General features: G+C 34.5%; 1 protein-coding gene across 3 annotated transcripts; it reads right to left on the reverse strand.

Moving 5' to 3' along the window:
• Positions 1 to 6,605: 6,605 nt before the first annotated feature.
• On the reverse strand, positions 6,606 to 87,765 carry TFEC (transcription factor EC). Of its 3 annotated transcripts, XM_032592432.1 has the most exons (10): positions 87,649 to 87,765; positions 61,749 to 61,997; positions 49,827 to 49,913; positions 25,951 to 26,065; positions 23,722 to 23,778; positions 20,034 to 20,109; positions 13,555 to 13,702; positions 10,831 to 12,680; positions 9,265 to 9,349; positions 6,606 to 7,890 (listed from the first exon to the last, which is right to left on the reverse strand). In XM_032592432.1, the coding sequence occupies exons 2-8, from the start codon at positions 61,926 to 61,928 to the stop codon at positions 12,300 to 12,302; spliced, it is 1,044 nt and encodes a 347-aa protein (XP_032448323.1). In that variant the 5' UTR covers positions 61,929 to 61,997; positions 87,649 to 87,765; the 3' UTR covers positions 6,606 to 7,890; positions 9,265 to 9,349; positions 10,831 to 12,299. The 3 variants fall into 3 exon arrangements, with proteins under 3 accessions (XP_032448323.1, XP_030164133.1, XP_032448324.1); XM_030308273.1 differs by having other exon boundaries at positions 6,606 to 9,349; XM_032592433.1 differs by lacking the exon at positions 49,827 to 49,913 and having other exon boundaries at positions 6,606 to 9,349.
• Between the last annotated feature and the right edge of the window lie 56,414 nt (positions 87,766 to 144,179).

Here is a 144,179-nt window from a genome sequence, read left to right on the forward strand (position 1 = left end):
TCAGAGCCTGGAGCCTGTTTCCGATTCTGTGTCTCCCTCTCTCTCTGCCCCTCCCCCGTTCATGCTCTGTCTCTCTCTGTCCCAAAAATAAATAAACGTTGAAAAAAAAAATTTAAAAAAAAATAAAAAAAAAAAAATACTTTCAGATGACAAACAACAAAACAGGAAAAGAGGCAAAGGATAGGGAGAATACACATGCAAAAACCACAAATGGCCAAGCGAAATGAATTCTTAGTAGGAGTAATGACATGTAAAATGAGGCAAAACAGTAACATTTTATCCCATAAAATGGATAAAAATAAAATAGAAGACAAAATCAAGTGTGGCCCAGTTGTGGCCATAAAGAATGATCAAACGCTTCAAGTGGAATATAAATACTCCTATTTTTGAAGACACTACCTCATCCTCTAGCAATTAATTGTCCAGATATGTACCCTAGTGAAAAAGTTCTGCATGCATATTGGGAGATACGCACATATAGATTCCTTCACCTTCTATAAAAGCGAAAAGCTGAAGTTCATCAATGGGATGGTTAAATCAAATTGGTTACATCTTTGCAATGAAGTATTTGTAACAATGTAGAAAATATTCCATGACAAGAAAGATATCCCCAAGAAAATGAGTCAAAAAGTAAACTTAATATGATCTTGTTTTTTCAAAAACACACCTTACACATGTCATGTACACTAAGACACATACACACACATGCACACACATGCACAAAAAAACACATCCACAGACTTGAAGAACATAAGAAAATATTGATACAAATATTTCTTTACAGTGTGGGAATATGAGTGATCGTATATGAATTTTATTTTGTACGTTTTGATGAACAGATCATACTTGTATGTTATTTTAGAAGTTTGGGCTATTATATACAATTGTATAGCTTATCTTTATATATCATACTGTTTATTCTATTTTATATATCGGGACTATTTAGCTGTTAACTATTTCTTTAAAAATATTAATTTATTTTAAAAAACTAATTTACTTTAAAAATTTAAGCAATCTTCTTGCAGTGACTTGGAATAGCAACACTCACCACAAACTCAGGGCAGAAGTGTTTTCTTTCAGGAATCCTTTCCTGACCCCCGTAAGTCTGGATATTTGCGCCTCTTATGTGATTCTGTGTTTAATCGTGGGAATACTGGTTCTTCTTCTCCACCAATGAGTTTTTAAGGATGGGAACCAGGGAAACCTAATTTCTGTCAACCACTGACAGATGTAAAATAAGGGACACCTGGCAGGAAATCAAGCATTCGATAAATGGATAAATGGGTGAAAGTCAGAAACTACATTTTCATGGTGATCCCGTCCATTTTGCATTCAGAATTACTTGCACTTCGGTAAACATAAAGTTTTCAAATGATATAAATTAACTTATTTTCAGCAATGAGAGGTACCAGTTACATTATGGGTGATGCAAAAAAGAATTGTGACCAAGTTCTGCTCTGTTTGAGAAGGAAAAGAGCCCTTTCCCACACCTAAATGTCCTCCCACACAGATTTCAAGCTAGAGGAACTTAGCACTTTGGATAGGTGTCCTAAACATGGCCATTGGTGGTTTCAAGATGTGAGCAATTCCATGCTGCCTGCAAAGAGCTCAGATGGAGGCTCTCAATCTCCTGCTCCTGTCTTAAACATCAACACATGGGAGTCATGCTCTAATGCTCTGCAGGTGACCCTGTCTCACACACATGGCCAAGTCTGTCAGAAGATTAGGCAATGTTGTCTTAGTTCTGGTGTATCTATTAGCATGTTTTCGTTTGCCAGTAACAGAAATTCCCACCCAAACTGGCTAAAACATTAAAGGAGACTTTTTTTTTTAACCACAAAACTTAAAAAGACATGTGATAGGGCAGGATTTGGGTGGGATTCAATTAGTGCTTCAGTTGTTCCTCCAGAATTCTCAAAGCTTCTCCCTCCCCACATATGTCTGCTTTGTCCTCAAGCTGACTTTCCTCCAGAAGACGAGACGGCTGCCAGCATTAACTGGTCCCACATGCTGTCGTGTTCACAAACGTGGGGACACTGCAAGCAAATCACATTGCAAAACCATTAAACAAAAGTTCTGAGCTTCCCGAACTTTACCACCCTTGAACCAGTTACGTTGCCAAGGAAAAGTCATGAACCAATCGTATGCCTGGGTTATCTGAACAAATCCCTACTGCAAGAACCCACACTTGAAACTCAGGATGGAAACAATTCTACCAAAATTATACCGCTGCTTCAAAATTTTTTTAAAAGATTCTGAGTGAAAATATTTCCGTGTCTACTCCCTCTTTAACAGTTATTAATTTCTTGTATATCTGTCAAGTTCATTTTTGCATACACAGCAAATATAAACACATATTCCTATATTTCCTTATCACCCAAGAGACTAGCCTATGCATGCAATTCAATACTATATATTACTAAGTAAAAAACTTTTCATAGAGAACTTTCCATATCAGAACTCAGAGTGGGTTTTTTTTTTCTTTATTTCTCATTGCAGGGGCACAGTATTCCATTACATGGACACTCTGTAATTCTCATATAGATGGGCACTGGTATAATTTCAACACCATTCATAGAATCGTTTTGTTTCTGCTGATTTGAAATGCTTCCTTATGTTTAATTCCGGTATATACTTAGCGTTATTTCTGTCCTTTGGACAGTCTGTTTATTCATGTCCTATACCACAGATTTTAAATTGTGAAGTGAGACTTCAGGGTATGTTTTAATATCTAGTAGCCCTTGTCTTTACTCATTGCTCTTCTTTTTGAGTAATTTCCTTTTCTCTTATTTGTTAATTTTTTTAAGTGTATTTATTTATTTATTTATTCATTTTGAGAGAGAGAGAGAGAGAGAAAGCTCAAGAGGGGGAGGAGCAGAGAAAGAGGAGAGAGAGAGAATCCCAAGCAGGCTCTGCACTGCCAGTCTGGAGCCTGACATGAGGCTCAAACTCACAAACCGTGAGGTCATGACCTGAGCTGAAGTCAGCCACGTATCTGACTGAGCTACCCAGGCACCCCTCTTATTATTATATTTTATTTATATATATGTATATATTTTATTTATATTATATTTATATATTTTATTATATTTTATTTATATTATAATATTTAATATCACCTTGTCTGGTTTACAAAAATGTATTGGTATTGAAAACATTTTATAAATTAATTTAAGGAGAATTGAAATTGTCATTATATTGGGTTTTCCTACCTAAGATATAGTATGCCTTTCTACTTTTGCAGCCTCTCTTCACAATAGATTTCTTAAATAATATATATATATAATATTAATGGACAGGGACAAGGTGTTATAGGGTAGTGCTGGGCATCCATACACGGTATGGGAGAGGTACTTAGAGGCAGAACTACTGCTGTAAGCACAGGATTTACTACGTGCTTCATACTAATAAGAAAACACTAGCTCATCACCTGTCTCAGGAGAAGTGAGCAGTGGTAAAGCTATGTGAGAAATTATACCTTGGTGCACCATATCAGTATACTTCCTCCAGCTCTTCCTACATGCACACACACATACACACACACACACACACACACACACTGAAACATATAATATATGCTTTCTTACTCTGGGCCTAGGAGAAGTAACACAAGGGTCCTCTGACCAAGTACCTGAATAACCCAGATCTTGTATGATAAATAAGAATTTAAGACCAATTACTCCAAATAAGTCTAAAATTTCTGACCCCACACAGTTTCAACCGTTCCATGTACTGAAAGCATTGATGAGCCCTGTGAATTAGTAACAGTAATCTGACTGGTTGCCTCTGCTTAAAGATGTCTTCTCTCCCTCACCACTCCCTCTTCCATCAGGCTCAGCTCCTAGTCTGCCTCTAGACCTCAGTTTCCCTGATACTGGTACAGATGCCTGATTTGTGCTTCCATAGCACCCTTAATTCTGCCAGAATAGCCTTTGCTACACTTTATCAAAAGATCTCAGTTACTTTTGTCTTATACATTCCCCTCAGCAACAACCATTACTCCTTGGGGGATGCTTATTAAAGGAACAGTGAATGAATAAATTGATGAATTCTAGAGTATAAGATTTCTCTAAATCCATTGTTGCAACATTTGATACTATTTTCATATCTGGAACTCATATTTTGGATAAGTCAAAAGAAACAAACACTTATTTTACTGCAATTTTAAGAATTGAAAGAGAGATTGGAAGAAATTCATTTCAATGAATTGTCACAGCCTTGAGTGAAGATCATGTCATTATCTGAATTATTTGACACTTGCACACCTCCCTTACTTAAAATTAACCATAACTTATTGATTTATTAAGGAGATAACATGTCAAGTAAGATGCAGTGTGAAGTAATGGGGGATATAGACAAAGCTAAGGCATAAGTTTTATTTGCAATGCTCATCCATTTGATGAGGAGGGTAATCTATGCTTAGGTATAATAAATAGCATTACAAAGATTTTAAGTAGCAGCCAGCTAGTATAGCCAGCAAGGACCATAATAATAAGGATAACTGTGGACTGGGTGGTGAAGAAATCTTTAAAACTAGGAAAATCTTGAAGTGGGCTTGTTAGATGACAGAACAGAAGGCTGGACTATGATGAAAGGTGCAAGGATGTTTATTTTTGTTGATCTGGGGACCTGTGTAGAAAAGGTAATCCATCTACACCTTAAATCTACCTTTTATATTTACCAATGAATAAATAAAAATTTAATGCCAAAATGTGTAAATTCTCAGATATCCCCCTCTGGCTGTTCTTAGGTATATCAGAATGGCTTTCATAGAACTATATACGGCTTCTAAAACTGTTAAGAGTCATTGTAAAATCTTGAAGGACTTACCGACTTGCTCCATGTAATTATATGAAATAAGTATTTTTGAAGAGATAACCATATAACTCAAACACTATTTTTCTCCACAGACACACAGCATCACCTTTCACTTGCGTAAGCAAATAAATTACAATCTTGACTATAGTATTGTTTGCAGCAATTTAATTTTTTCCGAACATAGCTCTTATTCTATTATAATGCTTGAATGATTCCCGTGCAATGTTTCCAATCCACTTTTCCTGGCTTGTGAAACTTTTTAACGAAATGTTAGCATTTGCAGGCACCAGATGTTTTGACATAAGGAGAAGCAATATGTAAATTTTAATCCATGCTAGGAACAATAGCCTGCAGGCACCTTTTTCTTATTACGTGAATCATATACTTAACCGCAATGTGGTCGGACCTATCAAAATCATCACCATCTAGAATGTTGTATTCTTGTCTTCTAGTTGCCAATTAATAAAACTGATATATATTTTACATGAAGGGTATCCACTACTTAACCAATAAGCCTTGTTGTATTTTACCACTTAACCACCCCATAGCTAGAATTCTGCAGGTGATAAATAATATTGGTGGTCAATAAACCCAATGCTTATGTTATAACTAAATGGTTGATACCTACATGTATCACTTATTTTAACGAAAAATCGTAAAACCTGTTACAGCTGTCTTCATCTTTTCCAGCTTTTTGACCCAATTCCGAGCAACGGGTGTGTGTGTGTGTGTGTTTCCAATATGCAAGATTTGGGGACGGCTTCCAATGTTGCCTATGTGTAGGTTCCAATAAATAATAACATAAGATAATATATTCTTATATGTAGCGTCATTTCCAATATCCTGACATTAGAAAATTTTGTTATAAGCTCCCACGTGGGCACACATATATCCATACCCAAGCATGTCACACATGTACGTACATACACAATAAACAGTCAGGTATAAAATCCATTTAGTCATCCAAATTTTCAGTCTGTATAGGGCCAAAAAGTTATCCTGACTTTTTAAATCTATATTAGATTGGTTATTTCTTCCCACACATAAATTATTATATTGATCAATATTTTTTGGCATTGATTAATGCTTTAAAAATATTTATATGATATAACTTCTCCTGAAATCATTGTTTCACTATATGCTAATTTGGATGTAAATTTTAAAAAATAAAAAATAAAATTAAAAAAAGGAATGCACCTGTATTTGAATATAAAATATTATTTTCTATAGTCAACTCAGAGGTATCCTGTTTTATTATTTTTAAAGCAGGTATGTAGAAGAAAATTCATAAACATGGTATTAAATATCACAGTGTCTTAACATTTAACTGAAATCCTTATTAATTTCATTATCAAGGGATAGGTCTAGTCAATACCAATTAGCAGCTTTAAAATGTTTTACATATTAAAATACAGTATTCTATTTATCTTAGATTGTCTGGGGATCATCTAGTATATTAAAATATTTTGCAGAGTTTCTTAGTGATTTCACTTACAATTATGCCTGTTAGCAAATTTGCAAGAGTTTGATAAATATTTCCCATAAATCAAAACCATAACAGCATGGAAAGGCAGATGGCAGGAGACTAAAATAAAGAATGTAACAATTATTTTCATTAATAGGGAAATATTGGATCACTGTTTTCAGCATGGACTGTGTAGTGAGCAGTTGTCAGTTGTGAAGTCTCGGGGCTGTTAAGTATCCTTTCAGATGATTAACCCACATTCTGCATTTTCCAGTGCAGTCTATAGACAAAGGCAGAGTAAAAAGTACATTAAAGCATTTAATAAGTGTATGCATTCATTTAATATATACGAAGAAAATATTGGTACATTTTTTAAAGCGTGTGCACAAAGATTTATGTATGTATTAGAGTATACACCAATTTTCTTCATTTTCCTATAAAATAAGACACATACTTTGTTATTAAAAATGAAAAATAGCAATAATTACAAATCCTATGGTCTCATTACACTAGCAATGTTTTCTTGATCTAAGCAATGTTAGATTACAGTTATAGGAACATTACTTTAGCTATTCATATATATAGAACACTATTAAAGTCAAAGATTTTTAACTACATTGTTATTATTAAGATTAAATAGCTAAATTAGTTTTAGCCTTGTATGCCATAAGCAACTGCAGTGCTGTTAGATAAGATCCTTGAATTTAGTTAGTTTTTAAACTTCAGTATATTAAAGATTAACATAACATGTAACTTTCTGATCGTATATAATTCTTTCAGCAAAATAATAATCTACCATTTCTTTTGCATATTTTCTCATTTGTTTGTTACATATAACCACCAGTTTTAAATAACACAGAGATAGAATTTATTTCTTTGGAAAAAATAAAGTTGACAATACAGAAATTTTGAAAAAAAATGGTAGTGCAGGAATGGGGGAGGTAGCATTGCAAACACAAAAGTCTTTAGCTTTATTCTTGAAGCCTATTAAATAAATGTAGGAAAAACACATTTTACTGAGGGTTAAGAGAAACAATTTGGATATGTAGAAATACATACACAAATCCTTTCACAAGAAGAAGACAAAACATTCCCTTTTATGTATACAACAATGAATAGTAGCATTTCATGATTCAATTAGTTGAATCCAGTGGGAGGTTGTTTTTTTTTTAATCAAAATAAGTATTTTCTGATAATCTCTTATACACTCAAATTCTCTATGAACTTCACAGAAAAAAGGTAACACAAAAATTTTAAGATAACTATTTTTATCAGTTTTTTAATCATTTCCTTGTTTACAAATTAAATATTATGCAAATGAAAAATATTGGTATATGCAAAGACTAATGATTATAGGAAGGTCATATGACACATTAAATCAGCAACACTCTAAATGTGTTCAGTATTTGTTAAGCACATTTAATGAAATCTCTGTATATATAACTTACACTAACTCAAGTTGACATCTTATACTTATCAACATGCGGGCCACTGGAAGGGCAAATGATGTCATTCCATGTAGCGTATATGGGCTGTGTCATTATCAATACTGAAGCAAAATTCAATCCTTCAGGTGTTTTCAAGAAACCCAGATGGTTGATCTAGTGCTGATAACACAGCAAATGATTAATTGATTCCAGTTTTCATCTACATCTTAGATATTATAAGATCACTAAATATCAGCCTAGGGATATTGTAAAAACATTAAAACACTTATAGTTATGACATTTATTAATTTAAACATCAAAATTCCACAATATCAGAACCGCAAAAAAGTATTTTCATGACACTTTGAAGTATAATAAAATTCAAATATGACTCAATCTAGCAAAACAAAGAAAAAATACATTCTTCTTAATGTTGAGAAATCTAACTTCTCCCCTGACATAAAGGTAAATGAGCATGCCAAATCAAGAAACTCATGCCTAATTTTTTTAAAGTAAGAGCTATTAAATATTTTATTTACAGTCATGTGAGTGGAAAAAAATGAGTTAAAAAAAACGAGGAAGGCTATTTCTCAATGTCCCTAGCTCATCTGGGTATTTATTATTTAGAGCTTTTGTACCCACAGAAAGAAGGCTATAGTCACTGATATCATGTCCGTAAACTGAGAAAAGTTAGTCTGTATGTATAAATTCTGCAGTTATGGGAAAGGACACTAATAAAGAAAACAATATGAAGAGGTACTCATAGGAGGCACTTGTTATTTCAAGATAATTTGGAATTAGAAAGGCTGCTTAATGTGAATCCATGAAAAGATGATAGCCAATATTTTATAATAAGTAGAGACAAAAGATTGAATGAGACATTATCTTGAAAAGATAACAGAAAGTAATTAAAATAAAACTTTTATCTTATTTTAAACAAACTTTATTATAATTACAATAATACATTGATTCTTTGAATGAACAAAGCTTGGTTAATTGTATATTAGAGTCCAGCGATAGCCGATGCTTTTTGTAACAAAATTGTTTGATAAATAATATACCTGTTTTACTGTAGTAAGTCTCATTTCTACAAAAATATTCTAGACATCCATCAGTTTCCCCAGGATCTCTCTTGATTCTTAGGTACTCAAATAATTTGCTTTTGATTTATATATTTTTGATATTTATATGCTCATTTTAAAATGTTAACATCAGATGTTTACAATATCCAATAATCATAGAGAAACTGGCCTATGAATATATAACATGAGTATATAACAGGAGGTATATAAACAACAGGGAAAGGGGTCTACTTTATAAGTAGGGGTCTTTATAAGAAGGGGTCTACTTCCTTTGTGAATAGTCTAGTGTTTGGTATACTTTCACTTTCCTAGGCAACCTCCTCACTTTGGGAGTTGAGAGAGTGATATACAGATAACTAGGGCTCCCTCCTCCATCACTGTATATAACATTAACTACTCACTTAGCTCTTGAAAGATACATAGCTACAATTCTATCCATTAAAGTAACAGAACTGATAGAGGAATTCTTTACCTGGCATTCAATGAGACATTCAGGAGGTTCGTAAAACCTTCAGGCACATGCAAATTTTCGGCTGTATATACAACTCTGTATTTTTCTGGGGAGTCGATAACTTTCATTAGATTCTCAACACATTAAAAAGTTAAGAACTACTGATTAAAATTAATTTTTTAATCTATTTCAGTTAAGTGTGACAGAGCACCACTCTTTACTCAGTTTTAAAAAATCCATTACCTATTCTACAGTCCCCTGGTAGCTATTACAATCTGAAAGTAGCAGCAAATATTAGTCGTACCCTTTCCAGATCTCGTTTGTCCAGGCTCTACCACCTGTGGCAAGCTCTTCCATTAGCTAAGATTATGAGGAATGTGTTTCAGGGTTGCGCAGTAGTATTTTAACAAAATGGAAAATAATGACGGAGTAATGACATCATGAATGCAAGTCTTCTCAGAATATGAAGAAATGAGAATACTGGATAAAATGAAAATAGAGATCAGCCTCTATCTGGAATGTGTTTTACATGGACTCAAAAATATATTCCTTTTCTATGATTTATATTGTAATAGTAAACTATTGACCCAGATAATAAAGGGGTATTTTACCATAAAGTGAGAAGTATATTATGTTATCTTGAAAATTCTTGAGGAAATGTATCTTATTGCTCTTTTCACATGGCATATTTCAGATGAATTTATCTATCTGGCTCTAATGACTATTCCCATAAATTTAGAATTATTTTTCCATGTCAAACAATAAAAATCATTTTAATTCTCCAAACTCTGGACTAATGTTGTAAGCTAAGCCTGAGGTAATTATTAGACCATAAGAATTTAATATGTTCCCACTTTCATTAGCATTATGTCTCAAATTTCATGATGACATAGTTCCCTATATGTAATACCTAAAGCACCCTTTCAAAAATTTATCCCAAAGTTAATAGTCAAGAAAGATTATCTCCAAATTACTTTAGTAATGTACAGTAGCATTTTAATTTTTAGGCTTATCTCTTCCAGTAAAAAAAAAATCAATTTATACCATATCATTTCATTCTAGTATTCAAGGTCTTGTACAACATGTTGCCAATATTATTTTCCAGGACTTTCAAGCTGGCATCTTCTAGGGTGGCCAGAACTTTCTTTTTTTTTTTTTTTCAACGTTTATTTATTTTTGGGACAGAGAGAGACAGAGCATGAACGGGGGAGGGGCAGAGAGGGAGGGAGACACAGAATCGGAAACAGGCTCCAGGCTCTGAGCCATCAGCCCAGAGCCCGACGCGGGGCTCGAACTCACGGACCACGAGATCGTGACCTGGCTGAAGTCGGACGCTTAACCGACTGCGCCACCCAGGAGCCCCAAGGGTGGCCAGAACTTTCTAACGAATGTCCCATGAAGACACATCCTCAACTTATTCTCACTTTTACCATTTGGTTGATATTATTCTCTAATATGCCTTCCCCTTATCCAAATTTATGATTTTAAAATAAGTTACATTCTACCTTCCCATAGAGGTTTGTGATTCTCCAACCTTTATTTGTTTTCATTTTCTCTGACTTTCTATATTTACAGCTTATACTGTACCATGTAGAGTTTAATTCGTGTGTCTTCTATCTTCTGCTGTTGTTTCTCATGCAGTCTTGTTACTCTCTGAGGAGTAAGACCATATCTTGCTCATGTGTTCTACATTTTCACAGGATGCATTGCAGTTTGAGTATCTCTCCATAAAATACTCATTGATCAGATGAGCAATCATAGAAGTCCAGCACTGAGCAACAGCCTTGGTAGGTCAACCCCAATCCCAAGCTCAAAAGAGAAAATTTTGAATAAAGCATTATAGTCACACAATTTTTAACAAATACTAATATAGCTAGCAAAGTCAGAGGGTGCTCTAAGTACTTACGGGAATGGAGATTTGTCCTCCAGTCAGAGCTCAACGTAATAACGAAGAGTCTGTTTTACAAATGATTTTGTCAGTTGGAAAACTAATTTTCCATGTTGTCAATTTGGAGCAAAACAGTATCACCTAATTAATTTACATGCATTTTTAGAGACAGCGATAAATTTTAGATAGCTGAGGAATTCTCCTAGTAGGGGTGTGTGTGTGTGTGTGTGTGTGTGTGTGTGTATGTATTTTACTTACTGAAATTGATTATCCAACATCTCTTTTTGTTGAAAAAGAGAGGATTTGGACTGTGGTTTCTGATGCTGATTAGAAAATCACAAAAGTGAAGGAAAACAAAAAGGAAATATACTACCTACATTGTGTGCCTGTGTGTAAGTGTATGTTTGTGTGAAGTGGTAAATTTTCAGTGCAGATTCTTAAGGAAAGTATTCAGTGTGTTCCTTCTTTGAACATAGAATGTCTCCATAAATATGCAAAGATATTCTTAGAATTACTATAATTGAACTGACTAAAGGAATTAGGGCCTAATTTTAGAAAGCAAAGTTTTTATATATTTTTGGTATTTTATTGCGGAAAATTCTAATGTTCATTATAGATTCACTTTTCAATTAGAAGTGACAGATAACAGTGTCTTTTAACTATTTCCTCTATCAAATTTGAACTTTAACCAACACATCCCATTAGATAGTGGAGAAAGGCAATGAACTACCAAGTCTGTTGAGCTTGATACTTGAAAACTAAGGTAAGACTGGACTAGGAAGGAGTTAGAAGCGAATAAGAAAAGGTTTGTATATTTCAGTAGGTTTACTCCCTGCAGTGTGTTAGTTCCAATGTTACATCACTCCATTGCTACTTTTAAAACATCAGTAGAGAGCTATTTCTTATGTTGTACCTCTTTCCAGGAAAACAAAATTTAAGCAGATTTGGACATCTTAGTCAAAGAGGAAAAATTCCTTTTTTGTTCTCAATAATCTTCAACACCATGTTTCTTCTTCCTGTGAATTCTTCTGTCGTTTATAATCAGTTTCTCTTGAACGGTATATTCCTTTTGGAAAAATTAAGCCAAAGCAATATATGAAACAGAACGTAATTGCATAGCACCTGCATAGAATTGCTTCCCAGTTGATGAATCGAGCCTGTCTGTTTTTTATAACTCATCGCCATCATCTGAGCTAAGACTACTTCTCCTACTGCTTTCTTTGGAAACTGCAGGGGAAGTGGCAGACAGCAGAGGATCTGTTCCAAATGGAGATACTGTGTCATCCAGTAGCATGTCATTCAATCTTTGTTCCTCTTTCAAAGAGGCACTAAATGATAAATCTGTGAAGTGTGACAAAGGATCAGAGAAGGCCATAGCTTGATCACAGAGCTCAGGGCTGGTCCCCTGAGACAGAGTCAGTTGTTGGCAATAGTCTACTGAATTCTGCTCAAGATGGGTCTGTTGTTTGGTGACATGAGCACCTAAATCAACTGTGCCAAGTGAAGCCAGGGCTGGCAGACCATGAGCACGAGCCTGTATTTCTAGTTCCTGCAATTTCAAATGAGAATAATTAAATAATGACTTTGAAGGTTGACTTGACTCTAGAAAAGCAGAAATAGAAACAAAATACTAACAAGCATTCAAAATGAAGAGTAATACATACTATAATATTCTTTGCAAAGTAATGGAATCTAGTATATTTCTAGTACCTGAAAAATAACCCTGATAAAACTATACAGATTAAAAAAAATTCTCCTCCCATTGTTGTCTAAGGAATACATAACATATAATGGTTCATAGTGGCTCAGATTACAATACAGCCATTTGGAGATAGTGGAAAATATTTCACTTATTCTTCCTGATTAATTTCTCACTATAAGACCATTTCATGGAAACAGAGTAGTGCTTTACCTGGCAATAAGCATGCTCACATAAAAAATATTGGGAGTTATGAAAACCCATATTTTGATATTTTGTGTCACATGAACAGATGAGGAGTGACTTAATATATACTGGCACAATATGCCTTGGGGCAATGAAATCCATAGCAATGTTACTAAAGAAATAAAAGGGAGAGAGAAGAATTTAGTCCTTAGTGTCCAATTTTATCTAGAGATACAAATGTTTTACTTATTATTTTTCAGCTGGGATAGTACTGTGTGTTTATAAAATTTGTTCTATTTTCTGCATTTGCAATTAGCTGTTGTCATTCACTTATTTCCAAAGCCACCTTGATCCTGGACTTCTAATCAAAATCTAATTGAAACAACCCAATTCATGAGCTTCTAAAAGGCAATAAAATAATCCTTCAGAAGGAAAAATAATTGTTAATAAGAAAAAAATAAATGAGGCAATGAATAAAACCGATGATGGATAAGTCATATATAAGCTATGTGGTTCATGGCAACATTTTTATAAAAACCTGAATTCGGAGTAGAAGCCGCCTGTTAGCCTGCTCTAATTTCTTCTGTCTGTGTTCTAATTCTCGAGCTCTCTGTTGTTCTTTTTGTAGCCACTTGATGTACTCCACTGATGCTTTCAGAATGGTTCCTTTGTTCCAGCGCGTATCACTACAGAACGGAGAGATAACCTTTTCACAATTGTGCATGTCAGCAGAATTCATAAGAACTTACAAAATCTTTTACATTAATATGAAATAATGATTTACATGACTATTATTCACTCTTAGATATTATTGCTTCTGAATAGAAATTTTAATAGAATAGTTAAGAAGCCCTTATATAGTAAAATTAATCCCAGAATGAAAATAAGTGTCAAAAGAAAGTAATAAAGTGACTTTTTGTGGGAGAGCTAAATGCAATATCATGATTCTACCATTACAGTTTTTATATTTTTAGTGAAAATTGCTTTTATTATTAACTCCGAGATTAAAATCTATGTGCGGTATTTCTGCATTAATGAACTAGGAAATGTACATTACTGAGGACTTAAGCCTAAATTTTTTAAGATCATTTCAAATGTACCAATCTTTTAACCTACTTTCTAATAAGGTTGCTTTTATGCTTCTAAGAAAAAAAAAGGTTTCTTCTGAATAGTGATCCTGAGTGATTGTGAAACAAATCAGAGTTTGGCAACATCACTTTAAGCAATAGAGCAAAACTTTCTAGAATCGTTGGGCAAATTTTTCTGCACAAAAGCCATCAATACTTTTTTACAAAACCGGATGACTATTTTTAAATAAGTTTAAGATAAGTAAATATAATTAAATACAACCAGATAACCTTTCAGGTTATAGCATAGAAAAAATATTTTATTAAAACTTATTTTTAAGACAGGAGAAATGATAAATCTGGAATCACAAAATAGGCTACCGATTTTAACATCTGAAAAAAATACATCGAAGAATTTGATCCTATATGAGAATTAAGAATACATGTGGAGAATGAGGCCAAGCGAATCGCTAAAAGTTCACCAGAGCTGTTGTAAACCTTGATGCAGTTTTAGTTTAGAGTCATGAGATTATTTTTAATACAACATACAGTGAGCATGTAGGAAAATTTTAAGATGATATTATACTGCATGTACTTTTGGTTTCTATGATCTATATGAGACATATTGAAATTAACATGTATTCATTAAGTGATCAGAAGTGGGAAGATATAGTTTATGAAAAATCTGACTTGTACATGCCTCCTTGCATGTTCAGGTTAGATGATAATTCCATTAGCCATAACAAATTAAAGGAAGATGCATTTTTCTACCGGCAGATGAAAATGCTTACTAGGGCCTGGTTAAGCTATCTTCTGTTAGAAGGCACCAACCCATTACCAGAGTCTGTCTAAAGCGTGCAAATGCTTTGCCAGTTGTCTAAGAGCTGCTGGTCTCATCCACTCACAGTGACTTAGCAGGTGATGGGAAGGTTATTCAGAAAGAGGCTACTTTTGTCATTAAACTAAAAAAGTACCTGTAACTCAAAAAGGTATTGGATTCCTGAATTAAAACTCTAAGCATCAGCAGAAGGCTTATGGTACTAATTTTGTTTCATTTCTTCTCATTGGAGGAAAAACTTGAAGAACAGAAGAAATAACAGGAAAAGGATACCTCTGGTCAACTTTGAAGTTTAAGGTGATGTTTATTTAGGTCTAAAATAAACCTTCAAAATGCTTGTAGAAGTCACACAATGGGTCTTCCAACAATTTCTACCTGATACCATTTGCATTATTTTTTTTCAAGTTCACTCTATTTTAAAACCATTTTAATGTATGAGGTTTCTTTTAAAAATGTTTTTGGGATGCCTGGATGGCTCAGTTGGTTGAACATCTGACTTTGGCTCAAATCATGATCTCGTGGTTTGTGGGTTCAAGCCCTGCATTGGGCTCTGTGCTGGCAGCTCGGAGCCTGGAGCCTGCTTAGGATTCTGTGTCTCCCTCTCTCTCTGCCCTCCCGCACTGGTGCTCTGTCTCTCTGTCTCTCTCAAAAATAAATAAACATTAAAAAATATGTTTGTTTTCCAAATTTATTAAGGAGATTTTTTTCTCTCAAGATAATTTCAAGCAGCTAGGCATTACAAACATTGATTATGACAGCAACGTTAATACACATAAAGGCATGCCTAAGGAATAAATGTAGATACTGGTTTTTCATTTTCTACAAAATGATTCTCCTTGAAGAACTTAAAACTTTTAGGAGTTAAAAGCTATGCATTCTAATGCACACATTAGATTAGGAATGTGGCCAGGGTAAACTATGGAGAATACAGTCTGTTGTCATCTTAGGAGAGCATATCCACCTAAAAGCACTAAAAAATAAAGAAGAAAGAAAGAAGACACCATAACAAGTTTGATATTTTTTTCCTTCAATCAACGGTTTACACTTCTAATTTAGAAAGTCTTCCTAAGTCTCATTTACTGCTTCAACCACCATTCTTATACAAAAGCAGGAGCAAGTTCTGACAACAGAGGGAAAAAACCAGATCAATTTAGTTAAAAAACTGTCATCCAGTTTATAAATAACAAAGCAGAAAAACAAGAGTAATTTGCTAGCACCAATAGAATAATTCATGCTCTGACAGTATATTTTATCTCCACTAATATGAGTTTTTATAAATATGATTATATAAGGCATATATGAGGTGGACCACTACCACACATCTGTGGAAGCTCTTACTTTTCATGTTTGTTAGTTTCATTTGGTTTTCGTTTCTTTTCCAATCAATGATCAAGAGATTGTCGTTCCTTGGTTGTTTGTTTTCTCATTTAATTTTTTTCAGCATATAACTTTTTTCAACTATAGCTGTTCACTATATTATTTTCCCTTCTGACCTTACCCTTCTGACCTAGCAATGAAATACAAATTTCCAAATGTTTTTTTATACATAAAAATGGCAACTTCATAGAATTCAAAATGTCTCTAGGTGTTGGCTCCGATTCCCTAAGCCAACCACTAAGTTTATTCTAATCATGAGCTGGAAAGGTCCTCAGAGGTCAACCACTTCATGGTTTCTGCTATTTGCCCAAGAGCACGTGGTGTTTAGAAGATGAGACCCAGTTTTCCTCACTTAATTCAATGCTCTTTTTGAAAATCTGTGGATTTCACACTTTCTCAAATGTGTCTCTCATAAGAACTATGTTTTCTACCATGAACCAGTGTATTCTCAGTGCATAAATCTGCAAAAAAAATGTTTCACCACATATTACTATTCCCTTTAGGTGTAATATGTAATACTCTAATATTACCAATACTATTCTTCCTCCTTTTCTTAAAAATGCTGAATCTTTCTCATGTGATTGATTTTGTGATCCATTAATAGGTTATAGCACACATCTGAAAAATCCCATATTAGATAATTGTGTAATCTGATATATTTCTTGTTTTTAAAAATTCTTATGAATTTCATTTTTTTAAGTTTATTTTTTTTTTGAGGGAGAGAAAGAGCATGGGCTGGGGAGGGGCAGACAAAGAGGGAGAGAAAGAATCCCAAGCAGGCTCCATGCTGTCAGCATGAGTCTGACTCTGGGTTCAAGAATCGTGAGATTGAGACCTGAGCTGAAATTAAGAGTCAGATGCTCAACCAACTGAGCTACCCAAACATCCCTAAAAATTCTTATGAATTGTAATGGTTACAAACAAATGGTTTGAAATGGTACAACAAATTAGTATGAAACGTATTAAACTCAAACTGAAATCTTGTTTTATTTTTTTTTGATCCACTTCTTGTTAATTTCAGAATTGTCACAACATAGTAATAACATTTCTTCAAAATGAAACTTGCCTCCTCTATTTTATTCCCACACTCTATCTCCACTAATTAATTTTCTATAACTTGTTAGATTATCCATAGTAGTGTCTGAAAATTCAACAAATGAATCCAAAATAGTTTCATAGAACAAGTGACTACTCCTTAGGCCCATAGATCCAAGTTTTAAAGAGGCTATGTTCTGGATTCAACCATGGGACTCATGTTGGCGGACCCTAAAAAGAAGAACTAGGGTATTAGGCGAGGCCACCAAAAGCCAAGGGATAAGATGCATTGAAACAGAAATGGTATCAGATGTCTGGAATAACAGAGCTAACAGTTAAGCATCTCTTCTGTCTATGCTATGTGTGCAGAGCTACATATAGATATCATTACCATCTGATCAATTAATGTGTTTTCAATTAGACCCAAAATAAATATCATTTCCATACATATAACATAATACAATTAAAACAAATAATCATACCTCTTTCTGAGATCCATAAAGAAGAGAAAAACACTTAAGAATGCTTACAATAAACTTTTCCCAATGATAATCTCTTTCAGATATGGTTCTATGGTAAATTGATCTCTATATTCTAGATCATGGGTAGACAAACTACAACCTACAGTCTATTTTTGTCAATAAAGTTTCAGTGGGAACAGCCATGTTCATTCATATACATATCGTCTATGTATGCTTTCATGCTACAATAACAGAGTTAGAAAGTTGCCACAGACTATATGGCCAAGAAAGCTAGAAATATTTATTTCTAGGCTAGAAATATCTGGCCCTTTACAGGAAAAGCTTGCCTTTTCGGTTCTAGACAGTGAATTAGAAGTAGAAAGAAGCCTTTTTATAACCAAAGTTTCTATAAATATATAGAATAATAATCCCTCACACAAGATTTATAATGTGTATGATATTCTCATATATATTATTTGGTTTTATGTTTATAAAAACCCAATCATACAATTGGTGCCTTACAGGCATGGTGACATCTAGAGATGGTCAGTTAGGGTTCCAAATCCAGTCTTAAAGTCTCATGTGCTTTCTGCATATAACTATTCCCTGGCACTGTGGGTTAGCTCCACCAGTTAGAACCTTTCTTAATTGACTTTTATCCAATCACTTTCAAGATTAATTAATGTTCTCCATTTCCTTTGTGACACTCACTGACTGTTGTTAGGACAAAGTAGGTAATAGAGGGCAATAGGCCACCCTCTGATATGTCCAAGTATTTCTGTTATCATTGTGGTGCTGTGTACTTACTGATAAGTTATTAAATTAATGCCTATTGTATTTATTATGATGATAATATAATTAAATTATAGGTACATTAGCTAATGAAATATGAATGCTGATAAAAGAAGACATTTTTTAAAATAGTTATTGTTTTAGGAAGATTATATTAAAAGCCTTAGAAAAACTCAATTAAAGTGTCAGTAAACTTTGCTTGCTTAAAAATATGCTGTCACAAAAAGCATAAGCATTTTTAAAAGTTCATCTGTACTTAGGTTGTGTACGTGTTTGTTTTATTTTAAAGAAATTAAAATAGACTATACATTTTAGTGCAGTTTATGTAAGAAAGAAAAGCTACAACACATATTCAAACAAAAAAGCTTGGCCTTGGATTAAATTTTTGATGAATAAATGTGCATTTATATGTTACGTGTTAAAAAAAATAAGACCTATCAGGAAAATGGGTATTCTCTTCTACTAATAGAAAGAGTTGCATGCTTAGGGACTTTAAAAGATTTGAAGAGTTACCAGTAGGGCCTAAACTGTGACCAAGCTCTTCAGATTCTCCATCCAGAGCCTTTCTGTCATTCCACATGGTGCCTTCTCTATCTAATATGCCCGTAAGGATAAATATTACACTTCTTACTATTACAAATTATTGAATTTTCTAAATGAATTGGCACATTTGGATTCAGGGAAAGGGTATTTACAAATTTCACTAATATCACCATATCGAACATCATTGTTTCTGAATAATTGATGATCTCCAGTATCAGGAGAGAGCAGTTCTCGGTTTGAATGAAACATTTTCAAGTCATTATTAATGTAATACAACATATTTCTATATTTTAGAGAAACGTTTAACATTCTAACTTGATGCTTTGATTAATTAGGTAGTTCCTGCAACCTCAAATGTCTTGTTTATTAAACTTTGAGTGTGGATGACACCAAAACATGGCTGAAAATTTAATTACAATAACCAATTATTGGTTGGCATCAATCAGCATGTTTTTACAATTCTTTTTTTTTTTTTACTTGCCTGCCTCCAGAACGTTCAGACCACTGAAAACCCAACAATTCAATGTCCATGTGCATATAAATTTTACGCTGGAAGGATTGCTATAACCATAAATTGAGTATACCAGTGTCGTAAACAACATTTGATACTGCCACTAAATTTGCCAATATTGATGTCATATAGAAAGACCTGCTATGAACTGAGAAGAAATAATTTCACTATTTCCTATGTCTCAGAAGGACAAATGTTAGTAACAACCTTGACGTCTAATAACCATCAGTCTCGAATAGATACTGAAGACGACCAGCAGTAGTCTTACTTTTACCATAAGCTGCTTAGTTTCCTAGTAATTGGTTCTCCCGTCCCCCTGCTCCCTCCGATCCATTTTGGGGGGGGGAGTTATTCAAACCATAACATTATTATAGAAATTACTGTCGAACTCACGGATCATTAGACTTTGGAATAAGAGTGCCAAGCTCCTTGATTCGGTAATTAATGTTATACCTTCTTCTTCTTTCAACTATTAAAAAAGAAATATCATTGATTATTCTCATTAAAGCACAATTCACTTTTGGTCAGCTGTAAACTTTCTTAATAATCTTGAAAAAACATTTAGCAAAATAATTTCCATATAGTCAAAAGAGTATTCAAAAATAAAATAAAAATTCAAATATATTTAATTCTAAAAATAAAGATAACAATATTAGAATTGTGATTCTATTGTTGACTATGTTTTTAAAACATTTTCTCTCAAAAACAATTTTTTTCACTTTTTTGAAAAGCTGTAATACTTATCCATATTGAAAAATATATTTGCATTTATATATATATATATATATATATATATATATCCTATTGGATCATCACTTCACATACGGATTAGCCCATTAGGATCATAATCTTTTGAGGTCTACATCATGCCTACTCTTCTCATACAATACCTGAAGGCCTGACACAAAGTTTAGCACATGGTAGGCGTGTGTGCCCAACTAGACTGTAACTTCCTTGAAGGCAGGGGCAATTTACTCCTCATTTTTCTGTCTTCAGAGGGCTGGGCATATAGGAGGTGCTAAACAAATGTTGATAAGACTGTAAATATTATTATTTTTCTAACCTAAAAATTTTCAATAATATATAGAATAGTGGTTTTCAGACTTTGGCAGGCATGAGACATATATGGAAGAATTGTTAAAATGGATTTATATCCCAAACCTATTAGTAGGTCTGGGTTGGGGCCCAAGGATTTCCATTTCTAACAAACTCCCAGGTGATGTTGATGCTATTTGTTTAGGGCCTACATTTTGAGAACTACTGGTATAAATTCTTATTCAGAGACTGTTTTCTCTGTTTGCATTTCCATGAATTCATTACTTTTGGAAATTGTATGCATCTAATAAATGTTCAATAAATGTCAGATATACAAATAAGTAGAGCGTTTCCTATATTGACCCCTATCAAAAGCAGTTTCACAGAGTATAGTGTATGTAGTCTTATAGTCTACGCTATATTCCTAGAATCAAGAACTACAACATATACTTCTATATAATATTTTCTTCTAAAAGTAACATTTTAAAAGTTTTCCAGGAAATGAAGGAAGAAGAAGGTCATGAAGAAGAAGAAAATTATATATCAAAAATATTTGAAAATACTTTATACATGCTAAAAATTAAGATCTGCTACCAGAAACAAGGAATGTCATGAAAGAATAACAATTGTCTGTACAAAGCAATTCACCATGAATGGATTTGACCTTCAGTAATAATATATTGGGATTACTCTAAAATTAGAATATAATTGATTCTTGAGAGAGTTTGTTTTCCCTCTTTGCTGATCCTGTTTTCCCTATGCATGTGATTCAAAAAACAATGATACCACATTAAAAAACAAGAAAAGAAAATAAACAAGGGTACAGCTGATAGAAATACATACATATTTCACAGTAAGAATTATTAATAATTCTATGTTCACACATACTCACTTCTATATTATAAAACAGACTGTTAAATATAAGATGAAGAATAGCTATGAAGGATGTTCACAGTTTTACCTCAAAATAGGGAACTGGTTTAGTTTTAGAATATTTCTCCCAAATCTATTATTTAAATGCACCTTATGTAAAATATCAGAAGTTCCTCCTCTACTCTTCTTAGATTGTGCTTGATAAATTTTTAATGGCTAATTATAATGAGAACTTTGGTTCCTCAATGTTTTCATACCCAGTAGTAGTTATTTGTAAAGCAGTCAAGTTTTAAGAAATTACCAAGTTACTCTATGCCATGTGTGGTTTCACTCTTCACACTTTGGATATATTCATTCATTCCTGTCCTTAGGTCAGGGTGAGAGAGGCCCCTATCCTGGACCCATACTCACCACATCCTTTCCCAGTGAGCAAGTTAGCCACAGAGTCAAACTACATTGGGTAACTTGCTCCAGGAATATCCTCCCAATGCCCTGAGCCCACTTCCAGAGCCTGTGCAGGCCACTTCTTAGTCCACCCTTCTGAGTGAGGACCATGACACCAGTGTGCTCACCTCTAGGCTCAAGATGTGGACAAGGGGAAGTTATTTAAACAGGTGGGTGTGGAGCTAAAATGTAGAAAATGAGTGTTCACGTTCATGTCTGAGGCCACTGGTGGCACAGAATGGAACAAGGAGTGGGGAGAGAAGTGAGATGGGCTGATGGCTGAAGGCTGGCTTTGCCTCACCCTGACATCTTCCCTCAGAGCTCTGATGATCTGAGAATTCTGAATTCACACCTGGATTTCCAGTCTTTAGAAAGAACAGAGCATATTTTAATTGAGCTTGACCTACAACTTTTAAAATTTAGATTTCTGCTAAGTGTGTTTTCATTTGTCCTCTTGACATGATCCTCACAAATTTAGGGATTGTTCTAGATTCATCATATTCAAAATATGATATTAAAATTTTTTAACATTGATATCTCCAAAAAGCAACATATCCTGGTAAGGGAATCCAGATTAGAAAACACTTGACAATGGACATACCACATGCCTATCATACTTTATGTTATTTAAACTGCAGATGTAGAGAAGAGAAGCAAAGAACAGGAGAGCAATAATGAGTTAACAGGTTTAAAACTGAGAGAGAAGCCCATAGTTCCTTGCTGCATGAATCCCTTCTATCAACAACTAGCCACCCCTACTCATGTTCTACTTGTCTCATAATCTGGACCAAAGCTTATCTGCTCTACCACTAAGGGCTATCAGAATCAGGTCATTCCACAACGACCCTGAGGACAGTTAGAACCACTTGTCAGCTCTTCCCTCACAATCTCATAGTCAGAAGACTCTGATCGCTCTGTGATGCAGGAAGTGCAATATGATGCAGGGTTCACAGGTACATGTAGAATCAATTTCAGCTAACCACATGTAAGAACATTCGTGGTTTGTTTTAGAGCTTTAATGTTTTTATTTATTTTTATTCTTATTCTCTTGTCATTTTTTTATTTGGCTTCCAAAACAGAAAGGCTTCACACTCAATTAGTCAAGCTCACTTGACACAGTTAAGTACATAAGACATGACCAAACACTATCAAGCTCAACATTGCTGCTAAACTACTTCCCTTGCTTATATTTCTCCATCTCATGTGACCCCTTATCAGAGTCAAACTGACCCCCAGGAAGGCATCAGAGACATTTTTTGCAGAGGTAGAATTCAGCAGTACAACATAAGCAATACCTTTCAGATAACTTATCATTAGGAAGGGAGGAGCAGATTGACACAGAAAGATGAGAACATGGAGTTGTTTCTTGATTTTTAAGTGATGTACATTTTGTTAAAGCCACTTTTATCTCCTTCAGTCAATGAGTCACACTAGAGTTCAAATGTAACTAAATGCACTAGTCTCTGTCACACCCAGCCTGCTTGACAGACAGAGTGATCAAGGAGACATTTGAGATGTTTCACTTTGTAAAATATGTAGCTTTTCTGAGAGTTCACATCATTTAAATTTCCTAAAATAGCTCAACCAGTGAGAATATACTATTAATTTTGGTTATGTGATCTCAGAATACTTATGGAGTGACAATAAAAGACCACATATTTTAATCTCTAAGCATTTCCTCCTTTATTATTATTATTATTAATTTTAGAAAAAAGGAAAATATACTCACTGAGATTGTGGTTGTCCTTTTTTTGTCTCTCTTTTGCCAAAGCTCGTGTATCTGTTTCTGATCAAAAAGAAGATAATTCAGAGAGTACTTAGTTATACTTTACAACCTCTCTAGTCAATATAATTCAGAAATAGTAGGTGAAAATACTATATTACCTACTCCAAGTGCCATAATAATATTTTTATGCAAATATTTAGAAATTTGGAGCAAGTACTCTTGAAGTAAGAGGTAATAGTGAGCATTTTAAACTTTGAGTAGTAAAACCTAGATCTATATTCTGGCCTTCCATTTCATAGATATGAAATCTATTACCTAAATTCTCTGTGTCTCAACTCCTCATCTGCAAAATTGGTATAATTTAATACCTATTTGATTATCATTGTCATGATGAAAAGAGGTACAGTGCATAGCAAATGTTAAACTGCTCAATCATTATTATTATTTTAAGAATTTTAAGATTATTCAAAATTATTCCAACCTAAATTTTTACAAGCTACATTTTTCATAAATAATTATGATTTCTATATCCCTGGAGCTAGAACTAGCTATACTTCTCAGATATTCCTATCAAATAACTCCACACTTCCAAGAAATGATACTTTATGTGCTACATGGTTTTAAGCATTTGTGATAGTCTCCAACATGGCCTACAATGATTCTCATGACATTCACACCTTTAGTGGTTCCTTTGCACATTGAACAGGGATGACCTGTGACACCAGCAGAATATTGTGGAAAAGACCAGTGTGGACCAAGACTAGGTCATAAAAGGTATGTCCAGCCTCTGCTTTCATGTGTCTTGGATCACTAGTTGGACTAACTGGCAAGACACATGAGTGAACTGTCTTAGGAGCACATCCTCTAGTCCACCTAGTGTCACATGTCTGTACCTCTGGATGACATCTTGACTGCAACCTTATGAAAGACTGAAGGAGAACAAATTTTCTTTTTTTCTTTTTTAATGTTTTAATGCTTATTTTTGAGAGAGTGCAAGCAGGAGAAGGGGCAGAAAGAGAGACAGAGACACAGAATCTGAAGCAGGCTCCAGGCTCTGAGCTGTCAGCACAGAGCCCGATGCAGGGCTGGAACTCCCAAACCACAAGATCATGACTTGAGCTGAAGTCAGATGCTTAAACGACTGAGCCACCAAGGTGCTCCGAAAACCAATCTTCTAAGTCACCTCTGGATTTCTGACCCATAGAGATTATATGAAATAATAAATGTTTATTAGTTCAATCTGTTAAATTTTGGGATAATTTGTTATATAGCATAAATGATTAATGCAGTGTTTCTTGCATTACCCTAGTTTTTAAAACAGGTAACATAAGAATATGATTATTTAAATTAATTTATTTAAAACTATATTAATTCATTTTAATCTAAATAATTTGTATGCATAGAAATTTTTGAGATATTGGCTAGACCCCAAGAATAGACATATTACACTTACTAAATTTGTTAATATTAACTCTGAAAAACTTATTAAAGATCAATGTTTGGGCTCCAAACTAAAAACTTATTACAGAAATTTCAACTTACTTTTTATTTTATTTTTATGGAGGAACTAACACTGGACATTGTTAAGTCAGGAAATTCTTATTTTGATGCACATCTGCTTCAAATCAGCTGTATGACTGTGAAAATAACTCTTCTGACCCTTGATTTCTTCATCTATATATTGGAGGAACTTGACAGTTCCCCTACAATTCTTTTGAGTTGTAGCAAATTTGAAATGTACTATTGAAAACTGAGAGGTTTTTTTTTTTTACCTACTTAAGAAAATTAAATGTGAGTCTATCATGAAATTCATAAAACAGGGTAAAAAGGGGGCAATCTAATTGTTTTATATCAAATCTACATACAGAAAAAACTTTTTCCCCTAATCAATTGTTTTGCAACCATGTTAATAAATTGCATGTATTCAAATATCAAAATGAACCAACTTTAAGTGAACAACTTAGTCAAGTTGTTATATACACATATATACATAGAGCATATGTGTATATTTCCCCAATTCCTAAAATAGTCAATTCAATTGGATTATAAGTTATATTAACGTGCTGTTTGGTTGTCATTGGAAAAAAAAGGTGAATTTACTATCTACATTTAACTATCCCATTTTAACTATTTTGATAATATTTTAAAAATCGTATTCAGCTTGGTAATATGTGTCACTTATACCTTAAGTAGTTGACTTAAAAAGGGATAAAACTATAAAAGCAACATTACCTGTAATTTCTCTTTTCATTGGCAGACTACTTGGACAGGAAGCACTTGTAAGGCCCATATTAACTGGAGAAATTCCCTGATCACCAGTATACACATCCAAAATACTTCCAGATAACTTTGGAGGAAAGGAAAGAAAAGATGAATCAAACCATATGTGGACATTGATATATTTAGATGCATATTTAAAATTTTCCACTTAATTAATAATAATTTGTTGTAAATAGCATTTTCATTTTAAACAAGAGTGAGTATACATTGACTTTTTAAAATCATTATGGGATGCTTATGGATATGTTGAAAAAAGCTATCTGTATTTAAGCAAAAAGAGAAATGAGTTCATTCACAAAAGGAAATTCTGATTAATATTTACAAAGTTATAGAAGTTTGACCTGCACATTACCTTGTTATAAGTGAATAAGATTTTAAAAATCATTTTGACAAAATCAATACACATATTAGCAAAGCTGGAAAGTTCGTTGCATACCATAAATTAGGTATAATGGTTGAACATTTTGGAAGCCTTCTTAATACCATCAGTGCTACCAGCAACTCACAGTCAAGAGGTGTTTTACACTGGTAATTAAGTGAGAAACTTTCTTTCCTTCCTGGAAGGCATACTTTTTCTCATTGCACACTTAATGTTCTAGATTATTATAAATATCCCAGCTGGTAACCCAAAGTAGTCTAAAACTACTTTTGCCTCTAGTGGATATAGGGTACATCTAATTTTAGAAACACTGCAATTCTTAATGTGCTTCTTGAGAACAATTTTTCAGAAAACTAAGATGCTTTATAACACAATTGAAAATTGTACCAATTTATTATTTAAAATGTGCTTATTGATTTGACTTCCCAAGAAAATTTAATTTAAATAATATTCATAATTCAAGTTAATGCTCATTATTCCAGGGCAAGCCACATTTAAAATGTAGGATTTGAATATTTAAAATATTTCCATTCTAAGTATTTCATTTTGGGGCAGTAAACTAAGAACTGAATAAGTAGTCACTTTTTCCTTTCCTTAAGGACTACAAGCAATACAAGTAATCAAATAAAGCTATAACCAGATTATTACAGAGACTGTAACTCCTTATTCCTATTTTCTGTAAAACTCCAATTCAAACGGAGGGAAATTTTTTGATACTTACAAAATGAGACTGAAAATAAATTTGAAGAAAGAACATTTTAACACCAAAATTAATTCTGACATAACAACCTGTTAAACTATATGTAATAAATGTATATTTCTGAGGGAAAAGAAGTTGGAAAATACAGTGGAAATCAGGCTAATATATGTGAATGTGTGTTTCAATAAGGACATCATAGACGGCATGTGGTATTCTGATATATATTTTTATATATTGATTCTTTTCATTATTTTCTCTATTAAGACTCCTCATCTTTATTTTATATAAACTCATTTTAAAATATATTTTTAATTCATAAATATTGGAAGGGAATACTTAAGTTGGGTATTTATTCCTTCTCATTGCCTCATCTGAAAAATAGGAATGAAGTTCATCAAATTGGATAGATGATGAGTGCTTATATCACAACAATACAATTAGGAAGAAATCATAAAAGCAGATATTTCCCTAACATGTGAGTCACTTAGTCATATTGTAAAAGTTAAGTTTCCAAGACCATTTTGAAAATCTTTTGGTTATAAGCTGAGGCATCACCAACCTGAATTGTACATTTCCGCTGTGCCTTTGAGAAGCATAATGGATGTGCTGAACAAAAAAGATAGGGAGTAAGGGGGAAGGAAGAGGGAAGGAACTAGGGAAAGGGCACTTTTCTCTGAAGAGTTTGAATTCAGATGGATTTCAATGCAGCAGTGGCAAATTGCAAAAATGTTTAAGAAGAAAAGGAGCCATATTACATATACACTGCAACAATAAAGTGATAGGGTCCTAACTATAGCATTACTCTGGGTCCATATTACCTGGTCAGACTATACCTAAAATAGAAATGGGGCTGCAAATCTGATAATGAATATAACCCTGCTTAAGTATAGGTATATTACATCAACTCCTGACCTTGATTATAGTCTAATTTATACCCTAAAGCATAATGATTAATATCCTATTTAATTTTATGCTGTAGGTACTACTCTATTTCATGCAAATGGCTGATCACTTTGTGAATATCATTAGACAATTGGGTTCAATTTCAAAGTATGTACTATACTTCATGTTACCTATAGTGCCTTTTCTCCATTAAAATATATAAGAATACAATGTTAGTGAATATTTAAAAATTACATACACATTTGAAAAGGCTTACAAAGCCAAATTATATGTACTTTTCTCAAAGGTATACGATACTTAACTAATGTGCTATTTTGTAGATTAGTAGGAAATTGGATAGATATTTTATGAAGAAATATTTATCATTCTGGTTTTTAAAAAATTACTTTTTCAGTAAAGCAAAACCTTTGACATGGCAATAGGGAAACATATTATATTAATAACATCACAAATTTGAAAGACATATAATAAAGAATTTATCATAAAATCTTTTCAATGAGGCAGAACATATTCCTCCAGACAATACTTAATTTCTGGTTAAGAAACATGAACTCCTGATCTCAGAAGTTTCTTTGAGGTGAGGAGCAATTGCCAGTGGTTCCTGTTATCTAAGGTTCTCCATTCTAGATTTTACTCACATCTCCACTACTGAGATCATAGAGACTGAAGTGGACTGTGCTCTGACCTTCCCTCATATATACTGCCCTTCACAGTAGCCAATATTCCCTGAAGAAAATAAGCAAACCAGTCAAAATATCAAAACATTTGAGAAAAATGACTATTTCAAAAGTAAAACAACATGCAGTGTGAGAAATAATATCAGAAGAAAATATTAAAAAATAAAAAGATCACATTAAACCAAGTTTCTTAAATTAGTCTAATGTACATTCTTAAAAAAAGATGTTCATAATAATTTATAATATGAGAACAAACAAATGTACAAATGGCCAAAGTGAATAACAGGAGGTTTGAAAATATAGTATTTGAAAAAGTGTTATAAAAATTATGGAATGGAAAAGTAGCATAATGAACACACTGAGAAAGGAATAATGGAATTTGTAAACTACAAAATCAAATTGAAGTAATCTTTCAGGAGGATGAAGAAAGGGATCCAGAAATAGAACATATGAGAAAAAAACCTAATCAGTTTGGAGGATAGATTTATTAGAAATATAATACAGATATTAGAAGTTTCAGAGAGAAAGAGAAATAAAACTGGAAGAAAGAAAATATGTTAAGAAATAATGGAGAAACATTTCTGATACACTTCTAATAGACAAAATCTATTATTTTATTGTATCTTATTTTATTATTATTTTATTTTGATTTAAAATTCAAAGGGCCCATAGAATGCCAAAGACAGATAGAAAAAACCTACACCCGGACATATTATAGTCAAATTTTAGAATATACAATGATAAAAAGGAAAATCTAAAAGCCTAAGAAGAAAAAAGAAGAGTATGTCCAAAGGAATAAGAATCTGATTAACATAAGACTTTTCAATAGCAAAATTGAATTAAAGAGGAAAGTGAATCAGTATTTTTTAAATGTTGAAAGAAAAGAACTTAAAACATGAGTTTTTATATCCAGCCCAAGTGTCATTCACAAATGAGACCATGATAAAAATATTCCTAGAGGCATAAAATACTTAAGAATGTTTTCCCAGAAAGACTAACATTGAAAACAATTTTGGATGAAGTACCTAAATAAAATAAATTTAAAATATATGCTTTAAGAATATTAAATAAAAATTATCAAATACCTTAGTAAGTGGTTGTAGGCCAAAAATGATGAAGAGAACCAGGTCAAAAATAAAGTGAAATATATAGCCATGTAACTCAGTATTAAAATTTAAATAATATCTGTATGATTGAGGTGGAGTAAAGGAAACCAAAGGGTGTAAATGTAATTAAAAAGTACTGAGGAGAAATATGGGCACACTTAAATAATAATTTGAGAGTAACAGGTGGAAATACATCAACATAAATATGTCAAAGCAAAAAGGCTGACAGTTTGGGTAATACAGTACAAGAGACACACCTACATAGTAAAAGGACACACAAAGGATTGAAAATTAAAGGATGGAAGACGATACAGCCAGCAAATGATAAACATAGAAAGCTTATGTAGTTATATTAATATTAGAGAAAATAAGTTTTAAAATTAGAAAAATTATGAGGGATTGAGAGATTCTATATATAATAGCGAGTTCAATTCCCCAAAAAGGCATTGTAATTATAAGTATTCATGCATGTAGTAAAATAACCTCAAAATATGTGAAACAGAATGTTTTGAACTACAAGGCAAAATTAATGAATCCACTAATGCATTCGGAAATTTTGACATTTCTCCTCATTTTTGAAAAGTCAAACAGATAACGATAATCAGTCATGTTATGGAATTATTGAATGATAAAACTCAAATCTTGGCCTAATAGACATATGTACACTTCTATATCCAAAAAGTAGAGAATACACAATTTTCTTGAGTACATATGGAACATATAAGAATATAGATTATGAACTCAGTTAAGAAAAAACTTTCAATGTATTTCATGGAGACCTGGATTTCTAAAATGCTTGGAAATTTTGAAATAACTCAAGGGTAAAGACAAAATCATGCTGGAATTTAGAAATAAATAAAAGATAATATAAATACACATAAAGAAACTTCTGGGATATAACAAAACAATGCTTTCAAGGAAAGTTATGCCTTTAAAAAGTAATATGAGAAAAAAAAGATACAATTTTGAAATGTGATAAATTAAATAACATCTTCAAGAAGCTAGAAAAATAACCAAATAAGCCCAAATAAAGTAGGATTGATAATAAAATAAAAACATAAGTTATTGAAAAAATAAAAGTAGAATCCATAAGGCAAATTTTTTTTAATTAACAAGAATGGCATGTTTCCTGCAAGATTTATTAAAAAGAATGGAGAATAAGTAAATAATATTTCAAAAAGGAGGATATAACTAAGAGTACAAGTTGTATTTAAAAATAAGATTTTGGGGGTGCCTGGGTGGCTCAGTCAGTAAAGCGTCCAACTTCCACTCAGGCCATGATCTCCTGGTTTGTGAGTTCGAGCCCCACGTCAGGCTCTGTGCTGACAGCTCAGAGCCTGGAGCCTGCTTCAGATTCTGTGTCTCCCCTGTCTCTGCCCCTACCATGCTCACGCTCTGTCTGTCTCTGTCTCATAATAAATAAATGTTTTAAATTTTTTTTTAATTAAATAAATAAATAAATAAAATAAAAATAATATTTTCTCCCTGAGATAAGGAACAGGCAAGACAAGAATGTCTGCTTTCACCACTTGTATTCAACATAGTATTGGAAATTCTAGCCAGAGAAATTAGGCAAGAAATAGAATTAAAAGTCATCCAAAATGGAAAAGTTATGAGTAAAGTGATCTTTGCTCATGGGTGACATGAATTTATATTTAGAAAAACCTGAGATTAAACACACACATGCACACACACACACACAGCTCTTAGAGCTAAACAAGGAATTCAGCAAAGTTGACTGATACAAAATCAACATACAAAATTCAGTTGTATCTTTATACACTAACAATGAACAATCTGAAAAGAAAATTAAGAAACCAACCCTATTTACAATAACATCAAAGAGAATAACATATTTAGTAATAACATTTACCCAAGGAGCCAAAAGACTTGTACACTGAAAACTAAAGAATATTGCTAAATGAAATTAAAGAAGACATGAATAAATGGAAAGACATCCTATATTCAGTGATCAGAAGATGTAATATTGTTAAGATGACAACAGTACCCAAAGTGATCTACAGATTAAAGTGAAACACTAAAGCATTTTTTGCAGAAAAAGAAAAACCCATTCTAAAATTCATATACAATCTCGAGGGTCCCCAAATAGCAAAAACAATCTTGAAAAAGAGCAAAGTTGGAAGACTCATACTTCCAGATTTTAAAGTGTTAAACAAAATGACAATAATCAAAGCAGTGTGGTACTGGCATAAAGACAGGCAGAGACCAATGGAGTGGAATAGAGTGCAGAAATAAACCCTCAAATATACGGTCAATGATTTTGACAAAGGTGCCAAGATCATTCAATAGGGAAAGAACAGTCCCTTAACAAATGGTATTGGGGAAAGTGAATACTCACATGCAAAGAACAAAGTTGGCCTTTATCTTACATGACGTACAAAATTTAACTCAAAATGGATCAAAGACCCAAACATAAGAACTAAAACTGTGAAAGTTCTAGAAAAAAGATAAAGGAAAAATCTTCACGATAATGAGTTTGGTGATGATATTTTTGAATATGATACCAAAATCACAGGCAACCAAAAAAACCAGAATTTAGAGTTCACCAAAATTTAAAATTTTGTACATCAAAGCACACTATCAAAATAGTGAAAGATAATCCATAGAATGGGAGAAGCTATTTACAAATCATATAACTAAGAGATTAATAGCCAGATTAGATTGTTAAAAATTCCAACAACTCAACAACTATGGCAGTAACAACAAACCACCCAATTAAAAAAAAAATGGACAAAGGATTTGAATAGACATTTCTCCAAAGAAGATCTACAGAAGTCTGATAAGCACATGAAAAGATGCTCAACATCACTAGACATCAGGGAAATATAAATCAAAACCACAATGCGATACCACTTCACATTCATTAAGACGACTGTTATCAAGAGAAAGGAAAATAACAAGGGTTGGTAAGGATGTGAAAATTAGAACCTTTGTGTATTGCTTCTAGGAATGATGCAGCTGTTGTGGGAAACAGTATGACAGTTACTCAAAATGTTAAACATAAAATTACCATATGGCCAGCACTTCCACCTCTAAGTGTTTACCAAAAAGAATTAAAAGCAGAGACTTAAACAGACACTCATGTTCATAGAAGCATTATTCAAGGAAGCCGAAAGGTGGAAACAAGCTAATAATGACTGTCAACAGATGAAGGAATAAATAAAATGTGGTATATACATATAACGGAATACCATAAAGCTTTAAAAAGAATAAAATTCGGATATATGCTACAGCATGGATGAATCTTGAAAATATCATGCTAAGTGAAATAGGCCAGACAGAAAAGGGCAAATATGGGGGGTGCCTTGGCGGCTCAGTCAGTTGAGCATTGAGACTTCGGCTCAGGTCATGTTCCTGTGGTTTATGAGTTGGAGCCCTGCATCAGGATCACTGCTATCAGCACAGAGCCTGCTTTGGATCCTCTGTACCCCTCTCTCTCTAACCCTCCCTTGCTCGTACTCTCTCTCTCTCTCTCAAAAATAAAATAAACATTTAAAAATGGGCAAATATTGTATAATTCCATTTATGAAAGTTACCTTTTAATAGTCAAATTCATGCAGACAAAAAGTAGAATAGAAGTTTACTAGGGACTTGGGACAGGAGGAAAGGAATATGTATTGCTTAATGGGCGCAGAATTTCTGTTTGAGATGATGGAAAAGCTCTGGAAATGGATATTGTGCTGGTTGCACAACATTATGAATCTGCTTAATGCCACTGAATTGTACACTTAAAGTGGTTACTGTGGCAAATTTTTTATGTACCTTTCACAATAAAAAGATAATAAATTATATTACCTATAATAATTTGCCAATGATTTTGAATACTTACACAAAATGCATCAATTTCTAGAAAAATATTGTTTAGTAGAACTGACTGAAAAAGTAATCAATAGCTTGAACAGTCTCATAATTACTGAAGAAATCAAAACAGACTTTGAACATCTTGCACAAGAAAATATCTGGACTAGATGGTTTTATGGGCAAAAGTGTTACATTTTCAAGAAACATATCATCCTAATTTTGAACACACATTTCCAGAAAATAGAGACAAGAGGGAATATGCACTAAATCATTCAGTCTAAAACCATACAAAGACATTATGAGAAAGGAAAATTTCACTCATGACTATAAATCTGAAGCAAAATATTACTAGCTAAATGAAGGGAGGTACAGGCTTCCAGTGATGCAATGAGTAAGTCATGGGGATGAAAGGCATAGCATAGGGGATACAGTCAATGGTATTATAATGGTGTTGTATGGTGACAGATGGTAGCTACACTTATGGTGAGCATAGCCTAACATATAGAGTTGTCCAATCACTATGTTGTACACCTAAAACTAATGTAACACTGTGTGTCAACTGTACCTAAATAAAAACGTACAATAGCAATAGGAATCCAAGACAATATAAATAAGATATTTTGTCATAATAAAGTTGGGCTTCTCATAAATATATTTTATGATGTCAAAAAGGAAAAAAGACATCTATGATCATATCAATAGGTTCAGAAAAAATATCTGATAAAATTCAATCCTACTTATGATAAAATTCTAAGTGTTTGAAAAGATAATGAATTTCCATAACCCTAGAAAAATATAGATTTGCCTATGTTTAAAATCATGCTGCCCTTTAAGAAAATAAAATCTGGATCCAAGCATATTGTAGAAAATCTAAATAAGCTATGAAAATATTCATATATCCATTTATTCCTATTAGGCTACATATAATAAAGGACAACATAAATAATCTGACCTAAATTCCATATACGTTTTTCTGACTGTTTTGGCTTCTTCCCTCTTCATATACCATGTCCGATTTACCAACCAGTATGATTTTTTTCTTTAAATCATTTATCCTTTATATTTTCTTCTCTGTTCTCATGTATAAATTCTTCAGGATCCTAAACATAAATTATGTCCTTCCATCTAGTATCCCTTCATCCCTCTCAATTAATTCCCAACTTCCCCTCTCAGACCAACTCATGTTTTAAAAATACAACTTCCTTCTGATCTCTCCCAGCTCAAAAATCAAAAATCAAAAATTTCTCTCCCTTCTATCTTCCACATTAAGGTCAAACTCTTGTGTCTAGCTTTTGAAAATCTAATTAAGTGGCCCCACATTATCTAGTCAACATTATTTGCCCCTATATACCATGTATATATATGGCATGCTTTCCAAAAATAGATTTCAGACTCCAGTGGGAGAGAGGGGGTGGAGGGAAAGGGTGTTGCCACAAGGACCATATGAATCTATATATTGGTAATTTTAAAAAAAGATTGTAAAATACAAGCATTATCCTAACATATACTACGTCATAGATAATTGAGTATATATTATGTGCCAGATATTAAGCTAGTATGTTTCATAATAATAATATTATCTCAAGTAATCTTTATAACAACTCTATGAGCTTGATGCTTCCCATTTTAAATATAAAATAATTAAAACTGAAAAATTAAATCACTACCTCAAGATCATGCAGTTGTATAAATAGAGGGCTTAGGTTTTAATCCTTGTTCTATCTGAAACAAAGGCTGGATTCGTACCTACCCCATTCTGGGTAGGTCCTTGCCTTAACACTTTTAATAGTAAGAAGTGAATTGAATATGTAAAAAGTTGGAAGCCATTGAACTATTTTTTTCTCAGTTTTATTTAAGTATCAAAATCCAACCTAGTCTCTAGGGGCAGCCAACAGGCCAAACCTTCTCCAGCGTGCTCCTTCAAGGCAGCCTGATTTATTTTTCTCTTCATCAAAACACTATAGGCCTAATAAACTCAACCATAAAATTAATAATTTAGTTTATATTTATTGTTTTACCCCTCTTCATTTATATTTACTCAGCAAGGACAGCACAATAGTATATACTACTTACCACGTTTGTGAAAATTGATTATTTATCTAAAACCCTGAGAATTTTCTGAAGGGGTGTGTGTGTGTATATGTGTGTATGTGTGTGTGTGGTCTGTGTGTGTGATATGTCTATCTCCCAGATAATCTCATTATAAATACAAAATAGGAAAGAAAATAGTGTATACATACCATTATATATTATATTTTCAGGTAGTTTTTCAGTATAAACACTAAAAGCCAAAAAAAAAAAAAAAACCCACCATACACACACACACACACACACACACATATGTGTGTGTGTGTGTGTGTGTGTGTGTGTGATATATCTGTAGATCTATGTCTATATCACATATTTAGTGTAAGCTTCATGGGAAACTGAGGGAATACTTGGAGTTGTTTGGATCATCTATTTTTCTTTTCTGTGAAGACATTCACTAAAATGGTAAAAGTGGGCATGAGATTATCAGAATAACTGTAGACATAAAAAGAAGATAAACATCAGACATAAAGAAAGAACGCTGTAGGGGAGCATATACCACACAATGTCTGCATACATAAAAAACTGGCATTTAAAAGATTATTTTCTTTCTTTTGGATATTTATTCATTTAAACGTAGTAAACTAGATTTTTCCAGTTTTAAGACACACACCATTGAATATCCTGCTTTATATTATTTGTGAAAGTAGGCTATGAGGTTTGAATGACAAACATTGAATAGGGAAGTCCCACTGAGTTATTATTATTTTTCTTCTATTATGAGTGAATACAAATAATGTGTTGGGCGGGAGTAGAAGATCCCTTGTCCTTGGCCAGCTGGCTTATAACTCAAGTAGAAAAGATAAAACACAAAACAGAGATGGTAACTTATAAATACTTTTGCATCATATACTTTATATGCATATAATCTATTTACTACTGAATTAATAAAAATAGTTATTGATTTAATGTAAACACTGTAATAATCACTGGAACCCTCACTTTTTGATAGAAAAATCATAATTAAACATTTTAACAACTTTTTTTATTAAAGAGACAAAAATATTTGTACTGTATCCAGAACACAAAAACTATCCTGTAAGTAAACAAGCTTGTCAATACAGCAGATTATATAATACACATTTCAAAGCTCAATTTCTACATACCTTATTTTACTATTAGTTTATAAAGTTTATATTCAGTATTTAAAGTGGTTTCATCCCCAAACGTTGAAAGAACTCCAAAATGCACTTGCTCACCAGTTTTAATTCTGAAGTGTCTATAACCTTCACAATAGCAATGGTTTTCTCTTTCTACTTCATCATTTTCTTTTCCTTAAAAACTTGCAAACAATAGCTGAGAGAACTGTGCAGAAAACTCTGTGCCAAGGTGAACTTTGGCTCTTCCTTGGACTTTAAGACTAATCTGGTCTAGACTGTGATTGACAAAAGCTTGCTTGTTGATGTTATGCAGTTCTTTCAAGTTCCAACGAAGCACAAAGGGTTGTTAATATTTACTCAGTTCTCATCTCTGGAATGGTCTTGAACTATAACAGTTTACTGAGATTGCCAAATGCCACCAGCATTTACAGACACATGATTGAAAAAATAGCTATATATGATAAAATAAATGAGTTACTATGCACAACCACGTCTCTGAAGACAAGGGGTGAAACTAAGACCAATGGGTAGAAATTATAGGGAGACAGATCTAAACTCACAGACTAAAAAATCAATCCTGGAGTGTGACAGAGAATCAGATCAGCCTAAGGTCCCTTCAAATTTTATGAGTCTACAGTTCTAGGAAACACCTCGCTTCCTTCTGAGGCTGCTGGCACAGCAAGGTGGGTAGGATTGCTACTGCATCTGGTATCATACAGGACTGGATTCAAACCCTACCCTGCCATTCACTTAGTGTATAACTTGAGCAAATTACTGAACTTCTCTAAGCCTCTTTTCTCATTTATAAAGTGATAACAGGTAATACTAGATACTAGTCTCTATCCCATAGGTTTGTTGTGGTGATCAATGTAATTTTTCACACACACAAAAAAGCATTTTGCACAATCCTTGTCACATAGCAAGCACCCAAATCACAGTGGCTATTATTATTGTTGTTATCCTTGCTGCTACTGATTTTTCTCCATTAAAAATTCTGAAATACTAATGTATAATGGGAACAATCTTTTCAATACCATGTGCAGATTTTAAAGTATTTATTTCACATGCATTTGCTGAACACCTGTGATGTGTTAGATATTGCATTAGGTGCTGAGGATAAAATAATAAACAGGTTACTGCTCTAGGTAACCTGATAAAATAATAAACAGGTTACTGCTCTGTGTCTACAGGGACACAGCAGTGAGCAAGACAGACAAAATTGTTATCTTCAAGGAGTTCACATTCTAGGGGTGAGAGCACACAATAAATAGGTGAATAAAATAATAATTCTAATCATAAGTGTCAGAGGGCATCAAAATAAGATATTGATTTAGGGAGTGATGAGATGGGGTCTTTTAGCTAGGCTGATTGTGGAAGGCCTCTCTACAAGGTGATATTGACTAAACATTGGGAGCATAAAGGGCAGCCATGTGAAGATCTGGGACAAATGTATTCTAAGCAAAAAAAAAAAAAAAAAGGAAGTTCAATGGTCCTAAAATGTTAGTATGCATGTCATGTTCAAGGAGCAGGAAGAAGGCCATTGAGGCCAGAGCCTAAAGTTAAAGGGAAGTGCTGACAACGGTAAAATGTCTGGCTTATTTTCTGAGGATTTCAGGAAGTTGACAGAATGTTAAACAAGGAGAAAGAGAATCTGAGTTTTGCTTTGTGCAAATCATTCTGACTACTGTGTGAACAGCTGTAAAGGGGCAAGAATTAGCAGGGAAGTTAGGCTGGAGTCTGTCTCTGATGTCCAAGAGAGACTGGAAAAGTGATTTAGTAGAGGCGCTGATAAGAAGCTGTGAGGTTCAGGAAATCTCGGGTGTTAATCAGGACATACCAATAGATGTGGAGGTGTGGGAGTAAGAGAAGAAAAATGACTCTTTTGGAATGAGGGTTCTAGATGAACCAAAAGCAGATTTGGATGGGTGGGGTGGGGGGTGGACAAAAGCTTTCTGTCAGTCATGTTAAGTTTGAGATGTCTGTTAGAAGCAGAAAAGATGAGACGTAAGCAGTAGGATATACAAGTCTAACATCTAGGGGAGAGATCTAGGCTGGGCAAGGGTTGAGATCACCTGTAGGATGTATAGATACATGAGAAAAGAGGGCTGAATTGTGAGTCTTGGAACACGTTAGCATTTAGACATCTGTTAGAAGAGAAAGCACAATCAAGGTGGGTGGAAAACCAGAAAATGTGGTGCCACAGAATCCCAGATAGTACTTCAAGAAGGGAAAGTGGTGAACCATGGCAAATACCACTGAGAAGCCAAGACAAGTAAAGAGAACTTACTATTGGCTTCTGCTTTGGTTGGTTTTAAGAGCTCTTTGTGGATTGTGAGAACAACAGCTCTGTTGGACCTAGAAAACAGGAGGTGAGTATATGGATAAAGGGTGAAAATTGACGCAGTAAGTTTTTTTTTTAATGTGTGAGTAAATCAAGGGGGCTACTGGGTGGCTCAGTTGGTTAAGTGTCCGACTTTGGCTCAGGTCATGATCTCACAGTTCCTTGAGTTTCAGCCCCATGTTGCTGCCCTTCTCCTGCTCGTTCTCTCTCTCTCTCTCTCTCTCTCTCTCTCTCTCTCTCTGTCTCAAAATAAATAAACATTTAATGAAAATTATGTGTAAGTAAATCATGAAAATAGTGTGGCAGCCAGAGGAAAAAATGTGTTCAAAGGGAGTTTTTTGGTTTGGTTTTATTTTTAGGGAGTGTTATTAAAGATTAGTGTAATTGCTGATATTTATAATCCAATAGATCAGAATAGACTGATTGTATAGGAGAAGGAGTCACTATTTAGAGAAGGAAAGTCCTTGAGAAGGTAAGAAGAAGATCCAGGGCACAGGTGGTGGAATGGCTTTAGATTTTGAACTGGAGTAATTATTCTAACAGAAAAGATGACAGTAGAAATGAAAACAGATACAGGTGGTTTAGTAGAATTGGTGATGCCAACTTAATGAATGAGTTCTCATACATTCGCTCTTTGAAATACGTTGTAAGAGAGAAATCAGCTGAGAAATAAAGAAAGGGCAATGAATTCTGGAGATTTGAAGAGAGAAAAGAAGGTATAAAAAATGGTTTCATTAACTAGGGAATAGCTGTGTATCATCTGGTGGGGGTGAAAACCCCTGTGGAATTTTGGTGATGTATCTGAGATGAGGACTATGAGCAATGTGGTGAAATTTTATCCATTAAGCTGCTCAGGTTGAGACATGGGGTAGGATGAGAGAGAAGTTTAATCAGGGTTGGGGTTTTGCCAAGGAAGTAAACTGAGGAACAAATGGGGATATGTTAGGAGTGTTTGCAAGAGGATTGGTTATAGTGCTTGATCAGACTCTAGACAGGTTAAGGAAATTTTCACTGCAAGTGTGAAGTAGTAGGTATTGAAAATATTAGTGATAGAGTCCATTGATTTGAAGCTTGAAAAATTGGTGAAATAAGAACACTACAGTAGATGCAGTGAAAAAATAGAATGCAATGGTCAAAAAGTGTGAAACAAAAAAATGTGATGGGATAGAAAAAATGGTAATGACAAAAAGTGTGAAACAAAAAAATGTGATGGGATAGAAAAAATGGTAATGACAAGATTTGGGATATCATCATGTGAGGGGAGGGCTAAGCAGGGAAGAAAATAAATACAGTGACTCTAAAGAGAATGAGAAACTGACAGGTTAGAGTGTTGACAAAAATCATGACTGACTTGGCTGAATGTTTCTTGCACTTTGTCTCTTTTCCAATGTAGTTTACACAGTTGTTGAACTAAGAAAACACTGACAGGCGGGGCGCTTAGGCGGCTCATTCAGTTAAGCATCCAACCTCGGCCCAGGTCATGATCTCACAGTGTGTGAGTTCAAGCCCTGCGTTGGGCTTTCAACTCAAAGCCTGGAGCCTGCTTCAGATTCTGTGTCTCCCTCTCTCTCTGCTCCCCCCCACCACTTGCATTCTGTCTGTCTCTCTCTCTCTCAAAAATAAATAAACATTTAAAAATTAAAAAAAAAAAAAGAAATACTGACTCTAGTCACTAATCAGTCCCCATTCATTTCTGGATCAGAAAAACCTGGGCTAAATTGATCTGTGAAGACCCTGAAGTACTTCATTCAAGCTGGATAAATGTGAAGGACCACCACAAGTGGTCCAAGATTCCCCTCAGCAGATTCCAAGTTTCCCATCAACAGAAGTTATAGCATGACTTTTAGTTAAGCCTATATGCAGTGGTCCTGAGATAAATCTTAGCTGAGTGAGATCCGAGGTTTTCTGCCTATGCCACAGCAAAGGACTGGTAAAATGGCCAACAGCACACTCAATAGACTGCCCCTGAGATTCTGCATATTTCAATGAGAACTAGAGAAAATACATGGAAAATACATGGAAAAGTGACCTTCACATAATAGGTGAGAAATTAATAATAATTATTTTTAGTTGATAAATATCTCACTTTTGAAGCTTACCATAATAGACATCTATTGTTTTAGCCCCAGTAGAATTCACTTACATTTATTTTCGTGACAACTCCTGCTCTCGTTCTCACTCTTAGTCCAGGTAATTTGTTGTGTGAGCTGCTCACACAGCTCTAGCATGGGCCCAAGACCCAGAGAAGTTGGCTCAGGAAGAGATACATGTCAGAAATTGTTCCAATAAGAATTATCCCAGAGATTTAGCTGGAACCAAGGGGAAAAGGTTGCCAAGCCTAACTGAATGTATCCATTAGGATGAATTTGGTTATAATAATCAGAAAATCCCAACATACTTGGCTTATAAAACAAAGGGAATAAATCTTACATAATGTGAAATCCACAGGTCAAAAATTCTCCAGCGGGCATATAAAACAGCATTTTTTTGTATTTCTCTTGGCTTTTCTTCTCCCTTTTGTTTGTTTGTTTTGTTTTTTCTTAGTTTATTTACCTTCCGGGCAATAAAATGACTATATAAGTCACATTGTCCTACAACATCATGGAGAAGCAAAAACCTCTTTCTTGGGTCTACTTTAAAGACTTACGAAAATTCCCAGAAAGCTGCTCAACAGGTCAGAATTGCAACACAAGCCTATTCTTTTTTTTTTTTTTTTAATTTTTTTTTTTATGAAATTTATTGACAAATTGGTTTCCATACAACACCCAGTGCTCATCCCAAAAGGTGCCCTCCTCAATACCCATCACCCACCCTCCCCTCCCTCCCACCCCCCATCAACCCTCAGTTTGTTCTCAGTTTTTAACAGTCTCTTATGCTTTGGCTCTCTCCCACTCTAACCTCTTTTTTTTTTTTTTCCTTCCCCTCCCCCATGGGTTCCTGTTAAGTTTCTCAGGATCCACATAAGAGTGAAACCATATGGTATCTGTCTTTCTCTGTATGGCTTATTTCACTTAGCATTACACTCTCCAGTTCCATCCACGTTGCTACAAAGGGCCATATTTCATTTTTTCTCATTGCCACATAGTACTCCATTGTGTATATATACCACAATTTCTTTATCCATTCATCAGTTGATGGACATTTAGGCTCTTTCCATAATTTGGCTATTGTTGAGAGTGCTGCTATGAACATTGGGGTACAAGTGCCCCTATGCATCAGTACTCCTGTATCCCTTGGATAAATTCCTAGCAGTGCTATTGCTGGGTCACAGGGTAGGTCTATTTTTAATTTTCTGAGGAACCTCCACACTGCTTTCCAGAGCGGCTGCACCAATTTGCATTCCCACCAACAGTGCAAGAGGGTTCCCGTTTCTCCACATCCTCTCCAGCATCTATCGTCTCCTGATTTGTTCATTTTGGCCACTCTGACTGGCGTGAGGTGATACCTGAGTGTGGTTTTGATTTGTATTTCCCTGATAAGGAGCGACGCTGAACATCTTTTCATGTGCCTGTTGGCCATCTGGATGTCTTCTTTAGAGAAGTGTCTATTCGTGTTTTCTGCCCATTTCTTCACTGGGTTATTTGTTTTTCGGGTGTGGAGTTTGGTGAGCTCTTTATAGATTTTAGATACTAGCCCTTTGTCTGATATGTCATTTGCAAATATCTTTTCCCATTCCGTTGGTTGCCTTTTAGTTTTGTTGGTTGTTTCCTTTGCTGTGCAGAAGCTTTTTATCTTCATAAGGTCCCAGGAATTCACTTTTGCTTTTAATTCCCTTGCCTTTGGGGATGTGTCGAGTAAGAGATTGCTACGGCTGAGGTCAGAGAGGTCTTTTCCTGCTTTCTCCTCTAAGGTTCTGATGGTTTCCTGTCTCACATTTAGGTCCTTTATCCATTTTGAGTTTATTTTTGTAAATGGTGTGAGAAAGTGGTCTAGTTTCAACCTTCTGCATGTTGCTGTCCAGTTCTCCCAGCACCATTTGTTAAAGAGGCTGTCTTTTTTCCATTGGATGTTCTTTCCTGCTTTGTCAAAGATGAGTTGGCCATACGTTTGTGGGTCTAGTTCTGGGGTTTCTATTCTATTCCATTGGTCTGTGTGTCTGTTTTTGTGCCAATACCATGCTGTCTTGATGATGACAGCTTTGTAGTAGAGGCTAAAGTCTGGGATTGTGATGCCTCCTGCTTTGGTCTTCTTCTTCAAAATTCCTTTGGCTATTCGGGGCCTTTTGTGGTTCCATATGAATTTTAGGATTGCTTGTTCTAATTTCGAGAAGAATGCTGGTGCAATTTTGATTGGGATTGCATTGAATGTGTAGATAGCTTTGGGTAGTATTGACATTTTGACAATATTTATTTTTCCAATCCATGAGCAGGGAATGTCTTTCCATTTCTTTAAGTCTTCTTCAATTACCTTCATAAGCTTTCTATAGTTTTCAGCATACAGATCCTTTACATCTTTGGTTAGATTTATTCCTAGGTATTTTATGCTTCTTGGTGCAATTGTGAATGGGATCATTTTCTTTATTTGTCTTTCTGTTGCTTCATTGTTAGTGTATAAGAATGCAACTGATTTCTGGACATTGATTTTGTATCCTGCAACTTTGCTGAATTCATGTATCAGTTCTAGCAGACTTTTGGTGGAGTCTATCGGATTTTCCATGTATAATATCATGTCATCTGCAAAAAGCGAAAGCTTGACTTCATCTTTGCCAATTTGGATGCCTTTGATTTCCTTTTGTTGTCTGATTGCTGATGCTAGAACTTCCAGCACTATGTTAAACAACAGCGGTGAGAGTGGGCATCCCTGTCGTGTTCCTGATCTCAGGGAAAAAGCTCTCAGTTTTTCCCCGTTGAGGATGATGTTAGCTGTGGGCTTTTCATAAATGGCTTTTATGATCTTTAAGTATGTTCCTTCTATCCCGAACTTCTCAAGGGTTTTTATTAAGAAAGGGTGCTGGATTTTGTCAAAGGCCTTTTCTGCATCGATTGACAGGATCATATGGTTCTTCTCTTTTTTTTTGTTAATGTGATGTATCACGTTGATTGATTTGCGAATGTTGAACCAGCCCTGCATCCCAGGAATGAATCCCACTTGATCATGGTGAATAATTCTTTTTATATGCTGTTGAATTCGATTTGCTAGTATCTTATTGAGAATTTTTGCATCCATATTCATCAGGGATATTGGCCTGTAGTTCTCTTTTTTTACTGGGTCTCTGTCTGGTTTAGGAATCAAAGTAATACTGGCTTCATAGAATGAGTCTGGAAGTTTTCCTTCCCTTTCTATTTCTTGGAATAGCTTGAGAAGGATAGGTATTATCTCTGCTTTAAATGTCTGGTAGAACTCCCCTGGGAAGCCATCTGGTCCTGGACTCTTATTTGTTGGGAGATTTTTGATAACCGATTCAATTTCTTCGCTGGTTATGGGTCTGTTCAAGCTTTCTATTTCCTCCTGATTGAGTTTTGGAAGAGTGTGGGTGTTCAGGAATGTGTCCATTTCTTCCAGGTTGTCCAATTTGTTGGCATATAATTTTTCATAGTATTCCCTGATAATTGTTTGTATCTCTGAGGGATTGGTTGTAATCATTCCATTTTCATTCATGATTTTATCTATTTGGGTCATCTCCCTTTTCTTTTTGAGAAGCCTGGCTAGAGGTTTGTCAATTTTGTTTATTTTTTCAAAAAACCAACTCTTGGTTTCGTTGATCTGCTCTACAGTTTTTTTAGATTCTATATTGTTTATTTCTGCTCTGATCTTTATTATTTCTCTTCTTCTGCTGGGTTTAGGCTGCCTTTGCTGTTCTGCTTCTAGTTCCTTTAGGTGTGCTGTTAGATTTTGTATTGGGGATTTTTCTTGTTTCTTGAGATAGGCCTGGATTGCAATGTATTTTCCTCTCAGGACTGCCTTCGCTGCGTCCCAAAGCGTTTGGATTGTTGTATTTTCATTTTCGTTTGTTTCCATATATTTTTTGATTTCTTCTCTAATTGCCTGGTTGACCCACTCATTCGTTAGTAGGGTGTTCTTTAACCTCCACGCTTTTGGAGGTTTTCCAGACTTTTTCCTGTGGTTGATTTCAAGCTTTATAGCATTGTGGTCTGAAAGTATGCATGGTATAATTTCAATTCTTGTAAACTTATGAAGGGCTGTTTTGTGACCCAGTATATGATCTATCTTGGAGAATGTTCCATGTGCACTCGAGAAGAAAGTATATTCTGTTGCTTTGGGATGCAGAGTTCTAAATATATCTGTCAAGTCCATCTGATCCAATGTCTCATTCAGGGCCCTTGTTTCTTTATTGACCGTGTGTCTAGATGATCTATCCATTTCTGTAAGTGGGGTGTTAAAGTCCCCTGCAATGACCACATTCTTATCAATAAGGTTGCTTCTGTTTATGAGTAATTGTTTTATATACTTGGGGGCTCCGGTATTCGGCGCATAGACATTTATAATTGTTAGCTCTTCCTGATGGATAGACCCTGTAACTATTATATAATGTCCTTCTTCATCTCTTGTTACAGCCTTTAATTTAAAGTCTAGTTTGTCTGATATAAGTATGGCTACTCCAGCTTTCTTTTGGCTTCCAGTAGCATGATAAATAGTTCTCCATCCCCTCACTCTCAATCTAAAGGTGTCCTCAGGTCTAAAATGAGTCTCTTGTAGACAGCAAATAGATGGGTCTTGTTTTTTTATCCATTCTGATACCCTATGTCTTTTGGTTGGCGCATTTAATCCGTTTACATTCAGTGTTATTATAGAAAGATACGGGTTTAGAGTCATTGTGATGTCTGTATGTTTTATGCTTGTAGTGATGTCTCTGGTACTTTGTCTCACAGGGTCCCCCTTAGGATCTCTTGTAGGGCTGGTTTAGTGGTGACAAATTCCTTCAGTTTTTGTTTGTTTGGGAAGACCTTTATCTCTCCTTCTATTCTAAATGACAGACTTGCTGGATAAAGGATTCTCGGCTGCATATTTTTGCTGTCTAGCACCCTGAAAATCTCGTGCCAATTCTTTCTGGCCTGCCAAGTTTCAAAAGAGAGATCAGTCACGAGTCTTATAGGTCTCCCTTTATATGTGAGGGCACGTTTACCCCTTGCTGCTTTCAGAATTTTCTCTTTATCCTTGTATTTTGCCAGTTTCACTATGATATGTCGTGCAGAAGATCGATTCAAGTTACGTCTGAAGGGAGTTCTCTGTGCCTCTTGGATTTCAATGCCTTTTTCCTTCCCCAGTTCAGGGAAGTTCTCAGCTATTATTTCTTCAAGTACCCCTTCAGCACCTTTCCCTCTCTCTTCCTCCTCTGGAATACCAATTATGCGTATATTATTTCTTTTTAGTGTATCACTTAGTTCTCTAATTTTCCCCTCATACTCCTGGATTTTTTTATCTCTCTTTTTCTCAGCTTCCTCTTTTTCCATAACTTTATCTTCTAGTTCACCTATTCTCTCCTCTGCCTCTTCCATCCGAGCTGTGGTGGTTTGCATTTTGTTTTGCATTTCCTTTAAAGCGTTTTTCAGCTCCTCGTGACTGTTCCTTAGTCCCTTGATCTCTGTAGCAATAGATTCTCTGCTGTCCTGTATACTGTTTTCCAGCCCAGCGATTAATTTTATGACTATTATTCTAAATTCACTTTCTGTTATATTATTTAAATCCTTTTTGATCAGCTCATTAGCTGTTGTTATTTCCTGGAGATTCTTCTGAGGGGAATTCTTCTGCTTGGTCATTTTGGATAGTCCCTGGTGTGGTGAGGACCTGCAGGGCACTTCCCCTGTGCTGTGGTGTATAACTGGAGTTGGTGGGCGGGGCCGCAGTCAGTCCTGATGTCTGCCCCCAGCCCACCGCTGGGGCCACAGTCAGACTGGTGTGTGCCTTCTCTTCCCCTCTCCTAGGGGTGGGATTCACTGTGGGGTGGCGTGGCCCGTCTGGGCTACTTGCACACTGCCAGGCTAACACAAGCCTATTCTTAAAACTGTCTCTGGCAGAGGAAACGGGGCCACCAGGATCGGCTGAAGTTAATCAGAAACTTCTCTTCCTTGTGAAGAAGTAGTTGTCTGCAAAAAAAATTGGGTTAGCAAGAAGGAACTAGGTGCGTACCTAGGGATAGGTTATGGTAGTGTTTGCTCAACGGCTGGGAATAAAGCCAGCACAGAAGAAAACAAAGGCGAAGTTATGGAGGGCTGCCCACATGTGATAGTCCTTAGGAATTTACACATGACATGAACCAACGAATTTCTTTCATGCTTAAGCCCCAGATGAGCCATGTTCTACCATCTGCACCAAAAGTTCACTGGCTAATAATAACGCTTACTCAAAGCATTCTTCTGGATCCAACAGGTCTGTATTTTCATTCACATGAACTATAAACGTCCTTTAGAGTTTCCTATCTCTGTTATACCAGCTATTCTTATACGTTCTCTTTTTCTCACCTCTTGCCTTTTCTTATGTTGTTCTCTTAACCTGTTACTTTTCTGCATTCACAGATACCTCTTAAAATCTTAACTATTCTTCATAACTATATTTCAAACATCATCTTTTCCTAAAGCATTTCCAAAAAAATCTCGATTTTTATGGTTTCTCCTTCACTTGAACTGCAGAGCCACTCTCTGACTAGCATTTCAAATGTACACATGTAGGCTACTAAGTAAGATTTAATATAAAAAACAGCCTTGGAGATAAATATTTTTAATTATTCTTGTAATTCAGAAGAAAGCAAAGAGAGGCTAAGTAACTTGCACAAAGTCTAGATTAGACCCTGAGTTTAACACCGAGATCCACACTCTCCCTCCCTGTCTCTCAGGTACAATTCACTCCACTCCCCTATTATCATGTGGCTCCTTGACATGTGAATTGTGTCTTATTCAACTGAATTGCCTATGGTAAATGTATTACACTTTGCACATAATATGTATTGAATAAAGAGATTTGGTTAATTGAACTCTTTGGTTTTATGTGTAGATCTAGATTTATCAATGATTGCTGATTGGTCAACAGAGATATTTCTTTGTATAAGTATAGGTAGACCGGTAGTATCTATCTTTTTAAAAGTACATTCTGGATATCAAAAGCAAATTCCAGATAGTTATTGCCACCAATTTGTACTGAGTAGGCCATTTTGTGCAGCCTCTACAAAACACATAAGATAATTTGACAAAGAGAATGCTGCAGTATACAATTTTAATGAGTACCACATACAAAGAAAAGACTGTAGGAAATTAATATCATTTTCTGAAACCCAGAAGTTGAATACTGGTTAAGAAAATAGCATGTTCATGCTGTGAAATTAGACAGGGAGAAATTAGCATTAATAATATATTTATCTAGAGAATTAGTCAGATTTCATGTAACTGTGCTGCTTGAAATCTGAAGAGAGAAGAGATAGACTTGTCAGTCCATCCAAAAAAAATAAAAATAAAATAAAATAGGGGCGCCAGGGTGGCACAATCAATTAAGCCTCTGACTCTTGATTTCGGCTCAGGTCATGATCTCATGGTTTGTGACTTCGAGCCCTGTGTCCAGCTCTGTGCTGACAGTGTGGAACCTGTCCCTCTCTCTGCCCCTTCCCCCTACCCTGCCCCTGACTTCCCAAAATAAATAAATAAACAAAAAATAATAATAAATAATAAAATAAAAATTAAAACTGCAAAAATACAAGGTTTTAAACCTCATTTGACCTTTGTCAGACAATGCCAGTATTAGTGACCTGTTTTAAAGTGGAGGTCCTGCATACCACAGAAAAGGAGGAAAGAGATACTACTGTCTTTGGATAGTCTATCTGGGAAAGAAAAAACAGAAAATAAAAACGGGGTGCTTTCTCAATTTTCTTTTATGATTTTAAATTTAAATGTTCATCACTAACATATCCCAGCTCATTTATTTACTGACGAAAAATCATACTACACAATATAGTCAGAATTCACTTTCTTTAAATGAAATGTTTAAAATAACATCTCAGTCACAATCTCTCATATTTTGTCTCATTTTTCTAAAAGGTGTAAAAACATAAGAAAACAAATCAACAATAACCCTTAAAAGTATGTGGAAAAACCTTGCACACCCTTTACAAATAACATTTTTAGTGATTAATAAATAAGAGACGAGAAGGCAACAGCAATCAAACCAGGAGATAAGATACCATCCCTTCATTACATATCATTCCAGGAATTTGTGCTGATTGCAACATAGACATCTGTCTACATGCCTTAAAGTAGGGTGAGGCCTGTTCTACTTTTCGTAAGTTCATCTTTGATCTCTAGTTATTAGGTCTGAAGCGAAGTCAGATTTTTTATAGTTATAATATTTTTCTTGTCTCTACAAGGTGTAGAGCCCTCTGAATCTGATAGTTGTTAGTCATGGTAAAATAGTCCAAATTTAGCCATTAGCTTATGAGAGTGTTTTGATTATATGCTGTGTTTCAGGAAATCTGAAGATTAAATCGCTCATTGAAAATGCTGTAATAGATTACATATATAATTAGATGGATGTTTATAGGGATTAGATAGATAGATAGATGGAATATCACAATGTTATTCCTAAGTAACATTATATAATCTTTTTTTCTGCACCAATAGATATTTTCTACTATTCATCTGTTATCTTATGTCTGTTTCAAAAGCGTAGGAAAAAAACATTTACTAATCAAATTAAATTTATTTTTTATATTATCAGATGCTACTATTTATTTTGGTCTCACTGACCTCCTCAAGTCTGGAAACACTTACTGTTCTTTGCATTAGCAGAGGAGAGTCTGTTCCTTCCTCTTTAAAACTTGATTCCATACCGATTATATCCTCAATAACGTCTTCCATCTAGCAAAATATATAATACATTTAGAATACTGTGCATAATGAGAAGAGTTGTGCTTCAGCCTGAATTCAGAAAGAAAAAAATTAGCAATCTTTTAAAGTTTTTAAGAATATTTAAATTAAGGTTATATGTATATCAAAACCGAGAATATTTTAGAACTTAAAATGAAGGGATCCTGACACTCTTTGATCTGTGTTGCTTTCCCATGAATTTGCTTCTACTACCAGCTGGCAGGTGATGGCTGGGCAAATCACCCTGGGCTAGTCCCTTGGAAATCAGTATCTATATAAATAGACTGGTTATCATGAAGTGCCTCAAGCCAGAACCCATGTACTTAACATGTAGAGAGATGACTTCCTATAACTTTACTTTCCTTTTGAAATGTTTTGATTGCATCTTACAGGTGGATATTCAAATATCAGTGGTCATGCCAGCCAATTGGTCCACGTGGATACAGAATATATGGAAAAATGTTACCTAACTCTCCCTAATGGCTAATAACCATAACAGCAATAACGACAACAATAATAATCACCGACATCTTAAATCGTAACAATGGCAAACACATATAGAGTGGGAGACATGCCAGGCACTGTTCTGTGTGCTTTGCATACATCAGCCCATTTAATCTTCACAAAAACTCTGAGAAGTGGATGCTATCCTTACCTCCATTGTACAGACGAGGAAACTGGGAGAGGAAAAAATGCACAATAAATTGTTCCACGATACAAAGCTAGTGAGTGACAAAGACAGGATTGAAATCCTGGAAATCTGGCCCTAAAGTCCTAACTTAAATCAGTTTTTCACTCCTTTCTCAATTCCATTCTAAAATATCTTCCTTCCCTTCTCTACTTTAGCCGGAGAAGATTGTAAAAGCTTGTATATTAAAAATACCATGCTTGCCCCCTACTTTTCTCTCTAGCTGTAGTTCTCCTCTCTCCCACTATATTCTCTTTAGTGACATTTCAAAATATGATGTAAACTCAAAGATAATGAGAATGCTGAATTTATACACTGTAGCGCTCTTAATTTCCAAAAACGTGTGCAGAAACAACCAGAACTAAACTTGGTGACATGTATAAAAGTATTTTATGATTCTGTTAATTTTATTATCAAAGCGTGATTTCTGAGAACCTTAGAGAATTAAATATTCAGACTTCTACTAAGATACCTTAAAGCTGATATGCCAAAAAATCAGAACACTATTTAATCTTAATTTAACAAAGATTTGTTGAGCGATACTTATTGCAATACCCTGTTGTAAGCACAGGAGCTGTAAAAGGAAACAGCACAGAGTCTCTGCCCTCCTGGAGCCCTAACTCTAATGAGAAAACAGACAATAAACAGCTTCATAACAAACAGTGGCCTGAAGAAATTAATGCAGGTGGGGAGAGAGCTTGATGGGAATGAATGTTATTTTAGAAAATGGTCAGAGGAGGATTTACGGATATTTGAACAAGGACATGAAGAGTGTGGGGAAGGCCAGTCCTTGGGAAGGAAGCAAAAAATACAAAGACCCTGAGATAGGAACATATATGTTCAGAAAGAATGTTGGTCAGTGGGAATGGAGCAGGAGTCAGGTTTGAGATGAAGTTGAAAATTCGGCCCTCTAGGTTGGCCAGTGGTCTCCATCAAAAATTTCTGCAAGTATAGGAATGTCCTGCATATACTGGCTACTGAGCACTTGAAATGTAGCTAGTTTAACTGAGGAATTAAATCTTTTTTTCTCAAGTTTTAATTTAAATTTTACTTAGTTAACATGAAGTGTAATATTAGTTTCAGGAGTAGAATTTAGTGATTCATCACTTACATATAACACCCAGTGCTCATCCCAACAAGTGCCCTCAATACCCCTCACTCATTTAACTCATCCACCCTCCCTCCCCTCCAGCATACCTGTTTGTTCTCTATCATTAAGAGTCTGTTTTATGGTTTGACCCTCTTTTTTTTTCCTCCTATGTTCATCTGTTTTGTTTCTTAAACTCCACATGTGAGTGAAATCATCTGGTAGTTTTCTTTCACTGACTGACTTGTTTCATTTTGTATAATACTCTCTAGCTCCATCCACATTACTGCAAATGCCAAGATTTCATTATTTTTTATGGCTGAGTAATATTCCATTGTATTGAAATAGAGGATATAGACATTGATATAGATCTATAGCACATCTTCTGTATCCATTCATTTGTCTCAATGAACATTTAAGTTCAGGAATTAAATACTTAATTTGATTTAATTTTTAAAGATTTTATTGAATTTGAATTAATTGAAAATTAAATTTAAATAGCCACATGTGGCTAGTGAGTACCATATTCAAGAGTGCAGCTTTTGACTATGGTCTGGATTTCATTTATCTATTTATTATTATTATTTTTTAATTTGAGTATAGTTGACACACACACTGTTACATTAGTTTCAGGTGTACAACACAGTGATTCGATGAGTCTATATGGTAGGCTATGCTCACTACAAGTACAGCTACCATCTGTCACCATACAACACTATTACAATGCCATTGACAGTATTCCCTATACTCTGCCTTTTACTCCAGTGACTTATTCATTCCAAAACTGAAAGCCTATACCTTGCACTCTCCTTCACCCATTTTACCCACCCCCCACTCCCATTTCCTCTGGCACCCATCAGTTTGTTCTCTGTATTTATAAGTCTGATTCTGCTGTTTGTTTGTTTATTTGTTTGTTTTGTTTTTAGATTTCACATATGGTCTGCATTTAACATATTATTCCATGTGCATCAAGAGAACTTTAAAGGACCTAGGATAATAAATATGCGTATTTTATTTATTTTGTTTAGTACAGTCTGTGAAAGCTTTAAAATATATTCTTGATTGTAACTAAACTCAAATTTTAATTTCATGATATTTCTCTCATTCATGTTTACCATTTCATGGACAGCAAATTTGTACTGAACAGATGTAAAGAAGACCAGAGGAAAGAAGGATGTTAAACACAATTCATGGTAAATGCTTTTCTATTGGGAACTTCTAATATTTTCACCAAAAATTATATATATCATTTATCTCTTCTCTTTCTGGAAACTTACATCACAAATGACCCACTCTCTTGCATCTTTAATTTTTCCCTGTTGCCTGTAAATATGCTTAGGTTTCTCCTATTTCAATAGAAAACCTTTCTTTCTTACGTGTGAAAGTTCACCCTCCTTGGAGGCTCTTCTTTGCTTCTCTAACACCTCTACCTTCATTTCTGCCATCCACCTACATCACAGTCTTTTTTCCTTAATTTATTGATGACGTTGATTCCTCCATTATGTAAATTGATTTTGAGATCTAACATCCATTCAAAAACTTCGCTCCACAGCTTCTAGAAAACTTTATAATTAATCACAAGAATTCAGTTGTTATTTTTAAAAAGACAATAAACGCAAAATTTTGATCAGATGAAACAGAAATAACATATGAGGCAAAAAAAGAGAAAAAAGAATTACAAATCAGCAGAATAAGCATCCTCAAAATGATAAATGAAGATAATGAAATGCAAGAAAGAACAAATTATTTTGACTCAATCAAAATGGGGATAATAGGTATGGAAAGCACGAGGTTTGAGGACAAAGGAAGAACATTTATAAAGTTTGAGAAGTTTAAAAATAAAGATCTACAAAAGACTAGAATGAAAATTTTCAACAACACTGGGTACAAGAAGACAATGGGATGATAACTGAAGTATTAAAGTTAAAGAACTTTGAACCTAAACATTTATAACTAATAAAATATCCTATAAGTAGGTGGGTGAAATAAAATTGTTCTTAGGCATAAAAACTCAGAGGTTTTAAGGCAAAAAGACCTTTGAAAAACACTCTTCCCAAAACAAGACAAAGACCCCACTAAAAAGAAGAAACACAGGCCAATTTCCCTGATGAACATTGATGCAAAAATTCTCAACAAGATACTAGCAAATCGAATCCAACAATACATTAAAAGAATTATTCAGGGGCTCCTGGGTGGCTCAGTCGGTTGAGAGTCCGACTTCGGCTCAGGTCATGATCTCGCGGTCTGTGAGTTCAAGCCCCGCATTGGGCTCTGTGCTGACAGCTCAGAGCCTGGAGCCTGTTTCAGATTCTATGTCTCCCTCTCTCTCTGCCCCTCCCCCACTCATGCTCTGTCTCTCGCTCTCTGTGTCAAAAATAAACATTAAAAAAATTAAAAAAAAGAGAATTATTCACCATGATCAAGTGGGATTTATTTATGCACTGCAGGGGTGGTTCAATATCCACAAATCAATCAACGTGTTATACCACATTAATAAAAGTGTGGATAAGAACCACATGATCCTCTCAATAGATGCAGAAAAATCATTTGACAAAAACAGCATCCTTTCTTGATAAAAACCCTCAAGAAAGTAGGGATAGAAGTAACATAACCTCAACATCATAAAAACCATATACAAAAGACCTATAGCTAATAACCTCCTCAATGGAGAAAAACTGAGAGCTTTTCCCCTAAGGTCAGGAACATAGGAGGGATGTCCACTCTCACCACTGGTGTTCAACATAATACTGGAAGTCTTAGCCTCAGCAATCAGACAACAAAATGGAATAAAAGGCATCCAAATCAGCAAAGAAGTTGTCAAACTTTAATTCTTTGCAGACATGATACTCCTATGTAAAAAACATGAAAGACTCCACCAAAAATTTGGTAGAACTGATACATGAATTCAGCAAAGTTGTAGGATATAAAATCAATGTACAGATATCTGTTACATTTCTATACACCAATAATGAAGCATCAGAAAATGAAATAAAGGAATGGATCCCATTTATAATTGCACCAAAGACTGTAAGGTACCTAGGAATAAGCCTAAATAAAGAGGTCAAAGATATGTACACTGAAAACTATAGAATGCTTATGAAAGAAATTGAAGAAGACAGAAAGAAATGGAAAAACATTCCATGCTTATGGATTAAAAGAACAAATACTGTTAAAATATCTATATTACCCAAGGCAATCTACACATTCAATGCAATCTCTATCAAAATAACACCAGCATTATTTACAGAGATAGATCAAACAATTCTAAAATCTGCATAGAAGCAGAAAAGACCCCAAATACTCAAAGTAATGTTGAAAAGAAAAAAAAGCTGGAAGCATCACAATTCTGGACTTCAACCTGTATTACAGTATTATAAAGGTGTAATCATCAAGACAGTACGGTACTGGCACAAAAACAGACACATAGATCAATGGAACAGAATAGAGAACCCAGAAACGGACCCAAGAATGTATGGTCCCAAAAATAATCTTCGACAAAGCAGGGAAGAATATCCAAAGGAAAAAAGATAGTCTCTTCAACAAATGGTGTTGGGAAAACTGAACAGCGACATGCAGAAGAATGAACCTGGACCACTTTCTTACACCAGACACAAAAATAAACTCAAAATGGATGAAAGACCTAAATGTAAGATAGAAAACCATCAAAATGCTAATGGAAAAAACAGGGATCAACCTCTTTGACCTTGGCCACAGCAAGTTCTTACTAGACATGTCTCTAGAGGCAAGGGAAAAATGAGCAAACATGAAATTGGGACCTCATCAAGATAAAAAGCTTCTGCACAGCAAAAGAAACAGTCAAAAAAACTAAAAGGCAACCAATGGAATGGAAAAATTTATTTTCAAATGACATATCAGATAAAGGGTTAGTATCCAAAATCTATAAAAAACTTATCAAACTCAATACCCCTAAAAAACCAAATAATTCAGTTAAGAAATGAGCAGAAGACATGAATAGATACTTTTCTGAAGAAGACATCCAGATGGCTAACAGACACATGAAAAGATATTCAATAACACTCATCATCAGGGAAATACAAATCAAAACCACAATGAGATACCACCTCACACCTGTCAGAATGGCTAAAATTAGTAACTCAAGAAAAAACAGATGTTGGCAAGGATGGGGAGAAAGGGGAACCCTTTTGCACTGCAAACTAGTTCAGCCATTCTAGAAAATAGTATGGAGCTTCCTCAAAAAGTTAAAAATAGAACTACCCAATGACCCAGCGATTGCACTACTAGGTATTTTTCCAAAGGATATAAAAATGCTGATTTGAAGGGGCCATGCACTCCAATGTTACTAGCAGCATTATCAACAATAATCAAATTATGTAAAGAGCCCACTCCCTCAAAAAAAAATAAACATTAAAAAAAAAGGTTGAGGGGAGCCTGGGTGGCTCAGTCGGTTAAGTGTCTGACTTTAGCTCTCATGGTCCATAGGTTAAGCCCCATATTGGGCTCTGTGCTGACAGCTCACAGCCTGGAGCCTACTTTGGATTCTGTGTCTCCCTATCTCTCTGCCTTTCTGCTGCTTATTCTCTCTCTCTCTCTCTCTCTCTCTCTCTCTCTCTCTCTCTCTGTCTCCCTCTCCCCCCTGTAAAAATAAATAAATACATAAACATTAAAAAAAGAGCCCAAATTTCAATCAACTGATGAATGGATAAAGAAGTAATGGCATATATATATATTATAAATATATATATTTATATATTATGGAATATTACTGGGCAATCAAAAAGAATGAAATCTTGCCATTTGCAACAATGTGGATGGAACTAGAGTATACTATGATAAATGAAATAAGTCAATCAGAGAAAGACAAATATCATATAATTTCATTCATATGTGAAATTTAAGAAACAAAACAGATGAATATAGGGGAAGGGAAGGAAAAATAAAATAAGATAAAGACAGAGGCAAACCACAGGAGACTGTAGTATAGAGAACAAACTGAGAGTTGACGGAGGGGAGGTGGGCGGGGGGGATGGACTAGATGGGTGATGGGCATCAAAGAAGGCACTTTTTATGATGAACACTGGGTGTTATATGTAAGTGATGAATCACTAAATTTTATTCCTGAAACCAATACTACTCTGTATGTTAACTAACTTGAATTTACATTTAAAAAAAAAGACAGATACCATATGGTTTCACTCTTATGTGGATCCTGAGAAACTTAACAGGAACCCATGGGGGAGGGGAAGGAAAAAAAAAAAAAAAAAGAGGTTAGAGTGGGAGAGAGCCAAAGCATAAGAGACTGTTAAAAACTGAGAACAAACTAAGGGTTGATGGGGGGTGGGAGGGAGGGGAGGGTGGGTGATGGGTATTGAGGAGGGCACCTTTTGGGATGAGCACTGGGTGTTGTATGGAAACCAATTTGTCAATAAATTTCATAAAAAAAAAAAAAGAAAAACACTCTTCCAAGAAATACTCCGGTTAGATTACAAATAAAAGTATGAAATCTATACAAAATACAAAATATAAGAAAATTGAGTAAGTAACAGTAACTTTTTCGTGGTCTAAACAAAAAGAATATGGATAGACAGAGAGATGATAAAGAAAGAGAGAGAGAGATACTATAAAATATCAGTACAGGAAGATAGGTGAGAACAAGAAGGATAAGGTAAGACCATACTCAGGAAGATTTTTACTTAAGGATACAACATAAATCTTTGTGAACAATGAGATAGATATAGAAAAAATATAACTATGCATTTTGAAAAGTTAGAGTAACAAAACAAAGAAAAAAAGAAAAACGTAACTTGTTCAATGGAGGATAGAAAAAAAGATGACAAATAATCAAACAAAGTATAGTAATTTAAATATGAAAAAAAATAAAACCTAATAGTAATAACAAGAATGTAATTGGGTTAACACACTGTTCAAGAAACGATCTCTCAAATTGTAAGAGGTATTGTAATATTTAACTAATGTAAGAGAGAAAGCTGAAAATAAAGTGAAAAGATGTCCCACAAATATGACTAAAAGGAAACTACAGTAGCAATGTTAATATTAGACCATATAAAATTTGATAAAATTTTAAAAGAAAAATAATACCAAATGATCATAAATTCATTTACACCTGAAAATATCTACAGCAACAATTTGTCAGAATTCTACAGAAAAATAAAGCAATAATTGCAGTTAAATATTTGAACTCACTTCTCTCAAAATCACAAATTTGAATTTAGTCTTCTCTTCACCTACTCTTTAGGACAGGCCTTGAGTCTTGTCATCCTCTAAACCACTCATTTCTAAAATCTTAAATTCCATTATCTCACTCATCAAAATGCAATCTTCCTTTTAGATGCAATCTAGACCCTGTTGCAAATCAAACAATTTTCAGTTTAGGACTGTCTATGTCTTTGCCTTGTTATCTTTCTGCCTAGCCATCCTAAACATCTCCAACTTCTGTCAACTCTGAATTCAAGGTGGTAGAATGATTTCTGCCCACCATCCTACTGACATTCCTTTTGTTGCCATTTTCTTGACTGCTTGACTGCCAAATTCAATAGATATTTACCAGCTTTTGTTTTACTAGACTCAGCTACTAGAGCATTTAGATCATTCCTTCCTTCTTTAAACTAACTCTTTGGCTTCGAGGACACTACACTCGCTATCTTTTTATTTTACCTTTACAGCTCCTCTTCTCTGACCACCCCTTAAATATTGTTGATGGCTCAATCCCATCCTTTCTTCACAGCTCTCATGAGCTTTCTTTCTCATTTGAGCTTTCAAGTACTCCCCACATGCTGACAAGTCTCAACTATTTTCCTCCAGTCTAGACTACTCTCCTCGGGGAAAACTGGGATCTCTAGCTGTCACTAGCATCTCCACATGGCGGTCTCCCAGATACCTCAACTCTAACATGTTCTAATAGAGGGTCTCATCCCCTCTCACTGCATCATAGAAATAACCTCCCAACTGGTTTTCTCCCTCCAGGACCCCTCCCCTACATAGCTGACAATGATATTAAAGTCAAATCCAATTATGTCACCCCAAACCCCACATTTAAACCTTTCACTCTATGCTGAGCATAGAGTGCCAACCTTTCCGTGATTTGTCCATTGCCTATATCTCTGGTGTCACCTTTTGCCACAATCTGCCTACTCTTTTTCTGCTCACCTCATTTTCTTCTGTTCCCCATCTTTATTCTTCACTGGTGCTATCTCATCTAGCTAAATGCCCCACTAGCCACTTTCTCTGACTAAGTTTTACTACTGACATTTCTGAATAAGAACAGTACTTTCATGCTCCTATTTATACCATTGTCCTTTCTACATAATATCATAATTATTTGCTAATGTTTTTTTTCTCTCCCCTTCAACTTATACTTCCTACTAGATACAACAGATAAGAAAACAAGACAATGAATAATTAAAATGTAGCATGTGCTGTGAAAATGCTATGATTAGTGCAATTTTTGTCCATATGATATAGGTATTGCCATGAAAAGGCAGAGAATAAGCATTCTTCTACACAGAGAACCACCAGTAAAAGCACCTTAGAGAAGAAACCTGAAATGGATTTTGAAGAGCTACAATTATCTAGCCAAATGCTGGAGACTGAATGAGTAGTTGGTAAAGAAAGGAAAGGAGAGGAGAGAACCTGGGCCACTAGTGAGAATCACTAGTGAACCCATATGACTGAAGCACAGAGTGGCATGCGGCCGCCAAATGATAAATCTGGATCAGAGGCAAGGGTTAAGTGTGGAAGGGTCCTGTGCGCCATGAGTACAAATTTGGATTTTATCCTGGAAAGGCCCAGGATAAAAAGAAAAAAAAAAGCTTCTTTTGATTTTCTATTTCATTGTCTCAGAAACCATTCATCATCATCAAGTTACTCCTAATACCAACCCCCAAATCCTGAATCTAAGGATGCTCTACACAGACTTATTCTGTGGTAACTATATTTTCTGAGGTCTTCTCTGAATTAATGAACTGCTCTCTGATGTCATAGGAAGACAAGCTTAGGAGAAAGAAACACCAAAGGATGGCAACAGCCACTCTCTCCCGAGCCCCCACTCTGCCTTTGTGTTTGGAACTTTAAAAATGCAAGCATCAAAACAACTCTTCAAGTCATAGAAATGCTGGGAAGGTTAAGGATTGAGACCACGTGGCTAGTAAGTGGTAGCTCTAACCCCATACGGTCTGACTCTAAAGACTGCACACTTGCTGCTTTGTGACATGGACGCCTAGCACGAATCAAAGAATATTAGGAAATTGCAACAACATAGGATACATCTTAGCTATGAAAGATAACAAGACCGTGAATGGTGGCCAGATGTGAAAATGGGCACTTGATAAGCTGAATCAAAGAGAACACACACTGATTAAAACTATAACACACTGGATAACATTATGATTAAATAGACATTAATGATAGAAGAAACTTTATATACCTAGTTGAAAATACAACGGTTTAAAAAAACAGGAAAAAGTCTTCTGTGGCCAATATGCACATCGCCCCTAGAACTCCACACCTCTTGAGGCTTTCAACCATTCTCAGACATGCAACTTTGACACCATTGAAAAGACCACTACGATCAAATAAGTTTCCTTTAAAATGTGAAAAATTATAAAAGAAAAAGTAACCTGTGTGTCTAGAGAATAAAAACATTTACTAAGAAAAACTGAGAACACTGATATATGTTACTTATCCTTTCTTATTTTTTAGAAAACATATTTCATAAGATACATGATAAGATAATTTTCTGGGTTTTGCCTAGGACTGGCATATGCATATCCTTTGGGATTTTTTTTTCCTTTAGAAATCAATCTTCTGCACCATGAAATGAACTTGGGAAGAAGGGGGTTATAAGATAAATTGTATTGGTTGAGTTCTAATATTTACTATACAGATGATTTTCATCCTACATATATTTTTATGATCTTCTTAGAGTGAATAGAAAACCTACCTCTACATTCACTTTTTTAAACAAAATTCCTTAGATATCCACTACTGAGAAGTTTAAGTAAATATACATGTAAAGATTTATGCTCAGTTTTGGATTTCAAAGACTCCTGTTTTATGGTTGTTTTATATTTATTAAACAGTCTACCAGATCCTTATTATTTTCCCTTTTCCAGATTAAAGTAAAATTGGCAAAAAATGAAATCTTCCTCTGTCACTTGTAATTCACATAATGGGATACTGAGCATTACTCTTTGGTGACTGGAGGCTACAGACTTAATAGCTAAAAAGCAGCAACCTGAAATCAGTAATCATCAGGAATGTAGATTGGGAGATTAAACGTGGGAGATCATAGGATCATGGCTCCATCTAACAAATCAAATGGAAAAAAAGAAAAAGAAAGGAATAGAAATTTCAGCTATGAATGTAGTTTTCTGCACTGAGATATTAAAAGAAGTCTTTTTCCCCAGGTCTAGTGGTTGTCAGTTCAATTCATTCTTCAGTACTTTTTTAAGATTCATTCATAAGCAGGTCACCATAAATATAAACCCCATGACATCACACATTTTTATTCATTTTGTATCCCTGGCACCTCTAAATTCCTGTAATTTAGTAAATGGTAGACATGTATTTGCGAAAACTATAAATGAGTAAATAATTAATAGTAAGAAATCCAGATACGATTCCATAAAATGTTAAGTGCAATAAGCTTTTTAGTCTTATTTCGGAGCACATATTGACTTCTGTTTAAAAAACTTCTTCCTATTTTATTTTAATGGGTATTTAAGATAATATAACTATCGATAAATATTTTAACTAAATATACCAGGAAATCTTTACAAAGCTAAATCTCTCTAATATAAATTACTGTTAGAGCTTAGTTTGACTCACAATGATACATAACTGAAACGAGTATTGAAAAATGAGTTGTTATATTTTATTATGCATAGTAATTAAGATGTGCATAACTAACTATTATATATGAATCCATGAAGACATCCCTTGTGTTAAATGCATTTGAATTTGGAATGTTTACTATAAAAATGTAGACTTCAATTTCTTTACATTTTTCCTCAAAACCTGATTATAGGTTTTCATAAGTAGCTATTAGACATACATGCCATTCCACATTGTCATCTTCTTTCCCAAGAGTTAGTAACTTGGTGAGTGGATTTCCAGTAAGGCCAGTGTCACTCTCGGGAGAAGGGTGCCCATGCTGTAGCAGAAGCGCACTGCTTGGCGTTGGAGGCTGTGACCGTTTAAGAGTCTGGTTGACGATTTGGTAGTCAAGGGTCATGAAGGGTTTTACTTGTCTCTGCACTTTCTGTAGCTGGGACTTCGCAGGACTTTCCAGGTGTGCTGAGACCTACAAAATAGAAACAGAACAAACGTGTGGTAACATTTGGTGAATTCGAGTTCCACCTTCAACAACTGAATTATGACAGACACACCACAATATCTGCTTCTCTCAAATTTATGATTCATGCTTCTGTCATAATTTATACAAGATACTAGTAGGTGATAGTTTTTAAGAAGTAATTTAAACTTACTAAAATATTTTTAGTGCTAATTCATTTTTTAAAGAATAGCCCTCAAAATAATATGCAGCCGAACCAAAATTTGGAATAAACACATAAGCCCCAATACTTTTTGAGGTTCCAGAAAAGAAAGCCTAAAATAATACAAGGAAAATATAGCTGATTCACTATTATTAGTAGTTTTCATATAATATGTATTTCCTGGATTTTTTATATTACAAAAAATATTCTATGGGACGTAATCACAACGATTTTTTATTAAATATATATATATATTTACGTTTGTTTATTTATTTTGAGAAAGAGAGAGCAATGGGGGAGGGGCAGAGAGAGAGAGAGGGAGAGAGAGAAAATCCCAAGCAGGCTCTGCACTGTCGATGAGGGGTCGAACTCACAAGCCTTGAGATCATGACCTGAGCCAAGACCTTTAACCGAGTGAGCCACCCAGGCGCCTCATTATTTTTTTTTAATATTTTATTATTTATTCTTGAGAGACAGAGAGAGACAGAGCGTGAGCGGGGGAAGGGCAGCAAGAGGGAGAAACAGAATCCGAAGCAGGCTCCAGGCTCTGAGCTGTCTCCACAGAGCCCTACGCAGGGCTTGAACTCACAAGCTGTGAGATCATGACCTGAGCCAAAGTCGGAGGTTTAACCAACTGAGCCACCCAGGTGCCCCTCAGGTGCCTCATTATTAAATATTTTAAAAAATTATCCAAGATGGAGCAGAACTAGAAATATATATACTAAATATGAAATGTGATTCTTTATGGGTGGTGAATATGTAGGTGATTTTTTTTTTTTACTTTTCCATATTTTTTAAAGTTTCTGTGCTAGACTTATTTTTATTTTTAAAAATCTTATTTTTAGGGGCATCTGATTCGATCTTGATCTTAGGGTCATGAGTTCAAGCCCCAGTATAGAGTTCCATAAATTAATTAATTAATTAATTAACAAATAACATCTTATTTTTAAACCTTTCCATATTCTCATTTAATAATAATCATGTAGAGTACTATGAATTGAAGGAACCATTCAGAGAAAAATCTAACCAGTGTCATGTGTCAACTAAACAACTATCCAGTATTTTGAAAGCCCTTTTCAAAACACGGCCTTAAAATTCTGTTAGTTATCACAGTTGACGATTTAACATTAATTGCACAAGGGCAATTGTAAGCATTTCAAGCTTTTCCTGTAGAAGACTCTGAAAGTAGTATTGCCTGCCTGTCCTCTTTATATTTACTATGCTGTGATGTGGCTTCTAATACATTTTCCTCAAGTGGCCTATATATAAACCTATTTAATATTTCCCTCATGTTAAACAATAGTAAAGACTGCGGTACAGTGCTTATTTTTCCTTTTATTTCAGCGACACAAACTACTCCTTAAATCCCTTAACATGCATTAGCTCAGATAAATAGCCTTTACAAAGTATTTTGCATTTAAATTAGCTGGTTTGGGGTACAATATTGTAGTAGTTACTTTAGTTTAATTCTGTTATGCTGACATTTTTAGCATTATTTTAATTGTACCTCCATAAAATAATTTTTCAGTCATATAAAAAAGATTAAGATTGGTAATAAAGATTACACATATTACTAATTATATTGCTATGAGCTTTAAAGTTGTAAAATAACATTTCATTAAAATGCCAGTGGTAATTTTTTTAGGGTAGCTATTTAGATTATTTTACAGTTTTAGTTAATCCTTCTTAATCTGCATATACACACAAAATATACATTATAAATAGCATCTTCAGATTTACAAATCATACAATGTGACAGAAGACTAAAGAACATTGTATACCTACAAATGAAAAATACCTCCCGTTCTGAGAAAGGTATGTTGAATCAGAATTTACAACGTTCATTAACTAATTCATTTTTCACTTTGCATCCATTGACTCTAAGAGCCTTCATTAGAGTACTTATTGCATTTGGTGTTACATCAAGAGTACAAGAGAAGTCGTAAATGTGATCCCAGGGCTCTACAAGCTTATGATCTAGGTGGGTAGTATTAATATACAATTACAGTAAAAATAATAATTATTATTATAATAATAATTATGATCTAGGTGGGTAGTATTAATATACAATTACAGTAATAATAATAATAATAATAATAATAATATGCAACAGGTATCAGGCACTGTGCTAAGCTATTTACATTCATTATTTCATTTAATCTTTGTTACAGCCTTAGGAGGGAAGTATCATTAGTATCCTCACTGCACTAGGTAGATGAAGCCACTGAGACAGAGAGATGTAATGACATGCCTCCTCTCACTCTGCTAGTAAGGGATGGAGCTGGAATACAGAACCTGCCTTCTTAAACACTATGCAATCTTGGCCCTTGAATAAATAATTGAAGTGACTAAAGTGCAAAGCCAAAGCTTAGGGTTGCGTACAATGAATTAAAAATGCCACAAAAAGCAGTGGCTTTTTAAAATGAATTATAAGAGAAAGTGGTTATAAATCAGGTATTGGAAGGAAATGGCCCTGTACATGCGGCAAAGGGAAGGAAATCTCAAATACAAAAGATCAAAGCAAACAAGAAAGAAGACAAGAAGTTGGGAGATGGTCACAAATGTTAGTTGTCGAAAAGAACTCACATGAGTATGTTTCCTTTCTCAAAGCAAGACTACCATCTCCTCTTTAGACCATTCTATACAGATACAGAATAAAATATAAAATGGGATCAACCCTAATTATGCCTAAATTATTGTGGAGTTTTTTTTTGTTTCTTTGTTTTTTTTGTTTTTTACAGAGAATTACAATGGGTTAGTAGGCAAAAGTGAAGACTGTCTGGGACAGTCAGAGAACAGTTATAGAACATCCATTGGGTAAGCATAAGGGATTAAAGCTTAGTGGAGCAGGGAAAGATAATAATAGGATGTGAAAAAAACTACTGCCCAGAAAATCTCCATCTCCTTCAATAATGAACTGATACCAGAACAATGAGACAGGTAAGTGTAAAGCAGCAACTAAACCACATGCAACCTATTTTAAAATATTTTTAAATTGCCTGGCCTGAAGTCACAGCCACACAGCTATTGGATTTCTTTACTGAAGGCCCCAGTATTTTGTGAGATAAAGTAGATGAAATGATAGGTTGCCATTCTTCATTTATCCACTTATTTAAGAATATTTTTTTGAGTGCCAAATGCATATGCACTGAGTGGTACACTGAAGGTAGAAGGGAACTAACCACAGTGTCTGCCTTCATAGAGTTGTGGTCTAGTCCAAGTTTAGAAAGATAGGAGGAGAGGGGCTCCTGGGTGGCTCTGTCGGTTAAGTGTCCGACTTCAACTCAGGTCATGATCTCATGGTCAGTGGGTTCAAGCCCCACATCGGGCTCTGTGCTGACAGCTCAGAGCCTGGAACCTGCTTCAGATTCTGTGTCTCCCTCTCTCTCTGTCCCTCCCCTGCTCACATTCTGTCCCTCTCTCTCACTGTCTCTTAACACTAAATAAACATTAAAAAAAAATTAGTGAAAAAGAAAGATATGAGGAGAAAGAGAAGAAAAATATGAGATATCTAAGGGCAAGGACTGTGTTTACCTTGCTGGCTGCTTTACTGCCATTCATCCTGTACATAACCCAGAGAATGGCACACAGCAGGTGATTAAAATTGTGTTCGCATGTGTTCAATGAATGAATGAATGAGTCATTAAAGTACAGTGTTTTAATAACTTTCATAGTACCATGGAGAGCTTTGGGAATCCACTAAAAGAGCTGGTAAACCATGACCAGAATACCAAACTCTATACCTAGAATGCTGGAGCAGCTGTAGACTGTGATTTAGTTCATTGGACTTTCAAAGAGATTGAGACCATCCAAATGTAAGGAATTTTTGCTTACAAAAGCAGTAAGTAAATCATATCCCCAGAACTCTGTACTATGCTTGAACTCTATCACTCTGACACGCTGCTATTGCAAACTAAACATAACGATGCTCAAATCCAAGCTTCTGTCTATACGCAGAAGTCTATTTTATTCCATTTAAAAGAATGTATGTACTTATAGTCTCCGTATTTTCCAAACTGTTATAAATAAATATAAAGTGTGAATGTGGTAAGAGATACTTATACCAGGAAGTGTAGGCTGAAGATTAATATTTCAATTGAGTACAAAAATTTATCCATGAGCATCCTGGCAGCCAAGGGAAAATGGGAAGTTTAATATATGTATATATATTATATAAGGTGGAACCTTGTGATATTGCAGACATTTGAGCATTTTTGATCTGTAGTGTTTGCCCCATGTGGGTCAACCAAATATATATTTCTTATTAAGTAATAAGGGGCGCCTGGGTGGCGCAGTCGGTTAAGCGTCCGACTTCAGCCAGGTCACGATCTCGCGGTCCGTGAGTTCGAGCCCCGCGTCTGGCTCTGGGCTGATGGCTCGGAGCCTGGAGCCTGTTTCTGATTCTGTCTCCCTCTCTCTCTGCCCCTCCCCCGTTCATGCTCTGTCTCTCTCTGTCCCAAAAATAAGTAAACGTTGAAAAAAAAATTTTTTTTAAGTAATTAGATCATACCAGTTCTGAGGAGAAACAAATATTTTTATGAATAATACCTGAGAATTTATAAGCTGCATATTTTCATGGATGACTTTAACAAAATATTGAACAAAATTCCAATAAGCAGTTTTTGTAAAATATGCAATGAAATTCTTCATATCCCCATATTTAAACAAATATTTTCTTAATTTGGGTCATCCAGGAAATACAGCCTAAGACTTGCCTAGGGGAGGTTTCATGGGGCGGGGGGTGGTGGGTGATTTCAGAACCTGAGCCACAGTAGGGTGAGAAAAGCAGTATCAGGCACAGGGAAGAGTGGCTCAGTTGCGAAGTTGACCATCTAGGCGATGCACCATCACATCCACTATGTTTATTTCGGATCAAAGGCCCAAAGCATAATATGCATCAGTGCAAGTGAAACGTCCAAAATACATTAACTTGTACAATTGTGACTGGACACTTAGCACTTCCAGCCTCCAGGGCAATTTACACTGTAGACTCCATGTTCAGATACACTGATCCAGAGGGTCACCTGATACGATCATCATCCTGATATCAATTGTCTCAAACTAACCTTTAGATAGAAATTATGGTGTTAACAAGAAGTTCCATTATTTGGAGTTAAAAAACTAAAAAGGCTAGCTTAAAAGTCTATTTTTTTAAGATTTCAAATGCAGTTTAGATTCCCATGTTCTTATAAAGGGATATGATCTTTTAAGAAGTTAGAAATAACGTATTAATGAGCTACACAAATGTTTAGAACCACTAATGCGAGAACTAGAGCAATGTGCTTAATGGGTAAACAATTTTTTAAAAAATCAGAATCACACAAACTCCTGCAAATACAATAAACTAAAGGGAAGGAGTTGGTCAGGAAGCAAAAAATGCGTACTCTTGGTTTCAGGACACATGATTGGAGAATCACCTCACAAAGGCAAGATGTATGTATCTGTGTTGTTGTTGTTGTTGTTTTCCTTTTTCTGTTTGTTTTTAGACTAGAATAGATGCAGGAATCCTTATTACTGAGAGAATTGATGGAGGTCCATGAGAAAGCAGCCTAATGTCATAAAAAAAAAAAAAAGTCAGCTATCATTCTCTGACAATAGTAGGTGAAACAAAAGATGATTTAGGGTAACTGATAATCTAATAAAAAAATTTTTAAGTCTCAGAATTTAGATCAAGCTTGTGAGGGTTCAAATTTACAAATCAGCAAGGATTTCACTAGAAATTAAATAATGTTAACAAGATGTTATTAATTGACCTTATTTGCATTTGGGTGTAAGATCTCTTGGTAGGTAGAAGACTGTGGAGTAATGTGGGCCAGCCATGCAGTGCTGGCTAGAAGGACTCTCTATGCCCCCATGTGGAGTCATTCTTACTTTCACACAGTGGTTTTCAAATTATGCTCCTAGATACATGAGTTCATTGCTCCAATTTACTTTTCAGTGTTCTACACTGTAGTCTTTTGACCTAGTTCTTGTATGGGTTTCATATCCCATCAGTGGATAACAACAGAGAGAGTATATTGTACAAAGAAATTTTAGAAGTAAGTAGGTAGTTGCACCAAAAAAATCTTTGAAGGACTCCACCAACCCTGTGATTCTCCATCTATACATAGTTGTATCTTACCTCCTTAATACTGCCATCCATCATATAAATACTTATAAATATGATCCATTCACATATATAAGGTTCTTTTAAAATGTTATCTTTTTATAGAGAAACCATAAGATAATGATAAAAGCCCTCAGCTAATTCTTTCAACATTTACTGAGAGTTTAACATTTAATGAGAGTTTGCTCTTTGTTAAAGCCAGTCCCAAGGGAAAGTCATTCCTCTCTAGAAAGCAGGTCTATGACCCACGTGTCACTATCCACCTGGAGACCACTTATCTGAACTGAGGGCACAGGACCTGGGAGGAGATAAAACACCTTCTGGGTACTGGCCTTTTGAAACTCAAAACTAAAAAGTGATGGCAAACATCACATGAGCAATTATCTCAATAACAAGACACTTTATCACCATTAATTTGACTAGCCAAACAAATCAATCAAGCAAACATGGACACCTAACCTAATAAGCATGTTTAGACTATCTGAAAGGAGAGAAACAGAAATCTATTCAGCAAGAAATATATTTAGAGTAAATATAGTACTCTGTGATAGTAAATAAAAACATATACACTGCCACCAAACACACGCATTTGCATGCATGTACACACTCACACACCCCTATGAAAAAGGAGCACAGATAATACCATTCACTACAACATGACAGTCCTTATTTAATTTTGTTAATTTTGTACTAAGCTTGAATTTAATAAATGAAGCAAAAGCTTGGACTTCACAAGTGAGTAATAGGTAACTATTCATTATGTTCCTAGCATCAGAGGTATATAAGAAGAAATCTATTTTGGGGGGCTTATGAATCTACTACCTCTAGGTACCTACTCATAAATGCCACATGACATTTGTTAATGTTACACAGTAAAGATTAATAACTCATTTCTTCAAATCTTACTTTCTTCATAGCAGTCTTTGGATATGATATATCCATAAATCTCATCTTGACTAAACCTAAAATTATACAGTCGAGCTTGTCTGATTGAGATATAACTATTGAACAAAGTAGAGCCCGGTTCATCAAAAGTTTTACTTAGGTTTCTGAATAACTGTCAGCATATTTCAGCTGAGTATTATATAATCCAAAGCTATTTAATGGATAATAATGTAAAATATGATTGTAACATATTCCTTCAGTCACAATCATCTGAATTTGGATAATTCCAATGGTATGTCTTTCAGGAGAGACCTCCGCTTAGAAGACTTTAAAGAGGCATTAATATTATTAAGCAGAGTTTGTTTAATTCAGTAGTGTTCTATCAGTAAAAATGCTTGTACTCCATGTACACTTGTATTTACACTATAAAGTCTAAGCTTCCCTTATAACTCAATCTAGCTCCATCTAGACTTGCACTGATTTGTTTTGTTGATGCTAGCATCTCAGGAGAATTACTATATTATACCTTTAAAAGAATTAGAACAAATATCAGCAATAATCGTGGCTTACTTGTGCTGATCGGTTTTTAAGCGCATGTGTATTTGGAGTTTTTGAGCCACAAACATCAATTAAGAATCACATCCAGAGTCTAACCACCTCATGTTGGCTTCAGAACAACACAAAAGGACCTGCACACACTCAAGTCAACTGGCAACAACATCAATGACTAAAATATGTTCATATGAAACATGGAGATAACTTGAGCCATAATACTTCAAAATATATTTGAACATCTGTACTCAGAGATTTAGCATTTACTGATTCTACAAATATTTTTGAGTGCCTACTACAGATAAGATTTTATTCAACTATAGTAAGTTCTGGGGATATAATTATGAACAAAACAGACAATCCAGTCTTCAAAGAGTTCACAGTTTATTAGGAGAGATAGATAACTAAACACATAATTGTAACACAATGTGATAAACTATGTGAAAGTAAAAGGTATCACAAAAGCAAGCAGAATGACCCAGACAAAAGGAAAGCAAGTTATTCAAATGAACATGTGTGCCTAGATACTTATGTAGGTAACAGTGGTGAGCAAAGTGAAACATGGTCTCTCTCCTCATGCAGCTTTTGGACAGGCAAAAGGGACAGATGTTAATCAAACTATCGCACAAATGACTGTAAATTCTCAAGCTCTGTAATAGGAAGAGATACCTAAGACTATGAGCCTGTGGACAGAAATTAGACAGAAGTTAGGGATGGCTTAGAGGAATGGATGATAGGACTGAATCTGGAAGATGACAAGGAAGTAACTAGAGCAAGAGTATAGAGAAAGAATTCCGAGAAAGAATTCCAGGGAGATGGAACAGCATGTGCAAAGACCTTGATGGGAGGAAGCAAGATGAGAAAAATGCTTGGGAGGAATTAAAGAACTGGAGCAGAGAGCTGACAGTGTGGTGTGGGACAGAAGAGGCCAGCACAACCAGTCCATGCAATCCTGCAGGTATATAAATGTGTCTTATTCTCTTTATGACAGCAAAGGGGAGAGTAGTAGTTCAGCCAGATGAATTCTAGGGGGTAAAAGGAGAGTGCAGGAAATAAAAAAGGGTGGTTTGAACTAAGATCAGGTGACAAGGGTGAGGTAGTCACATGGAAACAAGTAGCTGGATTTAAGAGATGTTCCAAAATAGATTAAGAAATGACCCCTGAGTTTGTGGCTTAAGTAACTGAATGAATAGTGATGCCCTTCCCAGAGAAGACTGCAGTTTTGGGAGGGACAGAGAATCCTAAGTTTGGTTTTGAACACATTGAGTTTGTGAAGTTTTGAAGATATCCAAGAGGGTATGTGAAGTAGACAGCTAGACAAATGGTTCTAGAACTCAGAAGTCAAGTATGGACCATGGATACAACCAATTTGACACTTACACTTAGATGGTAACTGATGAGATGATTTGTGGAGGATGTACAGAATTAGAAGAGGGCCTAGAACTAAACATGGTGGACTCTCAAGCTCTAATTACACGTGGAGCAATCAATTTTGTATTTTTCCCCTAGGTCCTATGGATTTCTTTCACATATTTTACAAAATGTTCACTCAAAGTTTGTATGGGTTATATGGGAGTAAATCCTCCTAAATTAAATAATTATTAGTTCTTTGTATTTCCAAAGTCATGCATTCAACCCATTGATATAGATACAGACTTATTTCTTAATCCAATTGCATCACAACTCTCATTATCAGTTCTCAACTTTTTAATAGCAATTTTAAAATCCAAAAAGCTCTGAAAACCAGAAGTAGTTTTGTGGCTGTTGCTGTTTTGTTTGCTTTTTTAAGTCTGGTGCAAACCCATTTGGTGACAAAATCCGATCTGAAATAAAGTAAGGCTATTTATAATCTTCCTTTATCTCACTTATAGTAGATATTCATAGGAATTTCTGCAGATATATTAATGTGTTTGAATATGGGATGCAGTCTTGGGCCGCTCTGGGGTTGTCAAAGTATGAGTAGTAATGTACCACATTACCTTTCAATATCTGAAGTACTAAGAATTCTAAAACACACCTAGCCCTAGTTTTCCGGATAATAGATTTTGTACTCTTTTTGTTTATTGAGTGAACAGCCTGTAGAAAAGACTATGCTATAGGCTTTGCATAAATTATTTTATTTAATCTTATAACATCATAAATTAAAAATTCAAATAGGCCTGCACTATTATTTTTTAAAACTTCAGCACAATATTTAATTGTATTTTATTTTCTGAAATTATAATGTATCAATAATCAAAATTCAAATTGAGCATATACTATCTCTTGGGGAAGAAATGCGATGAAGAAATGTGCTTTCTGATTCAACAAACTGAATGAATGAAAGATGTGTTTTTCCTTTAATAAGAAGGAATTGTTCAGGTGTAACATTATATTTTTGATATTATTAGACATATTTATATGTAGTGCCTATAGCTGTGTTTAAATGAGTTGATACTACTCTTGGAAGCTTCAGAAGTTTCTCATACAATTAACTTGCTTCCGTAAATGTAGAAATATACAAGTTAGTTATTTAAGCTAGATTCATTAAACTGTCTTAAATTTTGTCAATAAATTTCATAAAAAAAAAAGAGTAAATAAAAAGTTTATATGACTGCATTTAAACTTAAACATTAATATTTAATAAGAGGACTTTTACAAAGCAAAAGATATTTTGCTTCAGAAGTCAACAATTGGGCTTAGATGATATTTTATACTTCACAGTTACTTTCAACTTAAAACAAAGCTCTAATGTAATAGTTAAATGTACTTTTTTTCATCCTCAGTATAGTGACCTTAAATCATTTTCATTATGAAGTTGTAAATGTTCTTTCAAGGATTCACAGAATAAAGGAGCAACAAGACTGACTTCTTTAAAAGGTCTTATTTCAAATACCTTGTAAAGTCATCAGTGCATTTATTTTTAATTTTACATGTTCTAAAATAGATTCAAAACCATAAATAAGAATACCTGGGACCAAAATCCAAATCTCCCTATTAATTCTTGTCGTTTCTTGCATCATTCTGTTGCAAATGCATTATATTTTTCATCTTTAATATATCTAATGGTTAGATTTGGGATAATATTAATATATCATCAACTTATACAGACCTTGAAGAAGAAAGTCACAGGCCACATAAGGTAGTTGAATTTATAACAAAGAAATTTGTGTATTTTGTGAGATTAAAAAGATTATAAAGGTTTATTCCTGGAAAAAAAATTCTAAACAATTCAAGTGGTTTTATCCTATCTCGGGTTTGAAAACTTTTTATATCCTTTATCTACTTTATGAGTTGATATATGATCATCAATTAATGAAGTCATTTTTATCATAATAAAATGTCATCATTAGAACTGCAGTATTCCAGTCTAACCACTTTCTAAAGAATATGATTGGGGCATTTTAGGTAGTTAAATATTAAAATAATCTAATTGAAAATGAGACTATGAGATTATTCATTTTGATTGACAAACTGCAGAAAATGGCTTTGTTTCATACGTACATTTCTATCACTTAATTTTTACAGTTATTATTCATATTTCTGGGGAAAAAAAGGTAAAATTTGCATTGTCTTTGTTTTACTTAACTAGTAAATATGATGATCTCTGGCTCTTTGTGTTTTAAATGCATGTGTTATTACTTTATCTACATTAATCAAATTTTTCAAGTAATCATGCCTTCATGTAGGAAAGGCCTTCCAGTACATAGGTGTAGATTCACCTCTCCTTGTCACAGAAGAACAATGTTTCTTTAGAATCAAAGAAACACACTCCCATCTTAAATTTTTTGGAGTTATAGAAAGTACATTGCCATGAAACATGAATTCATTGAGAAGACTGATCACAGAACCTCATGGACTAATTGAAAGCCCCAGAATGCCGAATAATAGTAGTCACTGTCACACATAGAATCAAACATTCCAATGGTTGAAGTAGGGACTTTTGTCCTCATTCCATAGATGAAGAAACTAAAGCTCAAACAGGTTATCGGACTTGGTCACAATCACACAGGCAAAAAAAAAAAAAAAAAAAAAGTGAACTCTGCTTCTTGTCTTCTGATTGCAAGTAGGGTATTCTTTCAACTACAAGGTATTTATTATCAGTTCACAAGGATAATAAAAATGAACTCCAGCCTCCACTATTAGAAAACAAATTGTGTCCTATATCTGTATACAAGTATCAATCAGCTGATTCCACTCTGGTGGAAAAATCTTTGGAGTTGCTTCCCCATGATTAGTTAACTTTGACTTGGCTCGCTCATGATTTTGTTTTTGTGTTTTGCTTTTCCTGTCTTGTAACCATCACATGGTGCAAGATCTGGGTTCTCTATCCAGTATGGAGCGATCTTGCATTTGACATCTATCATCAGAAAATATTAACTTTAGATGAATGTTTCCTTTTTTTTTTTTTTTTAAAGATTCTTTGTTCCACTTTGGTCTCTAGATCTGTGTATTAAAGGTACACAATTCTGGGGCGCCTGGGTGGCGCAGTCGGTTAAGCGTCCGACTTCAGCCAGGTCACGATCTCGCGGTCCGTGAGTTCGAGCCCCGCGTCAGGCTCTGGGCTGATGGCTCAGAGCCTGGAGCCTGTTTCCGATTCTGTGTCTCCCTCTCTCTCTGCCCCTCCCCCGTTCATGCTCTGTCTCTCTCTGTCCCAAAAATAAATAAACGTTGAAAAAAAAATTAAAAAAAAATCCTAAAAAAAAAAAAAATAAATAAAGGTACACAATTCTGAAGAGTCTTACTCCTTTTTCCCAGGAGAAGATTTAGTTTCCTTATATCATCTTTACTGTTACTTAAATGTTTCTTTCCTGAAAACCTCTAACTCCTTTTCATGAGACAGAACAGGTAGATGGAGAGGGAGGAGGAAAGGAAGGCAGAAAATATTATTTTCAGCTTGGCTTATTCTGAATAAAAATCTTGAGCGTTCTAGAATTCTAGTTAGTATTGTAACTTTGGAATATGTGGAAAATATTTACTGTAACTTCAGAGATGAAGATCTAGGATTCTCTTTCCGTTGTAATTTGAGCAGATAAACCAACTAAAATAAAACTTTTTCATTGAAATTTAAAAAGAAAAAAATACATAATTAAAAAATATATTATTTTAGTCTTTTTAAGCTTTTACCAATTATTTTAAATTATTCCATGGCAAATAAAACAATGCTTCCCTCACCAAAGATGTCCATACCCTAATCCCCAGAACCTATGATATGTTACCCTATGTTACAAGGAGATTTTGAAAGTGTGATTAAATTAAGGACTAAGGTGCAGCTGAGAGGCTGCGCTGGTCAAGGCTGCTCAGGGATAACAGAATGATGGGCAAGAAGTGATTCTCACAGTGTGAGCTGACTGAAATAGGTAGAGTAGAAGCTGCATGGGGAAGGGAACAAAGGCCTAAAGGTGAGAAGATGGAGTAACCAATGGATTAAAAGACTCAGTTACACCAAAGAGAAAGTACAAAGAGTAAGAATGCAAGAAAGCTGGAAGGCTGGGGCCCGAGCTTAGGACACTGGATCATCCTCTGAAATCCCCTAAACAAGGTACTCCAGAATCTGCCCCTGTCAACTTTTATGTTTTCATTTTTCCTGTCAGTTGCTCACTGCCCCTAAACTGAAGGAAACCAGCCGACACTCCCATAAATGTCCCTCCCTGATCGTTACTACAGGTCACTTGCTTGGTGGTGGCAAAAATTCTACCATAAAAGATTTATTGGTAAAGTATACTGTCTATCAACCATGCTTCTTCTTATCAGTGAGAAATCATTTCCAAAACTGCAACATCAGACATGGTTTTAATTTTCCTCCTTACTGCCTGGAGAAAATCTTACAATGACCAAATGGTGGACATTTGTTCACTTTAAATATGATGTTTCCATGAGACTAAACAAAGTACAGTGATACATTGCATAGCTAATTTGGTTTCTAAGTGTTTCTACCATTTAATAACTTATTATAATTTAATAACTTATTGTCACAGTTTATGGGAGTCTTCCTTGTCATTGAAACTGAATTTTTAAGTACACAGCCACAAGATTATAAGGTAAGCAGACAACTGCCATGGAATCCAAAGACAATAATAATAGAATGAATAGGACACAGTACACTATATTTATACAGTATTTTACTATCAACAGAGCACTTTCTTACCTACTTAACCCTTTTATGATTTCATATTTCATCCCTTATGATTCTAATCTCTTATTTCATGCATTTTACTGATGAACTAATGCTCAGAGGGGTCAACCAAGTTATAGAAGCAGCACAGTTAAAAAAATCAATCTAGATCTGCTTACATTCTACTCTCTTCAAAGTTAAAAATTATACTAATAATTATCATAATAATGGTATAAATTCTAGTAAATATAGTAAGTATTGCTTTGTGTCAGGCACAGAGCTTGGTTTACCTTGTCTCAGGTAATCTTCATAGCAAGCCACTGAGGTGAGCTGCCTAATTCTCTCCATAGGAGAAAGTAAAAAGAGGATAGGTTTAGGAGCTTTGAGGCAAAACAAAAGTTCAAATCCTCACTGGCATCACTACTGAGTCTCTGTTCCTCATAAGAAGTAATTATTAAAGCAAAGCTTTTTGCCTTTCAAATTAACAAATATGTCTTAATTCTTAACACCTAGTGCTGAGAAGGGAACAACACAACAGATACTCGCATGAGTTGCTACCAAGGAGGTAAATTTGTGCAATACATTTATATAGCTTAAGGAAATAATCCTAAATGTGTAAAAACCCTGAAGCATCAAGCTGATCATTGAAACATTATTAATAATGATTCTATAATATAGAGAAAATACCAAATTTAAATATATATCCCAATGGTGTCTCTATAGCATGCTTTCAACTCTGAGATTTGATTTAGCTCTCTCTTTTACTCAGATCAAAGGGCTTTATTGCTAAAAACAGTTAATCATAAAATGACTAGAAAGTATTAACTTTGAAAACAAAACTAAAGTAGTTTCCTTTCCCTATAATAATCACAAAATTTTAAAAAAACAGAATGATACACCAGGTGACATACAAGGGAAACTATGACTATTAAGCAAGCTATTTTAAGAAAAGTGCCATAACTTTAATGTCATTACTAATATTGTAGCTCTAACTTCTATCTAATCTTATAATTGAATATATTTAATAGAAGTACATAAGGTAGCAACAAAGTTCTGAACATTTACTAAACATTTCCATTTCCATGGGAAAAGTTAGAATTTTAGGAGGGTTAAAGAGCAGCATGTGAATAAGTCTTTCAAACAATAACAGGATATTTCAAATTCTCAGTGTTAAACACATTAGGATACTCGACCAATATAAAACAGATCATAAAAAAATATGCTTACAGCAGACAATAACCTCAATGCATTCTCCCCATAAAATCCAACATTATGGTATTGGCACAAAAACAGACACATAGACCAATGGAATAGAATAGAAACCCCAGAACTAGACCCACAAACGTATGGCCAACTAATCTTTGACAAAGCAGGAAAGAATATCCAATGGAAAAAAGACAGTCTCTTTAACAAATGGTGCTGGGAGAACTGGACAGAAACATGCAGAAGGTTGAAACTAGACCACTTTCTCACACCATTCACAAAAATAAACTCAAAATGGATAAAGGACCTGAATGTGAGACAGGAAACCATCAAAACCCTAGAGGAGAAAGCAGGAAAAGACCTCTCTGACCTCAGCCGTAGCAATTTCTTACTTGACACATCCCCAAAGGCAAGGGAATTAAAAGCAAAAATGAACTACTGGGACCTTATGAAGATAAAAAGCTTCTGCACAGCAAAGGAAACAACCAACAAAACTAAAAGGCAACCAACGGAATGGGAAAAGATATTTGCAAATGACATATCGGACAAAGGGCTTGTATCCAAAATCTATAAAGAGCTCACCAAACTCCACACCTGAAAAACGAATAATCCAGTGAAGAAATGGGCAGAAAACATGAATAGACACTTCTCTAAAGAAGACATCCAGATAGCCAACAGGCACATGAAAAGATGCTCAACATCCCTCCTCATCAGGGAAATACAAATCAAAACAACACTCAGATATCACCTCACGCCAGTCAGAGTGGCCAAAATGAACAAATCAGGAGACTATAGATGCTGGCAAGGATGTGGAGAAACGGGAACCCTCTTGCACTGTTGGTGGGAATGCAAATTGGTGCAGCCGCTCTGGAAAACAGTGTGGAGGTTCCTCAAAAAATTAAAAATAGACCTACCCTATGACCCAGCAATAGCACTGCTAGGAATTTACCCAAGGGATACAGGAGAACTGATGCATAGGGGCACTTGTACCCCAATGTTCATAGCAGCACTCTCAACAATAGCCAAATTGTGGAAAGAGCTTAAATGTCCATCAACTGATGAATGGATAAAGAAATTGTGGTTTATATACACAGTGGAGTACTATGTGGCAATGAGAAAGAATGAAATATGGCCCTTTGTAGCAACGTGGATGGAACTGGAGAGTGTGATGCTAAGTGAAATAAGCCATACAGAGAAAGACAGATACCATATGGTTTCACTCTTATGTGGATCCTGAGAAACTTAACAGAAACCCACGGGGGAGGGGAAGGAAAAAAAAAAAAGAGGTTAGAGTGGAAGAGAGCCAAAGTATAAGAGACTCTTAAAAACCGAGAACAAACTGAGGGTTGATGGGGGGTGGGAGGGAGGGGAGGGTGGGTGGTGGGGATTAAGGAGGGCACCTTTTGGGATGAGCACTGGGTGTTGTATGGAAGCCAATTTGACAATAAACTTCATATATGGAAAAAAATCCAATATTATCATGTGAGAATAAATTATTCTTTCCATCCTTACGGTATTGTCTTGCCCAAACCTGGGAGCTCATTTCAAAGTAAATTTCTAAAAGTAACACAAGCATAGATGTGTAAAGGGGCTTGCTTTCAAAAAGCAGCTCAAATAATAATGTCGACCAGATTCTCTTGCATCTCATTAAGGGTTTTGTTTGGTGTTTTATTTTGATTTTTTTCTTTCTCTTATAATTCTTCTTAGAACAACTACCATCAGTGGCAAGGTCAATGTGGTCTTACCACAAGTCACTAATGACTGAATTGGTATCCTGATATCTGAGAAGTCATTTGCTGTCACATGTCTATCACCAACCCTTCAGAAGAGTAAGAGTACAATGTCTTATTAAGACTTGGCCAAGTTAGGATAGAATTTCAATCTTATTGAACTCTATATATGCATAGGGAAAAATGGGATTGTTTTGTAGCCTATAAATATATTGCCAGCTCTAGCAAGCGACAAGACATCTCACTCTAGAAAGTCAAATGCTGCAATGTGTCACTTTCAAACTTCTCTCACTGGTCCCAGGAAAATAGGTACATATTTCAAATAAAGTTATTTAAAGTAGATTCTGGTATACAGACACCCACGTCCTCCAAAGTTAAATTTCCCAGTTAGACTGTCTCCAGTCAATCTGACCACTTCAACCTGACAGGCAAGCCAGTCAAATAAGCAGTCACAGTGGGCCAAAAACCTGTCAAAATGGTTTGCTTAACTGGTGATTACTTTCTGACTGACTTGAGCAGTCACGTTAATCAAAACAGTCAAACCAGATTTCCCATGTATACACAGTCTTAGCTCTTCCTGTGTTAGTAGGTGTGCCTTGTTTATATATTTTAAAGGAGTTTTATTAAGTTACACTGTTTAATAGAAACAAGTCAAAAATGTGACTAACCAGTTTGACAATTAGGGCTCTCTTCAGAGTTAGTCCCCTGCTTCAGTACCAGGGAGAAAAGGCTCGTTGGGCCTGCCTGGTAGCTACAGTAGGGGACAGGGGGAGAGCCAGACAACAGACAAGCATCATGGAAGTTATAAGGACCCATATTCCCAGCTCCCAATATTGTTTGGTTAGAGGACCGACACGTGTCCTGACAACGGATTAGGCTAGTTACACTTTTTGAGATTAAATGAAAACCCTTAAAAAGAACCCAGTGTAGGGTTAGTGACATAGATGTCACTCTTGACAATGGTTTTCCATTTTAGTGTGAACAGCCATTTTTGTCAGAAGAAGGATAAGCTTTAAGAACCCCCTTAATTAGGGGCGCCTGAATGGCTCAGTCAGTTAAACCCCCAACTCTTGATTTCAGCTCAGGACATGATCTTGTGGTTCATGAGATGGAGCCCTACATTGGGCTCTGTGCTGACAGTGAGGAGCCTGCTTGGGATTCTCTCTCTCCCTCACTCTCTTCCCCTCCTCTGCTTGCACTCTCTCTCCCTCAAAGTAAATACATAAACATTAAAAATGATAAGAATCCCCTTAATCAATTTAAAAATGGGGGTGACGGCAATTTAATTTCTCAGCTTGCACAAATGACAACTTTAAATTGCAGGCTGATATTTCAAAAGCACTGTTAGAGCAGCAGTTGGGATTGCAGGTTTTGGAATCAGCCCACCTGGCTTCAAACCTGGACTCTTCACTGACAAGCTGTGCACCTTCTGGCCAGTTAGTTTTTTTCCCAGTATGTAAAATAACCTTATCTATACAATGGGCACAATACTACTACTCAATTCTCAGGATTGTTCTGATTACCAAATAACAATGGTAGCAAAGCACTTTCAATAGGATAAAGTAAGGAAGACTTGCCATGGACAGGCATCCCACCAGAGGAAGATGGTCCAGCTCAAGCTCACCATAACTGTGAGAACATCTTGCTCAAATAAAGTATTTCTATAGAGTACTAGACTTCTTTTATATTTGCCCCTTATGTTTGTTTTGAGTCTTGCCCCAAATAATAGTTTTATCATTTGATACCTTTATAATTTCTAATAACAACAGTAATAAGCATAGGCTGAAGTTTCTAGGTCCTCATTTTATGCTTAACGCCAGCTTAGTCACTTTCTCATTTAATAATCTTGAAACCCAATGAGGTATATTAGGTTTACACATGAAGTTGAGTTTCAGTCAAATCACATGATCTGTCTGGCATCAAACAACTGGTTTTAACAGAGCTGGTTTTAAAACCTAACCATCTTTAAAACCTACACTCATTCTAATACACCATGTTTCTAAGAGCCTATAATGTAATAAATATCTAATAAAGAATAACATTCTTCTAGCAAAGAAGAGTAGTTGATATTGAAGATTTGGGACTTCTTAAAGAGAAACATTTGTCTATTGGGCTTCTGAAGGTATTACAAGTAAACACTGACCTATCATATTCAGAGCTCATGTTCTTTCAACTTCCTTTATTGCCACTTTGGGTTTCAAAACAATTAAAAAAATGCCTGGAACACAAAATTCATATATTCTAAAGGACTTAGAACTAGACAGGATTTCAAAGACGGTTCAGTCAACAAAAACAAAAGTAGAAGGTCTTGTTAATTGAAGATGGCACCCACTGACTGAAAACTAAGCAGCTGTTGTGACATCTAGACCATTTCATACTGGTTTCCTTGGGTGATTTTTCTGTCATTGATAGAGGTAGTAGTCTCAGATTATAACATGCAAAAAAAGCCTAAAGATTCTGAAGGAGCATGAATGAATGATACTTCTGGGAAGAGCCTAGGCTTCTAGCTAAAACTCAACATTGGAGGGTGCAATCCAACATATAGGATTAACATCTCAGGAGACTTGCCCGAGGTCAGTTCATCTCTCTGTGATGCCTTATCCTCTAGATGGAAATAAAAACAGTGAACTCTCTTAAATGTGCCCTATGGTCTGATTAAGGATTGAAAAGGTCTCTAAAAATCCACAGCACTCCCAGGGAAAAATGCTAAATATCATTATAATTATTACACCAAATGCCATAATTTGGTCTCCTCAGATTCCCTTTTTATGTAGATTCCATCACACTCTGACTTTTGACTTTTTGCCTCTCTGACCAAATCTCCAATGACAAAGCAAAGGGAAATGTTGAGGCAATTAGTGGGAAATGGAAGCAATTAATTCCCTTTTTTAGTAGAGACCTGGCCTCTGTGAACCAGTTTAACCAAAAATAATCAATGACCTTTCTCTGACCAAACTGAAGAAAATCTACTTGATATTTGTCACTGGTTATCCATCTACTGCTTCAACATTAATGAGTCTTTTCACTTTGCCCCTTTCTTTTATGAAATAGAGCCATCTATTCTGGTCCCTTGTTACCTCTGCAACTGCTATTTTTGCAAATCGAATACAGTCAAAGACCTCGTTATCCATGTGTAAGCCTGGAAACCATTTTTAGTATAGCTGTGGTTTCTGATTTCCCCAACCTTTCTCCCTTGAACTGTTTCCCCTTCTCTAAAATAAAGATGGGATCTTGTTCAAAATGAATGAACTAGAACAACAAAGATACAATTTAAATTTGAAAGTGACCAAAAAAAAAAAAAAAAAAAGATTGTATAATTCACCTAGGTCTAAGCACCATCCAGACCTAGAACCAACTCCTCGCCCCATCACTTACTCACTGATTACCTTTGGAAATTTACCTATATTTCAAAAATCTCACTTTTCTCTAGTGAACAATGGAGATAAGAGCCTCAAGGGTATTGTCAGCCTCAAATGAGGTGATACATGCAAAGTTTTTAGCACCTGATGAGAGCCCAATCAATGTTAGCTATTATCAACTGGAGAAGAGAAGACTTCATGCAACAGAGCTGCATTTGATATTCATTCAAACTCTTCCAAGATGACTGCTACTCAAGCAGAAGTAGTTAACAGTCTCCTTTTTATCCCCAAGTAGAATATGAGTTTGGCTTATGCATTTATTTTATAAATTCTTTCCTTCTAGCATATTCTGGAATATCTTTGCTTGCTATTTTGTTGCTGTTCATGTGTTTCGTATTTAGAGAAATACATTTTAAGCAACTGGTCAAAAGTTTTGTCATGTATTTCATTGGACATGCTCAGTAAGACTGAATATAGGTGAATTTAGATACTACTTAGTACAACCAGTATTTCATTTTGAAACAAATAGAAATGTGAATAAATTGGCAGTACATCGACATGACCTATGAAGAAAGGCAAATTAAAAGTTACCTCCTGAATACACAAAGAGTTGCTTTGTTCTCTATTTCATTTTGCTCTGAGAGCTCTGTCCTAGGCCTCCTCTGAGGCTGTATTTAGGAGAGGATATCGAAGCGGGGGGGAGGAGAAAGCCAGATATATGATATAGTAGCCCATTTCATGCTCTGAAAATCTGTCAGAAATGTGAGATCAAGGATCTCATAGGGAGAAGGAGAGAGGTCCTCCCTTTGGGCTCTGACCTAGATTTCCAATCTTAGAGTTCCCACATCCAGTCTAAGTTTGATATCCCAGGCATGAATTCAGAACTACTTTTCAGGCACAGGAGACCTAAACTTTAACACCACCAGACCCCCATCCTTCACACTCAGTCCCAGCCCTAGCCTTTCACTCTCCACACCAGATATTAATTCAACTCAGAATATTCAGCAAACACACACACACACGCACACACACACACACACACACACACACACACACTTATTCAAAGTCACATGGCAAGTTAGTAGCAAGCTAAAAACACTAAACTTCTGACTTCCCATTTCAGTGTGTTCTCTCAGCACTAAACCAAGCAACCACAAAGAAATCACTGAATCACTTGCAAATATTTGCTTGGCCCACTAGTTTGGGAGCTAACCCATGTTCACTTTCAGTGGTTATTTCTACCGTGGAAAATGACATCGTCCACCACCTTTGATTTTCTTATGAAGTAGGTTCTATCATATTTTTAGCAAAGCACTTGCCTTCTGTTCTTGCCAGAGGTACAACCGCTTTGCAAAGTATTACCCAGAGGCACACACTTGTCCTTGTTCTCTTAAAGCAGATACAGGAGTGCTCTATAAACAAAATCTAAAACTAATGGCTCTAGTCTTTCATCCCCCCAAACTGTGTTCCAAATGGCCAGAGATATCCAGCTAAAACACAATTAGATCAAGCTACTCCTCTTGTTAAAATCCTAAAACCTTAAAAGCATAGTTATGGTCTGCCCCCATCTTAACTCTCCAGCCCTACTTTATGTTATTCCCCACAATGATCGCAAGCTCTAATCAAAGACCCCTGAATGTGCCATGCTTTTCACAACTCTGCACATGCTAGTCTTTGGTCTGATGCTTTTCTCCTATCCTTTGCCTGCCTAAAGAATAGCTAATTATTTTTCAAGGGTTCTTTGAACCCTTCCCAAACCCCCAGACTCATAGGGAATTGATATATACTTTTATAACTTGCCAGTGTGTTTAATTGTTGAAATGCCTCACCTGCTCATTGGCAGGTATGCTATCTTTGGCATCTTAGCATCCTTAAAACTTAGTGCTACACCTGGTACACTCCTCTACTTATATACCTTCAACTTACCCAACTTACATAGATATTAACTAAGTCATTGCTCAAGACAAAACTACACATTTTCTACCTTCTCCAGAAGGTGTCATCAGTCACCTCACTGGGAAGACTCACCACTGGTTTGTTCCTACCCTAAGAGTGGATACGCTCAGAGTTTTCCAAACACTATATCCCTACATGTCCACAATAAATGTTCTAAAGGTCACTAAGACAAAAAAAAATGGTTGTTTGCAATAAAAACAATAGATGTTCTACAATTTGAGAGCATAGAGAATGTAAACACGGTAGAATACACTTAGGGGAAATATCTTTAATGGTAGGTATAATTCTGATGGAAAAAGCAAATCATACATCATGTGAAAAGATCCTTACACGTGAAGGACAATCATAAGCTACAGAAGAGAAAAACTGATTGTCTAAATGGAAACAGAGAAACTTTTGAGAATATGACCAAAAGATCAATGCCTTTTGACCTAAGATTAATTAAGGAGAAACCTAAAAGTTGGCCAGAACTTAAAGTTTGATGGTAAAAAGTGCTGCTGACAAAATTTCTATTGCAGACCTCAGATTGTTCAGTAGGTTCAAATCCTTTTAAGTCTGCACAGGATCAAAGGGAGCAGACATTATAAACATCTTAGCTGCTGAGATATTCCTTGCAGACACTAGCTGAGATCATTACCTGCCTTTAGACAGATTTTCAAAGTAGTAGGTACTGGTCTAGTTTTGTGGGGGAGTGGGGAAAGATGTTAGATAGAATGAGTTTTTGGCAAAGGGGAGATAAAAGTGAAATATCTGACTGAACAGATAGAGAGTCCTGGCTCAAATTCTTATTTGTATGGAAATACATCTAAGGAAGCTGATTATCTTTCAGAACTTAATTTGTTAATGTGCATATGAACTTCTGTATTGGGAACTTGGTCACAAAATAAGAAATACAGAAAGAAAGGGAGGGATAGAAGGATTCTCTGGCCCAGTAGAAAAACACAGAAAGTGAATCACAATCTGTTTTAGTACGCTGGTGGAGGAGAGTGTTTCAGGAAAGGCAAGAGACGATGTGCAAATACTCTTCCATGGTAACTGTTAGGAATGAACATAAGGGAGCATGGGAATCCTTATTAAAACTAAACCTCTACTTCCTAGATTCCTTTTTTTTTTTTTACTTCTTACCTACTCTTTCAAATCTGCAGAGATAAAAAGAAAAACAGCAACCTAATGGATCTTTAAGATCATTAGGCCCAACCTCCTATTATATCCTGAGAGCAATTACAAAATCCTTAGCAAGGGCTTTCTCTCCTTGACCAACCTATTCCTGTAACTGGTCACCTGAGGAAATTCCACAACCTTACTATTTCACTTTTTAATAATACAGATCCCCTCAATTTTTCTGATGTTTAACATAAACCACCTGTAATGCATTCTCATACCATTCTTCTTCTTTTTTTTTTTTTGCTAATGAGTAAGCATCCAGACTTCCCATGCTCCAATAAATACACTTTAATGGAATCACATAATTATCTATCCACTAAGCTCTCAAAGTGATGTCTGCCAAATCTTGATATGTCTCCAAACACCTGCACCCCAAGCCACAGACTCCTTAACCGGCTGGTAGCTCACAACAAAATAAGGAATATTTTTATACATTAGTTTCTTGATAAAGAAATAGTCTTTTTCTATAAGACTATTGTTAAGCTCTCCTCTTAAGATTGGCTCATGCTTTGTAAGACACTGGTGGTTCTTAATGCTTTCCTCAGCTCTGTGCCTCACAGACTCTTCCTGATCTTAGTAAACCCACTCAGCAAAATCTGAGCAGAAACTATAATTTGCACTCTACATTTGTTTTGTTTTATTTTGTTTGCCGAAGACTGTAAAATTTGCACTGTGCTATTTGTAAACATTATCTTTCAAGATCTGCTATCATTCCACTGCTTAATTCAATATTTTATACTAAAAGAGTTGATTAAACATCTCCTTGAAGAGTATGGCATGTCTAATAAACTTTGGATAATTTTATTTGTACGTTGATTTACAAAGAGTTTAATGATTGCATTTCCACATGTATAATATGATTATTGTTTTATCAGTATCCATCATTATCCCCTTTGAATCATGTTTTATTAATTCATTTGAAACCATTGTGTAAGAATATTTCTTTCAGTTTCTCCTTTCCTTATTTCTCCTTTTCGACTATTCAAACCACTGTTTTCAAAATTGTTCCCTACTTCCACGGTGTCAATTACTACAGTTTCTGAAAACTTCACTTATGCTATATATTTGCATCATATTTAAATGTCTCATAATTATTTTGGTTATCTAGAACTTATAACAAACCTTGTGCCATAGTCATTAAAATTAAGTTGACGCTTAAGAAACATTTTTCAGCTTGTTTCATTTTTGACATCAGCTCCAAGTTTCAGTTCAATAAAATATACTCATGCACTTAACTGTTCTACTGTTTTGTAATGAAACTGAAAAATTTTTAAATAACAATAATAATCAACACCAAAGGAATAAACAACATGGAAATTATATACACTCCACTTGTTTGATAGCTAAAAAAGAGTTTTTATTCTCAAAATGGAGATCACAAAGTCGGCATATTCAAGGTAGTTTCTACCAAAAAAGGGTAAAAGATTTACTATTCATTCAAAAGCGACTTGAAAATGTAAAGCTACACTCAGATTCATCTAAAATAGTAGCAAAGCAAAATAGTCTGAATAATCTTGATAATACACCCCACATTCTGTTTCACTTTGCTTTGTTGATACTGTCTCTGAATAGGGAAGAATTGTGAAGGTTATTTTGGTATCAATGTTAAATAAAGTTTCTAGTAAATAAGTTACTAATAAGCTACCCAAGATGAATTCAAGATTACTTCATGTTTTTTTTCTCAAAATGTCTATTCCCAGTGAAACATTTTAAGACAGTATGGGAATATAATTCACATACACAAATATATAAAAAATAGATGTGTACATATGTGTGTATGTATACAGATGTATAGATAATCCAAGTCTCTACAACTCTATTAGTTATTACAATTGAAAACTATTACTATAAAAATTTATTGCTGGATATTTGACATCTCCTACACAAACTTTTCAAATCCAAATCTTTATTTAAAAAAAAAACAGAATAATTAGTGCTGGAAAAATAACATACACTAAAGTACTATCTGGTGTTAATTCAGCTATGAACAGAACTCATATTTTCTTACCTTTAAAAGCCGATAACATATATATTGCTAAGATGTAAACAGAAATTAACATTTATTCATAAAATAACTTATAAAATGCAATAAAATGTTAAATCAGTCCAATTTAGTAAATATCCAAGAATATTAAACTGGAAGAGGAAATTGCTTCAGTTATCATGAACAAAAATGGTAATTTCTAAATCTTGATTAAAATAAGACATTAATAAAGTTTCAGATATATTTTACCCAAATTATAGCAAATCACAGTGCAACTACCCTAACATCCTGATATCTAATGATCATGCGAGATGAAACCATAATCATAAGCAAGCCACACATATCAAAGTAAAATAAGTATTGATTAGACTTGTCTTCAGTTTGTTTAAAGTACAGAAAATTAACCTGCCAGTTTAGTTACCTACCAGCAATGATTGGATTCTATCAGTGTTATCACCTCTATAAACAGCACCAAATTATAATCCCTCTTCCCATAACATAAGCACCATGCCAAAAGAGACAACCAAAGTAAATGATCTGATCATGAATAATGAATAGTTAGGGCTGGTTGGAATCCACTTAGTTGAGGAAAGAGAAAAGAGAAGTGGCTCATTAGGGCATTTCCTGAAACTTGGTTGGAATTTCAGTTAAGGAAGAAGAAATGACACAGCAGTTTCAAGTAGGGGGACTTCCTTTCTTTATCTGAAATATGCTACCAATTTGAGAAACAGCACTCCAACAAAAGTACTCCACAGTAATGTGGCCACAGTAAAAGCTCTCGTTGATCCCGTTATTGCCCGGTAATTAACATTTCTTCCCAGAATATACACAAGCAGTACATGGTTGTTATCAAAATGGACTAAGATCCCATATTTATTGCAACATGTAAAGTCTCATATTTAACATGTCTTCAACAAACCAACCTGCACCAATGTTCATATTTTAAAAATTGCAGTTTTGTTTAGAGTATTAATAGATTTTGAGTTTTTGCTTAAGGCAATCAAATGCCCCATATTTCATATAGTCACATTTACCTTACGTATGATTTTGTTCTCAAAATGACTCCAGGATGATTTTCATCTTGTTCAAGAATATTTTATCTTCCTATGTAGATGGAAGATACACAGTTCAGCTTATAAGATTTCTAACAATAATATAATAATTATTATTTTTCATATTCTACTGTGATCTGTAGTTTTAAGCAACAGAAGCACTGGTTACTTATTTACTGCCCTTACAAATGAAACTTTTGAAAAGATTTCACTTTATATATTAGTTATCTGCTTGAACTGAAAAATCTAAAGATGCAACTTTTTTCCCACACTATAATATGTAAAGAGAAAATCTGCATTTATTATATAACAGTAACACCATTTGCTTACTCTATCTAAATCTATATTTTAAAACAATATATGAAGCAAAGCATTCCCATTAATTACTGAGGTTTAATGCAAAGGTTACTGTGCTTTGAAAATTCATGCAGCTGGGGCGCCTGGGTGGCTCAGTCGGTTAAGCATCCAACTTTGGTTCAGGTCATAATCTGGTGGTCTGTGAATTCAAGCTCCGCATCAGGCTCTGTGCTGACAGCTCAGAGCCTGGAGCCTGCTTCAGATTCTGTGTCTCTGTCTCTCTCTGCCCCTCCCCTGCTTGCAATCTGTCTCTCTCTCTCAAAAATAAATAAATATTTAAAAAAAAGAGGGGCGCCTGGGTGGCGCAGTCGGTTAAGCGTCCGACTTCAGCCAGGTCACGATCTCGCGGTCCGTGAGTTCGAGCCCCGCGTCGGGCTCTGGGCTGATGGCTCAGAGCCTGGAGCCTGTTTCCGATTCTGCGTCTCCCTCTCTCTCTGCCCCTCCCCCATTCATGCTCTGTCTCTCTCTGTCCCAAAAATAAATAAACGTTGAAAAAAAAAATAAAATAAAAAAATAAAAAAAAGAAAAGTCATGCAATCAAATTGACATTTATGTTTTTCAAGGAGTGGAAGTTATGTGAAAATATCTCAGCACTTTATATATTGCTTCAAGAATGATAAAATTATTAAGAAAAAAAGCTCTCATTGTCAATAGCAATTTACATTTTCTAATGATGTTGTCATACATTTAAATCTCCTAAGGTGATAGGAAGGAGTAAATATTTAATTGAGAGTAAAAGTCACTTAGATGAATAGAAGAAATAAAGAAACAAGATTAACAAGAAACACTGTTAAGAAAGAGAAACATTTGGGATTTTAACTCATATTGGAAACTACTTCAGTTTAAAATACATTTAACAGTTTAAAATACATTTTTTTGATTCAGAAGGTAAGTTTTGAAGCTGTATTACTATATGGGCATACATGTTGGATTTGAAAAGTTGTAAATACACACATGGCTACATAGACCTAAAGAAATAGGCATCTATGTGTTTACAGTGCTTATCTCTTAAAGTGGTCCAACAAAATAATTATGATCAAAAAATTATTTACCTAGAGTTTCTATACTTAATATAATAAACATGTATGTTATTTGGGCTAAAATACAGTTTTAATTTAAAAAAGTAGGTTATACATCAAAACACTTAGGGATAGCATACTACTTATGTAATACTGTATTATAAGAAATACATGTTTGGTCTTCAACCCTGGTTCCCGATTCCTGATCAGGGTGAGAGAAGCATTTTTTTTTAATTCATAGAGTCCCTCTCAACCACATATGGCTTTATGTTAATGAGGTAACTTGCTAGGCCCCTAAACAGCTTCAGGATGGAGGCTGGTTGCCAGAGGAACCAACCATGTGATTAGAAGGTTATCTTTCTAAGTCACAGATTTTATCATTTTATTCTCCTTGTTTATAACAATCAGAAACTTCCTACTGCCTACACTTTGATTCCAAATTCTCTAGAATAGCTTACAAAAGTCTTCACAACCAAATCTGCATCTGGAATTCAAGCTTTATTAGAAACAGTCTCCTTTCCTTCTGCTTAGAATGTCTTGCTGCAAGACTCTCCTTTTTTCAAAGTCTAGATCATATCTGACCTTTCCTTGAATCTTCCTTGAAAGATAAGGAGCCCCCCCAAAAAAAGAAAAAAGAAAGAAAGAAAGATAAGAATTACAGGTACTTGTGTGTATGTGTGAACAGGTGGAATTTCCACATATTTCTAGTTTAAGTGTGAATACCAATATATTTTAATACCAAATAAATTTATAAATTCAATATTAATATTTATCAAAATTCTAGTTACATTCTACTGGGTATTTATTCTATTATTTACTAAGAATAACAAATGAAAAGCATAGGCAAAATATTTTTAAAATAAAAAATAGTAAGGAAATACTTGAAATATAAGACAATGAACACATTATAAAACTACACTAATCAAAACAGTTTATTTCTGGTATATAATAGAAAACTCAAAACTTCTACATTTTTAGAAATTTAGTATATGTTGAAAATTGTACTTCACATTAGTAGGAAATTGATGCATTTCTCAATGAATACTTTAGGGGTAAGGGACTAACACTGTGTTGAGAGAAAAAGAGGGAAATAAAAGTAGAGAGAGACCCATACCTCTACAACACCAAAAATTCAATTTTAAAATCTTAAAGATTTAAATATAAAAATTTCAAAACATCATTTAGAAAAACATGAGTGATTATTTTATAACCCACAGAGTAATATGTCAACAAAGAATAATAGTGCATATTTGATCACATAAATATTAAAACCTCTCTAAGAAAAGAAGCATTTTTTGTAATTTGAGAAAATAAAAACTGGTAAAATGCTTTTTCCCCCCTATAGCTTCAAAGCATATAGTATATAGTTAATTGTAACACTGTGTTACAAATGTTTGATTATTTTTTTGTCTTCTTACCTGAAAATGTGTGTGTTGTTGGATTGGATCATAAGAATTTCTCCTTTTATTAGTAGTAATATTCTGTCTTAGTTTATGATGCTGAAAGTTATGTAAAATACATATCTCTGACTTATCCTTGGCAGGGAGTAAGGATCTAGGATAGTTATACTCCCCCAAATCTATCAATCACTGTTTTCAGTCTGCCTCCAAGGAAAATTAATTCCCAGACACATCCTGCCCAAGTTTCACATAAGCAAAGTGGATTCTGTCACAGCGAGGGCACCCCTCTGACAAAATCTCCAGTGCAGGCTGTTGGAAGACAAGCTGTCATTCGCTGAAATGGTAAGGGGTATATGGAAGTATAGACAACACCAACAGCATCCGCTCCAACGTTTTAGAACTGGTCCTGTCACACAGCATACAGTCTATATTAAGTACTAAGTTTTAATGTTCTTTACATTAATCTTCCCATCAAAAGTAATACCATATTTATTTATTCATTCATTTGTTAATAAGCTTCTATTGAATGCCTTCAGTTGATCAGGCACTAGGATAAAAAGATACACACTTATGGTTCTTAACCCTCAAAATTACAGTCTAGTAGAATTTGGAAGATAAATTACCCATGGTTTAAAACAGTTAAAAATAGGACGTCTGGGTGGCTCAGGAGGTTGGGCATCCAACTCTTGATTTTGGCTCAGGTCATGATCCCAGGGTCGTGGGATAAAACCCTGCTGAGTGTGGAGCCCTTAGTATTCTCTCTTTTGCTCTCTGCCCCCTCCCCTTCTTGTGCTCCTACGCTCTCTCTCTCTCTTTCAAATAAAACAGCTAAAGACAGAAAAATTAATTTAATGGAGGAGTATTTAAAATAACAAAAATGATGTAAGGAATAAAATGATTTTTTTTTACATCTGATTTTCATAAGAAATAGGATATTTCAATAAGAAATACCATGAAAGTAGAGATTGTTTGGTGTCTAAAGTCAAACACATTTGCGGGCACCAAGGTAATCAATAACAGGTAATATCTAAGTTAAATAATGTTTGCATTAAAAATATTAGCAGATCAGGGGCGCCTGGGGCTCAGTTGGGTAAGCATCTAGCTCTTGATTTCGGCTCAAGTCATGATCTCACATTTGTAGGATCTAGTCCTCCTAGTTCTAGGCTGACAGTGCAAAGCCTGCTTTAGATTCTCAATCTCTCTCTCTCTCTCTCTCTCTCTCTCTCTCTCTCTCACACACACACACACACACACACACACACACACTGCCCCTTCCCCACTCACACTCTGTGTCTCTCTCAAAATAAATGATTAAACATTAAAATATATTAACAGATCATATAGGGAAAAACTGTCTCTTGCCAAATGGCAGCTAACACACTCTTGGAAAGGGACTTGGAAAATAATTCTACAGATAGGTAAAAAGCAGAGTAGAAGATAGTATATTAGCCCTTCAAAAAAAGAAAAACATTTATCTTATTCCATAAAATAAAAAATTTTAATGGAAATTGATTTTACACCTATACACTGGGGATGTTGAAGATATTTATGCCCATAAATAGACTTTTTTCTTACCAACAAGTAGCCTAGTTAAAGACAATCATTACTCTATGGAAATTTTCCAATTTGAAAAACACTGAAGAAACCCAGCTTCTCTCTTAAGAAGGAATCAAATAAATCAAAGGAAAGATCTATTTCTCCTAAGAAGTTTGGAAATAAAGCCCAAGATCAATATTACCATAGAAAATAAGCAAACAAAATCAATTGTGAGTATGCAGAACTGAAATTTATGTCACTCATGAAGAGGAATCATGCTTTTAAAGAGATTAATTTTATATTTAAGTCACTTGGCAAATAATTGGCATTGATTATTTAAAATTCTGATTTCACTTTCAGTTTGCCGAAGTGCAAAAGTCAGAAAGTGAATATTCCATGTTTTTATATCAGAACCCCAGACTTTGTCTGAGTAGCACTTTAACAAACACCAAATATCAAATCTGATCTTGAATTCTGATATCATTTAAGAACTACAGACTACTGGGGCGCCTGGGTGGTGCAGTCGGTTAAGCGTCCGACTTCAGCCAGGTCACGATCTCGCGGTCCGTGAGTTCGAGCCCCGCGTCAGGTTCTGGGCTGATGGCTCAGAGCCTGGAGCCTGTTTCCGATTCTGTGTCTCCCTCTCTCTCTGCCCCTCCCCCGTTCATGCTCTGTCTCTCTCTGTCCCAAAAATAAATAAAAAATGTTGAAAAAAAAATTAAAAAAAAAAAAAAAAGAACTACAGACTACTTAACATTTAGGAGTCAATCCCACTAAAATATGAACGTTGAAACTTATTTTTATTTCTACTCTTTCATTAGCACACTAGCAAGTATAATATTTGTAAACTTTTAAAATATAAAATTGAACTTAAATTTTATTCTATAAAAGTTATTATGTCCTAGGGGCGCCTGGGTGGCGCAGTCGGTTAAGCGTCCGACTTCAGCCAGGTCACGATCTCGCGGTCCGTGAGTTCGAGCCCCGCGTCAGGCTCTGGGCTGATGGCTCAGAGCCTGGAGCCTGCTTCCGATTCTGTGTCTCCCTCTCTCTCTGCCCCTCCCCCGTTCATGCTCTGTCTCTCTCTGTCCTAAAAATAAAAATAAAACGTTGAAAAAAAAAATTAAAAAAAAAAAAAGTTATTATGTCCTTAACAAAAGGCAACCAGGCACAAGGGCCGTGGAACACCTGTAAAATGTGCATACCATTATACAATTGAAGTATTAGTTCTTTCTTCTAAAATACTCTTCATCAGGGTGCCTGGGTGGCTTATTTGATTGAGCGCCTGACTTCAGTTCAGGTCCTGATCTCATGGTCCATGGGTGTGAGCCCGCATCGGGCTCCTTGCTGACAGCTCCAAGCCTGGAGCCTGCTTCGGATTCTGTGTCTTCCTCGCTCTCTGCCCCTCCCCCACTCTCTCTCTCTCTCTCTCTCTCAAAAATAAACATTAAAAATAATTAAACATAATTTAAAAAATACTCTTCATCTACCTCAGTTAACTTTCAGAAATATCAAGTCATTAATCCACCAGTACCAGCAGAAGTGCATGGACTTATCATTGTTGAATGAAAATGGGTAAACTCTATCAAGAGAATCGAATGACTTTTTCAAGTTTTTCTGTCCCCAACAATTCAGTTTTGAAGAATAAGAGGTCTCTAGAAACTTTTAAGGCATTAATATAATTTAATTCTTCTATGACGCCAAAGGCTTTAAGATTTCCCTAGAGTTTATGTCTGATCTTGATCTTGGCATACACTAGAGTATTCAACAAGAATCAGCCCTTCTGAAAATTATGAAGTAGGCAACACTTGTCTTTAACATGAACTCTCTATGTCCTTTCCCCTTTTGCCGATAGGTGCCGTGATTCCTTATTATCTTGCCCACTTTGCTGCTAAAACTAGTTTTAGAAGACTGTCTAATTAATTCATTACATACTTTATTCACTAAGGTATAAATGAATGATAACACTTAAAATATTCTCCTTCCCCAAAGCATTTGCATTTGGAATGTAATGAATTTTAAGGTAAAGAGGGAAGATATATTCAAATTTGTGAAAGAATTATTACAAATAAAATTCCAGAAATCAATAATATTCCATGGAGGCTGTCATCTAATCGGAGCACTGTTAGATTGAACGATGTATTATCCATAAAATAAATAAAAGCATAAAGCTTCTTTCTTTGTAATGTTAGGATGTTCCAAATGAGATGGCATGTCCAATGATTGACATTGCAACTCCCTAGAGATTGGAAAAATGACAAGTCTTTACAGTCTGCCAAAGTCGTACAGTTGATCTCTGTCTGACAGGGGAGGATAGGGTATTTTGTTGAAACAAACAATTCCAAAAAGAACCAGAATGTTAAAAACAAAATGCTGTTTAAACTCTACGTGACCAGTGTGGAAAAGTGGAGAGCTCTGTTCCACACAGTTTCTAAAGGATCCTTGATAATGGAGACTCCAATTCCATACAAGCTTCCAATACCACTGAGGCAGGGAAACAAGATGTGGATAGAGGTTCTTAAAGCTTCTGCAAGAAGTGACACTCATCACTTCTGTTTATCATTCACTGACTAAAGCTATCAACGGTTAATTTAAAGGAAATTAACCTGCAATTCTCTCATATGTTGAGATTTTTGCTATTAGGGTGAAAACTGTATCATTCTCCTAATATCCTTTAACATATCAACTTTTTCCAAGGAATAACTCTTTAATGAAGGTTTGTTTTTCCATAATGTCACCTAAGAAACAAATTCAGTCCACCAGTAAAGAGCTGTGAGCTTTATTCTGAGCCATTTCACTATAAATACAAATAAGAAGAGAGAATAGGGACAATAGGAGGGGGGGACAGACAGACAGAGTAGTTGAAGATGATAATTCTGATCATCATGATTTGGAGAGATAAGAACTAAAATAAAGACAAACTCTATGTATGAATGTATGTACGTTTGTCAGTATTATGATGTTTGTTCTTAAGATCTATGCAAAAAACACCTTCCAGAATCTATCTACAAGGGGGAAATAGTCATCTTTCAGAGAAACATACAAAGATGAGAGAGACATTTCACAAATATATATTTCACTGCAAGTAAACAAAGTTTTCCTGAGGAAACTATAATAATCATGCTTTTTTTTTGAGAGAGAGAGAGAGAGAAAGAGAGGGAGAGAGAATGTGCACATGTGCATGAGAAGGGAAGGGGCAGAGGGAGACAATTAGCTGACTGAGCCCATCCAGGCACCCCAAAACTGTAATAATTGACAATACACTTACATTTAAAGGAAGAAAATTTGGAAAGGGTAATAAGATCAGAGATGTGGAAGAAGATTTTTTGGAAATATTTTTCTGTGTTTTCATTTTTAGGTATTTTTAAAATTCCTTTAGAGGTTTAAAAAAAATCCCATGCATACAAAGGACTCATCAATGCACATTTCTTGTTTTAATTTATGATTTTTCATTGACATTTTTAACTATATAAAACTATATTCTGACAAAGTAAAATAAGAAGAAATGGAAGGGGGGAAAGATCTAGATATGAACTGAACAAGAAGAGTAGAATAAAGCAAAGTATAAATGTTCTGTTAGACTTTTATCTCATACTCATGGTAACAAGAAATATCAATGTTATCTAAATTCACTTCGGTCAATAGATACTTCATGTTGTGGGAAAGGAAAGGAAAATGAGGCTCATAAAACTTCAGTAAGGATGTCAACAAATCCCAATAAAATGATTGCTTTGGCAGGACTAGTGTTTTTTAATGGATAGTATATTAGGAAATAGCCAACATGATTTGCTCTTATTTCCTAATTAAAAAATAAATATGTATATACATACGTATATGTTTGTTCACATGGGTGCCGAAGAGAGAAGCCAAAATAAATACCCAAATCATCATTTGCAAAGTCCTTTCCCTTAAATTTTTACAAGGACATATAAATCAGAAATTCTAAATAGAAAGATTGATACTTTAATCCTATTTTTGTTTTACAATCACATTTCAAGCACTCCATTTTTATTTCTTTTCTTACTCCAGATTAAGAATCTATTCTAATGCAGAAATTGCACAGTGTTGTGATAGTCAGCCTTGAGTGCCTGGGTCAATGGCACTGAACTCAGCAAGTACAAACATGGAGTCACATTCACAACATCTATCCACTAATATCATAGCCAACAAAAACCATCCTACACTTTCCAAACCACCTTCCCAACCCCACTATTGCCATTTGGAACCCATACAATTTAGATTAACCCACATTCGCCATACTCCATGCATGGCCTTTGCGTTTGTGAGAGTATTATTATGTCAAATGGTTAAAGAATTAACATCAGGTTATTCACTTTTATTTTGACAGAGTTTAAATGACAAAAGAGATTAGATACATTGCTATGGCTTAGGAAATTTAGAATGAAATACGTTCTTATTTTGTGGAGGCTTCCCTAAAGGGAATGTTAATAATTTCCCAAGATACTTAGTATATGTAGCTTGAGCATCTATCTCCTGTTGTGAGATTTAAACAAGAAGAATCTGTTAAATCTGCTAACTGGAATATTTCCCAAGATGCAAATAACTGGGTGTGTCTAGACTAGCATGTAAAAACACTATTGCACTGGGTGTAAGCTATGCGAATTGCCTTATCTTTCCATATAACATTTGTATGTGTTACATTTCCCATACGATTGTGCTTCCTTTCATTTCTTTGATAAACTAATGAGGAAAAGGGAGGAAGATATACAAAGGAAAAAAAAAAGAAATGAAAATATAAACAACGAAAATGCTAGCGAAGGTGGGTAAACTATCATAAAATCTAAGCAAAACTCTCCTCAAATATCAGTTCTAGATTCAAGTAATTTCGGGCATATGTACTGAGCACCAGAAGTTGTGCTAGGTGCTTTTGCTTGCATATATAATGGAATATTGTGGTTTAAAAAAAAAAGAGGTAATACACTTCAGAAATTAAAAAGTTAGAATATTGTAAACTTCAACCCTTTGAGAACTCCTTATGTTAAGTAAGAGAAAAAAAAGAGTTGGCAAATGTCAGTAACCATGTTGGTATATCTGAAAATCTGTGACAAGTAATGGTGTGCTCAGAAGTGATTCTTTTCTCCTGTGTATAGATCTTGCTAATCAGGGAGAAAACTGTACTTCATTGTCTGGCTTCAATTCAAAGCAGGCAAAGCTGAGCTTTTAAACAGCCAGGAATTTCACAGGTTTTGTGTTCTCTGTTAGGCTCTCCTGTTTTGGATAACAGCTCTGAAACAAAGAGAACACACACACACACACACACACACACACACACACACTAGTATGGCTGTTGGTGACTCTAACTCCTACAAGACACAGCTTCATGATCACATCAGATGTTTCACAAAACAAGGGGCAAGAGATGTATCTCTCACACAATATGCAGACCTACAACTGTTCACCTTCAGCTCGCAATCTGATATAAAGCTATAAATCAAGTATTAGAGAGACACAATAGGATGACAAGAAGGAACAACACTGAAAGTGGTACCTGTAACCTTAATTTTAGAGAAAAGGAAAAACAGGTAAAAGTATCAGGCACAATAGTTAGGTTTTAGATGTCTATATTATCAATTCACAGAGTAGAGGTAGCAAAGTGAAAATGACATTTTAGCACAATGAGATAAATGCAATCCCACAGGTACCACTGAGAGTTGGTAGAATTGCATTCTTTTCTAGAATAGAGCCACAGAAGAACATGCTTGGTTACAAAAAATATATATATAATACAGCATAAGCATTAGAAGGATTGCATTACATATGAAGAAGAAACAACTAAATGGTTTACATGGGCTCAGGGAAACATTCACAACCTATAACCTTGACAAGATGTTGATTTAGTGATATAAGATGGACACCACCTGGTATCAAAAGTAAATTTGGAGTTGTTTGACTAGTATTATTTAATTCTGAATATTAGTTTATTTTATTTTATTTTTTCCAGCATTATTGATGAATAATGGGCTAATATAATTGTATACATTTAAGTGTACAATGTAATGGTTTGATGTACTTATATAGTGTGAAATAATTACCATGATCAAGATAGTTAACACATCCATCACCTTACATAGTCAACTCCTTTTTTTTATAGTGAAAACACTGATGCTACCCTCTGTCATCAAATTTCAAGTACACAATACCATATCATTAACTCTAGTCTAATTGAAAGCAGAACTTCATAGTTAAATGAACAAAGTAAAGCTCATTATTAATTTGCTAATAGTGCATCGCTACAGGAACATGAAACCTAACTAGGGACATAATAAGTAATCTGCAATGGGTTTTGTTAAAGGTAATTGCCACAAACCGATTTAGAAGCTAGAACTAAACATTTAAAAGAAACCCATCCATTCCTGAATCCAACAGAATGCAGGACACATTCAGAAGTCAGGCAGGAATGATGGAGGAAATGAATAAGAGTAAGCCAATATCTAGGTCAATATGACTCTTCTCTCTAAATTTTATTAATAAATCTCATTAATTCAATGCAAAAAAGGCTGAATAAACTCCAAAATTATAAAATTAAATAGCTTATTTGGGCTTCTTTTAAAGATAATGGTTATATTTTTCAGAAATCTAAAATAAACTTCCTTTACTTTGAATAGAAGGCCATAATGTGTGAGAGAACTGATCACAAATATATGTACATTTGTTGCTAAAACTTGAATCTCTTTACTCGTTAACTCAAACTGCCTTGACTTCTCATGTTTATGCAAAACAGATTTTTTGGAGGAAAAAAGAAAGGTACTGTAACATCAGAGGAAATCATCAAAGAACTAGTGGCAACATCTTAAGGCTTTTATCAAAGTAGTAAGGGAATGCATTAAAGCAACAATATCTGAAGCTTACATGTGATGGGACTACTAAATTTAATAGTGTATCTTATGAACATATGTGTATATAATGATTTTTCTGTAAGAATACCTCATTCTGAAGCACTTCTTTTCGGAGTAATAGAACATTATTCTCTCAAGATAATTCAGAAAAAAAATCTACCAATATTTTATTAATAATAGATGCCTACACTCCACAAACAGAGGACCAAAGTTTTTGAAAAACTATATGCACTGTAAGTGAAGGTTATACAAAGGGGAATATGCTTATGAATGGAAAAGTCATTAAAAAATCCCTCATCGAATTCTTATGAGAAAATGGTAGGCTAAAACATGAATTGTTAAAACCGAGTAACAGTACATGAGGATTTAAGTAAAAATAGGCAGTTCTTATCTAGGAAATCTGGCCCAGCAAACTATGATCAAATTTGAGAAACCTATCTACATTTATAAAAATGTGTTAAAAATAAAACATTTCTTATTTTCAAAGAAAAAGTATTAAAGACAAACATAATTTTACCTGCAAATAATAGTTAAATAGAAAAAGGAAAAGAAACCCATATGAAAATGCATGTCTAAGTATTTGAGAGTGCGACCATTTGAGATGCTACTACTGAGAAAAGTCATGGGAGGTCACCAGTGGGTTTACTCATACACTGACAAACCCAAGGTCAACTTTTCATGCATATTTGGTCTCTGTGGGGGTCATAAAAATAACCAAACACTACTGAGTTCTTTGACTACTGAAGGAGAACATATGGGTGGGAATGCTAATACTATGAAACGCCTCTTTCGGCTTCCATATGCGGTCTTCCTGTGAATAAGAACTACAAAGCTGCTACTACCCAACTTCTGGGACTCTCAGCTGCCATATAATGCATAATTATTTGCTTCAAAATAAAAAGGTAACCCACTCTCTAAAATTAGATCATTTAGATTTATGGAAGAATTAGCACCTAAGTCTTCCAATGAGAATAATACAAAGTTTTCCTCAGAAGTTACGAACTCAGGCCTCTAAATATGAAACATAGAAGTGTGTCGCTCCAAAGAAGACAGGAGTGGATTTTTAAAATACTGTAAGGTTTTTCTATGCATATTTTCTATTATGGCCAGAGCTGGTCTTATGGGCTACCCCACAGGCCAATAATGCATTACCCCTTCCTAACTAATATGTTAAGGGACTTGTACAAAATCTATTTAATGAAAATAAGCATTTTCTTTTAATTAGTATGGGTAGTATCTTCTTTATACTCAAAATAAGAGATTTACTACATGTTCTAAACATCAAATTCAATTATTTGGAATATTCTTGCCTTTCACAGTACTATAGACTCTAAGAATAGATGTAACTAACCTACACTTATTTTGTTACAAAATCTTATCACAATGTAAGTTTATTTTCTTCTGCCTACTCTATCAACCAAATGTTCTTCAATTTCTTTAGTTGTTGGGTTTTCTTCAGTTTTTTGAGCAACAAACATGTGGGAAGCATATTTAACAGTAGGTAATAAAGTGAATCATTGGCTTCTGGTAAACAGCCAGATGCTGAGTGGCATTCTCTCCTTCAGCCTTGTGACTGCCTACACCTGCTGACTTCAGACCTCTGACAGCTGCCTGGTCTCAGGCTTGGAGGCATAATCTAGAGTTCCACTTGGAACCTGCTGACATAAGATGCAAAACACCCAACTGGGACACCCCAGCATCCGTGAAGGGTTTCTCTTTTCCTAAGTTTTTTTTTACATTTATTTATTTTTGATAGAGAGAGACAGAGCACAAGTGGGGGAGCGGCAGAGAGAGAAGGAAACACAGAATCCAAAGCAGGCTCCATGCTCTGAGATGTCAGCACAGAGCCCGATGCGGGGCTCGAACTCACCAGCCGTGAGATCATGACCTGAGCCGATCAGACGCTTAACCGACTGAGCCACCCAGGTGGCCCAGGGTTTCTCTTTTTCAAATTTATTTCCACTGAGCAACAGTGGCTACTTCAGTGGAAGAGAAACCAAATTAGATTTTACCAGTTATGTAAGGAACTGCATGGAAGAAACCTGAGCAAATTAGCACTCTTTAGCCAATGTATCCCAGTGTTGTTGTAGTGCTGCCTAAAAATTGGCACCATATGATGCCATGAATCTGGCTGGATCTTTAACACAGGAATAAAAAATAAAAGGAATAGTTGAGCTTCTAGTAATTTCTGTGAAAATATCTCTTCCTTGTTTCATAAGTTCAAAGAGAATGGAAATCCTTTTCAGCTTAATCACCATTGAACACTACCAACAAAACTTAGTGCACAACATACAATTAGTGCTTAATAGCTCTCTAATGACTAAATTAAATTGACAAACATATTGATGATATTCCCTGCACTTTAAGTGCAGCTACAATCATCCTGTCTTGTTCCAGAAAGATGTAAATACAAAAAAAAAAAAAAAGAGAGAGAGAGAGACAAAGGATCTGGGGCAAAATCACACTGTGATTTACATTTTGAAGTTGTGAAATCCTATATAATCAAAGGATTATATAATCTTTTGAATTTATGCCTTGAACCTTCATATGGAGAAAACCACTTCATTATAATAAAAACAAAAATGAACACTTATAAAGTGCTTTTAGTATCTCAGTAATCATATTAAAAACTACACAAATATGGAAAAAATTGAACAATCCTATGAGGAGGTACTAATAATGCCCATAAGACAGATGAGAAAATTGAGGCGTAGAGTTCAAGTAAGAAAGTCACACTGGAGGCAAAATTTAAGTTCAGGAGGTCTGGCTCAAGTTGAACTCTTAACATCATAAAACATTACCCCTAGTGATGAGATATTTTAGGTACTTCTCAGACTAAACTCATATAAGTAGTCCAAAAGGAATCGCTCTTCTACAGAACTGGAGCAAATAGTATTATTTTGTATTAATACACATCTGATAACAGTTACGTCCATGGTATTTTATATTCAGGTGCATGTGTATGTATACTGATCTACATTAGTATAGTCTGGATAAGAAGGAACAGAAAAAGGAACCATATTAATAATTGGGTAAAAAGAATTGATACCCTTACTGAATATTTACTTGACACTGTGATTAGCATTTTTCATGCATTATTGGTTTAATTCTTCCCCAAATTTTGGGTATTTGCTACTATGTATCATCTATTTAATCTATATTATAAAACTAGGACTAGGAAAATTAACCTTTTGGTATATCAGGTGCTCTTTAGAGCCTCATGCAAAGTATCTGGGCTGTGAGAGGAAGGGAGGAGCCAAGTGCTGTGTCCTAAGGAACTGTCCTGAGGATGGGGTTGCCATTTCCTGAGATGAATTAATCTGCTAGAGAAATTAGCAGTGTTTTTTGGGACATGTTAACTTTGAGGTGCCTATTAGATAATAAATGCAAACATACAGGAGGAGAGTAGATGCAGTGCATAAATGGGAGGACTGGTCATGGTAGGGGCACCAAGAGTCCATTCAGAGTGGAGGGAGAAAAGCCAGGGGGTGTTAACAGACTCAGAGAGCTTGGAAACATGGGTGTGAGAGTTTGGAAAGTTCTCTTCTGATGGTTCACATTTCTTTGGTGAAGTAGAATATAAGAGTGGGGAGAGTCATTCAAGGTAGGTGAGAAAGGAGAGATTTGAAGCAGAGATGGAATGAATCTTGGACATGTAATTGGATTTCTGGACAACCAGAAAAAAAATTGAAATTCACAGTTATTAACTTAAAGTGAGACCAGACAGCCTGTTTGGGTTTTTTCCTGTTTACTTTCTATGGGCATGTCCAGAATACAGTTGGATTTAAATAGAATTGACGTTTTGGTAGACAAGAAAAGTGAAGGAATAGATGGACAAAGAATTTGAGAGTGTGAACAAAGGCATTTTGACATTGCCAATGATGATAATGTTAATAATGGTGACAATAACAACAAAAACTAACTCTACAGTGTAGACTATGTACCAAGAAGGAAGTGTTCTGAGTAAGTTATATAAATTATTTTTTCTTCACAATAACCTTCTGTTGCATGTATAACTGTTATCATTTCTCTTTTATAGATAAATAACCTGAAACAGAAGCAGAAAATTAAGTAAATGATTGGAGGTTATAGCTAATAAATGGTGAAGGCAGGGTTTAAGCCTTTTTATTCCAGGTAGTCCAGCTCTATATAACAGTAATTCTATACTGCCATGAAGAACTGTGGAATCTATTGAATAAGGAGAGAATTACGGTCATAAAGGATAAAGACAATGAAATGGTGGAAGGATCAATGGGCTGTAGGTCCCAGTGGAGTAAATAATAATAATAATAATAATAATAATAATAATAATAATACTGTATTTGGGGGTCTTCAATGATATGAAATTTTAAAAAAAAGATGTGTTAGTTGGTGATGAAATTCATGGAATTAAAGATCATGAAAGATGTGCCTGTATTTGGAATGATGTCTAGAATATAATCATGTAAAAGGATGGTTAACATAATAAAGTCCAAGACTCCTTGGAGGAAAACAGATCAAGAAATTAGAACACCAAAGTATTAAAGATATTACCCATATAGGTATTGAAATGACCAAGACAAAATCAGTTTTAGAAAGAATGAGACAGATCTGGACCTGAGAATGAAGAGGATCGATACTTAGGTGATGATTAGTGGATGGGGCTGCCTGATGTAGCAAATAAAAATACAGGATGCCCAGATACATTTTAATTTCAGACAAAACTGATGTTTTTTTTAGTGTGAGCATGTCCCAAATGTATGTATGTGTGGGTCGTACATATGCCGGAAAAAAAAAATGTATTGTTCATCTGACACTCAAATATAGTCGGACATCATATATTTTATCTGGCAAGCCTACTAATGGAGCCAGCATCTGAATGCAGATTTGTCCTACTCACAGATTAAGTTCCTAAACTTGATATAATATGTCTTTATCATTAGTATAAATTTAAGCAAATAAAGTAATAAATAAGTTTTACCAAGTCAAAATTATATTCCTAGTTTGCCAAATTAGAGTAAATTTCATTCTATGATCTTACAATATTATATTCATGTGAATATATAAATGTATATGACATTTTATGAAAGAAAAGTATTTATATTTTAAAAGCACAAACTATGATCTAAAATTTTTTATCACTAGTTATATGTGTAATTAGATATCAATGGGCAGGCTCCCTGATCATCTATGTTGTTAATTCAGTTTACCGAGTAAGTCCAATTATGATGACAGGAAAATAGCTATGCATTATCACAAATCATCTTTCATCTCTGACATAAATGGGAAAAGATTCCTCTCAGCAATTCCATAGTTATATTTAAAACAAATTTAGCATTGTGTTTGAAGTTGTGCTTTTAAAAGCAATAGGCCCCACAGTTTGGAATCAATGCTACAGTAATGTCTGTCATTTAAATATGGCTTTTTTTTCCCAATGCTATTTCATGTTATTTCATCTTTAATTTTAATCCTTATTTAACTATGTAGATATTATCAAAAAAGATAGAAATATGTATGTATAAAAAAGAATAGAAATATAATTCCAAATGAATTAAACATACAAATATTTTGTAATAGATTTTATAGTCTATTCAGACTTCTTTAGTGTTTTCATATTACGAGCTTTCCCTGCAAAATATGTAAGTAACATAGGAAATATACATGGACTAAATACTGCAAAACCATTTGTAATATTTTATAAAATAAAATGTAAAACTCTTAAAGAGATCTTATACAAAATGTTGATTTTTCTTTTTTTTTTTTAATTTTTTTTTCAACGTTTATTTATTTTTGCGACAGAGAGAGACAGAGCATGAACGGGGGAGGGGCAGAGAGAGAGGGAGACACAGAATCGGAAACAGGCTCCAGGCTCTGAGCCATCAGCCCAGAGCCCGACGCGGGGCTCGAACTCACGGAGCGCGAGATCGTGACCTGGCTGAAGTCGGACGCTTAACCGACTGCGCCACCCAGGCGCCCAAAATGTTGATTTTTCAAAGTAATATTATATACATGATATCCCAAAGATTTCACCATTCTATGAAGAATATAGAACAGCTGTAGTAATATCTGTTTTGCAAATAAGAATACCAATAATAAACAGAAAGCCTAAAATATGACAAACTAATCAATTGGAAGTTTCATTCAAGGACCAGATATTTCTATTATTGTTTCTATGATCTTTTTACTACATAACCTACATTCCTAGGTGCTTCTATTCAGTACATATGGTACCATATTGTTTCTGTTTTCATTGATATTCTAATTAACAGCTATTAAAGATTACTTTATAATTATTTTTTTTATTTTTTTTTCTTAATGTTTTTATTTATTTTTGAGACAGAGACAGAGCATGAGCAGGGAAGGGGCAGAGAGAGAGGGGAGACACAGAATTGGAAGCAGGCTCCAGGTTCTGAGCCATCAGCACACAGCCCGATGCGGGGCTCGAACTCACAGACTGAGATCATGACCTGAGCCGAAGTCGGACGCTCAACCGACTGAGCCACCCAGGCGCCCCTAGATTACTTTATAATTATTGCTAGCACATTGCTAAACCTCATTAAAACAGTAGTAGAAATATTGTTAGGAAAGTATAAACTGAATGTTCCTGCAGCTGACAAAGACAAAGAAATAGGCACTGGACTTAGCCTCCTAACAGAAACAACCAAAAAATGACCAAAAAAAAAAAAATTTGATAAAACAACTTTCAGGAGACTGGACATGAGTCAGTAAGAGAATGATCCCTGAGAGACAGGAGACATTTAAGAAAAAAGTAAGTTCATTTCCCTAATTTACTGCTATGAGAGTTCCCAGGTTGTGGTGCAGAGAAAGTCAACCCAGGTACACGCTGGCAGACTCAATGAGTGGAGAAAACAGAAATGAGGATATGGGGAGGCATAGGTGGCTAGAGTTCTCAAGACAATATCTGGGGAGAAACGAGCTATACAGAGAAAGAACTCCAGGTATCTGCAGGTATCCCTCTCAAAGTATTCAGCTAAGTACTGATCTGTGCATTTATGTCAGAAAAATAACCCAACCCAACCCAAACCAAACCAAAGCAAAAACAAATCCACCTGAAGTGATTAGGGATAGCAGCCATTCTGGAAAGCATGATTCACAGGCTTTGGGTAGAGAACCCAGAAAGATCCTGCCTCAATTATGAGGATTCTTAACCCTGGGTCTAGCACTGCTCTGGTCCTACCCAAAAGAAAACTTTGAAACATTAACCCAAAATTTTCAATTTCTTTCCAAGTCACTAAATTGTGTCCCAGAAAAAGTTTAAAAGTATTTATAAGAATACAAAACTATCAGGGCGCCTGAGTGACTCAGTTGTTTAAACGTGCGACTTCAGCTCAGGTCACTATTTCAGGGTTCATGGGTTCCAGTCCCGCCTCAGGCTCTGTGCTGACAGCTCAGAGCCTGGAGCCTGCTTCAGATTCTGCATTTCCCTCTCTCTCTGCCCCTCTCTCTCTCTCTCTCTCTCTCTCTCTCTCTCTCTCTCTCTCTCTCTCTCTCTCAAAAATAAACAAGCATTAAAAAAAAGAATACAAAAATATTCAGCATCCAATAAGGTAAAATTGATAATGTCTGGAATCTGTTAAAAAATTATCAAAGATGCGAAGATCAGGAAAATACAACCCATGAGAGAAAAATCAATCAATCTTCAAGAATTAGAAGAAAGTCTCATTAAAACATTATTATAACTGTATTGTAAGTTTGAAAAATTATGTAAAGTTGTAGAAGACATAAAAAAGACTCAAAATGAACTTCTAGAGATGAAAACAACAGTCTGTGAGATGCAAACCGTGCTGGATTAGAATCACAGCAGATTAGACACTGCTGAGAAAAAGAGGTTAGGAAGCTTAAAGTCCTAACGAAACAATCTAAAAGGAGACACAGAGTAAAACAAGAATGACAACAACAATAAAAATGAACACAATGTCAGTTAGCTGCGTGACAACTTCAAGTAGACTGAAATATGTGCAATTGTAGTCCCCACGGTTAAGAAGAGAGAGAATAGAAAAAAATATTGGGAAAAATAATGACCCCAAACTTTTCAAGTATGATAAAAACTGTAAACCCATGGATCCAAGAATCTCAATTAACCCCAAGCCCTAAATACCATGGCATATCATTACTAAATTGTTCAAAGTCAGTGCTAAAGACAAAATCTTAAAAATAGAGAAGAAAAACATGTTATGTACAGAGGAACAAAGATAAAGGTGACAGCAGATTTCTGTCACTGAAGTCAGTAAAATAGCATCATTAAGGTATTAAAAGATAAAAATGATAAACCTAGATTTCTAAACTCAACAAAAATATCTTGTGAAAATGAAGGTGAAATACTGTTCCAGACATCCAAAATCTGTAAGAATTCATCACCAGAAAATCCATAGTTTAAGAAATGTTAAAGGAAAAAGGGGACTACAAACAGTATTTTATGGGCAAATATATAAGATTTGTTTTTCTATTTAAATTTCTCTAAAAGATAATTGACTATTTAAACAAAAATTATAACATACAAAGCAAGGTGTATAATATATATAAAAGTAAAATTAATGAAAAACAGCACAAGAATGGGGAGAGAAGAAATAGAAATTTACCATTATAAGTTTCTATTAGTACACATAAAATGGTATATCAACTGAACTCTGGTAAGTCAAAGATATAAACTATAAACCCTAAAGTAACAATTAAAATAACTAAACAGAATTATAATGAATAAGTCAATAAAAAAGATAAAATGAAGTCATAAACACTATTTGTATAATTTGATTATTCTAAAAAAAAGTCAGAAAAAGAGGAAAAGGAGAACAAAAAAATGGATGGAAAAAAGAAAACAAATATTAAGATGATAGATTTAAATGATGCAAATTAATAATTACTAATCTACATTAAATGTAAATGGTCTTATTACCTAGATTCACAGGCAAAGATTATAAGATTGCAATATTTAAGACCCGGGGCACCTGGGTGGCTCTGTCGGTTAAGCATCCAGCTTCAGCTTGAGTCATGATCTCCCAGTTTGTGAGTTCTGGCCCCACATGGGACTCTGTGCTGACAGCTCAGAGCCTGGACCTAACTTTGGATTCTGTGTCTCCCTCTCTCTCTGCCCCTCGCTCTCTCTCTCTCTCTCAAAAATAAAAAACATCAAAAAAAATTTTTTTTTTAATTTTTTTTTTCAACGTTTATTTATTTTTGGGACAGAGAGAGACAGAGCATGAACGGGGGAGGGGCAGAGAGAGAGGGAGACACAGAATCGGAAACAGGCTCCAGGCTCTGAGCCATCAGCCCAGAGCCCGACGCGGGGCTCGAACTCACGGACCGCGAGATGGTGACCTGGCTGAAGTCGGACGCTTAACCGACTGCGCCACCCAGGCGCCCTCAAAAAATTTTTTAATAAAAAAAAGTAAGATCCAATTGTATGCTCCTTACAAGAAATACCTTTTAAATATAAAGCAAAATCCTTTAAAAATGAGAGAATGGAAAAAGCCATATTATACTGACACTAGTCAAAAGAAAATTAATACCAGTTGAAGTAGGTTTCTGAGCAAAGAATATTAGCAACTATAAAGAAGTCTATTTCACAATAAGGAAAGTTTCAAGGACATAATGATTTTAAGCAGTTCCTTTTTTTTTTAATGTTTATTTTTTGAGAGACAGAGAGAGAGAGAGAGAGAGTGCAAGTGGGAGAGGGGCAGAGAGAGAGAGAGGGAGACACAGAATCTGAAGCAGGCTCCAGTCTCTGAGCTGTCAGCACACAGCCCGATGCAGGGCTTGAACTCACAGACCAGGAAGGAGATCATGACCTGAGCCGAAGTCTGATGTTTAACCAACTGAGCCACCTAGGCTCCCCGAAGACATAATGATTTTAAACAGTCATGCAACTAATGACAAATTCAAAATATGTGAAGCAAAAACTGATAGAACTACAATAAGAAATGGAAGATATTGAAATCTTGGGGATTTTAATAGCTCTTTCTCAATAATTGGTAGAAGACAGAAAATCATGAAGAATATAGAAGTCTTAAATAACATTATCAACCATCTTGATCTAGTTGCTGTCTATAGAACATTCCACCCAACCACAACAAATTCACAGTTTTCAGGTGTAGATGAAAAATTTACCAAGATAGAACATAGTATTAGCAACAAAACAAATATCAATACATTAAAAAAAAAATGTCATACCAAGTATGTTCTCTGTAATCAAAACAGAATCAAAACAGAAAGATCTCTGGAAAATCACCAAACATTTGGAACAAAATAATATACTTCTAAATAACCCATCATCAAAAAAGAAATCAAAAGAGAAAGTGGGTATTTTGGACTGAGTGAAAATAAAAATAAAACAGCTAAATATATGAGATTCTGGCAAAGTAGTGCTTAGGGAGGAATTTTTACTAGCACATTCCTATATTAAAAAAGGAGAAACATGTCATATCAGGTACCTCAGATTCTACTTTAAGAAACTAGAAAAAGAAGGCAAATTAAGCCCAAAGTAAGTAAAAATTAAATATTAAAGAAATATTAAAGATCAGAGTGAAAATTAATGAAATAGAAATAAATCAATGAAAACAAAAACTGGTTATTTGGGAAAGTTAGTAAAGTTGACAATATCCTAATGAGGCAGAGCAGAAAAAAGAGAGAGAAAATAAAAACCATCGAAAAGAAATGAAAGGGGCACCTGGGTGGCTCAGTTGGTTAAGCATCCAACTTTGTATCCATGGCTTGTGATTTCAAGTCCCACATTGGGCTCTGTGCTGACAGCTCAGAGTCTGGAGCCTGCTTCAGATTCTGTGTGTGTCTCTCTCTCTCTCCCCTTCCACATTCACCCTGTCTCTCTCTCTCCTTCAAAAATAAATAAACATTAAAAAGAAAGAAAAGAAGAAAGAAAGAAAGAAAGAAAGAAAGAAAGAAAGAAAGAAAGAAAGAAAGAGAAAGAAAGAAAGAAAATGAAAGAGGTGGCATCACTACAGATACTAAAAGTAGTAAAAGGATGATTACCCTTTATGGCAAAAAAACTAAAAACTTTAAGGAAATTAAATGAAGGGGTGTCTGGGTGGCTCATTCAGTTAAGTGTTCGACTCTTGATTTCAGTTACGGCCATGATCTCATGGTTCAGGAGACTGAACCTCACATTGGGCTCTGCACTGACAGCACGGACGCTGCTTGGGATTCTCCCTCTCCCTCTCTCTGTTCCTCCACCCTTTGTGCTCTCTCTCTCTTCCCCTCTCTCAAAATAAATAAACATTTTAAAAAATTAAATGGGTAAAATTTTTAAAAGACAGAAACAAGATTTTAAGAAGAAATAGATAACTTGAATAGCCTTTATCTATTAAAGAAAAAAAATGAAGTTAAAAATTTTCCCAAAAAGGAAATTCCAACCTCAGATAACTTCACTGATAAGGATAAAATATTAGTACCATACAAACTCTTCCAGAAAATTGAAAAGGAGGGAATCCTTCCCTATTCATTCTATAAAGTCTGAACCAAAACCAGATTGTACAAAACAAGAGAACTACAAATCAATACCTTCTATGAACATAAATGCAAGTATATTAAAGAAAAATTTTGCAAATTGAATCCAGCAAGATATCAAATGGAAAAAGTAATCATGACTTATTGGAGTTCATCCTATGAATACACTATTTAGAGACTTGACTAGTACGAAACAAATAACCTAAAATCATGAATGGAGATGCTTCTGGGATAGAGACAATGGAGGAAAGGGGGAAGGGGTAGAATACTGACTTTTATAAGAGCCTTCTTGAGCTATCTGAGTATGTATAACTTTGATAAAAATGGACACAAACAAAAGGATTTATATTAAGGACACACTTTTAATTATAGTACATTAACTTACTATGTCATGAATTTTAAATTGATTATAAATTGATTCTTAAAGCAAAGAATATTTTACCATTTGAACTTGTGGCAGTCATCACCCATTGTATGATGGTGGCTAAAATACAGGTGTCTCTACATATCTGCACACTTACATATGGATTTGAATGGATGATGTTCCGCTAGGGACATTAGATGGCCTTCTGCAGCAGAACTGAGACATAACATCACATTAAAGTTACACAGTGTCATCCTAAAGTGAGAAAAGGGCTTCCCAGTTAGCTAAAAAAAAAAAAAAAATTGGATGCAACCTGATTGAGGTTATTATCTTACATAAAGAATACATCAAACAGACTTACAAATAAAAAAAAAATATCTAAAGATGCCTGGGTGACTCAGTCGGTTAAGTGCCCCACTTCAGCTCAGGTTATGATCTAGCGATTTGTGAGTTTGAAACCCGCGTCAGGCTCTGTGCTGACAGGTCAGAACCTGGAGCCTATTTCAGATCCTGTGTCTCCCTCTCTGCCCCTCCCCTGCTCGCTCTCTCTCTCTCTCTCTCTGTCTCTCTCAAAATACACGTTAAAGAAATGTTATTAAAAAAATATTTGGACCTGAATATATAACATGGATTATGTCTAATGTAAAATTGCATATTTAGTAAGTTCAATAGCACCCTGGTAGTCTTGAGAAGATAATGCAATTTACAATTTACTAAATTATTCCCTAGGCAGTTTACACAGTAGGAGTATATGACCCATTAAAATCAAAGTACAATTTATGTAAAGACAATAATCCATCTTGTCCAAGAGGTGATTTCAAGTTAAATATTGTGAATTCATTCATCATCTCACCTAAGAATTGTTTGTATTTTAAACAATACAGTTAGGGGCGCCTGGGTGGCTCAGTCGGTTAAGCGTCCAACTTCAGCTCAGGTCACGATCTCACCGTCCGTGAGTTCGAGCCCCGCGTCGGGCTCTGGGCTGATGGCTCAGAGCCTGGAGCCTGCTTCCGATTCTGTGTCTCCCTCTCTCTCTGCCCCTCCCCCGTTCATGCTCTGTCTCTCTCTCTCTCTCTCAGAAATAAATAAACGTTAAAAAAAAATTAAAAAAAATCTGTAAAAAAAATACAGTTAAAAAAATTTGCAAATGGTATCATGAGCTTTGAGACTAGTTTGTGTAAAATGTAAAGCACATCTTAACATTTAATTTCTGATATTTCTACTAAAATTTTTTAGATTCTAATTATTGCATATGGAATTTTATAAGGGGAGAGTTACAAGGATCCTTGCAACAACCCCTGTAGCCCAGAAGGATAAAGCCATAAAACATGAGGCAGGACCTGGGAAAAATTTTATCTTTCATAGTTTATAGTACTAAAGATTCCCTGATTTTTCACAAACTTTGATTTACTCATTTTCAGATGCTTAGGGAAGACCTATTTTTCATGGATGGTTTCATGTATAAGACAGAGATGAATCAATAATTTTCAAATGCAAATCTGAGAATGTTTCTAATGTCTCTGATTTCAGCAAAAACAAAATGGCATCTCCAGGAAGATATTGATCATTATTGGCTCTGAATCATGGAATAGAAGGCAAAACAAGAAATGAGGACAAGAGTAATGTGGAGAAACCTGTAGGCAATTGACCAAGAGTTTTGGATATCCATGACTGCGAGCCCTCAGCCTGACTGAATTTCACCTTATTTTGCTTAGACCAGGTGCACAGGGCAATTAATGGCATATTGTCCTGCCTTAATTGCTTTGAATATTGACACCTGCTTCTACCCTCTTTGATCATATATTTATGGTTAATTTAGCAAATATTTATTAATGTCTATGTGCTAATTGTAGCTATTACTCCCAAAATCAGTTTAAAATAATCCATCTTTAGTCAAAGTGGACTGTGTCCTTGACTAAAGTCTCTCTTCCACTTACTCTACATTCATTCTCTCTCTAATAATGTTTGGCCATTAACCTGCAGCATTCAGTGCTGTCAGTCTGATCTTCAGTAAATCAGATTCCTGAGGGAGAAGGGAAATGGAGGAGCTCTTGTCTCATTTCTAACGTAAAGTATGGTAGTCACCAAAAATCTGGTACTTCACTGGAAATCTTGACTTAGAATTGTCTCGCCATTTTCTCCTCAGAAGTTCAACTCTATCTCTCCAATGTATCTAAGATATTTTAAGAAGAACAAATGCACATAAGCATTCATCATTTGAAGATTTTTTTTTCTTGTTTGTTTTGAAAGGGAATACTTAGTATCTCAAATGAATGTTTAACTGGTAGAATTTCAGGGAGTCTTGCGAAATAAAATTAGGATTTCAAGCAAGATGGAAGTAATTTCTTTTTTGTATTTTTGAAGAGATTGAGGAGACTTGGAGGTCACTGTTTCCCTTACACTGTAAGACAGAATTACTTCTTTTTCTATAAGCCCAGCCCTGATCTCCCTGAACCTGGGCAAATAACTATTTCAACTTTGCTAAGTCTAGAAATAGTTTAAGTATTACATTATGTGCAACCTGAAAACAAGCTTTCAGAGAACCTGACTTTAAATAACTAAAAAGACAGGAGAGTAATTTTTGGGTGGATAAAATTAGATTTGTACATGTTAAGTAAACACAAAAGCATAAAGCTGAAAAACATATCTATGTCTGAGTTCCTGGCCCTGAAAAGTTCTAATAGTCCAAACAATATGTACAATACATTTTAGTTATAAGTCTTTGAGTAATTTGACTGGAGATTCTTGAAATAATTAACAAAGTGAGAGAAAAGTTGACTTGTATATAAACAATTTCTCTATGAAATAAAATTTTAATAGTTTTTAACACTACCAGAAAAGAATGCTTTGCCTTCAAAAGTCTTAATATAAATAATAAATCTAAAAGTAAAAGATAAAAAATATATCCCAAGGTCATACAACAACTGCAGAAAATCTATTAGATATATCTAGTTCTTCAATTTATATGAAGGCTATTTTACACAGGCTCACTCTCTCATTTTTACTACAACATTTATATTTTTCAAGGATATTTCCAAAAATAGAATATAATGAACTTGAACACATTGAAGTAATAAAAATGAAAGCAAATGCTGAACACAAAGAAACAATAGAAATAAGAACACAACTTTTACAAACAGGAAAAATACCCTGCTTCAGGTAAAAACACAAGGTCCTCTTTGGATGAGCCCTACTTCTCTCTCCTCTCTCTCTCCCTCTCTTTCTTTCTGTCTGCCTCTCCTAGAATTCTCTCTCTCTCTCTCTCTCTCTCTCTCTCTGCACCTCACTCACTTGAGCCCTCTCTCTCTCTTTCTCTCTTAAAAAAAATAGATAAATATAATTTGTTAACATGTGTTAAAATTGGGCTTTGTATACATTACATTTTTCCATACTTGATTCTTGGCTAACATGCTGAGCTCACATACAAGAAAGAGTAGTAATTTTTCAAATTCAATAAAATAATAACCAGAGTACTCTAGAGAAGATCAACAAAGTTGAATTTGGTTATTTGAAGAAAAAAAGCCTAACAAAACAGACAAATCTCTGGCAAAATTCATCAAAACAACAGAGAAGACATAATGTAATAAAAGAGGTAAAGAAGAGACTAAAAAGATAAGAGACTAAAATTAGTACCTATATGGCAATGATTTTGAAAGCAAAATTTACAAATTACAAAAAAATATGTCTCATCAGAATTGACCCAGTTAGAAATGAAGATCTTGAGTAATCTTAAACACATATTTGATACGTATTCCGTCTTCATGTTAATGATAAAAATGTTGAAGCGAAAAGTTCAAATACTCTGTTCTCGGAAATGCTGCTAGAACCTCACCTTCAGGTTAAGAGAACACTATTAATTAACAATGTAACAGATGTCTGTCATGATTCTTAGCAATAATTTTAGATTGACATGATTTATTCTTGTAGGTTTTTAGCAAGAACTGCTTCCTTTTCCAGAGGTCATAATTAATGATTAATCCTATACCACTAATGTGTTAATCAGTAGTTAAAAATCTCTCTCCTTCTCACTGCCCCTGCCTGAGTTGATAGGTTAATGATTTCTTGTATCAAAAATTATGAAAGCTTCCAAAATGTTTTTTTTGACAATCACGATTAATCTTTCTACGAATAAACTTTAAAATACTTTTAGAAATTTATCTCAAATTAATGGTCTAATTTTAATCTGTCAAGATACATGACCATTTTTAGCCTCCAGTGATGATATGTACTCTGACTCTCAGCTCTCCTCCTTTTAAAAAAATGTAAATGTATATAAACATGTATATAATCATATTAAAGCAATATAAATATACATATATTTATTTATAACATAAAAATATGCATATATAAAGCAATATAAATAGGTGTGTGAGGATATAGACATTTTCAAAATCTCCAAAGAAATCCAAACTTGTTAATTCTTAGCAAAATCTATAAAATTCAATATGCTTTCTTATAGCAAAATGTCAAGTATATTTATTTATTATTTCTCTGTCACCAAACAAAGCAAGAGATCCATTAATCCCTAACACAAATGGATCATGTTTATTTATACAAAATTATCTGTGATGTAATTATTTGAAAAATAAGAATTTTTATAAATCTAATAATTATGAACAAATGTTGAACTAATAAATTCTCTCAGACCAACTAATGTAGAACCATAGTGTTAGATGTTTTTGTATTTTGGTACTTAAGAATAAATATTATACCCTTAGAAAGGAGAATCTTTGAGTTATAACGTAAATCTGAAGAAAACATACATATAAATATATATTTATTTTATATTATATTTTATATTATTATAGTATATAATGTAAATATAATGTAATATAATATTACATTGTTTTATATTATATTATTTTATATATACCTTCATTTGGATATGAAAAAGAAAACCACATTCATTGTAAACATTCTTTTTGGTAATTGGTTAAAATGTCATCTTTTAATACATATCACAATAAACACCATGTTCTATTAGATCTAAATTGAAGTTTCAATGACAAAACTTAGTTTTAAAGTAATGAAGTTTCCCTATGACCAAATTATGGAACAGTTAAATACCTTTATCATATAGTTAAAGTCAAATTTAATAATGTAACTATCTATATTACCTTTATCATAGAAGAATGAAAAAAATATTTTTTCAGAAATGTATTTGAAGAAATAATCCCTAAGAAGAACAAGACAGAAAAAAAAGTGAGGGCATAAACCCCCAAATAACACATAGACACACACATACTCAAGTAATGCATAATGAAATTCATTTAAAATATTCCTCTAAGCTGAGACCTGAACATGATCTCAATTCTTTATGCAGAATGATTAAAGAAAAAAGACAAAGATTCAAATGATAAAATACATACACACACATTTTAAGCTACTTCATTTGGTTATTGTATAAGAAAGGGAATTTTTTTTTAAATATATTTTTATGATCAACAAGCTAACATTTTTACTATATGTAGGGGATGCTAAAATAGTCAATTTAATGAAAAGAAAAACACTCCCAACACAAAAAAGTTTAAATATTACTTTTAGAGTTTAGAGATTTTCAGAAATTTAAGCTTCCCAACAGCTGTGACATAATGATATTCTATATATCAAATGAAATTAATACAAGATGAGATGACTCTTTCATCACAGCAGGCAGACTAAAGTTTAAAAAAAACTGAATATGAATCAAAGTATTAGGCATTTAAAGGGCAACTCAGGTATGCAGCAATACAGAAATATTTATCTTGAACTGAGATTTTAATATACTACATAATCAAAAGTATTTTTAAGAAATAACATAATTTTAAGAAAAACTGCTGAATTTGAAAAATATCCTTCCTTCCTTTTCCTAAAAAGTCCATTTGGCTAGATATAAAGAGATTTCTTTAGTCTATTTATATTGATTGCTATATGTATGTAAAGGATACAGTGACAGAAATTCTGTAGTTGCCACATCATACACAAATCTTACTTTAATTCTCTTATGAATGCTAATAACTTCCTATTCTGGTGTAAACATCTGCTTATGATTTTCACTGTCTACAATATGTGCTCAGATTTTCTCAAGTTTAAATAACCCATATCAAATGTGAAATCCATTTTTAGTCATGTATGCCACCATTTTTAGTAAAATATATAGTATTACTTAAACTAGAAAATGTGTATTTCTCATAATAGAAATATATATGACTCTAAGAAGTGAATTTATTCATTGTTTATTTCTTTCTCAAAGATTCTTATTATTCTTATCTTTGTTGAAACTGCATAAAAATACAGCTGAGGGGGGCATACTTGTGTGTGCGTTTGAGATAACTTCAGTTATTTTTATTTTATAGAAAGAATATATTTAAAGTCTTGCACACAAAAATATATACTGAGTATGGGATATTGAAGTATGGGATACACCGCATGCTTTTGAAGTTGGTCCCAAAGGTTTTTCTTAAAGATACATATTTTTAAAAATAAAGGTTTGTTGGGGCGCCTGGGTGGCTCAGTCGGTTAAGCGTCCGACTTCGGCTCAGGTCATGATCTCACAATCTGTGAGTTCGAGCCCCACATCGGGCTCTGTGCTGACCTCTCAGAGCCTGGAGCCTGTTTCCGATTCTGTGTCTCCCTCTCTCTCTGACCCTCCCCCGTTCATGCTCTGTCTCTCTCTGTCTCAAAAATAAATAAAAACATTAAAAAAAATTTTTAAAAATAAAGGTTTGTTACAAAAATATTTAAGCAGCCTTATAAATGTTGTAATGATACATATCCATTGGCTGTTAAATTTAAAAAATTTTAATACCATTTCATCAAACCACATGATCATCTCAATAAATGTAGAGAAAACATCTGACAAAAATCCAACACATTTTCATGATTAAAAAAAAACAGTCAATAAACTAGAAATAGAAGGGCATTTCTTCAATTTGATGAAGGTTATCTTTGGAGGGGGAAACGCAGATAAGCTGATAGTTAATGAAGAACGGCTGGATGGCTGGATGTTTTCCCCTTAAGATTGGGAAAAAGGCGAGGATGTCTACTCTTACCACCTCTATTCAACATTGTACTAGAGAGGCCAGCGAAGGGAATTAGCAAGAAAAATAAAGGGCATCCAGATTGGAAAGAAAGAAAAACTGTCTCTATTTGCAAATGACATAATCTCGTACAAAGAACATTATAAGAAATCCACTGAAAAACTATTAAAATGAATGAAATAATTTAGCAAGATTGCAGAATACAAGATTGATAAATAAAAATTTGTATTTCCATGAACCATAATGAGCAATCTGTAAAATGAAATTAAAAAACTAATTCCATTTACAGCAGCATCAAAAAGAATAAAATCTTAGGAATAAATTTAACAAAATGCAAGACATTCATCCTAACCTACAAAATATTGTTGAAAGAAAATAATGATCCAAATATTTGATGAGATATCCCATGGTTGTAGATTGGAATATTCAATTCTGTTAAGATTGCTATACAGATTCAATAAAATTGAATTGGTCTACACGTCAATTGATCTACACATTCAGTGAAATCCCTATCAAAATCCTGGCAGGCTGTTTTTGCAGAAATTGACAAGCTGATACTTAAATTCATATGGAAATTTAATAGACCCAGAATAGCTAAAACAAGTCTTTAAAAAAAAAAAAAAAAAGCTAAGTTGGAAGAACTGATAATTATCAATTTCATAACTTATTTAAAAAGTACAATAATCAATACAGGTGGCACTGGCCACGGATAGACATAGATTAATAGAATAGAATTGAAAGTCCAGAAATAAACCCTTACCTTTATGGTCAATTGATTTTCAACAAGGGTTCTCAGACAATAAAACAGGAAAGAATAATCTTTTCAATAAAGAGTGCTGAGACAACTGGATATCCACACACAGAAGAATCAAGCTGAACCCCTTCCTCACACCAAACACAAAGTTGGCTTAAAATGGATCATAGACCTAAACATAAGAATTAACACTATAAAATTCCCAGAAGAAAACATAGGGAGAAATATTTATCGCTTTGAGTTAGGCAATGGTTTCTTGGATATGACACTGAAAGCTCAAGGGACAAAAGAAAATACATGTCAACTAGACTTTAAAAATTAAAAATGTTTGTCCTTCAAAGGACACCATCAAGGGGCACCTGGGTGGCTCAGTCGGTTAAGTGTCTGACTTCAGCTCAGGTCATGATCTCACAGCTTGTGAGTTCGAGCCCCACATCAGGCTCTGTGCTGACAGCTCGGAGCTCGGAGCCAGGAGCCTGCTTCAGTTTCTGTCTCTCCCTCTCTCTCTCTCTGCCCATCCCGTGCTCACACTGTGTCTCTCTCTCTCAAAAAATAAATAAACATTTAAAAAAATTTTACTTATTTATTTATTTATTTAACGTTTATTTATTTTTGAGACAGAGAGAGTTAGAGCATGAACAGAGGAGGGACAGAGACAGAGGGAGACACAGAATCTGAAACAGGTTCCAGGCTCCGAGCTGTCAGCACAGAGCCCGACGTGGGGCTCAAACTCACGGACCGTGAGATCATGACCTGAGCCGAAGTCGGACCCTTAACCGACCGAGCCACCCAGGCGCCCCTAAAATTTTTTTTTAAAAAAGATTCTGTGTCTCCCCCTCTCTCTGCCCCTCCCCCACTCGCTCTCTGTCTCTCTCAAAAATAAATAAACATTAAAACAAAGGACACCATGAAGAATGTGACAAGATAACCCACATACTGGGAGAAAAGTACTTGCAAACCATATACTTGACAAATAATTTTTATCTAAAATATATAGGGAATTCTTATAACTCAAAAATAAAAAAAATATAGAATTCAATTTAAAAATAGGCATAGGATATGAACAGATATTTCTCTAGAAAAGATATAAAAGTAGCCAATTAGCACACAAAAAGATACTCAGCATTATTATTCATTAGAGAAATATAAATCAGAACCACAATGACTTCAACCACACTCGGATGGCCATAACAAAATAATAACAAGTATTGGTAAGGATGTGGAGAAATTGGAACCTTCACATATTTCTGGTGGGAACATAAAATTGTGCAGCCACTTTGGAAAATAATTTGGCAGTTCCTTAAACTGTTAAACGTAGAGTTACTGTATGACCCAGTAATTCCACACCTAGATGTATACACACACAAGTGAAATGAAAACATATATCCATACAAAATCTTATACATGTATATTATAATAGCATTATTTACATTTGATAAAAAGTAAAAGCAACTCAAATGTCCATCAACTGATACATGGATAAATAAAATTAGTACGTCCATGCAATTAAATATTACTTGCCAACAGAAAAGCTCAAGGAATGAAGTTCTTACACATGCTCAGTATGGATGGATCTTGAAAACATTATGCTAACCAAAAGAAACCAGTCACAAAAAGCTGTATGTTGTGTAATTCCATTTATATGAAATGGTCAGAATATGCAAGAACAGAAACAGAGTACTGGTTGCCCAGAGTTGAGAAAATGGGGATAAAAGGGAGTGACTGCTTATAGGTGTGATGTTTTTTCTCTGGGGAATGATGAAAACATTCTAAAATTAGACTGTGGTGATGTTTGGTCAACTCTGAATATCCAAAAACTATTGAATTGTACATTTTAAGTGGGTGAGGTAAATGGTTTATGAATGATATCTCAGTGATGCTGTTCTTTTTAATATTCATCTTATTATCTTCTTACAAAGAACTAATACACTTACATTGTCCCAAACACCAAAAATATTAAAATTTGGGACTTCCCCTCAACTCCTTCCCACCGACTTCTTCACTTGGCACTATCAAATCCAGTGGAATCTATCTCAGCCATCTTCTTTGAATCAGCTCTATTCTCCTCCATGCTCACTTGCCCCTGCCTCAGCTGAGTATGTAATAGTTTATTTTAGAAAGAGTCACAGTTCTTCCCCAAAGTTCTTCCTGCAAGCCACCAGTCTCTACTCTGTTCAGACAATCTACTCACTCACTGCCTCCACACATGTCTTCTTAAAGTACCTACTCTTAATTCCAAGTTCCCCATAGCTCCCAAAATTAAGTCCAAAACCTTTAGCAGAGATGCAAGGTACTTTTCAGCCTGACCCCACACAATAAATTAACCAGATGCCCTGCAAATTTCCAACTAGTACTCAGTACTCAAGATAATCTTTCAAGCAAATTAACTTGTTGCGCTTTTTGAACACGGTATGTTCTTTGAGCCTCGGTAACTTCATATAATACATCCCCTCCACCTTTCACCTTTCCTGCCTGATTAATGTTTATTTATCAATTAAGACTCATGTTTAAGTGCTACCTTTTCTCTGAAGTCCTTTAGGAGACTCCTCAGGCATATTTAATGATGCCTTTCTTCTGCTGGGAAGAATTATATTCATATCTTCATTATGGTATTAAACACTAATATTGTTATTATTTGTTTACACATCTGTCTCCTCCAAGAGACTATGAGATTAGTGATGATGCTTTTATCATCGTTGATATTCCAATGTATCTGTTACAATTCTTGTTATACCAGGAAATGTTTAGCTAATATTTATTAAAGTTTGGAATGTATACAGAAATTTTTAAAACCTGTGTGTCTACATACCCATTTGCTTCAGGGTAAGTGGAGACATTAACACTGAGAGGCAAATCCTTCAAAAGCCTCATTCTTAAATTTACTGCTTCACCCAGATTTGTCACAGCATATTAGAATTAGGAGAACCTTTTGCTAGTTCAAGTTGGTAAACTGAAGTCAGAACATGTTCTCTAAGTACTCTTAACTCTAAAATTATAAATCCAGAAAAAATTTAACTCACCACAGGAAATACTTGGCTGATATTATGCATTAACAAATCATTTATTAACAAATATAAAGGGGACTTTCTGTTACTAATGAGGAAAAAAAAAGAGTATCTTCTTCATTTAAAATCTAATATATTATTGTGATCTAAAACAAAAGAAAATATGCTAAGTTAAAAACTGTCCACCAGGAAATGTAAAAGCTAAATTTGTAGATTCATGGATTAATTATAGTGAATCATAATAATTTTCCAACAATATGCTCATATTAATTAGTGATGATGTCATAAATTTTTTTGTTGGCAGATACATCCTAGGTAATTAGTACAGATTTCATTATTGTGAGATAATGAAATTATATGTTTCCAGTCAGCCTCATACCCATCAATCATTTTCAATACATTTTAATAGATGTTTAATTAATGGAAATCACAAAACTAAAGACCTAACTCAATCTCATATTTGGTATTTGACTTTCATTTGTCTTTAAAGTTTGAGATAAATTTGATTGAAATATTAACAACAAATGTATGGTATATTTACCAATATGCAGTATGCTTTTTTGAATATAATAAGAATATAGAAGCTTTTGATAAAAATTCTAGTTTAAAATATATAACAAACTTTTTAGATAAAATGATAATACTAAGTATGATGAAAATATATGAAATTTTAAATAATCATGCATTAATTAGTTTTAGACTGATATTTGCAATTATAATATTTCAATTACATCATGGTGTCTATTTTCTAAAATTGAAATTAGTTGTACTAACTAAATAAGGCAAATTAATAACTACAATGATAACTTCCTCTAGAGACTTAGGAGTGATCAGCAAAGAAAGATATTTTTCAAGTATCCAAGTGCAAAAAATAAAATTTACCCTGTCTTATTGAATATCCACACAAAATTAAATAACAAAGGAGAAATCTTTAAAATATTTCCATATCTTGTGCACAAAAATATAAGCTGTTATTAAGACATATCCATATATGAAACAAATTTGGCTTACTAAATTAGAAGAATTCAGAACACTTGTCTTAGAAATTTCCTGAGAAACTTTCCACTTTTTCCCTCATTAGGATCTAAAGTAAATAAAAAGAATCAAAACTTCTGCCAACTGTATAATTAAAAAATATAAGAAAGAATCCAGAGTTACATGCTTGGAGAGCCAAAATCCTTGGTGTCTTTATGTGTCATGTGCCAATAACTTAGTTTCATTTAAGATAATACAGGGAACATAAACCTTCACCACAGCTTCACACATCATTCAAATGGAAATATACATACCTGCCCACACCAACCATATTCCAGCATTGTAGTGTTGAAAATATAAGGCTTTCAAGATTCTGAATATGTGTCTAAATGCTGTTGATTCATTCAGAAAGAATCTGCTATTTTCTCTTCTCAAGGAGTGGTTGCCAAACACAACTTCTTACTTTGCCATCAACACTGCCACAATGCAAGCTTTGTTGTAATGTTGTAGTCTTACAGCTAAAAACCTGTTGATAATGAACCTGAACCCATTATTTTGAGTCAATGAATTGAAAGAAATAGGGCAAAGAATGAAAGCCACAGGGCCAATTACGAGCATTCTTTGATGTATTACTTGCTAGCACCCACCATATCACTTTGTGTCTTTGTCTTGATCCCCTCTGTTACTCATTAATTATTCTCGAAGGGTTAAAGTTCAGAGAGCTAATTGCACAAACCGTCTTTCTTGGTAGGGATTCTCCCTACTCTGACACTTTCCCCAACTGTGCCCAACCACCTTGTATTATGCCAATTAACCCAATTCTTGGCATTTTTGCTTGTCCTTCCAGCATCTTTTCAAATTTTGCCTAAAATATTTTCACTAGGTTGCCTACACAATAAACCAAGGCAACTTTAAGATGTGATTAAAGCTTTACTTCATGATAATATCTTTCCTGAACTTCTAAAGATAGTACAGTTAAATTTTCTTCTGTACTAATTATGTCATAAGCACAATATTATTTATAACAAATAAAATTATTTTAACCGGTCAGTTGCTGAACATTTAATAATATTAAATTATTCTTCCATTCTCCTACACTGAGCCATAGCCCATGTTAATAAAAATGACTTTTTTACCCTTTTGTCAGCTAAGATCTGAAATGAGAAGATTCAGTTTTTATATGGCATGTTAGTAAGGTTTCTATAATATATGAACTAAATTGTAGCCCAATAGTATCAGGGATATTTAATGGAATCAACTGGTGAGTCTCCAGACTTTCTGGAAATTTTCAATACTTGGCCATTATTATATTTCTGAAGTACAATTCCAAAAATAAATAATCATGCCTCACAGTGCTTCCTGGGATGTATAAGGTATATCATGCCTAATACTTCCTTGTGTTTTTAAAAGATCTTCAAGAATCCATTGCTTTCAATATATTTCAGTTTTAAGAAGCTTTTGACAGTTGTTTGAAAGTATCTACATCAAGAGTTTTCCAATAATTAAGTACTTGACTTCTTTTCAGTTATTGCGGTTGTGCTTTCATTGATTAGTAATTATTGAGCAGCTACTAAATATCAAGCATTCTCTGGCTGCTGTGGATAGAGGGTGAATTAATCATCCAGGGTCTCTGCCTTCACAGAAGCTTAGTCTAATGGTGTTGTCAAAAGATCAACACATAAACTCTAGTATAAATTCTAATAAACAGAGGCTAACTTGAAGAAGGAAGAGACTCATTAACAAACAGGATCATTAACTTCAAGAAGAAAGAGAAGGCAGGCATACAAAGAGTAGGGCAGAAGGAACAGCATATGCAAAAACTCCTCATAGGAAGTAAGCCTGGATGATTTGAGGAACTGATATAAACCCAGTTTGCAGTATAGGGAGAGGGAAAGAATGGCTTAAAACTAGATGAAGAAGATAACAACCACATCACACAGGGTGTTTTAGAATGTGGCTGATTTTTGCACTACTGAGAAGAATACACCAAAGAGGTTTAAAATCAGAGAGAAATGAAACCAGGGATCAGTTTCTAAGTAGAAATTTCATAAATCTTCTAATTACTTCTGTGGTAGAGAGAGTTTTTTGCATATGCTGATGAAACTTTACTTAAAAGTCTAATTATAGAACTACTTTGACCACGTGGAATGCATTTATTACTCTCTATTAAGCAGATGATAGAATGCTATACTCCACAAAGTAATTATATCAAAGGAACAGGCCCATAACTTCTTGGTTTAAATAAAAATATGTTTCAAATCCCAAAGTATGTCATTGTTGAATAAGATTTTTTAAAAGTTTGTTTATAGATTTCATTAAATGTCACAAGAATAAAATAAACCCAAGATGAAGCTAAAATGAAATAATTAGTTCCAGTGAAGTTAGACCAATCATTCATTCAAAGTTACATAGATATCACCTTTAGCTGGAACTGTGTATTAAACGTATTTGGTTAGTTCATTCACAGTGTTATCGATGACAGAACTTTTCAGATTGACCTTTTGATAAAGCTAACACAAAAATAACCAACCATGATTCCAAAGTTATTAAATGTATCCTTTTAACCTCTCTTTCATAAGATGCTCTAACATTAACATTCAGATGGCAAAAATAGTCCCATGAATTAATTGACTCTTACATAACATCTGCAAAAATACATCTTGCAAAGCCTGTAGCTTGCCTATTCCTCATTTTTAGAATGACAATTATTCTTTTTTAAATTTAACTTCTTTCACACATGATTTATTAAGATATTAAGCTATTTTCCTTAATAAAAATTAAAGGTAAATGATAGTTTAAAAAAGTAGCTTGATTCTAATAATTTTCCTCTCTTAACTCAAATTCCGTCATTAATGAGGAGTGCTCTGGATTGATGTTAGCCCCCTGCCCAAGGATTCAAAAGACTTATTTGCTTTATTACAATCCCCTTCATTCCCCCAGCCCAGTTTGTCAAACTAAATATTTATCTGTCTCTATTTCTAGCTATCAAATAATGGGCACTTTCCTAAAATAATGACACTATATTGAGGACCAGGGAATCTGAGAAGAGCCACTCCAAATGACCATTCAATTGTTCTTGTACTAATTTTTTAGAATCTTGAATATTTCTTTACCATTACCTTCCCCACTGTTTCCCAAATTACAATGCTCCAAGATACGGCATTTCTCTCGATGAATTGTTTATTTTGCACCAAATGCAAAGTGGCACTATACTTTGAGACAGTTGGATCTTACTGTTAGGAATCAGATCCTAGAATAATGGTTACTTGGCATTTAACAGGAAAGAGAAAAAGTAGAATGTTCTGCCATTCATGATTTTAAACTTCCCTCCCTTATCTGTGCTACTAGTAAACTGCTTGCACTAAAACAGAATGGAAATTACACAATTATGTAATTTCTGCTCCCACATTTGTTTCACCATATCTCACAAAATTATTCTTCTAAAATATTCCCTTCTGGATCTACAGGTGAGATAGTTCTAAATCTGCCAAATTTGTCAAAGTTGCGAAGTGACATCCTTAAAGCAGCAACAGTAATAAGTGAGATGTTTTCCTTTGGTAAATTTATTAACTCTCTGACTTAATCTGCCACTATCTGGACTGTTACTGGGACTTTTATGGCAAAATTGTTTGAAACATGACCCACAATTAGTTGGAGGTCAAGGAATAAAAGATATCTCAGCCAATATTAAAAACTTCCAACTAAGCTCACATGCCACCAATTCACAAACTTGGGTCCAAAACTTTATTCCAAAGAAACTCTGCTTAAAATACATCTATTTTGAATACATGATATTAAAAATGGTGTTAAATATTTTACTAGACCATTTCATAGATTCAACAAAATTATTTCTCTTTCAAGAAAGTGTTTCAGGTGAAAATTAAAAAATAAAATTTGCGGGGCGCCTGGGTGGCGCAGTCGGTTAAGCGTCCGACTTCAGCCAGGTCACGATCTCGCGGTCCGTGAGTTCGAGCCCCGCGTCGGGCTCTGGGCTGATGGCTCAGAGCCTGGAGCCTGTTTCCGATTCTGTGTCTCCCTCTCTCTCTGCCCCTCCCCTGTTCATGCTCTGTCTCTCTCTGTCCCAAAAATAAATAAAAACGTTGAAAAAAAAATTAAAAAAAAAAATAAAATTTGCTGCATTTAATATTTGGGTTCCTAAAACATGTAACCTACCAAAATAGAACGTCTAGGATACTAGGAGATATTGACTAGTATTGCCTGGGATATATCTGCCTTACTTTCCATATCTAAATTGAAAATGTATATAATAAAAGACCATCATTTTATATTCCTTTACTACTTCTCCAAAGCACATAAGGTTTTGACACAAGAGCTATAAGATTGCTCACAAATTGAACTTCAAATATTATCAGATATATCTCCTTTTCTACAAATTCTGTACTCAGCAAATTGGAAAGCTACCTTGCACTGTTTATCTTTTCTTAACATCACCCTTTATAATCTAGTAATGGTTTCAGTGGTGGGTAAGGTAGAAAGTATCTTTGAGAACAATTTAAGTTTCTTCCCAATGAAAGAAAAAAATAACCTTTCAGTATTCATGAAAAAAAGATTTTCCAACTTGTAATTAAATGCCTCCAGTAACAGGAATTCCAAACCCATTCTGCTGTCGGATCAATCTAGTAGCTTAAGTGTTTATTTTTTATCTTAAACTGTAAATCACCACATTCTAACTCCTACATGTTAATTTCTGTAGGTCATTCTTCTTTCTGGAATAACGTGGACTAAGATTATTTCTCCATATAACAATCCTTCAGAAATACTATCACAATTCCCTGAAATCCAGTCTCTGAGATAAACATGTAACATACTTCTTCATCCTTCTTTGTATGACTTTGTTGTCAAGCTCTTCATGATCTCTCACATTTCAGAGCTCTTGCACCTGCTGTTCCTTCTACTTGGACCACAATTTCCTGACCCTTTACTAATCCAGGCTATCTGTTTCTCATTCATTCATCAGATCTTAACCTAGGAGTAACTTTCTTCCAGGAGCTTTCTCTAAACACTCAAAGAATGGGTTAGATAACCACACCCCTCCACCTTTAGTGTTGCTATAGAAATGTGTGCTGACCCACTATGGGACATTTCATAGTGTGTTGTAATTCTACTTATTTTTCCTCTGTGTTTCCAATTCGACTGACAGCTCTTTCAACAGGAACTCACTTAATCACTGATACATCTCCAAAACTGAGCACATAGTAGAAATCAGCTAAATATTTGTGAAATAATTGGAAAACCAAAGAATGTGGCAAGATGATGAACATCTGTGTTCCTCAGTTTCTTTATACATAAAATGCAAAAGAGAATGGTATCCACCTCTTGAGGTTACTATAAATATCAACTGATGGGGCGCCTAGGTGGCTCAGTCGGTTAAGCATCTGACCTTGGCTCAGGTCATGATCTCACAGTTCATGGGTTCGAGTCCCAAGTCAGGCTCTGTGCTGACAGCTCAGATCCTGGAGACTGCTTTGGATTCTGTGTCTCCCTCTCTCTCTGCCCCTCCACTGCTCATGATCTCTCTCTCTCTGTCTCTCAAAAATGAATAAACATTAAAAAAAATTTTTTTTAAATATCAACTTACTCAGTATATATGAAAATCTAGGAAAAGTCCTTAGTATATAGGAAGGTTTCAATAAAACTTGATCATTATTTTTTGTGTCAACTAAAACCCTTACTTTTTCACATAAGCTAATGTTAAACTATGTCTATGCAATTTTGTACTTACAGTGTTGATTTTTTAAATATAAATGAAGAGTTTAACACTTATATTTATTACTTTTCAATTGTTCCAGATAGCTGGAACAATTTATTGCTTGTCAATTGTTCCAGATAACTGAAATATATATCCATTTAACATCACCATCAAGGATATAAATAATAGACATACATATATATGTATATATAGTGTATGTATATATAATATATAAGCTTTATATGTATGAAGTGTATATATATATATATATATATATATATATATATTATACATATACATACACAAAAACAGAGACAGAGAGACAGAGGTGGGTGTGGGAAGACAGGGACAAAACAGGACATATAGAGAGGGAAATGTATTAATTAAATACAAGAACTTTGGACATAGTCAATCATGGGTCCAAGTATCAGTTCTTTTACGTAATGATTGTACAAATTTGAAAAAGTTGTTCACTGTCTTATATTTTAATCTTTTCATGTATACTAACCTGTGGAATCTAAAGAGCAAAACAAACAGACTCAAATACAGCGAACTGGTGGTTGCCAATGGGGACATGAATGAGGGGATAATTGAATTAAATAAAGGGTATTAAAATGTACAGACTTCCAGTTATAAAAAAAAGTAAGTCACAGAGATTAAAAGTACAGCATAGGAAATATAGTCAATAATATTATAATAACACTATAGTTGGTGACTACACTTATAATGGTGAGCACTGAGCAGTGTATAGAATTGTTGAATAAATATGTTGTACACCTGAAAGTAATATAACATTGTATATTTTTTAAAAATCTCTTCATCTATAAATATTTCGCCAACTATAAATTCACCACAATGCATTGTCACTAAGTCAATATTTCACTATAACATTGGCATGTATTTGCTTAAATCTATAGTAACTGGAAACAATATCTATCTTATGACCTATAATTACTCCATATTATTTATCATAAGAAACATTTGATGAATAATGAGCATAATGCTTGGACCTGAAAATATGGTGCATAAAAAATAGTAAAGAACTAACAATGAAAAAGTGGAAATAGACCAGATCATTTAAGGCCTTGAATGTAAGGATGAAGAGTATATATTTAATTGGAAAAGTAGCCAATGAATGCTTTTTAGTGCAAGAATGACACAAGTGGAGCTCTACTTCAGAAATGTAATGTGTTAGAATATGCAAAATGATGGGAAGGGGTTGACCCTTGAGCAAGAGGACCATTTAAAAATTTCTACAGTGGCATGAGCAAGAGGTTAGCCAAAAGTGCTTACTGAATGACCATGATGCACAAATAATCATCGGCACTGATGGGGGGTACAATGATGAAATATTCAATAGTCTCATAGGCTAAAAAACATAAATAAGTGAATTAAAATATGTAAATATATATTTTTAAACTCTGATAAAGGTAGCTATGACTAGTCTTAAAACATAAATGTGAATAATGATTTAGGAAAAGAGATATTAATTCCCACTGAGGGTGGAAAGACTAAGAAAATTATCTCTGAGGAAGGATCATTGAAGTTGGGCCTTAAGAACAGGTAGATGTCAATCATTAGCTATGGGAGTAAAATGCACACAAATAGGAAAATTTGAAGAAGCTGATTTTAAAATAAGGGATAAGTTCTGTCCTTCTGCCAGTATCCCTGGAACTTCTCCTCTGTCCAGAAGCCAAGGGTGTCAAAGTTTGAGAAGAGGTCCCCAACCACAGAGATCCAGCATGACTTCTCCCAGATACAAACTGACAGCTGCTATCTAGGATATTGGTCTCTAAGTGAGGTCTTACCAGTGGGGTGAAAGTAGGAAATACTAGAATTTTACTATTGCTTATTTTTTCACAAATACAAAACTATTTTTATCAGAAAATATATTAGTACAATATCATGAGTATAAATTTCTAAATGTAATAGGCATACATAATTTGCAGGTGCTCAAAAATGCTTTACCAATAGAATCATGCCATGTTAAAAACTGGAGAAGCTGTTCTGGAGATCTAAACTAGAATCAAGAGTGATATCTTTTCTGAAATCTCATGGTTAGGCTACACAGAACTTTTAATTGTTGAAAACTTATTAAATAATGTAAGATCCTAAAAAGCAAATATTGTGTAAATGGTGAAATAAGTTGTTGTTGTCTTTCACATAAAAATTTAGGATTTTTCGGGGCCCCTGGGTGGCGCAGTCAGTTGAGCGTCCGACTTCAGCCAGGTCACGATCTCGCGGTCCGTGAGTTCGAGCCCCGTGTCAGGCTCTGGGCTGATGGCTCAGAGCCTGGAGGCTGCTTCCGATTCTGTGTCTCCCTCTCTCTCTGCCCCTCCCCCGTTCATGCTCTGTCTCTCTCTGCCCCAAAAATAAATAAACGTTAAAAAAAATAAAAAATTATAAAAAAAATTAGGATTTTTCCCCAATTAGGTCATCACAAATAGATTTTTAATATAAGCAATTCATAAACATTTATAGTATCACTGCCATTAAAAATTCATCATTCTTTATTTATAAAATCTTCCTATGGGAGAATAAGAACAGAGACTCAAGACCCTACATAAACAAAGATATTTGGCTTTCAATAAATATCAAAATCTCTAAACATTTTAGACATGAAATTTTGAAATAATAATAAATAAGAACTAATCACTTAACCCAATTTACAAAATCATCCAAAATTGAAACTGTGCCAAGTTCCAAACTGCTCTTTTTATAAACACGTGCCTGTTTTAGATGCGTAGAGAAAAAATTGTCCAGTTGGAAAGAACATTGAAAAAAGAATTTCATGACTATGCTGAAAAAAAAAAGAAAAAAAAAGCAATTGGACACATTTATTCATACCCTTAACCATTAAGTTAAACTGGTCCAAATGAATTTCTAAAACAAAATAGCTTCTAGACTAGAATCTTGATGCCAACTTTAGCCTGGAGCAAATTTTTTTATTGACAGTGTTTGCTCTGGAAAGTGGTATTTTAATGGAAACACTGTAAAACCTCAATCTCCAGTAGAGCTACTGGATGCCCCATAAAGAAATATTTAAACTCCTAAACACAGGGGCCCTTTTTTTTTTTTTTTAACCGGCTAATTGTCCTTTCAGAGATCAGATCTCATCCCAATGTCTCCAATGAATTGCCCTGTGAATTCAGAAAGCATTCTTTCACATTGCCCTAAGGTTCAAGTGGAAAGATAAATGGCAGAAGTTAGGCGTTACTGTTTGGTTCTTATATTTTTCTTTTCTTAATAGTAGTTACAACTTGAACTTCACCTAACTGACAAGGCCTGCAGACTCCATTCAATTAGCTTTAATAGGATTAAAACACTGCCTTGGAACTGCAAATTTAAACAGACAAAAATCTTGACAAATACATCTTCCATGTATCTTATCATTTCTAAAATAAATATGTTACCTGAGGCAAAATAAGCATAATCAGGTGTTTTAGCATTTTATTTTTCAACTAAAGAATTATTTCCTATTATGGTAAAGTTTTAAAACCCATAGCTTAAAAAGAAAGATTGATGTGTGTGTGTATAAATTAAAGTTTACTCAATATACATTCTTCCTTGATAGTATTCTTCTAATTGACTTCAAATCAGGGCCATGACTGAAGAAGAGACTCACCACATTAATAAATTTAATTAATTTGTTTAAGTTGGAAAATCTCCACCAAAAACACAAGATAGATGTCTGTGATCATCACTACTGCTCCCTTACGGCAGCCCACCCTCACTTTTTTTTTTAATGTAGAAAATGTAGGTCACCTCAGAAGTCAGTGAGTAATTGTCAGATTACTCTAATTGTCAGATCTCTAATCTTGTGTCCAAAAAGTATACTATAGAATGAGTATGATCATTACCAGAAAGCCAGTCAATGTCTTTTGGCTCTACAAAACAAGTTGAATTAATAAACAGCTCCAACAAATGCCCTTACAGCAATTTAAGCCTTTCCTAAAATAGAATAGATTAACCATTCCTAGCAAAGGTAAAAGAATTTGCATTCCTTTCATTGGCTCCTGTATTCAACCAATTAACATTTACTGAGTATCTATTGAGTTAACACATCAGCAGACTGAATACTTTGAAGTTTCAAAGAAAGCAGTGGTCTTGGGCCTTGTCCTCAAGGGAAAGTTTCCTAGTAAGAGGCAAGACGTGACATCCATGAAACCAGTGAGACACATGAAGTCTGCAGTGTCGTCTACAGAAGTATATGCTTGAAAAGCGGAAAGTAGAAAAACCTACAGGTACAGCTCATAGATGAGGCCATCATTTTTGTGTTTAAAGCAAAAAAAAATTTCCCAGGGACACACAATGAGGAAGAGAGATTATAAAGGCACAGGGCAACAAAATGGGCAAGATAGGGCTTTAGGACAAAAAAATTAAAAATGCAGAATTTGAGGTTTTAAATTCTAAAGATTAAATTTACCTAATTCACAATATAATATATGACTTACCCTGTTAGATAGTTTTAGATGGAATTTGCTCTTGTTTTGCTTTTTTTTTTTTTTGTTTAATTTTATTACTTTGTCATTGTGCTCTTACCAAATGCATATTGCCTTTGTAACTTCAAGGCCCATACTTTTTTTTCTCACATCTGTTTATGGCTAAAATAATCTCTTGCTTTTTATAGAAATATTTCTGCTTCCTTTCCAACTATATGACTTCATTGATTTCTGATGCCTTGGTAGTGAAAAAAGATCTAAGAGGATGTTAGAAAAATATATTCATAGGTGGATACACCTTAGAGAAAACGCAAGCTTTAAAAGTTTGTATAGATATAACCCCCCCCCAGAAAAAAATCAGTATCAGAAATTTGGTTATGTTCACTTTTCTTGTATTCCTGAGATAGAACTTTTCAAAGGCAGTTTGCAAAAACATTGTACATAGGGTTTTGTTGTTGTTTTGTTTCATTTTCTATTTTTCCCCAGGCTGTACAAATTGATAGACTTTATTATAAAAGTGAGTTGAGTTTATAAAAACAAACACCACAAGAACGCTTTAAAAGCATTAGGGACAAATATCAAAACCACTGAGACAGGTTGAAGACCAAGAAAATAATATGTAAGGTAGTTTTAATACATTAAGAAGGTAGAAAAGGACATAAATAATCTTGATTTCTGAGTGTGAAATCATAAACACTACAAAGAATTTGCCCCTAGCATCTGGTAACCTGAAAAGTTTTATAAAAATCAGAACTAGTTTGAAGTCAGGTGGGTAAGACCAACTGCTGTTAATATGATTACTTTTTCTCATTATGCCTAGGTCTAGACTAGACTTCAGGTTTTAGCTTCCCATAAGCACTAACACATAATAACAAAAGTATTTAAAAATTAAAAATTAGAGTACGGTTTTTGTTGGAACATAGTACCTTTACAGATTACCAAACTTGTGTTTGGTTTTCCTCTACTCTTATTTTTTTATTCTGTGGTCAATCTACTGTTCATTATTACAATAGCATAGTATTATAGAATGAGTTCACCACACCTAACCTTTATGCTGTAAATTGAAGTTAAATTGCTAACTCCCATCAGATGCTAATTAAACTATCACTGATTTTATGTAGCACATTGTGCTTTAAATATATATGGCTGAGATACCCAGTAGATGAATTGCTACTTATAGATACTAATAATGAGGATGTTGGTTATTTTTTCAACTTTAATTAACAGGTGCAATACCCACTTGCAAAGATATCATTAAAATGGTATCCAAGATTTACAGAATTTATAATACAGAGTTTGTTACTTATTCCTTTTAGAGTTTGACCTTTTCAAAATGCTGTCTAATATTTGGCCATAAAACCACTGAATTTTCAAAACTTTGTTGCCTTAGCTCACCTTAAAACCTACTTTCTCTATGAAGTGCTTCTGCTTTATTGAAAATGGAAAACATTTCACTCATGCTACTATACCAACTGCAAAAACAAAACTAAAGTAAATGTGTGACTTCTGGTTTCTGGTCCAGAATGTAAAGAGCTTAAAAGTAGCTACTTCATCCTACAATCAAGTTAAAAACTAAACAAACTAAAAACTCAACAACTCTTCTGAGATCTGTCAGAATAGTGAGGTCACAGGGAAAATTGTTGCCCCCTTCCAAACTGGAGAGACAGACAAACAGATACAGAGAATCACAACTTACCCAAGCAGAAATCCAGAAGCAGAAAACTTCTTGGGAACCAGTAGCATGGAAGGAAAACCTAAACTGCAATGATAAATTGCTGGAGGCCCAGTGAGGACAAGACTAAGAGTTAAGAGATCTAGAAGTACCCAGACATATGGAGCCTCCCACTTTTATCAGTTTTATCTCCAGGAGTTCTACCAGGCTCTCACAATGAATAATCAGAGAAAAATTCCCTTCTATTTCTAACAAAAGGTAGGGGAAAATAACCATTTGAAATACACCAGAGCACTGTTTTTCTTAACAAGACCTTCTCTCAGGAGAAACTATTTTACCAGATCCTACCCTACTTAGGAAATGGAAATACCCAATGTCAGCCCCATGTAGACATCTTGTCCCACGTATGGTATGGGAAAATGAGAATTGAGAAGGTGTGAAGTTCACAGTCCAAAGGCATGGATGGGCTCACCGAAAGACTGGGACCTAATCAGGATTATAGAATGTTTCCCTTCCCCCCCTATAACTTACCACTATATTACTAAAGGCCTATTTATAGCAGCTTCTTTCACCCAATACATCATGTCCACTTTTCAACAAAAAGATTACAGGGCATACTAAAAGGCAAAAAACCCCACAGTTTGAGGAGAGTAACATATAAGACCTGAGTCAGATATGGCACGGATGATTAACATGCTAAGGGGTTTAGTAGAAAAAGTATACAACATGCAAGAACAGATGACTAACATAATCTTAAAATAGAATTAGAAAGAAATGCTAAAGATCAAAAATACTGTTACAGTAGTGAGGAATACCTTTGACAGGCTCATTGATAGACCGGACGTGACTGAGGAAAGAAATTCTGAGTTTAATGATATGACAATTAGAAAATTTCAAAGCTGAAAAGGAAAGAATAAAAGATTGGAACAGGCAGAAAAGAATATTAAAGAACTGTGCGACAACTACATGAGGTATAACATACACGTAATGGGAACACCAGAAGAAGGCAGAGAGAGAGGAACAGAAGAAATATTTGAAGCAATAATGACTGAGAATTTCCCCCAAATCAATGTCAGACACCAAACCATAGATCCAGGAAGCTTAGAGAACACCAAACAGGGAAATGCTTCAAAGATTACACTAGGCATATTATATTCAAACTTTAAAAACCCAAAGATAAAGAAAAAATGTTGAAAGAGGCCACAACGGGGAAAAAAAAAACACCTTATCTATCCAAGGGCAAAAGCAAACATGCAAACAAAAAGAGAGTAGAGTGAAATATTTAAAGTGTTGAAAGAAAAAAACAACAACCTAGCAACCTGCAAAATTATCCTTGAAAATTGAGGAAAAATAAAGACTATTTCGAACAAGCAAAAAATAAAGGAATTTGTTGCCAGTAGACCTGTCTTAAAAGAATTATTAATAGAAGTTCTTTAGAGAGAAAGAAAATGATACTTGGATCTACATAAAGAAAGGAAAAGCATAGGAGAATAAATAAGTGAAGATAAAATAAAAGCTTGTAGTTTTCTTATTCTTAATTGATCTAACAGAAAAACAGTTTATTCAGAATAATAGTAGCAATGAACTTGATTATGTACACTTGTGTGTGTGTGTGTGTGTGTGTGTGTGAGAGAGAGAGAGAGAGAGAGAGAGAGAGAATGCTTATGTACAAGTGAAATGGATGACAGCAATCATAAAAGAACAAGAGGGAGAAAATTAAGATTATTTTGTTATTATAAAGTACATTCCCTATCATGAAGTGATATAGTGGTATTTCAAAGTGGACTTGGATTTGTTGTTAAAGTATATTGTAAACTCTAGGGAAAATAATAAAAAAGTTTTTTATTATATAATGGATATGCTAAGAAGAGAAAATGGAATCACACAAAATGTTTAGTGAAAACTACAAAATGCAGAAGAGTGGAAGAAAAAGATAGAAACAAAGAACAAGGAAAACAAAGAGAAAATAGTAACAAATATGGTAGATACTAATCCAACTATATCAGTAATCATTTTGAATATCAGTGGTCTATATGTACCAATCAAAAGAGATTGTCAGAGTAGATCAAAGAACAATACCCAACTACATGTTGTTTACAAGAAACTCACTTTAAATACAAAGATTATAATTATATACATATATTTATGTATTATGTAATATATGGATTAAAAGTAAATGAAAGACAAAAAATATAAGATATACCATACTAACACTAATTAACAGAAAGTAGGAATAGCTACATCAATTTCAGACATAGTACATCTATGAGCAAAGAAAATTATCAGGGATAAAGAGAGCCATTACATAATGATAAGGAGGTCAATTCTATAAGAAAACATAATAATCCTTAATATGTATGGATTTAACTATAGAATACATGAAATAAGATGTGATACAATTTCAAGGAGAAATAGATGAATCCACTATTAGACTTGGACACTTCAACACCTATATATCAAAAATGGACAGATGCAGCAGGCAGAAAATAACTAAGGACACACTTGAATTCAATATCATTCATCAACTGGATATAATTGACATCTATAGGCTACTTCATCCAAAAACAACAAAATGCATATTTTTTAAAGTTCTTATGGAATATTCACCAACATAGACCACACTCTGGACCATAAAACACATCTTAATAAATTTAAAAGAATAGAAATCATATATTGTATGCCCTCAGACCACAGATTTAGACTAGAAATCAATAATAGAAGACAGCATGAAATCTCAAAATATTTAGAGATTCAACATACTTGTAAATAACAATAGGTCAAAGAAAAAAAATCAATAGAAATTTAAAAATATTTTGAACTAAATGAAAATTAACATACAACAATGAAATGAAAATTAAGTGCTTAGAGGGATATTTATAGCACTGCATTCATATATTAGAAAAGTAGAAAGATCTAAAAGCAGTAATCTAAGGTTCCACATTAGGAAATTAGAAAAAGAAGACAAAATTAAATCCAAAGTAAACAAAAGAAAACAAATAATAAAAATTAAATCAGAAATCAATGAACTTTAAAACAAGAAATTAATACAGAAAAACAACAAAACCAAAATCTTGCTCTTTGAAAATATCAATAAAATCAATAAACCTCTAGTGAAACTAAGAATAAAAGAAAGAAGACACAAATTATCGATATCAAAAATGAAAGATGGATGTTACTACAGATCCCAAGGACATTAAAAAGACAATAAAGAATATTATAAACAACTCTATCCTCACATTTGCTAAAATTCATACAAGAACTAGACAATCTGAAGAGACCTTTACCTATTAAAGTAATTGAATCAATAATTAATAGCCTTTCAAAACAGAAAGGACTAGGCCCAGATAGACTCACAGGTGAATTCTACCAAATATTTAAGGAAGAAATTATCCCAATTCTCTATAATATCTTCCAGAAGACAGAAGCAGAAGGAATATATCCTAACTTATTCTATAAGGCCAGCATTACCCAGACAAAGACATTACAAGGAAAGAAAACTACACACCAAGATTTCTCATGAACATAGATGCAAAAATCTCCAATAAATTGTAGTATTAGCAAATTGCCTCCAACAATGTATAAAAACAATTATACACCATGACCAACTGGGATTTAACCCAGGTATGCAAGACTGGTTCTACACTTAAAAATCAATTAATATAATCCATTACTTCAACAGGCTAAAGAAGAAAAAAATCACATAATCATATCAATAGATACAGAAAAGCATTTGACAAAATCCAACACCCATTTATGGTAAAAACTCTCAGTGAAGTAGAAATAGAGGAGAACTTCCTCAACTTGATAAAGAATATCTACAAAAATTCCAACATCTAATATTAAACTGAACTGTGTGAAACAAAGCTTTCTCACTAAGGTCAAGAACAAAGCAAAGAGGGTCACCTGGGTGGCTTAGTCAGTTGAATGACCCACTCTTGATTTTGGCTCAGGTCATGATCCAAGGGTTATGGGATCAAGCCCTGCATTGGGCTCCACACTGAGCACGGAGCCTGCTTGGGATTCTCTCTCTCTCTCTTTTTGCTCCTTTCCCCCTCTACCCTTCTTCTTCTCTCCTCCTCTCCTCCCTTGTTAGCTTTCTCTCTCTCTCAAAATAAATAAATAAACATTAAAAAAAAGCAAAGAAAAGAACAAAGATATTGCCTCTCACCAATGCCTTCCAGCATCTTCTTAAAAGTCCTAACTAATGCAATAAAACAAAGCAAAACAAAGAGGTAATAAAATATACATAGTGGAAAGGAAGAAATAAAACTGCCTTTGTTCATACATGACATGATCCTCTATGTAGAAAATTAGAAAGAAAGAGCATGTTTAGTTTTATTTAAAAACAAACAAAAAACAAACAAACAAACACCAAACTGTCTTCCTAAGGGGCTGTCCCAATTTGCATTTCCACCAGCAGTAAATAAGAATTTCTGTTGCTTCACATCCTTGTCAGCATTTGGTATTGTATTAGTGTTTTAGATTTTGGACATTATAATATGTTTGTCATAGTACCTCATTTTGGTTTTAATTTGAAATTCCCTAGTGGCATATGATATTGAACATCTTTCCATACACTTAAATGACATTTGTATATCTTCTTTAGTGAGGTATTTGCTCAGATCTTTTGCCCAATTTTTAATTGGGTCATTTCTTAATTGTTATTTTATGAGTTATTTTTTCTTGATTTTTTAAAATTATGCTTGTTAGTTGAAGCAAAAATTATAATGCCATCTGACGTGAGCTCAAAATATGTAGAAAAAATAAAGAAAATTATATTTTAAAAGTTGGCAGGGTAAAAAGACCAAAATGGAGGTCAATATTCTACACTTTATTCAAAGCACTAAAATGTCAATTCTAACATATTCTGTGACATATGTAGCTAGTGACAGTAAATATATGTATACTGTAATATACTATAGCAATCATCAAAATGATATATTGATATATAGTCAAAAACATGGTAAATAAGTCAAATGAAATTCTGAAAAAAACCTTTCAGTAACCTACTGGAAGGAAAGAAAAAGAAAACAAAAGAGTAAGAAACAGAGGGAACAAATCGCAAACAAATAAAATACAAGGCTTACTCCCTAAAATATCAATAATTGCATTAATCTTAATTGTTTCAACTATATCAATTAAAAGACAGAAAAGCAGAATGGATAAAAAACATATTTCTAAAAAATGATATATGCAGATTGAAAGGATTAAAAAAAGATATACCATGCAAACCTTAACTTAAAAAAAAAAGAGTGGCTCTTTTAATATCATATAAAATGAACTTCTGAGAAGAAACTTACCAACAACAAATATTACATAATAAAAGGGTCAGTCTACCAAGAAGACATAGTGATCCTACATGTATATATATATAAAACAACACAGCATGGGGTGCCTGGGTGGCTTATTCGGTTAAGTGTCCAACTTCAGCTCAGGTCATGATCTCACAGCTTGTGAGTTCGAGTCCTGAGTCAGGCTCTGTGCTGGCAGCTCAGAGTCTGGAGCCTGATTTGGATTATGTGTCTCCCTCTCTCTGCCCCTTCCCCAGCTCACACTCTGTCTGTCTCTCAAAAATAATCATTAAAATTTTTTTTTAAATAAAGCAACACAGCATCAAAATACATGAAACAATAACTGATAGAACTGAAAGGAAAAACAGACAAATCCACAGCTTTAACTGGGGATTTCAACACTCTATAACTGTTAAATTAAATTTATAATTTGAAATTTACAAAAACGAAATCTCTAGGCCCAGATGGATTCAATGGTGGAATCTACCAAACATTTTTAAATAAGGGTTGACACCACCTCAACATAATCTCTACCAGAAAATAGAAGAGAAACTAACATTTTCCAATTCACTGTGTGAGGTCAGTGTTATCCTAATATCAAAGTCACACAAAAACAATACAAAAAAAAAATGAAAAGAAAAAAAAACATAGGTCAATATCTTTCAAGGGCTTAAATGCAAAAGTCCTCAACAAAATATCAGTGAATTGAATAAACAGAGTATACATAGCAATATACAAACAGAGTTCTTAAACATGACAGCAAAAACACAATCCATAAATGGAATGATTAATAAATTGGATGCTGTCCAAATTAAAAAAGTTTGCTCTGTCAAAGATCTTTTTAAAAAGATAAAAAGACAAACTATAGGCTGGGATAAAATTTGACAAAGGACTTGTATTTAAAATGTATAGAAAGAGGAATCAGTTTTATTGATCTTTATTTACACAATTCTCTTGCAGATTTACAGAATTTAGCACAATATTCCAGTAATGGATGTATTGTGTTAAGGAATCAGAAAGATAAGTTTCTACCAGCAATATGGCAGCAATATGTGGTAGATTATTACAGTTGAAGCACCCCCCCCCAAAAAAAAAAGAAAGAAAGAGAAGAAAAACCTCTCTGTATCTGCTCCATTTTATGGTCTTCTACATCGACTCTGGACTTAACCATGAGTCTGGCCCAATAGGACAACATGCAAGCAGAAGTATAAAATAATTTCCTCATTAAGGCTAGCCCCCTTTCTTCTTGCTTTTAGAATACTGCTACATATGAAGAAATCAAGTTATTCTACAGACAAATGGCCAGCAGACAGTCAACACCAAAACCAGACTTCTGGCGGAGGCTATCTTAGACCATCAATCCCCAGGATAAACACGATAGTAAGTCAACTGAACAGCAAAAGAAGAACCACTAAAATGAATCTAGCCTATATTGCTAACCTACAGAACTATAAAGAGGTAAAAGAGTAGTTTACTACTTATACCAAATGTTTAAGTCTTACTTAAACATAATTAAATGGGTTGCCCCAATTATATAATTGAGTAGATTAATTTTAATTCTAATTTGAAAAGACTTTCACAATTATACCATTCTAACTTTTTTCAATCTGAGTTTGTCATGGTGTTCTGAAATCACTGAAGAGGGTAGCACCACCAATGTAGATTGTTTGGGAAATTGAATTAAGTGTGAATTTATTCAGAACCTACCTTGCATATTGCATTTTCAACTTGCCAATGATGGCTCTAATAATGAATAGAGCCATTATTGCTCCCAATTTTTGGCTCTAAATTCTGCCTGCCTTCTTACCATCAAACAGCTAAAAATCAACAAATTCAGAGTTTACTCAGAATGAATTAACATTTTACCAAATACACTTTTATACAAAGATTCAAATCTTGAACCATTATGGAATTTTCTTACCAACAGTTTGAAATAATGTAAAGAAGAAGAACCAATTGCCAAACATGGGAATCAACACTCTTAAAAGATTAAAATATTCATCTGTCATTGTAATTTTGCCAAATAATAACTTATTACGAGTGATTTGTGGAATTTACTATTCAAGCTATTATTTAGGTCAATCTGGTAAGCACATTAATATGAAAAACATCTCTTTTTTCACCATCTTAGCTACAATAAACTTAAAATATGCCAATCTTCACGCTTTAGGGCATAATTTGGTTACCAGCTGGGGTCAGGAAGAAATTTTCCCCATAGTGTAGTATTGCCAATTACCATAGGTGTAGAGAGAACAAGAGAAAGAGTCAGGGGGTTACAGGGCCCTCTAAAGCATCTGGTATTGGATGCTCTCTGAGTGAGAATTCAGGATAAGATGAAACATTCAATTGTTCCTGTATGTCAATTTTGATATTCCTATGAGCTGCCAATATGACACTGCTGCCACAAGGGAAGGATTTCCTACAGAACAGATGTCACTTACAGTATTATGTGGGCTATCTATCTCAACAAATAATTGCTAGGCACTTCTGCCCTATGGCAAGGGCCTGAAAATATGTTAGGGTGGGAACACACCATACAAGCAGATGGGCATAGATAAAAGAAAGAGCAGGAGCACACTGAGTCTGAAATGTCTGTGTAAAAGCCAGCTGGGGTACTGAAACAGATGTCTTTCCTTATCTTCAGTGACTACAGCCCAAGATCAGAATTTTCCAGTTATTAGTTATTTGGAAGTCCTATTCTAAAATTTCTTTAGGTCGGTATGTGTTATAGAAGGCTCTAATTTATTAAGACAAAGAAACTTTAACTTTTTGATGTAAAATGCAATTTCCATTTGAAATGAATTCATTTGCTTAAGGCCTGAAATGATAGGAGACTCCCAACACCAGTGCCCCCTACTTCTACCTCTCCCACATCCCCCCCCAAAAAAAAAGGAAAAGAAAAAGAAAAAGGAAAAGAAAAAAAACTAAGCTGGGATAAGAGAATGGACACAAAGACTGATAATGAATGACAAAGTACAATTGAGATGGGACTTGCCTGAGAGACAGCAAGAGAGGGAAGAGTTCTTTTAAAATATCAGTTAAGGGAATCAAAGAAAGCAAGATCTTTTTTCTGATGAAAGGGAAAAAGTTAATAACAGTGAAAGAAGGCAATTGCAATATGCTCCAACTGTAATGGAAGAAAAAAAAAGGAAAGTAGAATTAGAAAGTAACCATTTTAAATAAGTTTAACATACACTATGTATCTTTCACACTTTACACAATTCAAGGATTACAGTTTTTAAAATATTTAAACTATTTGCCCCAATGGCAGACCTGACTGACTATACAAATAATTGGTTAAAGAAAAAGGAGGAGTGTTTTTGTTCACAAGAACCAGCAAAGGAATTTTTACTTTTAAAATAGCATTCATTGCAGAAAAAAGCTTGGGGGTGGGGATGGGGGACAATATGAATATATTGTGAATTATTCACAGGAAATAGATGATACCTCAGAATTAGAAAATGCTGGAGGGTGTTATTGATACATTTCTATGGCTATAATTGGACACAAGTAATAAGTGCTTTGAAAATTTTCTAGACCAAAATAATTTGGCCATTCAGCAATGTCTGAAAACTGTGATTCAATGAAACATTTGTTCATGTGTTGGAGCAGATCCAAAGATGATTCCCAAAGAAAATTCTAAGCTTTGTTGCTAGTAACACTTTTTGTGTATTTTAATCTTAAGGAATATATTTTTGATCTTCAGATGTTAATCCTAACACATTCCTCTGTTTCAAAGTTTAATATTCCATTCTCAACCATTAATATGGAAAAACAGGGCACAAAGTTCTTATTGGAGAATATAATCTTAAATTTGCTTCTAGCTATAGTCCAGCTGAGGAAAGTATAATGTAAGGGAAATTGCCTAAAGATCAATCATTCACTTTTCGGAGTACTCAAAGAAAGACATGAGGAGTCAGGACACAACCTGCTCTAAGCAACTTAAGTAGGTTAAACTTTATCTGAAAGGGAATGGGAATCCACTGAAAAGCTTTTGTTGGTGTGTTTGCTTATTTGGGAAAAGGATACTACAGTCACATTTACAGGGT

This window comes from Lynx canadensis, chromosome A2 (genome assembly GCF_007474595.2).
Source record: "Lynx canadensis isolate LIC74 chromosome A2, mLynCan4.pri.v2, whole genome shotgun sequence".
In the NCBI taxonomy this organism is placed as follows: Eukaryota; Metazoa; Chordata; class Mammalia; order Carnivora; family Felidae; genus Lynx; species Lynx canadensis.

Coding starts and splice junctions, on each gene's coding strand:
- TFEC (XM_032592432.1), bottom strand. CDS start 61,928: ATGACCCTTGACTACCAAATCGTCAACCAGACTCTTAAACGGTCACAG. Junction 49,914..61,748: donor ATGACAATGTGGAATGGCAT/GTATGTCTAATA, acceptor ATATTTTGCTAG/ATGGAAGACGTTATTGAGGA. Junction 23,779..25,950: donor AATGAAAAGAGAAATTACAG/GTAATGTTGCTT, acceptor CTTTTTGATCAG/AAACAGATACACGAGCTTTG.